The 129,964-nt window shown below is 41.6% G+C and overlaps 1 protein-coding gene across 2 annotated transcripts; it reads left to right on the top strand.

The window, feature by feature from the left end:
- The first annotated feature begins 8,271 nt into the window (after positions 1–8,271).
- epha4b (eph receptor A4b) lies at positions 8,272–97,712 on the top strand. 2 transcript variants are annotated; one of them, XM_061732034.1, is made up of 19 exons: positions 8,272–8,463; positions 27,686–27,750; positions 33,257–33,457; positions 34,608–34,715; positions 34,962–35,313; positions 56,324–56,479; positions 63,032–63,367; positions 64,304–64,416; positions 65,961–66,123; positions 67,930–68,038; positions 79,566–79,633; positions 80,280–80,405; positions 80,805–80,990; positions 87,784–87,845; positions 89,877–90,086; positions 91,349–91,498; positions 91,639–91,832; positions 92,742–92,879; positions 93,129–97,712. In XM_061732034.1, exons 1-19 carry the CDS (start codon positions 8,349–8,351, stop codon positions 93,226–93,228), a joined length of 2,952 nt encoding a protein of 983 aa, XP_061588018.1. In that variant the 5' UTR covers positions 8,272–8,348; the 3' UTR covers positions 93,229–97,712. The 2 variants fall into 2 exon arrangements, with proteins under 2 accessions (XP_061588018.1, XP_061588017.1); XM_061732033.1 differs by having other exon boundaries at positions 8,274–8,463; positions 92,739–92,879.
- The last annotated feature ends 32,252 nt before the right edge of the window (positions 97,713–129,964 follow it).

Genomic DNA, 129,964 nt, shown 5'->3' with positions numbered 1-129,964 from the left:
ACATATGTTGTGATATGTGATGACATTATTAAGAGTATGACATGAATCTGGCTTCATTTCACCACCTCACAGCCTGCGTCGCCAGTTCCCCGTGTCTTAAGTAAATTCTTACGGGAGGGTCGGGGTTGCCGTAAAGATAAGCAGATTTTTCGGTTAGTTTTTTCTTTTTAGATCCGAGGATTTGCGTAGAAGGCGGCTTCCGCAACTTTCAGGCGCTTTTTCTGCGCAAGCAAGCTTTATAGATGAGGCCCCTGACCATCTAACGTTATGAAAGCTAGCAAGTAGAGAAAAGCAGTTTGGATACCAGCAGTATCAGATGACAATGACTGGTTAAAAACAAACACCTACATCCCTCTATGTCAACTGGACAGATTAAGCCAGGGAGTCAATTTGCTGCATGATTTGTGTAACACATTGACCAGGGCGATGAGCAGACGCTCGTCTTATCTGAGTTCACTTTAAAACAGAAAAGTTGCATGTGAACCATTTCAATACGTGCTAAAACTTTCATAACAATCCATCCAACAGCTCTTGGGACATTTAATTTAGATTCAATGGAAAGAGATGCAAATGTTCTCATCTTCAAAAAGGACCTGTCCAAAAGCAGTTTTAAAAGAAATGCTGTCTTTGGTTTGACGCATGTGAATAGCTCTGCCTGTGCAATTATAGGCAGGATTACATAGAACAGGAGCACTGACAGAAACACTCTAAAACTAGTTTTATTTTTATGTTGTGGGTTTTCACTGAATAGCGTCGACCTTCCACTTCATAGCTTCCAGTGTGACTGTAGTACTGTAAATCCAGAGAAAACATCCAAGGCCACTACAGTGACGTGGAACCATTTGTTGCCTCAGAACTATTCTTTGCATTTTCTGAGTAGCACACGTGTTTGAATGGACGTCCTTTCGCACAAGAACAGATGCACACACACGCACTTCCAGATGGCAGAGGTGGTGTGGATATGAGCTGTGTTACCACAGGTAATGTGATCACGACGCAGACAGAATGATGTGTTTACATTATCTAGAGTGAGACAGGATGGAGGCAGGAGGAGGGGTGGCGAAAGCAATGTTAAAAATGATGTCAAAAACCTAGGAAGGACTTGAAACAGTAGCAGACAAGTAGAGGCAGGACGTTGTGAACGGGGCAGAAGAAGACACAGGAGGAGGGATGGATAACAAGAAATAGAGACAACAGGAGATGAATGAAAGAAAGAGTAGAGATGACAGATACGAGGAAGGAGTCTCTTTGTCAATCAGATTATGAGCCGATCATTTGACAGAGAATTGCTTTGACCTGAAACCTGCCGGATCACATTCGCTCCTACACACACGTACACATGCACAGATGCACTCAGAGTCATTTCCACACAGCTGCATGGAGATAAATGTGTCTCACCCGCATCCAGTCTGGTGTTAAGTGCATGTATTAGAGCGTATCAGCATTCATGTATGTGCGCCGCTTGTGTGTCTCTGGGTGTAAGTAAGTGAATGAGTAATGAGTGAGTGATGGATGGACGATAATGCACATTTGCCGTCTCTCACAAGGGCCGAAAGTGCTTAGATGTCTAGCCTGGTTCACACTTTCCCTCAGTAAACTGAATTGATAATACAGCCTTTTCAAATATTCCCATCATACCTTACACAAATCTCCTCCATGCTCATTTTCCTTAAAGTTTGCCTTTCCTGACATACATCTACTTCTTTGCCCATCATTTTGAACCCTTTTTCCCCTTTCTGTATCTATCTGTTTCATCTGTGCTGTCTGCTTCTTTGTAATGGAGCTAATTTGTTTAGCTCACAGAGAGTGTCTGTCCATTAGTGCAGGCCTGTTTGTGCCAAGTGAGATGGCGACAAACAACACCAACATGTGTGCCTGCTCTGTGGACATTACTGTGACTGTGTGTGGAAATGAAAGGTAAAAGAGCTTGCACTTCATTCAAAACACCCTGTCAATCATTAAGAAGACATTTTTCATCTTGACTTTAAAATAAACAAATGTTATATGGAAGTGAACCTGCAGCTTTCATTCACTTGAAGTTGCGTGTTTATAGTTTGCAAGACTTAGGTATTTAGCCCACAAGTAGATAATCTCTCCATACATGTACTTCTCTGGTCTAAATGGGTTGCAAAATATTGTATAGCCCTAGAAGAAATGATGACCATATGACTTAATCCTCACTATTGTTATGATGCAAATGTTAACTTTTTTTTTCTATGTTGACATTTTATAGTTTAGCTGTGTATCATACTTCTGTGTACATTAAGTTAAGTTAAGCTAATAAGTCTGACTATAAGTAAGACTCAACAGCTATAATCACCTTATTGAAGAAAATAAAACTGGAATCAATCAAAAGTGGGGAGCATGTTAAACATGTCTACTGGGCCCACATTTGCTTTATGTTCAACATGTTTCAAGAAAAAAAAGCTTGTATACGGCGTAAAATGATACAGGGTGTAAGGATTTCCCAAATTTAAGCCTTAATATGCACAGAATGCATTTTGGCACGGTCTGAAATAATAATAATAATGAATAAAAAGGTAGATCGTCTGAATGTCAGTAAAGTTATAATAGTAAAAAAAAAAAGAATCAAAGTGTCATATCTGCAAAGTGAAAGTCCATATAGTATGTCAACCCCACACATCCAAAACCTCCATGAATTGATGCAACATTGTAACGCTGAGCTAAAGACCCTTCACAACGGTATGGCAGATGGAAAATGTCAGAACAGTTATTGCTAGTAAAGGTGATTCCGAGTGATGGGGGTGTGTAGCCTCACACACTGCAGTTCAGCTTAGATTTCGTTGACTGAATAATGACACATGTCATATGTAATCAGTAGCTTTTTATCTGAGGTTGTATTTGCTTAATTTAAGGATTTTTTAAGGAGCAATGACTTAATTTGAGATGATACCCTATTACTTGGAGTGGTATGTAGAGTAGAACAGATGCATCTCAGTCAGCTGATGGATGGATGGATGGATGGATGGATGGATGGATGGATGGATGGATGGATGGATGGATGGATGGATGGATGGATGGATGGATGGATGGATGGATGGATGGATGGATGGATGGATGGATGGATGGATGGATGGATGGATGGATGGATGGATGGATGGATGGAGGGATGGATGGATGGATGGATCCTGGTACTTAAAACCTTTAAGTTAAAAGAGGATGTAATGTATTTCATATCTGTATTATAAACAAGAACTCATCAAATAATGAGCTTCTGTTAACAACTCATATGTGTACATAACAGAGCATGATCAGATAAAGGCGTCCACATCCTAGTCAATACCAGGATATGGCCTTATAACGGATTACAAAAACAAACAACTGTCTTTCTTCAAAAAGCTTTATCATGATAAGAAACCTCATCCCACAGTAACGGTGACTGAACTGTAAACCTGATGACAGCTATTCTGACTCATCCATATGTGCACGAATGAGATGTAAACACTGAATTATACTCGGCTTGCTCTGCTGCTCGCTTTTTCTTTGCCAACAGACCATCACTGTTTGGAAATGCTCCAAGCCATTCTGAAGACCATATCCTTCCACTTTTTATTTCTTCTAACCCTTTAATGTAAAGTTTGATGTGACACTAACTGAAACAAATGACAGAAATGTCACTTGTTTCAACTTATTGCTATCTGCTTCTGTTACATACAAGCGCATACTGAGAGGTCTTAAACATATGTGTTTTTTCATTCACTGATATGTTTTATAAATGATCTTATTCTGTTCCTAAATGCAATGCAAACATTTGTTTACCTCTCACTGGTGAATCTGCATGTTTTCTCATCATTTCCTAATAGGTCAGCTCCAGTGGGAATGTGATACAGGAAGGCAAGGTCAGTTTTCATTGATTGTTAAATCCTTCCTCTATTTGAGCAGGACACAATTGAAATGGCAAGACACCGGCTGCAGTTTCCCCCCAGACTTACGGTAAATATCCCTTCTCTAGGCTCAGATATGACCAGACAGTATCCACTTCGTCCACGAGTCAGCATTTACTCAGTTCACATGTGTGTACCGGTATGTGTGTGTGTGTGCGTGTGTGTGTGTGTGTGTGTGTGTGTATCACCAGCAATTCAGCAAGCAGGCCAAATTGGATGCATAACAATAAAGCAAACAAAAGACATTTGAAAAGGTGTGAATATCCCCCTCACTTAACCTTTCTTTTGATTTGTCCATCTTTCCATTTGTCTATTTGTTTGTTTGCCTCTCTGTCTACATAGCTGGCGTCAGTCTCCAGAACAGAATCCTTCTTTTCCCTGCTCCCCTTTTTGAGGGTAGAGCTGGCGGACACCAGCAGATTTTCTTCCCTGAATAGCTGTTTTTATTTTTTCTCCGTCCCTTTATCCTACAGTCTCTTCCTCCCTCTATCTCTCCGTGTGAATGGCTGTCTGGACTGAGTTCAAAGGGGTTTTTAGGTGCGACAGCGGCCTGATGCTGAGATATATTTCAGCACACTATCTAGGAACTTAAAATTGAACATTTAGAACATTGAAAATTGGTAAGTAAAAGTCATTCCCGGCTGTATTGGTGTACATGCCTGAGCTCATGCAGGGGAAATTCCCTCACAAGGGACGATATGCTGGAGATATGGAGACATGCACCTAGGTGTGGGGAGATTGGTTGTGTTTTTGCAAACGAGGGGCCTTGACTGCCACAGGATGGGGGATGTTAAAGGGGCTCTTGACTCGCGTATGCAATCAAGACAGGGATACAGACGGGGGCAGGGAGGGCTTTGTGCACCAGCCCTTTCCCACACTCCCTTTCACCTTTTGTTGTAAGGCAGGAGCAGGGCCCTCTGACATGACGAATCGCTCTGCCTGCTTAACTGAGACGGTGGTGGCTGGAAAATAAGAGTGGAGTGGAACTTGAAGGATGTGTGTGTGTGAACATACATGTGTGTCTGCGTGCTCATTCATGGGTTTTAATCTCGGTACCTGCATTTCCTTCTGCTTCCCATCCCCTTTGCCCCAATTCTATGCTAGTTTGTCACCAGCCTGGAGCGGGGAACTTGTGGTCTCAGTGTTTCACGCTCTTAATGTGCAGATTCCACAGCGGATGAGCCAGACGCAGCCACACACTCTACCACGCATACTCATATGCACACCCATGCCTCTGCCTAAATGCCAGCACCAAGCTGTTGCCCATAAAGCGTTCGGGCTGTCACAATAGAGACATTACCACATGAGTGAGTGGCTTTGAATGGGGCTAAGGGTGTGTGTGTATATAGAGTGTGGTGGCTGAGGGGGTGTTCCTGGCAAGGCAGACGACCCTGTCATCACCTCTGCCCCATGTCAAACAAGTAACCACCACTAGTGGCACACGGATGGGGCACACACACTTCTACGCACTGGTGCTGCTGTCTGTTGCACCTGCACAAGTTTGCAACTTTCTATCTTGCTTAAGAGAAGTTCAAGCAACATGTACAATGTGTTTATTTGTATATAAGGTAATTATAAAGTTAGACAGGTGGTTTGTAAATGACTGTCAGAGCCAGGCCAATCTGGGTTAGGGGGGAGAATGTAGAGGTAAAAAAGATATGGGAAAAACATGAAATAGTGATGTAAGAATTGCTTTAAAAAATAAATGAAAGACTGAGAAAAATTCAATATTTCCATGCGGAAATAAGATCTCTCTTAACAAGGAAAGTGGATGGTGCAAAATGAGCATAAATGTATGAGAACCCAACTCCATTTGGAATGTTTATTAGTCTACTGCCACTCAGCTCTGTCAGCAAACTGTCACTGTTTGTGCTCGGTGTGTGTAGCCTCAAAATGTCGTTATGCAAAGCCAGACTCTTCAATAAGGCTTGTAGGTGTGTGTGTGTGTGTGTGTGTGTGTGTGTGTGTGTGTGTGTGTGTGTGTGTGTGTGTGTGTGTGTGTGTGTGTGTGTGTGTGTGTCTGTGTGTGTGTGTGTGTGTGTGTGTGTGTGTGTGTGGTAGAGGAAATGATAGGGGTTTAAGGGGCCATGTCACTCTGTCTCCGCTGGAATGCATGACAGCAATGTTTTGTCATCGCAAGGATGAGTGCAGCCTGATGGCAGCAGTACACAAAGAAAACCAAAAAAACGGAGGATGGGATGATTTGAAGGAAGAGAGGAAATAAAGGAGTTGCATTTTTTTTCTTCTCTACACACTCGGGGAGGAAATTAGGTCACCCAAGTAAAGCCATCATCATCATAATTGGACTCTTAAAAAATGTGTGGAGGTGGCTGCTTCAGACACACACACACACACACACACACGCACGCACACACACACACACACACACACACACACACACACACACACACACACACACACACACACACACACACACACACACACACACACACACACACACACACACACACAAGACAAGACACAGAAGCTGAAACAGGCTTCTGTAGTTACACACTTGGCTGGGAGGGGGTAAAACGGGATTTCAGCATAAATCAGAATGTTTGACAGGTTTATAGCTCTTTCAGGAGCCTCATTTGGGACAGAAGCCTGATAGAAAAACGCTACTTGTGGCAAATATAATTGTGGTCACGATCTCAGCATAAATCACAGCATGGCAGCATCACATGTGCCTGCTGGCTGCAGGGGCAGAAATCCTGATGCATCAGGTGAGATGTGGGATCTCTGTACACATTCTTTCATCTCGCTCTTTTGGCAGTCGCAGCATGGGAAATGCCATATTGGATGTAAGAACATGCTTCATGTTAACCCCCTCCGAAATATATCCAATAAAACGTACATTTTCAAGCCAACTACCACATCTCCATCAACAGTTATTGCTTTTCAGAGTAAAGGTACGTCATATTTGGATTATTTAATTCTTGACATTATCCCGTATTGTGGATCTGAACACAGGCACACCCACGCTCTCCTAAAATGACGCTTTAAAACGGTGTCTTTTCCCGTCACAGAGCACACAACTCACCGCCTGAGCTTTGTTGGCAGGCCTTGTTAAAGACGTAGAAGATTGAAAGGTTGACCTTGAGCGCTCTCAGCTTTTCCTCACACATTTTATAAAACAAGCTCGGCACATTATTTATTCATGTTTAAAGACAGTCTGTATGAGACAAACTCAGAGTCACATTCACAAAAACACTGCACATACAGGCAGCCCAGCCTGCGCAAACATGTAATATGTGCTGAATAAATCTCCATAAAGTGTCAGATTGAAATCTGCTGTGCGTGTCAGCAATGTGCGCTGCTGCTGGCATCCAAAGGAACAATATCAACAACTGGGGAAAAAAAAAAAAAAAAAGGGGAGAGGGAGGCAAGCCGCTGCAGTAATTGCCATGTGTCATGTCACTTATCAGGATAATTGACAGTGTTTGCTACAGTGAGATGGAAGTGTTTATCCTGGTGTTTCCCCGTAGATCCAAACCAGTGGATCCCTAATGAGAGCGCTGGCTTTGTAGTGTGGTTCTGGAGCTGGATATTCTGACATACAGTAATTAAATAAATGTGTGCTGTATGATAGCCCTACATAAAAATGAATGAATCAATCAATATAATCAATATATCAATCAAACAATGAATGAATGAATGAATGAATGAATGAATGAATGAATGAATGAATGAATGAAACAATACCATATTGGAAATACATTTAAAAACAACATTGTTACATACAATGTAAAAAAAAGGAAACATTATGTTTTCTAACATAGTTTTATTTTCTAACAAACGCTTTATCTTTTGTTGTGTTTTGAAATCCTGGCTGGCAAAAATAACAAATAAATATAATTTGGAATTTTTCTTACATTTAATCTTCATTTAGTCGTTGCATTATTTTCATTGTCTATGTTCAATATACATAGGCTATGTGTTAACGCTGCCTATCTTATACATATAGGATTCAAGAATAAATGTAACTTAGTTCAAATAAACGAGTACTATAAGAAGTTCGGCTTTGTTGTGACTTTAATTTGAACATCTGAAGCGCCACTTTGCACAGCTTTTAGCAGGAAATCTTTACAAGAGATGCTGCATGTCGGGGAATAGTTGAATCTCTCTGCCACGTGCCCATTTAAAGTCATTACAGCAATAATACAAGAAGTTAGAGTAAAGCATGGGCTCAGTCACCTGTTTTTTTGTTTGTTTTGTGTAAGTATAACTGGCTTGTCCCCACGGCTGTGCGCATCATCCAGAGTCGTGCGGCTGATTGACAGCGCTTCGCTGATCGTGGGCCCTCCTTCCACATGTCTCCTCCTCTCCCTCCTCTCCAGTCCTCTCTCCTCCGCTCTCTCCTTCTCTCCTCAATCGCAAGGCTGCGCTCATCGACTCGTCACCGCCAACAGGGATGCAGCGAGGGCGCAGCGCAGCCTGAAAATGGCACCACCACGCGTCCTGTGGATCTATCCATCCTTTTCCCTCCTGGCCTCCCTGCTTCTCTTCTGCGCGCTGTCGCCGTGCAGAGCCTTACGGAATTACCCGGAGAATGAAGGTGGGTGTTGCTCGCGGAGTAGCGGGAACCTGGAGAGGAGAGGAGTGAGTTGGATGACTTGGTGGCGCGCCGCGTCCGCGGATGCTGAAGCCGGTCCGGCGGTCCCTCTCGCCGGGGACGGAGCGCAGCGCCGCGCCGCGGCGCACGGTCCCGTTAAGTGCTCGCTCCGTTATAAATCATGCAAACAGAAAAGCAGAGCATGGGTGAGAGAGGCAAAAAATGTTCGTCACGTTTTTCGTTTCCGAGCAGGCTGACATTAAATTTGTATTATATATATAGACAGAATGACAACTCAAAAGCCTTTCCACTTTCACTACTTTTCTTGCTTCAAAGTACCCTAACTTATAATGATTATGCCAAAGCAACATTGGCATCTGTGTCAAAATCTCTCTTAATTATTGATATCTTCATTACTACACACTGATAAATGTTGTTTTTTTCTTCTGCTACACACTAGGCTACTGCCTGAGTCTGCAAATGAGGAGGAGCAATTACATTAAATTTGTCACACACTGCTGCTGAGGCTTTCTCAGTTATTATATTAACATCGACGCTCAGTCTGAAATTAGCCAATGCATTTACTTACTAACTACTCCTGACTGCTTGCTGGCCTGAAACATGGGCGCTGGCCTGTTTAATGGGAAGTTGAACTTGCACCAAATGGAGAAAAGTGTACAATCCAGTGCACAAGTTGTATATAAAGGCAATCTAAGTGGTCATTGAAGCATGTTGATGGTTATTTGATAAAAACTAGAAGAGCAGTTTTTTCTGTGCTGTGGTAAAAGTCAGACAGTCTGATCGAAGATGATTCAGCTCTGAGTTGTCGATCCGTGAATCATTTCATTCACTATTTTCCAAAAGCTCCAGTCAGATCTGAAGCTCAGCAAAGCTTCTGATCCCCATGATTTCCTTTCCATTGATACTTTGTTTTTAATGAATCACAACCACACAGAGTTTCTCCACGTCTCCTAACTCCAGGCTTACACAGGACAGATTTAAGAGCAAAGTAGGTCCCAGCACACAATGACAGGCTTCACTAAGGAATCTCTGGTGTCTGGGTGACTCGACGCCATGAACCCCGTGTACATACCTTGTGCTGAATATATGTCACAGCCCGGAGGAGTGTACACAGAACAAAGGCTGCAGAGGATAGGCAGTGAGACAGAGTGGGAGATGTAAAGTGTTTTAACTGCACGAGACAATGCATATGAGGGAGACGGTAACACGCTGCTGAAATATTCATCCAAATGGGTATGGATGATGAAACCAACTGGAAGTCAAAGGAAACTCCTGTTGATTTAAACAGTGTGAGCAGCAGGGAGTGTTTGTCCGTGTTTGGTTCATGCTCAGCTGAAGGATTTTAGAGGTGACTGATAGGTCAGCAGGGGCTTCATGGTGAATACTCGCTTTGCAAATGATGCACTTTCACGTATTTCGTGCTCTACCTTTTAGTCACTTCCTGCTTGTATAAACTTTTGAGCTAAAAGACAGTTATTTGTGTGTGTGTGTGTGTGTGTGTGTGTGTGTGTGTGTGTGTGTGTGTGTGTGTGTGTGTGTGTGTGTGTGTGTGTGTGTGTGTGTGTGTGTGTGTGTGTGTGTGTGTGTGTGTGTGTGTGGTGAGTACATGTGCATGTGGTCCAGTGGGACTGCAAATCCATGAGGCCATTTTTGTCAACCACTTTGTTCTCTGCTTTTAACTTCTGGCCCGCCAGTTTCTTGCTGTGACCACACGCTTAGCTGAGGGATTGCTCGTCTTTGTGCCAGTACGTGTGTGTCTGTGTGTGTGTGTGTGTGTGCACCTTCTGTTTGCCTGTCTATGTGTGTGTGTGTGTGTGTGAGTGTGTGAGCATATTCTTAACCTACGCGTCCAGAATTTCCTGGAACAACCTGACAACTGATAACAAAAACAGAGGCAAAAGTGAATTAAAACGGTGGATTAAGATGCCCGTTGCTTTGATAGATCTGATAATATGCAGGAAAACCGCAAGGAAACCAGTAGTTGCGATGTCAAAAGCTTGTTTAACTTCCAGTGATACTGATCTTCTCCAAACTACTGGCATTTAGAAAAAAGTGTGAAACTGAGTGTGGATTGGCAGGACTGTGTGTTTAGGCAAATGACTGCACCTGCTCGAGGAAAATGAGATACAGCGGCAATGCAGTCACTCAGAAAATTGTTAAAAAGTGGTCGAAAGGTCTTTGTTGTGAACAGACTGGCTGAGTTTCAGCTCACCAGCAGAGGGAGCCCAACACATCCTCTGTCTGGACCCCGAGGACACGTTGATGTAACAGCAGGGTGGATGCTGTAGGTCTCCTCGATTCATTGACCTGTCCTCATCCCTGTTTACTCTTATGTCCTAACGTCTGTGTGTGAAGGTTTTAATTCTTTGTGACTTCTTTTTTCCCTGCTTCCTTACGGTGCAGAATCACTGGTACAAGGAGCAGTCTATCTCACCTTTCTATTTTTGCGCCTTCCCTCCATTGCTAAATTTACTCTCTCAATTCTAGAATATAGGCTAAGGAGCATCATGCCTCCTTCTGCTGCAACGGAATGTTGATGAGAATACACAAATCTAAAGCAAATAAATGATCTGATGGCATTTTCCGGCAGCACTAGTCGATACACAACTGACTTGAAAAAGTAAAGAGTTGGGGAAAGACAACACGAAAGTGGGGAAGAAAGTGGAACTCAACAATTGTTTGGAAAATTATGGCTTTTTCACTAAGCTGGCCTGAGGGTGTGGAGGGAAATCCCTATATTCCTTCCCATGGTTAATAAAAGGGTGAGCAGTTTTAGTGCAGAGGCTAGCGGGCTGCATGTAAAGCATGGCCTCCACTTAGACACACACACATCTTGAGATTCACTCACAATCCTGACTGTGGTATAATGTTGGGTCAAAGGTTTCATCTGGTTTAATTGCTTTAATCTATAATGGCTGCTTGTAGTTATCGGCAGAGCCATACCTCAATAATTGCGTGCACGCGTGTGTGAGTAAGGCCGAAAGATTACTCTGCACCCATGTAACAGCCGTGACCTTGGACCATAGAGGATATAGATCTTGGCTCTCATCAGAGAGCAGCAGAGAGAAGCAGTAAGCCTGAGCGCCCTCCCCTTTGTCTTCTTTACCTCCAATCCAATTTCTCCCTAATCCTCGTCCTTTTTATTTACTCTTTTCTGCTTTCTATCTGCCTCCCTCGTGGCATCCATCTCTTTTTGTTCAGCTGCTTTTACACTCCATCCTGCCCTTCCCATCCTTCCCTCCATCTCTTTCCCTGACCTCAGACGGAACAGCGGGGCAGGAGCCTGCAGCCGCTGTAAGTTCTCTGTAATGAGGTGGAGCCTCTACGACTGCTTCACACAATCACAATAGGATGGGTGTTCATGAGCTCACGCACACACATACCCACATAAACCTATCCTATCTTAATGTATGGCTGGGGGGAGTTTGGCGGTCAGCGAATATTTTCGGGGCTGGCTGATAGATAGGGTTATAAATACGAGCCGGTGACAGAGAATGATTCCGCCACGAGGGCTTCATCTCATCATGGAATCATTGGGCACATGTGCATGCGGGTGCATGTGTCTGGGGGGAAAGATTGGAGGATGTGAGCGGGCAAATCAAGCGTGAGAAGGACAATATGAACAAATACTGGCGTGCAGTTCAAAATCAGCTTCACAGCTCAGCGTACATACCAGAACTGATCAAGTCTTTGCCTTTCTTAGTATTCAGTCACACAACATTTATTATAATGTTTTCTGTTTTATTAGGGTTGTCATCATTGGTTGTTTCTGCTTTATGCTAATTACGAACCTGCAGTGAAATCTGTTCAATGTAACACAAAAGCATGCAAAGCCTGTTTAATTGATTCATTTAACATGTTGTTTTTGCGGTTAAGTCGCGTCATTGTTGTCAGGTCAGTGAGCCACTTAGTCCGATTCATAACCAGACATTAAACAGGTATTGTTATGATTAAACAAGGCATGTTCATTGATGAGTTACTGAGGTGTCAGCCTATTTATTTCTACCTTGAGTCATCGTGGTTTGTTTACTTTCCACCGGCAGCATCTCTATGCAGTAGAAGCTGCACGAACGCAAATGTAGATGCTCTTAATGATTGCAGAGTGGCTTACTTGGCCCTACTCAAAGAACTACTTAACAGATTCTTTGCGGTCCACCTGTTTAGACACAATCAACTATCTCAGCAGTCGGAGCCTTGAAAAATACAAAGTTTAAGCATTTAAGGCAGTTTAGGACTAAAAGTGTTTAATAACTATTTGGAAAAAGTAGTTGTAACCACAATGTGCCCAAAAAATCTGCAAAAATTAGGTTAGTGAAGGAGATCTCTTCACTAATATCTGCCTTTTTTTCCCCCCAAATAACTATTCCACACATAGATGTCCAGAAGGAGAGCATAATATCACAGATTTTTGCACAAAGGTGTTTTTTAAGCACCTACAATTGCACTTGAACGGTTTTCAGGGTTAAGTAGATCCAGCTGAATGCTGAGTTCATTAATGTCCGAGGAGGGCCTCTGTGAGTCTTGATGGCTGTAGTTAGGTTGGAGTAAAAGTGGTATCCCACCACTTCACCCCCCGCATGTTACTGACACTTTCCCCCTGCTGAACAAGCCCTTAACTGCTGGTGAAAGCACTGATCAGCCGGCCTTGACCACCGTCTACCCACCAGCATAAAACCTGCCCTCCTCTCCTTTCTCTCCCCTCGCTGCTCCTCCATCCACTACACGTGCTTGATGCTGCACTGGAAATTTTAGCTTGAGCTGAATTTGCTTGTTTCCTCACTTCCATACTTCTCTTTTCCTCATGTGAGTTCTGCAGGCTTGACTTGTGCTGGGCTGTGAAAGATGGGTTTATAAACACACACCTGGGGATTTGGGTCATAGATATGGCACGTTTGCTGACAAATGCTCCTGTCTTCTCTCTGCTGATGAATGGCGATGAGAACGCTCAGAGAACAAAACGATCAACAACTCAAAAACTGGAATCTTGTTGCATATGCAAAATGTGCATACTTTATTTACACATTGTAATCTCTTAAACTGTTTAAAAAAATTCAATGAAGCTTTCTGAGAGGAGCATATTTCAACAACAGCAGAAATAGATTATTGGTCGCAATAACGTGTCCAAAGATGAGTGGCACACACAATTGTATACACCTATAAACTACAGTTTGTTTCCAGTTCTGTCAGATGCATTTCCAGTCAGAGATGATCAACTTTTTGCATGGAGCTGTGCATCAGTGGCCAAGGATGGTGAAAGGACATTTGTATCTGACATAAGATTTCATATCTGCCTCAATGCTGTGGCTCGCTCCTCAGACTAAAGGCCAATTTACGCTTCTGTGACCAGCCACTGTATGACAGCTCGGGGTGCGTGCATGTGCATGTGTGCGTGTATGTGTGTGTGTGTTGTATATTTGTGTGCTCTTGTTCAATCTTTCTTGACATTCCTGCACAATTAGCCTTAACTCTTCTCGGTGTTTTAACAGAGCAGTGCAGCGTACATTCCCAGTGTGTGGAGGCACGTGGGTCCGTGATTCGTAGGACGAGTTATTTCTGAATTTTTCAGGGTCTCTGATTTGTGCATTATTGGTTTGGTCTGTGTGTGCGAGTGGTTGTTGCTTCTTGCCCTTGATGAGTTGTGGGCATACCGGTGGAGGAATCTTATTTAAAAAAAAAAACAAGTGTCTGGGTGTCACAGTTCAACATTGTACGCATTCAACCAGCTGCAGCCACACACACACACGTACACACACACACACACATGCACTCCAGAGCCTCTTCAAGCGACAAACTAGTGCTGTGCTCCTGTCATTGTCTGTCAGAATGTTATCTTTCCAGTCCTGCTTGCGCTGTCAGCATGTGCGAAATAGCAGAGTAGGCTAATAGGCCTTCTGCTGCGGAGGAGGTCCAAGGGTGAAAGCTCCTGCTCATCACACGCATGAATATTTTTTCTTTTTTTATCATACCTTTAAGGTCAGAACATTAAAACTAGCTTACCAGATTTTTGTACTTGTCTGTTATGAGGTTAAAACCCTGGGCCTCGCAGATAGTTGGGTGGTGGTGGGCTTTGTGGATCTGCTTTGCAGATTCTGGATCACATGGATACAGGATCTGGTGAACTTGGAGACTCAGGGCCGTGTTTGCAGTGTGGTGGGGGAGGCATTGTCCTGATGGGAGGTGGCAGTTGCCGATGAGTATTGCTGCAGCCAGAAGGTCTGTGCTTGGTCTGCAACAATGCTGAGATGGTGTCATTAAAAAACATCCTCTAAATTCTCAGTCTTTCTCAGTAGAACTAGTATGACTTTGTCACAAGATGACGAGTATTATCGCTTTTGTCTGTGAGTAGTATAAATTCAGGGGCTGATCAGCATTTGTTATAGCAAAGTAATTGACAAATAGCTCTTACATGCCAGACAGTATATATCCAGACATATACGTGAATGATACAGTCCACAATCAGATCTGATTATATTTGCCCTCTTGATTCTTCAGTGCTGAGACTTCCTGCTTTTTCTGTTGCAAGTGTGTCACTAGTTAAATTATGTCCTCTTTGTCTTTGACTTTCACCTTCACTTTTGTGTGTGTAAAAGATGCACTGAACCAATGTGTGAGGGTTTTTCTTAGTTTTCTGCTTACTAAATAAAGTTTTGTGTGTAAAATATTATCTTATGTAAAGCAAGCCTCCTTGATAAAACAATTAAAGATAAACAAATGTCTTTTTTCTCAAAAAAAACCCAACCTTTTTAGTTCTGTCTTTAACCTGGTCCAGATTCCACAAAACACACTACACTGTGTTTCTGGTTGACACTGCAGTCCCTCCGTTACAGTCATGGTGGGGTTCAGTGTCTCGCTGCTGGTGGACACTTCAGCAGGGAGGATCAGCCAATGCTTCAGCCAGGACAACTTAGGCTATGGTTGGTTGTTATTTTTTATACCGCCACAAAAAAAGCAAAAATGTAAACAAAAGAACCCTTAAACAATTTATTTGACCTTTTCTTGGTCAATAAAAGAGTTCAGGTTTTTATTGATATCGTAGCTGCATTGCAACTTTTTTTGGATGTTTCGGAGCAACAGAAGAGGCCTGTATTGTTTACACCAGAGATCAGCTGACCGATCTGAAATCAGCTGTTATCTTAAGACCTGTGGATATACGACGGAGTTACGGTGAAAAACACACAGATGATGTAAATGGAACAAGAAATTACGGAGAAACGACTGGCTTTGAGCACCGTTTAAGCCGTGTGTCCACGCGGACAACGGCGTGATGGCAGGTGCAGGGGACGTGGATGTTGCCGGGGATTACGGCTGATTTATGGTTCCGCGTTACCCCAACGCAGAACCCACGCCGCGCAGCGTATCCTACGCCGTAAGTTTTGCGTCGATTTAACGCGGAACCATAAATCAGCCTATTCTCCGCATATGCGTTCGGAAAGTTGTAGTGTTTGCGCGTGAAACTGGATCAATTTTGTGTCAAAACCTGCAAACAGGCTCATTAATTTGCTGGCAGCCCTGTTGATTATTGTAGCTTAAAGTCTATGTTGCCAGTATTTTATGTCTATTTTGCCCCCCCCCAGATATGTTTGTGCTTTCTTTCTGACAACAGCCCCATCAAAGAATAACATATTCTACCAGAAAAAAAGTAAAAAGAAATGCTGCTTTACCAGCTTTATTTTTGTTGTCATAGCATTGTACATGCTCAGCAGGGTGCAAGTTTTTTCCTCCAAACATCTTAACCCTTTAATGCCTAACACCAATAAAAATACTTATTAAAAAACAATTTGAAGTGTTATATATTGAAATGAAAAACACTTCCAATTTTCAATATAACAATTTTTAAATAATTATTTTTCCTATTATTATAAATGCATTAGGTAAGTTTGTGGTTTTTTTATAGTATATGTTTTATATAATGTTTGGGTTTTTATGAAACGTTTCTTTTCTTTTTTAATTACAAGATGTTTGAGAAGTCTCAGAGATTCATGTATCAAATATACATCCAGTATTTTAGGGTTAAGTTGTTTCTTTGCAGGCAAGTTTTTCCACCTCTTTTTTTAATCACCTTACAAACCTCCAATATGCCTCCTGGTGATGGCCCATCAACGTTACTTATCTAAACAACTCCGACGAAAGTCAGCCAAGCGTAGTTCATCAGCCGAATCTCTGAAGTATTTATTAAAGAAAAGGAAACCAGTCTGTTCAAGCAGACTTTCCCCAGTCCTATTTTCCCTCTCAATTTCTAATTATACTTCCTTAAGCAAAGTTTTTATCGTTTAACTTTAGTGCTGTATGTCAAACGAAAGATGATTCAAAATCCAAGCACCGTTTAAGCATGCATGCTAAAAGTTAATTGGATTTTATTTGTTTTGCAGAATCAGCTTTTACCCTCAGTGATCCGCTCCTGTCTACCACTCATATTGTATTATGTGTTATTACCTGGCATGATTCTCAGCATAATTGCTTCTAATCATCATAATTTAGTCCTGCCCAAGATGGAATTTAATTTTGTGCTTGTTGAAGTGTAAGCATCAACAGAACGGGGGGAGAGGGAGGCAAGAAGACAGCGGAAACTGAAGTGAATCAAAGAATTAGGATTAGAATTTCATTTAAATCCACTGAATTATTCATAAATAGATTCACTTTGGAGAAGGCGATCACACTCAAAGAATAATAACGTTTTTCCCTCTCAAATCATTTTAGATTCTGCCTCCTCCCAAAGGAAAGAATGTTAAAGGAGAAATGAAATGGATACGCCTGCTTCAACAGAACAAATCTCCCATACTTAAAAAGCACATCATATTGCCCGAAATGTTGTAAAAAGCAGAATATTTCCCGTAAAGCTCTCAATCGATTCAACTATGAGAGCAGGTGGTACTATGAATCAAACACTAACTCATAGAAAAGTGAATTATTAAGAATTTATAATGAATGTTGAATGATCAAATGTCCTACATTACCTTGAGATGTATCTGTGTATCTACGCTGCAGTAGCGATGCTTTCCCCGTAGCCCCTCTTACTGCAAATGACATGCAACGAGAGTAGCATAAATACATAAATCAATAAATAAAATAGTCAATAGAGGTGGAAGGATTTACAGTAACACACAGTTTCAACAAAATGGATTGAAGACAGGGCAGAAAGAGTGCAGATGAAGGGTGAGAGTGGGAAGAACTGGAGGACTGATAGAGAGTATGAAGTGGTTTGTGCATGAGTGGGAGTCAGGTGGTTTGACTCCCAACGCACAGTCTGCATGTGGAGGAGACCTAGAGCAAGATACTCAACCACATAATTACCCCTGATCTATCCCTCACTTGTAAGTGGTTTGCAATGCAAATAATGTGATGAATAAACAAAAAGAAACACGTTAAATTGCCCGTAGGAGAGTGTGTATACGTGGCCCTGTGATGGACTTGTGACTTGCCGTTTGCCCAAAGGGGGATGCGGATGGCCTCAGAGCAACCCTGTGACCCTAAATAGATATGAATAAGCGGGTAAAGCTGATGGATGGATGGATGTCAGGGAGACATAGCAAGTCGTTCCAGCAGGGGAAGTGAGCTACCCTGATCACAGGGCTCGCAGCTTCACAACAGCTGGACAGTGGTGCCATCATCGCATCAATCCCAATGATTAGCCTGTTAGCAGCTGCAATCTATAGTTTCCAGCTGCCAATAGATTGACTGGATGTTTGGAAGTCATAATAAACTTTGCTTTTTACAAGTTTATGTGCACGTCATCCCTGTAGTTGCCTTTTTTTTTTTAACCAGCAAGTTTCAGAGGGATTCAAGCTGTAGAAGAGTCAAACATAGACACCTCACATTGTCAGGGTTTATGTTGGACGCTTCTTGTAAGCTTTGTTTTTATATCCACATGATGGAAAGCTGACTTGTCCAGAGTGTACATGACAGCTGGGAAAAGCTTCAGCCCCACTGTGACTCTCAATAGGATTGAACCAGGTATAGAAAATAAAAGAATGACATTATACCGTATTGTAAGCATCATTGGATTACTTTTTCCGGGTGTGTGTTGGAATGTTTCTTGGAATCTTTTGGAATCAGGTTTAAAAAATACAAAATACAGGTAGAACTTAGACTACCTGCAAAAAACAAGCCTTGCTGTAGAATAGTTTATCTTAAAAGGAATGATCAGCACCTCATTTGCATTTTTTTTCTATAGTTTTTCTGTTAGCAAAAGATTTCCACTAAAGGACCTTGATTAGTAGAAAGCGTGATCAGCATCTTCTGATCTGAAATGAAAAAAAAAACAACCCTTTTTGGTGAGCATGGTTTTTCCATTTAATGGAAAAGAATGAGGCAACAGCATTTTGAATGTCACATCATCAAGTTCCTTCGGTATCTTTGAGATCTGCCCATTTCACTCTATTGTTGTTGGTGAACTAAAAAGATCTAATGAACTCATTATTTCCTCACATATTGTACTCACTGCTGGGTCTGTGTGGTGGTCTTTTGTGCAGCTTTTGTCTTCGTGGTACTGGCACAGTCTTAAGATGAGTGTGTGTGTGGTGAATGTGTTTTTTTCTGCAGTGTGTGGAAACATCTTGGCTTCTTTGTGCACCAGTCTGGCTGCTGGCAGTGCTGTTGGAGTTTTGGCAGGTGTATTACAGCTCATTGCAGCCCAGCTGAAGCAATGGAGGCTGTCCAGGGAGAGAGAGGCAGAGAGACATACGCAGGCAGAGAGTTAGCAAGAAGCAGGAACGGGACTGAGTGAGACGCAGACATCCAAAAGGGATGAAGCAGGAGCGAGAAGAAAAATAGACGCAGAAGGAGAAGAGCCAACAGGGACGAGAGAAGAAAAAGAAAGGGAAAAATTCAGCATTTTCTGTGCTTGGTTGCTCAACTGTCAGATTTTTAAATCGTTCATGGAGGAATGTCTGATTCCCAGCTTCACACTATCCACCCCCACCTAATGCTCATATTTCACTCTCAAAATGTAAACTTCACAGTTTGGTGCTGGAAGTCAATGAGGCGGTTTGTCTCTGTAACCAAACGCTCTCGGAGTAATCAGGGGACACGTGCATGTGTGCACTTATGTCTTCTGGCAAAAAACGAGCGACGGCTAAGGTTTGTCTGAATGTTTTCTCAAAGCAATGGCACCTAGAAGGTTCTCCGTTGTCAGTGTGCTGTAACGTACTCAGCTGTTCAGAAAGCTGGAGATTGGATGTCTGAAATGGTGTTTTGGGAGCGGGTCTGACATGATCCATGTCTCCGGGCTTGAGTGATGAGCTTTGGGTTTTAGTCCGGGCCATGGAAACCCCAACGCAGACTTAGGTTTCACATACACATGCAATTTAGAAAACTCCCTGGAGAAAAAGAAGAGAAAGAGAGAGAAAAGATGAGGGCCCAGATAGTTTGAGGCGTGGCTGGCATTACATTTGAAAGGGGAAGAATGACATGTATTTTCATTCTTTCTTCATTTTCTCCTCATCTCTCTCTCTCTCTCTCTCTCTCTCTCTCTCTCTCTCTCTCTCTCTCTCTCTCTCTCTCTCTCTCTCTCTCTCTCTCTCTCTCTCTCGAATACACAAACATATACAGCATATTGGCTGTGTCAGCACACAGGAAACCATCGCTAATACATTATTGATGAGTTCAGTCATTGATTACAAGCGATAAGTGGTATTGACAACAGGTGTGAGGAGAGGGACGAAAGTGTCGATGTATAGGTTTATGTATGTTACCCTGTCCCTGCAGGATGGAAAATGGCTTTAGAATATGTGATGACCTGAGTAGTCCTTTGGATTAATAGATGGATTAGTACGTGATCGGTAGTGGAATGAGAAACAAAGATCAAGCAGAATTTGTTTAAACATAACTTCTCATGTAGTTATGAGTCCATTAACTGTAATTTCATGTTAAGATGATAAAAAAATAATGATGCTCCCCATTTTGCAGAAATAAGCTTCTTCTTGTTTACTAATAATTAGATGAGAAGATCAATACCACTCCAAGGTGTGTGTGTGTGTGTGGGTGTGTGTGTGAGAAAGTACTAAAAAGCTTTTGAGTTGTAACTACATTATTTTGCTGTATTTGATAAAACACATCAGACCTTATGTTGATATTGACATTTCTGTCATTTCTATGAAAGCATTTCATGGGTTGAAAATGGCTCACTGCCCCAAATGCTTTTTAAATCATCTTAAAACACTGCTGGGCCAATGCTCCAAAATGTTAAGAGCCCCTCTCCTCCCCCAGACACTGGTCTTCGGCAGGAGTCTTGGGGACTGTGCTCCTTTCAGATAAATGCTGTTTCAGTTTGACAACACACGCTCCAAGTATCAGGGTACATAGTACCAGTCGCTGACCTCATCACTCCACACTAGTCGGGTTTCCATCACCCATTTGAACAAAACTCCATCGAACCCCCCCCCCCACCGTAATGGTAACGGTTCTAATTCGAAAAAAAAGTCCCAAACATCGCATAAACCTTTTCTATACTTCCAGGAGGAGGCTTTTCAGCGGGTTTGATAATCCACTTTATTGCAAAAGTGTAACGGAAACGTTTTTTAGGCTTTCTCTACGTCTCTGTTAGCGCTAGATGTGACGTAGCAGGTCAATCTAAAGCCATCAAAATCTCATTTCCAGCTGTTTTTGGCCTCATCAATACAACATATAACATTCCTTTTTTGTTGTTTTGAAGGAAAGTCTCACAGGACGAGATATGCAGAGTTGCGGGAAATACGCTTATTGGAAAAACAGCGATCAATGGAAACACCGCCCCCTTGCAGTGCTACCTTCTGTTGAAAAATGCAGAGATTCCTTTTTTTTCTTTTGCGCAAAACTGTAATGGAAATGCGACTTTTGATAACAGGTGCATTGAGACATGGGGAATGATGAACAAGAATCCCCCCCTCCCTTGAGTTGGAGCCTACAGGTGGATGCTTGGGGGGGTGGTTGGATTTTTGAACATTGGCGGAATCGATAGTCATGTGTCAGTTTGTTTCTTTAACCTCTTAGACCTGGTGTTTTTTTTTTCTTGTTGCTTTTGGCCCACATTAAGAAATTAAATATTATGACATAGACAACAAAATGCCTAATGTCTGCAACTGTGTAGGCCAGGTCTGAGGAGGTTGCATAGAAAAATGATCTGGAGCATGTCATTTTAAACCATGTAGTGCACATGTAAGCATAAATGTCCCCGTCCACCTGAACTAGCTCCAGAGTTGTCACATTTATTTTAGCTTGCAAATGTGACTGAACATCTCCAACGTTTGATTTGCAAACACGAGTGCTTGACACTATAATTTACAAATGAAATTGTTTCACTGCAATACTTCAACAAGTGATAAGAAAAACTATTTCAATAGACTTTCACGTTATTATTCTTTACAGTTAACGTTTCGGGAAAAGGAGAATAATGCTATATTTTGTAAACTGTGGAGCTTCAAATTTGAGAAGTTAAGCTGCAGATGTCTTTCTTTCTTTGCTGAATATGAAAAACAAAAAGAAAATGTGGGTGTAGACCAGCAGCTTACTGTATTTATCTAAATTTGCTTTGCAGGTACATCTAGCTACAATCAGTTGGAGCTCAATAACGATGTCCAAAAGCCAGTCAAATCAGTCTGTCCTTGAAGTGAGAGTGTCAGGGCAGTGACGTAATCTCGATGTAAACAGTGTAGACATCTGCAGCTGGAGATTAACAGCTGTTTGATTCGGTGTTGGGATCAAGCGGTAACCATCTAATTTAGTTAAAACTAAGAATGGTTTCAGTTCCTCGACTGATCGCTACAGGCTGGATGCAAAAGTGAGTCAATCTCCATCGACTTCCATGTGAAAATGTTCAACTTTACAGCAGAATTAAAACTATTTAGAGCCTGGTTCAAGAAACTGTTTTAGTGTCAATTGTTTGACTTGACAGCTCTGAAGAGGTTGCATTTTCTTGTACCACTCCAGGAGTGTTTACGTGAAGCATTAAATGTATTTCCAATATGAATGATTGACAGTCAGCCCTGCCAGTGGCTGTCATCACTTCCTCATCTGTAATCGTCATGCTACTGCACTTAGGGCCTGATTTACTAAAGGTTTGCGTGTGTAAAAACGTGTGCAAACTTGACAGCACCCAAACCAAAGTGCCAGCTGATCTACTAACAGCGTGCAAAGAGGACTGCGTCTCTCAAATGAGCAAAATAGCACACGCAATCCATTTAGTACTTTTGCCCTGATGAATAATCAATATGGGGCGTACCCGCCAGAAATCGTTAAATACTGGGAGGGAAAGATGCAAATTGGTCCATTTACCACGCGCAATGAGATTTACCAAGCCTGAAAGTAATTGCGCGTATTGTGATTGCGTCTGTATTTAATACTGTGGCAGGGTGCGTGCCACGGGGGCCCGCCCGAAGGATGGAGAGACACAGCGCTTACGTGCAGACCCTTTTTATTTAACAATTAAACACCCAGACCACCCACACACAGTGCATAAGCACCCAGCATGACAGCAGTTCGTCCGACCCCTCGCTGCTGTCCAGCTCCGCCTTATAAGGCAGGCAGGTGGAGAGAATCAGCCACTCAGGCGGATGGGACACAGGTGCGTGTTCCATCCATCTCTCCAACCTGCCACACACCCCCAACGCCAACTTCGAGCCGGGGTCCGTCCGGCCGAGCCTACTCCCCCCCCCCCCCCCCGCCCCCTCGGAGCGGGAGAGGAACCCTCCGGGCTTCCTGGTCGGGGGGTCGTCCCTGGCGTCGGCCTGACCTGCGGCACGGTCGCGGGGGTCGCCCCCGGCGTCGGCCCGCCCGCCGGGGAAGACGCTCTCGGGGCCGGGCCCATGGTGGCCTCGGGCCACCCGGTGCGTCCAGGACCGCGTCCCTCGCGGCGCAGCCCCGCTCTGGAGCTGGTGCGTCCCGGACCACGTCCTCCTTCGTGACGCGGCCCCGCGCCAGCTGCCGGCCCGCCTCCGGGACCGCCTCCTCCTCCTCCGCGACGCAGCCCTGCGCGGGCTGCTGGTCCGCCTCCAGGACCGCCACTTCCCCCACACCTTGCTCTGGCCGCAGGTCCGGCCCCGTCTCCGCGGGACCCGCCGTCGCTGGCGGCTGCACCTCCGCAGCCGCCTCCCCAGCCAACTCCGCCTCCCCCTCCGTCTCCGCCGCTGACTCCATCCCAGGAGCCGTCGTCTGGTGGCCCGCAGCTTCTGCCTCGCGGCCCCTAAGCTCCGCCACCAGCGCTGCCGCGGCGAACCTCAGACGGGGTGCAGGGATGGGTCGCTCCGTCGGTCCCGCCGTCTCGGGAGCCGTCGCCTGGCGGCCCGCAGCTCCTGCCTCCCGGCCGCTGAGCTGCGGCGCTGGCATCTCCTCCCGCGCTGCTGGCGCCGGGGTGGGTCTCCCCGCAGCCATGAGCGCCTCCATCGCGGCCAGCTGCCGCTCTCCCTGGTCGCGGAACATGGCCGTCATGCCCGCCATGGCCTGGGCGAGCGCGTCCAGGGCCCGCTCCATGCCTCTCCCGTCCACCTTCGAAGGCCCCACGTTGGGCGCCAGATGTGGCAGGGTGCGTGCCACGGGGGCCCGCCCGAAGGATGGAGAGACACAGCGCTTACGTGCAGACCCTTTTTATTTAACAATTAAACACCCAGACCACCCACACACAGTGCATAAGCACCCAGCATGACAGCAGTTCGTCCGACCCCTCGCTGCTGTCCAGCTCCGCCTTATAAGGCAGGCAGGTGGAGAGAATCAGCCACTCAGGCGGATGGGACACAGGTGCGTGTTCCATCCATCTCTCCAACCTGCCACAAATACGTTCGAAAGGAAGGTGCTAATCTGCTGCTGCTGTTATTGTGGCAAGGAGGCGACATCCAAAATCAAAGAATACGCAGAGAGAGAGTCTTTATTCTGCTGCATGCTATTTTAAAAATGGTTGCACAAGTTTTATTGGTGAAATAGGAAAATTAAGATGTGCAACTCTTCTAAAGGTGAGACATGCATTTAATTGACTTCATGGCGCCAGCCTTGGCGTTTATTATTACGCAAATGTGGAATGTTTGGGTCTGTCTAATTTCGTCAAATTAAATTTGGAGATTCACCGTTCACATTTTTATGTGTATGCGTTGTATGAGAGAGAGATGGAGAGGGCGAGGGAGGGAGGGAGAGACGTGGCCTGTACGTCGTTGTTTTTTGTTTTTTTGCAGTTTGGGTGCACAATACACTTGTGTGTGTGTGTGTATTAAAAAGAGATTTTGCAGTATGTTGTGTAATTGGAACTGGTTTGCTGTGATCGTTGATGGCAAACTCATATTAAGCATTTACATCACTGGTTATTATGTGCCCCCCAATTAGATCTGTTCTGCCGCCGACTCTGTTTTAACCTCATCTGCCATTCTTTTTGTCTTATAACTGCATTTATTCTATCTGCTTGCGACTATATCCTGCTTTCCATCCAGACTCCAGGGCGCAAAGTTTGCGCTCGCAAACCGTAAGACGCACAACACCTCATTTAAATACTGCAGTTTGCACCTGTGATCAATTGCGCACGTAATCTTAGTTGATCACCCGCAAAACACACAACAACAGCACGCGCAAACTTTTTCATTGCACACGCAATTTAGTACTCTTTATTTAGGATCTTAAATCGTAAATCGGGCCCTTAGTGTTGCAACCAGCTGTTTGTATTAATCCAGCATTGGCTAAACTTGACTGTCATTTTTTATTTAACCACTGAGAGCATTTTAAATATTCTGCAGTAAACATCTGGCGGCAGCTCTGGAGATATTTCGGCGGGGATCCGCTGAAGGAGCTCCTAGCCAAAGCTGACTTTGACTGACATACGATAGGCGTGTCCCACTTGGCTTCCTGAGCAAGAAAAAGAGACTTTAAAACCTTCTTCATGAACAAATGGGTCATGTGAGGTACTGCCTCGTCCATTGTTTTTTACAGGTGTTTTTTGAGTCGGCATCAGCATCGACAGTCAAAGATTGAGACTTAAATTAAACAGCAGATGGCACTGAAATAATTCCTTTGCAAGGTAGATGTATTTTCCTCTTTCCTGACAGGTTATGGCAAAAGTTTAATTTACTCTTCTACACAACAGTGTCTTGCGTTGACTTGTTTCCGTTGCTCTGAATACATCACCTTGATCGTTGCTCTAGTTGGTCGTAGCGCTAACCAACTGCATGCAAAGGCAGTTTGATAAGCAACCGCTGGCGCCGCCCCTTGGATCAGGGGGCCCATTTACAGACTCTACATCTTTCTAAATGTGGATCTGAGCTATCAGGTTATCATAAATGTGCAGATAAAGAGAGAATAGGAAAAAAAGGGTAAGAAATTAAAGAACTAATTGCAGTTGTGGATGAATTTTACACACATGCAGGCATACAGCTGTGGCCCATCTTCCTGGCTAGTAACCTCACTAAGTGGATCCACCTTTGAAGCACCTGTAGCTGAGGAGAGACTTTTCCCAAGATTTTAGGGAGCTTCATAACATTTTCGCCGCAGACCTTTTGACTTGTCATACAACCAATAGCTGTGGTGTTATTAGACATATTATGGAGGGATAGGAAACATTCGTACCAAGATTAAGGATCACAATATTTCTCAGTAATTTTACTTTTCATGGTGAGACCTACATATTATTCAGACATATTGAATTCCTGGAAATATAAATTGATACTGAATTTTATTTGATTTTATAGTTTGCTGGATTCATATTTCACTCACCTTTATTGCAGCTTTTATTTCTGACTGCTGAATTGTGATTGAAAAAGTCATAGAAAAAGTGTGTTTTTCTCTCTGTTGGGTCCTGAAATCATATATTATTATCCTATTATGTCTCATTGCTGAGCACCACTCAGAAACCCGCGAACTAAGGAAAGCAGTGTAAATGGTCCTTAGTTCCCTGAATACACACACGAACTGAAGGCCTCTTTGACCTTTTCCTGCACAGCACCTCTCCTTTGTTGCCTCCCATCCCTCTCATTTAATCTATCTCTCCTCGCTCTGCTCCACTGTGCAGCTTCTGCTATTCTACGTGCGTGATTGTGCGGCTGGATGTTTTGTCTCTCAGACACCGCTGTGTGCGAGTGGATGAAGCAACATGGAGCTATAGCACGTGTGCTGCTGTTACATGCACACAATGCTCTTATAGATACATGTAGACAGCGTGGCAGCCCTCCCTGCTGTCGTGTTGTGTTGAGCTCAGAAGAAAGGTTGGGAGATAGGCAGGGCTGATGAACAGCGTGAGCTGGAGAAGAAGAGAAAGAGAGAATTATCCTTTCTGAAACACCTATCCTCGCCCGTGTGTATTTTTGATCCTCTTCAGTTGAGTAATGAGTCTCGTTAGCATTCAGGCAAGCAAATATTATCGTACAACCACTAAATAATTGCCTCTGTCACTGCTGATGCCTTATAAAAAAAATTGAGTGAATATAAAAATGAGCTGCTGTAAAGTGATGCAGTTCATTTAAATTGCGTCAGGTTAGCTGCAAACATGTTTGATTTAGGCTGTGGGTTAAAAAAACGATGGCACGAAGATTTCAGTGGAGGTGGGAGAAACTAGCTCAACGTGTGATTGAGACACGAGGAGAAAAAAAGAGAAGCAGGATATTCTGCAGATGGATACTGATTAATTATTAATGATCAGCAGTGTCGGAAGCTTGATTAGGACCTGAGTGAGCCGAGCCTGAATGAGCTCACACCCTTACACTACTGACACACACTCACACAGACAGGTGGAGAACCTTCCTGCAGAATTTAAACACGTTTTCGTTGACCTCCCATTGGTCATCTTGACACTTTTCTCCTCATATTTCATTCTCACCTTCCTGCAACCTCCCTGCACTTCCTCCTGTCATGTGGAGATCCCACACTTGGAACAACGCGTGTGATACGTTCTACATTCACTCTGCTGCTGCACTTTGTCCTTGATTGTCGTCTCTTGTTAAAATGATGCATCAGAGTTTCCAATGAATTTAATTAGACTGACTGAGTTGAAATGCTCGTAAAAAGAATTCTTGAACTGCGCTTGCAACATAAAGTACTACTACTGCTTTGAAAAGAGGCTTTATTGAACTAAAAACCTCCAGAGAGTGCAGCAATCTATCATAACGGCAGTTATTGTGAAACTGAAGTGACACTTCTTATGGTTTCAGTGCTGGTCTACTCCGACGAAACAAAACAAACAAAGAAACAAAGACTGCGAATGTAAATGGAACAGAAATGTGAAAGTGGGGTAAAATATCCTCTATTTTGTTCTGTGTTGTTTCAGTTACGTTGCTGGATTCCATGTCAGCTTTGGCCGACCTTGGCTGGGAGGCTTTTCCTAATGAAGGGGTGAGTATTTGCAGTTCAGCACACACGTACACCTACACACCCAAGCAGGTTTTCCTGTACGCCGGGGCTGGCACCAAAGGTATGATTCAGATCACTGCCAGCTGGAAGTTTGCAGAAGCATGGGGTGCTTTCAAGAACACAAACTTCCTAAGCCATCCTTTGCTAAACCGGGAGTCGTCAGGATAACTTATATTATTTCTGCTGTACTAGGGCTGGGCGATATGGACCAAAAGTCATATCTCGATATTTTCTAGCTGAATGGCGATACTCGATATATATCTCGATATTTTTTCTGTGCCTTAATTGGGGTTTCCCCCAAAGCATTATAGCATAGCATCTCTGTTAGCTTCATTTTTTCTGAGGCAAACCCTTAAAAAAACAGTCAGTTTTAATACAAAGCCTCGTGCCAAATGTCACACAGGTACATTTATTAACAGAGGTCTGCACAATATCAAAATGTATAAAACAAATGAAATAAAAATAAACTGCCTGCATATATAGAATAAAAATGCTTCTTGAATAAAATAAAACAAATATCCTTTTCCTGCATAACAATTAAATTAAAATACACTGTGCAATTAATACAATGTAGACAGTAACAGGCAGACTTTTCCACTGAGGTTGACAGTTGTGCAAATAACAAAACATTTGTGCAAATCTCAAATAAAACATTCAAGTCAATTTGTCACAAAATAAGCTATATCAAAGTCATTAAAAAAAAAAGTAAAAAAAAAAAATGTAAATTTTTTTTTTTTTTTTTTTTTAAATCAATATAAACGATATTGTCTCGTACCATATCGTGTTTGAAAATATATCGATATATATTAAAATCTCGATATATCGCCCAGCCCTATGCTGTACTGGAAAAGCGGTAGATATGAAGTGTCCATTTCTTACAGGTTGGGATATCTGGTATGGAGCAAAAGGACATGGTGGTGCAGTAAACAGTCTTATGTAAGAGGAGATGGTTTGCACAAGTTGACGGTATTTGCATGTGTACATGCAGGGAATTGGGGTGTTGCGTAACCAGGCTTTTTCAGGTACAGGGGCCAAGGGAGTCTGGAGTGCAGCCACCATGAATCAGAAAATGACAACAGAGAATGTGAGGAGAGGAAGAGGGTGAGAGCGCAGAGGGAGAGCGACAGAGCGCATTCAGAGGCGCGGGATCCGCATGTCACTGTTGTGCAGGAGCTGTTGAATGGCAGCAAATTAATTCTGTTTCCTCTTGAGTCATACTTGCGTCTCTCTTACACTATTCAGCATCACTGTGGTAAATTGCAGGATGCCACACATTGTGTCATGGTCTTGTGCAGCAGAGAGGCGGCTGAAGTGAGCAGAGCAAGGCAAGGTCGTCCTCTTTAAAGCAGTCGGTGGAATCAGGTTCACCTCAATGACATGCTCTGATTATGTGGTCACATCCTGGATATTTGAGGTGCTCAAATGGGAGCAGAGTGTGTTTTGTCTGCTGTTAAACTCAAAAGTTTAATCAAATTTAAACAGGGTTTATTGTGTTTAAGGTCGGGGTGGCCAGAAACACATGTTGTTTACAGTCAGGGAAATCTGAACGTAAGGTTACCACAAAGTACATTGTGAATATATTTTTTTTTCCAAGGACTGCAATTTAGCTGGTATCACCTCCGACAGAAAAGTACCTGTTTGGGCTCCCACCGACCCTTTGTTGTCATAATTTGTGAAAGCTACATCCATAATAACAAGTACGACTAACTAACAACAAAAGCATTTAAGGTTTCTTCGCTTTTACTTGTTTAATTTTCAGTAAATTACACAAGCGCTTTCTTTCTATGCTATTCTCATTCAGTCATGTGCAACACTAACCCCACAACATTTATGAAGTCTACTAATTCAACGATCGGTGGTATTTTTAATCGTGGTAATAATTAAACTTTCTATTTAAAACTTGCCTGCACTCAAATCAAATTAGTATTTTCCTTACGGCCTAAAGGCAGTTGAGGGTAATGTAAAATAAAGAATATATGACTGAAGATAAATCAAGAATTAGTGCAACTGCAAACCACATTCCTGTTGAGACCCCATTTAAGTTATATTAATAAAATAAGGACAAAACCAAATAAACTGAAATCATGATAACATTTTGGAGGACTATAAGTGAATGTAATTGTGACCCTGTTAACTGTTGGAACTTTTCTAAATGTATCTCCGTCTGAAACTGGTTTGAAGTGTTTTGCTTATAATAGCGGTTTGGGTCTAGTTATTAACTCTCCAAATGAATTTGCTAATTGTTAATAATGCTTTGTGGATCTATAAAGACAGGGAGGGCGATGCGCTGAGACAGGAAAGATACCTTGCCCGAGAAGAGCTCCTGTGTTTCATATCAGAGGATTATCTAGTTGACATTTGAACCCTAATCCTACCGATTATTCCCAGGCAGAGGCAGTTCTCACAAATATGAGACCGGTGTCTACCTGAATTAGTCCTAAACGACTCTTGACCCTCACAGGTCACCCTTAATCCAGACCACGCAGAGCCGGATGCAGAGACTGAGTGGAGCGACCCACTTCTGTCACTGTGTGGGGGTGTTCCTTGTGAGGTACACTAAACAGATACGCCTTAATGATGTTTGAAAATAGGAGGCCCCGCAGCCTTTTTGACTCCCTAAGAGGCTCCTCTTCTTTTTTTATCCCTCAAACTCTTAATTATTTGCCTCCAACCTCCACCCAGCCCCGTCTTCTAAACCAGAGCTTGGTTTAAAATTTGAAGGCCAATTACGTCCTCACAGGTATCCCCATCAGATGATTGCCGAAGGAGTGATATTAGTTTAATCTGGTGAATGGTTGAGCTATTATCCCAGTCTGACATCTCTGCCTTACTTCAAAGCAATCAGGCCGGCTCCTTGCTGATGGGGAAAAGGTGACTGAGGGCTTCAGGGAAGAGATTTTTTCTTTCTGAAAGTCAATTAGTTGTTCACAATCAACCAACACATACCAGTTTGAAGTTTGTTTGGACGAGTGTTTGCACATGGCTGCTGAGTAGGAAACCCTTGAGCTTATCCACACATTTCCCATTTGTATTTTCAGCAGATTTTCTGTCTTGCAGCTGCTCCAGCCCTCGGCAAATATAGAAGCAAACAAGTTGTTTTAATGTTCTTGAGCACACCTGTGCTTTGCACCAGGCCAAAGTGACGAGGAACAGACTTGCCAACTAGGCCAATAAGTCACTTGCCAGGAAGTGGCAGTAATCCAGCCACTCTACACTTTGCCTAGAAAGAAATAAACAAAGACATCATAAAGCCCTTTTTATCCCTCAATGAGTATTCCTATAAATGCTGTAATCACCGCTCCCTGGGGGTCAGCTTTGTGAGTTTGTGTGGGTGGGTGTGTGTGAGCGCCCTGTGATGTCCGACTGGTCTCAGCTCTGCACAGATGGGTCTGTTTAGCTGCCAGGCTTGCCTATAATTTACCCACATTCATTCCTCGCTCCCCTCTTTCTTCTCCCCTCTGTCTTGTGTTTGGTTCTTTAGTTGAATCGAGTGTTGCCGGTTACAAATGCAGTGAGCGCACATTGTCAGGCAAGACTACAACTTTGCACTGTGTGTAATCTTCAAACTGTAAACTGGCTGTCAGAAACATTTGCGTTGGCTGAGCGCAGCAGTGCGAAGAGATTTCTCCTCTTTTTTCATCTTCTCCTTCAGGGTTTTTCACTTTTCTCTCGGTCTGATGAAGGACTGTTGGTTCAGGATCAAGACAGAGCTGGTTTTGTTGGAGCTCCAACTCATACACAGTTGGAGTCGTGGAGATCAAAAGCATCTGAATGCTGGAAAAAGCGAGAACGCACACGACTCTATGCATGATCGTGTTTTTGTACCGACTAGCCTGGCTCTAGTTTAGCACTAAGGACTCAGGGGAAATGCATCAAACTTTTGACGAGTTGTTGAGCCGTCACATCTGATTAATTTCAGGAATTAAAACTCCCTTTAAACCCTGAGTTCTTTAGGATTATAGCTACTTTTCTTGCTTTTCACTGGTCTAATGTTTCAGTCATGTACCTGATTACAATAGTGAAAATTGTTAAAAAGTTGTATTATATTATTTATTTTCATTTAGTTTAGGTTTAGTCCCCAAAACTATTTTGTTGTGTTTAGGAAACATTGTGTCAATATGACCAATTTTGCTACACAAATCACATGTCAGATGAAATGATTTCCACTTCTGTAACTTCTCCTTCTGAGCTTCCCTGCTAAGACCATTTGTAGCTGAAAAACAAAGAGCTAAACAATGCTAACAGTGTGATGCCAAGCATCTATATGTTTTGTTTTTGCACATTGCAGCTCATGCAGGCGCATCCACATGTGTGTGCCTGTGCATCACAGATGTATCTGTTTGGGCAGCGGTGAGGTGACATCACTTTTGATGCTAAAGCTTTGGTCCTAAGATGATGACAGGAGCTTCTAACAAATACGACAGTGCACTCATCCCTCACCACAAACTGCAATTCATCCAGCTCATGTGGGTTTTTAGTGTGTGTGTGTGTGTGTTCAAGAAAATCCAGTTAGCCAGCATGTGATTGGATCAAATATCTAGAGACATTGAGGCCTCCATGGTTTATTTGGCTTTTCTTTAAGAAATAGAAATGTTCTCTTTTTGTGAGTGTCAGTACTGGTTTAAGTATGTGTGTGAATAGAAATGTTTCCTGCTCATGCGAGAAGTGTTCTCAATTACAGCCTTTGTCAGAAGTGGAAACAGATGGTCGTAGATGGCTGGAGACAAAGTAGCTCTGTCCTTCTTACTCCTTCGCTCTCGCCTTCTCCATCTTCATCCCTGTGGCTCTGTCCTGTGCACACACTTCTACCTCTTAAGAGCTAAATCATGCATTCACTCCAGAAAATGTGCTCACTCGGCACACACGTGGGGCATGGACAAAAACATTCCCTTAGTCATCTCGACACAGATCATCACTCATATTCAGCCAGACACGAAAACAGAACATGCAGGCTCAGTGTTGGTTTGCACTGAACCACAGTTCAGTGAACTTGGGTCCAGTTTCTCCCTCAGCAGTGTTTGGACCGAGCTCTTCTTTGTCCGATGAATTATGACGAGACAAGTTTACAGCAGCTACTGGCACCGTGCTGCCAAATGTTGCTCTTCAGTCCCTCAGTTTCATATCTGCTTGGTCTTTAATTAGAAATTAATGTTTTAATGGAGGACATTTCCACCTCAACCCAAATGGTTGTCAGCAGTGATATTTTTCCATTCTCCTCCTAATCATTCATCCATTACTCTTCAGTCTACTCCCTACTTCCACTCCCTTTCTTTCTACTTTTATGCTCTCTTGTTACTTCTTTAAATTTACTGATCACCTTGATCCATATGCTGTGCTCCTCTCTCCCATCCTTTGACCCTTCACCTCATTCCTTCCCTACACCTCCATTAAAAATTATATCCAATGATTATGTAAGAGCAAGAGTCTATCCCAATATTGCGTTTTTTTGAAAAGCACAACACCATATCCTTCTTTTTGTCGTTCTCAGTGGGAGGAGATCAGTGTCATGGATGAAAGAAACACGCCGATGAGGACTTACCAAGTGTGCAATGTAATGGAAGCCAACCAGAACAACTGGCTGCGGACACGCCACATCAGCCGGGAAGGGGCGCAGCGCATCTACATTGAGATCAAGTTCACCCTGAGAGACTGCAACAGCTTGCCAGGGGTCCCTGGTACCTGCAAAGAGGTCTGGATCATTATACACCCTGCTATTGATAACACACATGCAAGCTTTCTGAGACAACATCTGGAAGCTATTCTGAAATGCAGTTCCTGGTTGCTGGCATCTCAATCTGAACAGTTTGCTTGCTCAAATAATATTTAGACCATTCTTTTGTGTCATTCGCAACGTGACACTAACTACATCTAGCAGAGTGACAGAATTGGACTTATCTATTGGTGATACCGATCCTTAGATGTTTGTTTGCTAATAGCTAAGCTAGCTGGACTCTTTGGACCCGCGGTGCTGACACATCAGCAGCAACAGCTGCTCAGAACAAAGCAGTACACAGGAGCATCCTCTGTCTCTGGCAGTTTTTGTAACTTTGCACTGAAGATCTACTTAACCATTTGCTGTAATAGATCAGCCCATTCACCACCCTCCATTTTTGTTTGTTTACATCTGCTCTATGCATGTGGGTTACCATAGCAACCGTATAATTCAGGGGCTTCTGCAAGGATCTGATCACTTGCAAAATATTGGATCTTAAATGGCCTTTCCGAAATGTCGGACTGTGATGAGATGTGCTGAATATCAGGTGTTTCAGCCTTGACAGCTATTGTTGGTAATATTGTTATTGCTTAGTTTGTCCAGAGCTTTACGCTTCATCCAGCCTTTGTTTTTAATTTCAATTGCCCTTTTCCATTCAATACACACTTAAAACAGACACACACACAAGCTGAAGTACAATTTGACAGCTCATGAATAGATATAAAGAAGAGATGGAAAAAGAATGGCTTGAGAGCGATGTTACAGAATAAAACAAAAGAGGCTGGTGAGGCTTTTGTGTCTCTCTACTTATTTCAATGCTGAATATTTGTTTCTATTATTTTGCTTCTATGAGCTAGACATAGCAGGTTCTCTGAAATGCATTAAGTTTTCTTCATTTTGTCTGCCCGTCATACCCCTTTGCCTTTTATTGCATCTCCAGAGTGAGAACTAATGTTACAGTGTGGAGTTGTACACTTCTGTCAGTGGATACACTTGTTCTCTTGTTATCCTGACAGATGGACAGAGTTTTGCAGAGAAGCAGGTTGAATAGCTACAGAGCAGTTCGAGTTCTGTCTGATTACTTGACATTTATCTAAGCGGCAAACTGATGCACACTGTTTTGCAGACATTCAACATGTACTACTTCGAGTCCAACAATGCCAACCTGTGGTTCATCAAGGAAAGTCAGTACATCAAGATCGATACTATTGCAGCAGACGAGAGTTTTACACAGGTATGGATACAAATGATGGCTATCTCTTAGGCAGTTTTTTCATATTGTATTATATATTGTACTTAATTTTTACTTTCAATTTTGTCTATATCATTTTATGGACGATCAATGGCAATCTCAAATTTATAAACAAAATGTTCCATATGTTTGGCATTTTATTTAATTTTCTCTCAAGATGATTAGGACTTGGACCCATTGACTCCATATTAAATTAACTAAGACATATGAAATATCTCTTGTTCACAGGTGGACGTTGGCGACCGTGTCATGAAGCTGAACACAGAGGTCCGAGACATCAGCAACCTGAGTAAAATGGGTTTTTACCTGGCCTTCCAGGACCTGGGTGCCTGCATTGCTCTGGTCTCCGTCCGAGTCTTTTACAAGAAGTGTCCGCTCACTGTGCTTAACTTGGCCCAGTTCTCCGACACGATAACAGGTGGGGACACGGCACTGGTTGAGGTCCGCGGCGAGTGTGTGAATAACTCCGAGAAGTTTGAGGATCCAAAGATGTACTGCAGTGCAGACGGAGGCTGGCTGGTTCCCATCGGGAGATGTGTGTGCAAACCGGGCTTCGAGGAGCACAAGGACGTCTGCCAACGTGAGTCGGTCGGGGTGCCTAGGCATGTGTGGGGTGGAGTTGTAATTTTGCAAATGTGCGTGTTTCTTAAGAAGAGCTGTTGTTGCACATTTTAATACGGCTCTTAACTGTATGTTAGTTCTACCTCAGATCTCATAAAGAATGACCTACTTTATGGGGGAAAAAAATAAAAAGCTCACAAAAGTATGAGAGAAAAACAAACTAGATTAACATGCACACCTTTGTGTGAGTTTACAGTTGGAGTGGCGATTTTTGCTATGAAACTGATGGTTGAAAGACAATAACTATTGATATTTGGATAATGGGTGTGTTTTGTCTGAGGAAATATCATCACACCCCAAACACTGCAACAGCAGCTCCTGCAGAGCCGAGGATTTGCTTTAAAGGGGACCTATTATGGCATCTAATACCTATTTTAAACAGGCCTTGAATGTGTTTAAAACAAGCTTTTGATTTTTTTTGCGAAATAAATTAGAAATTCAGCCTCTGAGCCATGTCTTTATCATCCCAGTCTCTAACCTCATTATCTATGAGGGATTCTGAGTGGGCGGGGCTATGATAATGAGGCACTGTGCTGATTGGCTGTCTGAATGCAGGGGAGGGCACAAAGAAAGAATGCAGACATTTCCCGACCGGCGGAGTTGTTGTTGTTGTTCCGGCCAGAGTTAGTTGTGGGTGTGGTTTCACGCATCGCTCCCGTCGTTACGTAACGACAGGAGCAGAATCTGAATGGCTCGTAGAAGCCACATCACACTGGATGGCTCATCCGGGCGGCTGTACAGACACTGCAGAATTTGGTTGCTTTCCTCCTTGTCTGAGTTGGCAGGCTGAGGGGAGACCACCTTATATATGTTAAAGCAAGAAAAAACGTGTTTTTCATAATAGCTCCCCTTTAAGGTATCGCCTCTTTTTATCCCTGTGTATGTTTGTCAGAGCTGAATATCTTATTTCCCCTTCTTGGAGAAGAGATGCATGAGTGTGTGTGAAACAGTGATCATTGAAGTGTGTTGTGTAGTAGAAGGAAGCAGGAAAGCTATGCCTCTGGAAGCAGATTATTGAGTTGTAAAACTCTCTGGATGGTTTCTGCAGGATAGGTGGGAGCTGCTTTGCTTTGTGTGCATGTGGGTGCGCGGATGCATATGAGTGAAGAAGCTGTATTATGCTCATGCTGTCACCTGTCCCCAAGGACGCACTTCCTCCCTGAAAGAAAATCGAATCATAGATATTCATCTCTGCAGACTTGAAATTGGTGTGCACAATGCAATTTCACTTGTTTTGGAGAAGCAGCCGCCGAGATGCTCAGAAAGCGCGGCAGTTGGGCCTTAGAGACTAGTGAATAAGAACAAACTGTGCTCTGCAGTTTGCAGACTGGTTATGTGCACAGATTGTGGCAGAACACTGGCTGCATCTCAATCACGAAACACAGGCCGCTGAGCTACATGTCTTTCGGTCTGCTGTTGCTATGACAGGTGATCTCGCTCACACGTTTTTGAAATGATTTTGCTGCAGACACTATGCTCATCTATTGCGAATGACAGTCCATGCATATATCGTACCTTTTCCCCTTAATACCCCATGGCGAAATAGGGCCCTGAACCAAATGTCTGATATGTTTATCCTTACAAAAAGTTACTTGAATCAGTAGCATTGAGACTTTTGTGTCATTCAACAATGACGTCAGTACGCTAATATCTGCCACTGGAAGTATTTTTAACTCAACTTCGCTCAAGCACCCTCTTGTTTTATTTTATTTTTTCTCTCAGTGTACTGGATTTAAAGTGCATTTTACTTGCCATCTCTTCACCTGCAGCAGTGCTCTCCTCTGAGCAGTGATTGATAAGATTTGAATTGTCAGCCATAGCAGAAATTCATGCGCTATTGTAGATGACAGAACAGAGGTCTAGTTTTTCTCCTCTGCTGACTTGAGTTAGCATGTGTGGCCAAATGTTCGCTCTGTCCTCAAAGCCTTGCAACAGCTTGCATCGGTGAAACCGTGGCATATATGTGTAACATTTGCATGTAAATGAAGGGTCTTATGACATCATGGGACCATATGCACACTGTAAGATCTGCATTAATGGAGATTCAGCCCTAAAAATGATGACTCATACTTTGGTTCCCCTTGATGCCCTCGATGCCCTATGCACGGTGCATCTCACTGTAGTGGCAGCATATAGGTTAGTGCTTCTCCTTCCTCTTATTATATGCATCTATGCACTCTGCGTAGAGGATGTAGCACTGTTGTCTCTACAATTGCACACAGTAAGCAAACGGGGGAAATTTCGAGGGTTGGTTGTCAAAGATGTTTAACACAGCGGGAAGCAGGAGATTGAACTCCCAGCCTTCCGGGAAAAGGCTGAAAACTGTATCTTTTAAGACACAACTGTCCATATATCACTTTCCCTGTATCGGAACTTTTAAAGTCAACCTGAGGCAGCAAATTGGTTAACCCCCTAATCTCCATGACCTCATCTGTGTGCGGCTTAAGTCTTACAACTCCAGGGAGAATAAATAACGCAATGTCAGAGCGTTTAACGAGCGAGCTTTAACACGGGAACAGTGCATATGCATGTGTATGTGTGTGCTTCAGTCGTGTGCAGAGAAAAGGAGTTTCTTATTGACAGCGTGAGGTCAGAGGTTAAGAAATATGTGCCCCTTATTTAATACATCAAGGTACGGCAAATGTAATAAGTAGCGCACATGAAGGAAAGACGGGTGCGCTGTGTCTTCATCACTGATTTCAGTTCACTTGAAAAAATATCTTAAGGTGTAATTATGCTGGAAACAAGCAAAAAGCATCTTTCAAGAGATTTTAATTCCTTTGCGGTGAGCGTCTTTACCGCAGGGATTGCTGTGCCACTTACTCAGTATTAGGGCAAATGTTTCCCGGCATCTTGGGACGGATTTGCATAGCAATGACATTTTCCTTTCATACAGCAGGAGAATTCGCCATCCCGTGCACGTCAGCCAAACAAATCTCATGTCTTTTTACTGTCTGTGAAATAATGCCAAATTTCCACCCTGGAAACCAGCTTGCGTTTGTATTTCAAATAACTTCAGTGCCTGTGCTACTTTGTCTGCACACGCCTATACTTCGCCTCTCTCCTTTGTCAGAATTCACTTTGCCAGCTTATGCAACCGGATTCATAATAAGCCTCATTTCAACAGGCAGATCTATAAAAGCCATGAAAGGGCACAGAGAAGTATGACAGGCCAGCACGCTGCACTTTAATGCGTCTCTGCGAGAACAAGGGCCGCGCTTTTAAAGAGTCCTCTCAGCTCTCTGCATCAACTCCTCACAAAAGGTTCCAACACCGACGTGATCTGAAGGTCTTCCACAGGGACAACATGTGCTGCTAATGCATTTTAATCATCCTCTCTCATTCTCTTTCGCTCAAAGAGATGAAGGGGTGAGCTGGTGGAGGGAAATACAAAAAGGACTGAAGGGCCCTTTGTAAAATCATCGCGCAGGTGACCAAGGCACTAAATGGACAGCGAGCTCTTGTTCTTTTTGTGGCTGCTTGTTGTGTCTACTATTTTATTTACTGTTTAGGTGCTTCCATACTCAAAGTTCTGTTCTATGGAAGCGGTGAGTCTTTTCACGTCCCTGTATCTTTCTCCTTCCACCTCTTTGTCTCCTACTCTGTTTGCCTCTCCCTCTGTTTCCTCTCCGTGTCTTCCTATCTGAGTGTGAAGCGCTAATGGAATCATTACTAGCCTCTCTGTGTTAGACAAACACCAGACACAACCTATTACAGCCTTTTTTTTCTTAATCTCTGGCTCTTTTCTCTTCCCTCCGTTATTTTCCTACCATGCTCTGGTGTCTGCTTCTATAATTAGACTGGTCTCTACGTCTCGCTCCCTGCAAGCTGCCCATTTTTCTCCTCACCCGTCACATTTGGCATTGTCTTCCTTTTTCACCTCACCATTTCTCTCGCTGTCCCCTTTCTCCACGCAGCCTTATCTCCTCCGTCTGCACTCGTTAAACATTTATAGATTATGGGTTCATCTTTCTCTTCTTGTCTTTTCCAATCCCAATGTTTCTTAATCCCTTTCGGCGATGTGAGTATAAATGTGTGCATGAGCTTCGAAGTCACCGGAAGTAGATTGAATCTGGTGAAACGGAAGTTGCTTCTATGGACAGGGAACATTTTTATTTTATTTATATAAGGGACAAGAATCAACAGACTCTTGCTTGTGAAACAACAAATGATGGGACTTGTGTTGCTCTTAATAGTAAGGGACAGAAACGAACGAAAATGATCATCTTTATAATTATGTAATTCCAAATGATCTTTTAATGGTGTTGGCATCACCGTATTAAATAAATTGCTTAAAGAAAATGAAATGAACTGTTATATTTCCATGCTAATCTACATGTGAAATCTGCCTTGAGATGATACAGAAGCCAAAAGTCTTTGGTTAAATCAATATTTTAAATGTCTATAAAAACACTGAACATTACTCATTCAGTGGTTTAAACATGTTTTTGCAGCTCTTTGAAACCAAAAAGAGCTAATCAGACTTGGCTTTTTGGCCCAAATAGTTTTCAGCACATAAGAGGTGGCTGGTTCCCTAGCAAAGAGTATTGTGGAAATGTTGACACAGTGATTTCATAGGGGGTGGGCCAGTGGGAGTGGGAGAGTCGGTTTGTACCAGTAGTCGACATCCATTGAACGAAACGAACATTATTGAAACAGAAGGACTTTCTTTAAGCTCCAGTTTGAGAGCAAAGAAGGGCACAACTAATGTGTTTGTGAGTTTTTGATGAAGTTGAATAGTGCAAAAGGCTCCAGACACATTAAACTACTGCATCTATCTAAAGTGGTTACAAAGACATAGGATCAATGAAATATCAGCTTTGCATTTGTCAGGAACAATAAGGAGAAAATGCTGATGTTTTACATTTAAGTTTGCTTCTTTTTTGCCTGCATGCTCCCACTTGTCTCTGCACTAAAGGCTTTGTTGCTCAGAGGGCCTTGGTTCCTCTGCTCAGTCACTTGAAATCATGCTCATCTGCTTCGTCACCACTGGAGTTTCATAATCTCTCTCTCTCTGACCCTCTTTCAGACACATACTCTCTTCCTCCCTGCCTCTCTGTCACATTCACACACTCCTGTCACTTCTCCTCCGTCTCTCTCTCAGCCCCGTGCTTGTGTAGCCTCCCGCCTCGCTCCTTCTCTTGCTTTCTTTTCTCTCTCTGTGTCTCTAGTGCATTCTGTTCTGGTGTTCCCTCTCTGTTTCGGTCTGCCACTGTTTCCTCCACCACCTCCATTTTCACCTCGTAATCCCTTGCCCTCTCCTGCTGTTTCTGTCTTTCACAGCTGGTAGGGAATGTAGTGAATACTCCTCTCAAACCCATCTTCCCTTAAGCCCTAGGGGTGCACGCTGAAGGGCAGGAGTGTGCACAAAGTGTGTGATTGCGTATGCATTTGCGGGGTATGTGTGTGTTTGAGTGCTGTGTCCTTACCCGTGTGCCTGACAGCAGCAATTACAGCCTCGGATGGCGGGGAGATAGACAAGACGGAGTAAAGATGGACAGACACCTGTCACCTCAACACAAGTTTTCTCGCTCTCATCTCCTCTTTTTCTTTCTTAGCATCCAAATATAATATGGGTCAGCATGACACGTCTGTCTGCCTGCATGTCTACCTGGCCCAAACTCTCCCTTTTCTTTTTTTCTCATCAGTCATTTGTCTCTTTGATGCAGGCAGCATGAAACAAGAACTTTGATTACAACAGGAACCTTTCAAGGCAACATCACTGACTCTGTGTAGCTCCCCTGCTGTTCTTTTGCTTCCTCAAAGTGGAAAACATTCATCAACAAGTCCTGTCTGCATGTGGTGTTGTATGACTGTTTTATCATATACAGTACACTCATTTAAAACTCTGGAATGCACATGCAGTGAAGCTACGCTTTGACTGTTCAATCATTGGCAAGGAATACTGATGATCAGCATTTTGAGGTGTACATTTATATCGCCTGCATATTTGAGTGTGCATTGTGCCCAGGCTCGTTGGAAATAAGGAAGCGCAACATAAACTAGATGTTATCAAGTGAAGAGAAAATCTGAAGTGCTCAGGGAATTGTTCAGAAAAAATCTTGAAGGTGCTCTTTGGTGTTGGGGAAAAAAAACAATATCTAGTCAAAAAAGGGAGTCCAAGGCACTCTTCTTGTGGAAAAATATTAAAAAGCCTTTATTGTTCTAGTATTGATAGACATATGTTAAATGATTTGGAATGATGTATTCTATTGACCATATGAGGGAGGGAAGGGGAGAGGGTGTGCTGTTGTTTTTTACTTTTATTTACTTTTTTTATTATTATTATTATTATTTATTTATTTTGGTTTAATTAATGTTATGAAAAGTTAAAAAAAGGGGGGAAATATTGATAATTATATTGTTATTGTAAATCTTATTTTTTTTTTTTTAATGCCCTCAATAAAGACATCTATACAAAAAAAAAAGCCTTTATTGAAACATGGCTAATACGTTTAAAAACATGGGAGCTCCCATGTTTTTAAACGTATTAGCCATGTTTCAATAAAGGCTTTTTAATATAAAGGCTTTTTAATATTTTTCCACAAGAAGAGTGCCTTGGACTTTTTTGACTAGATAAACTAGATGTTGTTCATAAACCAGAAGGTGTAGCCGGTAGGTGCACTCTACAGCAAGCAGAAAACACACACGTTATTTACATGAGATTAATTGGGTCCAAGTCACACACACAAAGCTCTGAAACAACAAAGCCTTTTCAAATACATGGTCAACCATAGTACGCGAGAGCTTCACAGAGACACGAGTGTACGATACACATTTGCTAACAGTAAACGAGTTCAGCAGGTGAAACACAAGGGTACAATTTCCCAATTACACATGCCCCTACCAAAGCAGCTCACCGCGGTGTGGCTAGCTGAAAGAGACTGAAGGGTAGAATGGGCTTTACAAAGTTTGAAGTCAACATGATTGCAGGATAGATGGAATAGCGCCCCTCCAATGGCATCTTCAGGGTACAGTATGGAGGCGTAGTGGAGAGCGGGTCTTTGAACTCAACCAATCAGGGATGTGGAACCACACAGCAGCATTTTCCTTCCTACAATAAATACAAAACTGGCAACACATGAGTCAAGTGCAGACTCAGGGCTCTAACAAATGTAACAACTGGTCAACAGTTTATAGATTCCTTTATGGTAGAGCCATTTTTTGGTTAGTTTCAAGGATTCTTTGCACAGTTTCCTCATTAATTACTTAATGCAACCCATGCTTCGCTTTGCTTTTATAAAATATATAAGCAGAAAGATTTTGTGAGAGAGTATCTCCATTCCAGGCTCCTAAAACTTTGGGTTTCTGGCCGGTTTACATTAGACTGATTTAACGTTGATCACAATCAAAAATTACATCTAAAGACACGTGGACATCCATTCATGAACAATAATTGCACTTGGTTTTGTGTAACAAGCCACATGACTTATTAATGTGATACCTGTTGTAGTTTGTGTACAGACTGAGGAGAAGAGCCTGCCATGGTGTCACAGGTCATCGTGTCCAAATGTTCCTTGTCAAGCTAAAGCCTTTGATCAAGACCAAAATCTTTACTCTCTGACTGTTCATTTCCACCAATGCTGCACAGAAGTAGCTGCTGCTAAAGATCCATTGTTAAATGTGTCCTTTAGGACATGGTGAGGTTAAAAAGAAAAAAAAAAAAAAGGAAATGGGAAAGAGACCTGTCAAGCAGCTTATAACAGGCAGCAATCAAAGGCCGCCTTCACAGCAGCTCAGTCAATCAGCCCGGGCTTTGATCGCAGCACAGCAGGAGACGAATTACTGTAAAAACTTTTGTTTTCTACAAGAAAAGTTCCCGTCTGTACAGAAGAATAAAAGTGACAGGATGCTGTGAGGGGGCTCCATGAAGTTTTTCTCTTAGATGTAATCAAAGGAATGCTGCATGCAAAAAAAAAAAAGAAATGTGACGCACACATTAACAAAATATACATATGCAACAAATAAATCTCATATCTAATTGGGGCTTTGCACTGTTTCTTAACAATGTTAATGATATATTTGAGTAGGTTCACATCTGCCAAAAAGACTAAACTGAAAGTTCAGTTGCAGTCTGTATGGGTTTATTGCTTCTACAGTGTGCGTTTGCACTTGTAAGTTTAGTGTGTGTGCAATAGGGAACAGCTGCGGCGGCGGGTGAAGTGAACATTTTTATGTTGATCGCATGCAGACTGAGTGTCAAAAGGCCCGTCCAGTAGCATCTTTACACACACACACACACACACACACACACACACACACACACACACACACACACACACACACACACACACACACACACACACACACACACACACACACACATACACACAAGCACATTTCTATTATTTCCTTGCTCTTTTCTTGGTGGCAGCTTGGGGAGCTTGAGAGCCTCAAGGTGTGGGTAGAAAGTGGTGGGCAGCTAACAGAGGGATTTAGACAGTATTCAACAGATTTATGTGTGTATACAATGTGTGTGTGTGTGTGTGTGTATACAACATGTGTGTGTGTCTGTGGGGTTGTGTACACCCTCCAAGCATCAGGGCATTAAGCTGTTGTATCAGGAAGCAGGGTGTTATTATGAGCCAGATGTACTTAAAGGACAAACTGATACATTGGCTGAGTGAAATCCAATCATCTGTCCTGCTCGTATGTGTGAGTGTGTATTTCTGCAGCCCTGCCTGTCAGATTTCACTTTGTGTTTATTGGTGTAATGAAAGCCTACCTTTTTCCCTTTCTCCCCATTTATTCATTGTTATCCCTTCCCTCACATGTCCCTTTTTAAACTCCATCCCTTTTCCCTCCTCGTCTTTCTCATCTCATCTCTTTTGTGTCTGAATAAATGACACAAAATCACAAAGGCTTACATGCTCTGTACACACAAAGTCCCCATCTACATACCCTCACAGCACTGACCCAGATAATGCCTATTCAGAGAGAATCTCCGAGCACAGCTACCCTGTCACCACGGCCGTTCACTTGTCACACAAAAGCCAAGCAGCCAAATGCCAACTTAGCGCTGCGGTGGTATTTGCATCATCGATGTGTTAGCCACAACCACACCTGAGGAGAAAAAGGTGGCCTTTGAGTTACTGGAGCTTGTGCATCTCATCTGAGTCTGGTGCAGCGGTTTGAGCTGTGTGAATAAACAGTAAAAGAAAAGAAGGAAAGCAGGCCAAGGACTGAGGAACTGTTAATGCATGTTTCAGCTCCTCGGGCCTTATATAGCTCTATTCCCTACAGACAGAAGCAGTAAGAGAGAAGTGAGGTGTGGAGTGGAGAGTAGTATCTCATTTTGGTACAGTGCCCATTAATTGGCTGCGTTACATACGCCGCTGACTACCAGTTAGGGATAAATATCTGGGCTCTCACGGGAAAGTTAATCATTTTCACATTTCTGTATCATTATATCGGTTTTGAGATTTCTCCATTTTTCTTTTCTTGTCTGTGCAAGGAGGGAGCAGAAGCGGTGTTCAGGCAGTCAGTGGGTTTACTGAGCAGGAAACCCAGCAACAGGAAGGCAGCCATTGACCCTTTCCCCCCCTCCCTCCTTCTCTTCCTCGTTTATGGATGGCTTCCAGATGTACGATCAGCCTGTCAGCCTGATTGGGCCGGGGCTTTTTGCTCGGCTACAATGAACAGATGTTACCATGGTCAAAGTCCAATTTGTCGCTGCTTTTGTATATATATTGCAGCTGCATCTTTGTTCTGAGGCCAAGAGGAACTACTCCCTACTACTACTCAAATTCGAAGGGCTTTTTAGCAGCAATGTAGCCAGAACAAAACATAAACGTACCCAGAACCTGGTGACAGGCATGACAAATTCATTTTGAAGATATTTTTGTGTAGACCAGCTGCTGTGCCTACTGCTGAAGGTATCGGTGGGAGATTTCTGCTATACCTGTAGTGTATGAAGCATCACTTGTAAAAGTAGTAAGACATGTTTACTGGTGATGATTTTCCTCAAGGGAGAGGTGTCAGGCAACGGGACTGCAGGAGGTGAAAGCAGCAGGTGCAAGCCAGCGCTCTGACACAACGGGAACAAAGTTATTGGACTTTAGCCTGCTGAATTTTTCCAGTTTATCAGTTGGAACAGAAGCTTTAAAACCATTCGTGGGGTTTTAACTCACAGATCTTACACACATCATATTAATATTGCCCAAACCTCTACAGTTTGTAAGATTGAGACTTTCACTGTTTCCTCCTTTCCTTTTTTTGATAGTTATAAGTAGTCATCTATATTACTTTTTTTTATTTTAAAGATGGTACATGTCAAACAGGCAGGCAGGCTTCGAAACTGGTGTATTAACAAACTTATCTCTCTCCCAACTCATCACATATTAATTTGGGTTCGGAGAAAATGGTCACTTTTGGACCTGCAGAGTTTCCTGAGACTGTCCGTGACTCACTCAGGACTCATTGTCAGAATCAGAATCAGAATCAGAATCAGAATCAGAATCAGAAAAGGGTTTATTGCAAAGTTTTCACATGAGGAATTTGTTTTGGGGATTGGTGCAACACAATACAAATATAAAAACAAATATATAAGAGATAAAATAAAATTAAATGTATAAACAATAAAAAGTATAAACAGTAAAATAAAATGTAGACCGGAAATGTACAAAATGAGGTTTTAAAGTGCCGGGTGAGTCTGTCATGCTTATATTGAAACATGTGTGGAAACATTTGCATAAAAGCCTGCATTTTATTATCTTCTTTAAGGCTAAAGCTTTTCTAACACAAAATACGTTGTTTTAAAACCTGAACAAGAACATTACATTTGTAATAAAATAGTTAAAGTGATAGAGTTAGAGAAGAAAAAACAACCAAAAATCTGGGGTTTCTAAAGTTGGACTTGTTTCATGTTTTGGAGTTACTCCCCTCTACCTCCTTCTGCGGTCAGTGATTTGTGTTGATGATAAACGTGTAGTGCAAAATGATGTCTTCCTGCTGGCATTCATTACTGCCACAGTCGCTGGATGAGTTACTGCTGTCAGAGAGGTAACGAGAGGTTGTAGAACTGCTCAGTGTAGACCAGAAAGTGACTCTACAGGTATGAAAAAGTTATTAAATGCTTTATTTGAGAACTAATAGACTTAGTGACACCTAAACAAACACACACAGGGATTTTGTGAGCGAGGAATGGGGAGGGGACAAGGTGCATTTCAGTTTTTTCCTCAAGGACACGTTGACAAATTTAATCAGATTTCTCATTTAAGGATGACTACTTCACCTCCTCAGTTACGGCCATCAAGTAAATACAATCTAATTAAATCCATCTCATGCCAATCTGCTTGCTTTTGATGTTTTTAATCAAAGTGAAAATGAATGAGAAGAAACTAGTCGCATGATGAAAAAAGATGTCACGGCTTAGAAATTCTGTCTTCGCAGTTGCTTTTGCGCAGCTGCCCCGCTAGTCCAAGATGGGCATCATTTAAGGACTTAGAGTCGCTTATCTTTTAAGGCGTCTTCATAAGTACAATTGTTCCGATAATATTTCTTTAAATGACAAACCTCTGCAGGTCATAGGTCATTTTTTTTTTTTTAAAGCACAAAGAGGGCTATGCAGCAATGCTCCAGAAACGGGACTCTGTTGAGTGACACTTGACTTTCCTGCAGGCTGAATGGCCGGGATCTCAAAGAGCTCTGTGTGGAGAGCTGTTGTTGATGAAAAATGTTATTAAATCTTTTGTGACACTGAATGAGACAGGAGCTGTCTTTTGTCAATGTCTGCTGCTTTATCGTTACTAAACGCTGCCAAGAGGTTAAGTGTTCATCATGTTTGTTAGAATATTATGATTTTAATCTGAATTAGATTTGTTTTTTGCCTCTATGTATTTTATTCCTTAAACAGCTGTATGGATACATTCTTTTTTTTTAACACTATATTTATTGACATTTTTTCCAATTATTACAACAATACAGTTATCTGTAAATAAAATGTACAATAAAAATAAAAAAACAATGAAAGAAAAAAAACACAAGCATAGCAGACAAAGATACAGAGACAAAACAACAACATAAAAAAACATTACGCACAAAACTCAAAACAAAACAAAAACAAAAACAAAAACAGAATCCCCCCTACATCATCATTCAACAGAATCATCCAGTACAGGTCCCGACGGATTACTCCTCATAAAGCGCATGAACTGTCCCCAGATTTCCCAAAAGTCATCAGATTTCCCTTTCATGGCATATGTCAGTTTCTCTAATGCAAGACAATTTGAGAGTTCTTTGTACCATTGCTTTATGTCTGGTTTGTTTGGGTTCTTCCAAAACAATGCTATCGAATGTTTCGCCTGGAGAAGAGAATAAGTTATCATACTCTTCTTTCTACTGTTTATTTTTAAGTTATCAGGAAATATACCTAAAATACACAATTGTGGACAAATAGGAATATCTTCTGAGATAATCTGGGATAAGTTACAAATGACTTCTTTCCAAAACTTTGCGATCTCTGGGCATTGCCATAAGCAGTGATATAATGTACCCCTCTCCACGTTACACTTTACACATTGGTCCGGTATATTAGGATCAAAACGATTAAGTAGAGAGGGAGTAATATACGTTCGCATAAGCCACTTGTACTGTAATAATTTGTACCTGGTATTGATCGTCTGCGTTTGGGCTTTGTAGCAAGCCCTCTCCCAAACTTCAGCACTTATGTCTATATTCAGATCGTTACACCAGGCCAATCTGTATGGATACATTCTTGACCAGAACTGGGACAGACAGACGAGCTTAAGCCCAAACAAGAACAGAGTCTTTTTTTTCTGTTTTTTTCTTTTCAAAAGTATTTGTCCACTGCAAATAATTTAAATTGGCTGGTTAACCACCATGTAGGATGTGAGGTCATCCTCTGCAGCGCGTCCTTCTATCAATCCAGATTCAGGTTCCAGATTCTGGATCATATTTTGAGGCAGCACAACAATAAAGCACCGCTTGGAGACACATGCAATAACTTCATGTTGCTTAATAAATATTCATATTTTGGCTGCCATACAGCAGGAGGTCTTCAGGCCGTGAACTGTCAGGGTTTCACATGGAGAGTGAGCTATTGCTCAGAGAGTCATACTGAATCTTGACTGTAACATTGCTGTTGAACATCAGACTTGAACGAGGAAGAAAACATACCAGACAGGTGTTCATGCTTTTGTTCTTTTTGCATTGGCTGTGTTTACTGGGAAACAAGAATATGCCTCTAACTTGACGGCGCCTCTGTGAGAGTTTGTGTGCGACTGACGCTGAGAAAGAAGCAGGGAGCTCTCGGTTCCTACTCTCCCTGAGAGGATGAATTATTGAGAGTGATGAACTGAAAATAACGTGGGTGAAGAAAGGAAGTGCACGGCTCCTCCTACACACACTTCACCGGTCACGGGGCCGGCTGATGTTGGCACGTTTATGGTCTGCGTGTATCTGAGTGTGTATGTGGCGATGGCGGGGTATACGAGAATGACGGTTTAATCGTGCGTCTGCTGGTTTGAGCTCTGAATGTGTGCTATGTTTTTGTTGGTATGTAAGGCTGCGTTCATGAAAAGGAGACAGTGTATCCTATTTCTGCACTTTTATCTTGATAGCAGCACAGACAGAAGAATAAGTTATTCAGACTGTGAAGCAAACTCCCAGCAGACCTCCACAGGCCTGTCACGTTCTCTCCCTCTTTTTCTTCTTCTTCCTTTCTCTGCCCGTCCCTCATCCATGATCCCTTTCATACAGACCCACACACACATGCACCTGGCATCCATTTAATCTGTTTTTAGACTGCAGGATAATCAAGTTCAGAATTAGCGAGCCATCAGCTTGGGTTACCACTAGAAAAGTGTGTGTCCATGTCGGTGTGTGTTTGCTGTAATTGCTCTGAAACTGAGCTTCCTCTCTTTCCCTGTGATTTTTTTTCTTTCTTTTTTCCGGAGGGGCTTGTGTATGTGTGCGTGCCTGTCAGCGAGAGAGTAAATATTTGTGCAGGAGCTCTGGAGAAGGTCAGGGTCAAAGTATGACAGACAGCCCACTGGGAAATAAAGACACGCATACAAAAGCAGACTCACACACACACACACACACACACACACACACACACACACACACACACACACACACACACACACACACACACACACACAATATGAGTCAACTTGAGACGGAGAGAGGGGAAAAAAAACATTTAGGAAGGACACTGAGAAAACATACATAAATGGACAGCAGGGAAAGCATAGTGATGACAATTATAAAACAAACAAGAGAGAAAGAAGGAGAAAAGACGGATATAAAGTGAATTAGTTGGAAGGAAGGACCTCATAGTTCTCCTTGGCCGCTCTCAGTAATTGGCTGGTGTCCAGAGGACAGAGAGTAGATCAGAAAGCAGGCTGAGAGTACCCATGTGTTTCATGTAGTGGACATCACAGGCCGTTTCGTATCTGGTCTGACCCCGCGTGTACGCACGCGCACAAATGGTCAGAAAACTCATACGACTTACTAAACACAATAAAGGTCAGTCCTGAAGTTTCAGCCAGACGTGTCCATGTCATCAAAGCTCCCGTCCCGCATCTAGTCCTCACACACGTCTGACGTCGCCATTAAAATATAATTGATGTTACACATCATAGACCATAAAAAAAATCTCCATCAACACGTTTCTCATGTGTTATCGGGGCTGGAGGAAAAGTATATCTTGATCAATTTTTTGCAGGATAAGTGTAATTTCTTTTTCTGAACAGTTTTTAAAATGAAGATATATCATTTTAGTGTGTTTGTTACTAAAACTGTCCATAAAGAAGAGGTAGGTAGGCAAAAAGGTAGAAAAGAGAGAGTAATGACCGTTAGTGTTTGTGCAGGATTAGTTGTCACTGTGAACGTTTCGGTTCTAAAGGGTTCTGTGAAGTGCAGTATTTTGTTGGTCTCAACAGGGAACGTTATCATCCTATTCAACCCACGACTCCACATGAAAAACAGCAGTCAACACACTCTACTCAAGTACCTACTCAATGTACAGAAAGTCTTATTACACTGAAACACACACACATATTGCTTCCATTTATCCATGAGGGAAAAAGCTGACGATGCATATATGCTTTGAGCTCATCGAGTCAGATGATGTCCTGCTGCTTTTAAACAACAGTCTGTCCTTAGGAGGTGCTGACATGTCACTGTGGGGGTGGGGGGGGTCTATTAACTGGGATGATGCGTTCATGTTGTGGAGCACCGTCACATGTCCATCGATTCCCCTACATGTGAAGGCAGCTGTACAAAGTTCATCTAGTGTGATGTCGGTGTGACCAGAAGCATGTTTCACGGGCATGTACACATGAACACAAACACACTTGAACACACACACAGATGCGACCCCAGTGGCCGCGAAAAACGTCAGACTCAATCTTGTTAGATTTCTCCACTGATGCTTGATGTATCAATTTTTAAGTAGCTTGACTCAACGAACGCCTGCATGTACACACACACACACACACACACACACACGGACACACGGACACACGGACACACACACAGCTCTGTGCTGTGGCACTTGAGGGGTACTCGAAGGCTTCCATCTTGAAAGCCTGTTGCTATAGTGACCATTATGGAGCTCATCTCCCGTGGGCCAACAAGCTTTATACAACTTCACTCTCTCACAACCAAATACAAGCATACACACACACACACACACACACACACACACACACACACACACACACACACACACACACACACACACACACACACACACACACACACACACACACACACACACACACACACACACAAACAACCAAACTATATCCCCCACCCATCCACAAACACACATCCACTTCTTCTCTTCCTGCTCTTTTGGCAAAGTCGGCAGGGAGCCAGAGTTGACTTGGACCGAATGCAAACGACAGCAAGAGAACGGACCAGTTAGGTGTTGAGCTAATAACAACATTTCAGAGAGAAGTGGGGGAAAGTGTCTTGGTTCAAAAAACACGTGGCTGTTCTGATTTTCACTTCCACGCAGAGCTGCCTGCTTGAATGTTTTTGCACTGACACTTACAAAGTGTGAGCTAGCAGGTTTAAGATTCTGCGTGTATGTTTTTCCTTCTAAATCTACGCAGGCCCAGGTGAACACTATAGCTGGATGTATTTTCTTAATGATTTCTGGCAAGTCCTGCTGTGTTTCTTCAGCCATTCTGGTCACCAAACGCGTTTTCACCAGAGACACGGTGGAGAGGTTTAGAAGCATCCCAGAAGCGATTGTTGGCTCGTTTTAATGGAGCAATATGTTTCATACATTTGAACCATGTATGAAGAAAGGTCCACCCGCAGAGGCAGCACTCTCAAGCACTACTCGACTGAAATGTTTCCAGTGAGACCCAAGCGAAACCATTGCAGAACTGGTCCACAGTGCTTTTGCTCCCTGTGGGATGGGAAAGTCAGCAGCTTTTGTCATTCACTAAACATCACTTAAGCATGGTGTTGTAACTACTATTGACAAATGCAGTAGCCTCTACATGCTGACGCAGCTGAGGGGGTCACTGATGCAACACACTGGAGTCATCCGAGTAAATGGCATCGACTGAAACATTACATACTTTTATTTTCTGTATGCTAATTTCTTTCCTTAGCGCAAACGTCATGAGCACTTCCATAGTTATACATGACACCGAAAATATGATTCAAATTAAATATAAGACTTGCATGTATTATATTCATTTCCCAAAGAGGTTAAACTCCTCAGAAAGGTGAAAACCATTGATCCAATTAATGACAAGTAGTACATGCTTCCTGTTAGATAGGTGAGTATATGTGATCCATCGGGTTAATGCACCAATGCTTTTATATTTTTTTTCTAGAGTTTGCTTCTTTTTTTTTTCTTCTGTCGCCCAATGTGGAGTTAATTAAAATATTGATGACATTTTTACTTCTTGTTTGCATTCTATTGATTTGTTGGAGTAAATGCTGCACATTATTGTGACATTTACTGTTATAGATATTTAGCGAGGCGCATGCAACATGAAATGGGTCTCTGAAAAGAGCTGCCAGCGGCTGATGTGTGCTGTGTGAGCCAGAATTAGCGAGATGTCAGACACAAACCAAAACAGAGATATTCTAAAAGGTCAGATAAAGATCATTTCTGCGTTCATTATCCGTTTCATTCCTTCGACTGAAGATAAATCTGTACACATTATGATAGTGTTTCCCCGTGTTTTGGGAAACTACACCGTTTAGACATGTAGTAATACAGCTTATGAAAGGTTAATGGAAATATTTGCTGGCTCGTGAGGAGTCGAGCATAATAGAAATGGAATCCAGTCAGGTCGTGTGTGTGTGTGTGTGTGTGTGTGTGTGTGTGTGTGTGTGTGTGTGTGTGTGTGTGTGTGTGTGTGTGTGTGTGTGTGTGTGTGTGTGTGTGTGTGTGTGTGTGTGGTATTTTCCCAGAGGAAGCAGCTGGCCTGCTCCCATCCCAATCAGTGCATGGTGACTGAGTGTGTGTCTCGAGGAGCAGTACCATATCATATCTAAAAGCTATCGATTGCCATAAATATACTGACTCTCTCTGGTGACCAGATGAATAATTAATAGGACACTAGACCTGATGCCGTTATTTATTTCTCTCGGAAAAACTGACATTGTAAACTTTGCAAACGCTCCCTACGTACAGTTGTATCAACATAATACAAATATAGAGCTGTTTCATAGTCCTACATAGGTTTTTAAACTTAACTTTTGCTCTCAAGTGTGTCTGCTTCGTGTATCTAAGTGTGTGTATCTTACTGCTTCTGTCCCTTTGTCCCTTTTTCATATTTATGGTAAATCATTAATCATAAGGGAGCCCAGTAAAGTAACACATCCCACAGGGCAGGCGCTGGGAAAGAAGGCAAGAAAACCAGGAGAAGCGAGGGGAAGGGAGACTTGGAGGCAGAGAGTTGGACTGAAAAGCCCGAGTGAGTGAGAGGTGGAAAAGCAGAGCAGGAAACAGCAGATCAGGACAAGCATCCTCCAAGCCACCACACATGGAGAAAATGTTTGATCGAGCAGTTGTACAGATGCCAGGCCTGGCATGGGGCGCCCTGTCTGTCCTCTACCACCGGGGTCCTTTGTGCCTTCCTGGCCAGCCAGCCAGAACCCTCCGGACGCTATAGCTCTGGAGTAAAGCTGCTTTTCCCCCCTGCTCCCACAGCCCGGCCAACGAACACACACACGCACAGTCACCAGCAAAGCATACAGGCACCCCATACCTTAGGAGCTGACAGGAAGAAGGAAGGAGCAGAAACCCCTTGAGAATGATCACTCCCTTGCCTTTCCTTTTCTCCCTTCTTATTTTCTTTCTCCTTCTTTAACACCTACACAGACACAACCTCTTCTCGATGTTCTCTCAGGCCTTTTGGGGATTGTACTAGTGGACCTATGATGAATGATTTGCCTAAAAATACTGTCCGTATGAAAGCAAGTACAGCGTCCAGGTGGGGAACTTCCTCCCGCAGTGAGAAACCACATTACTTTTATGCCACTTTTCCATTTTGGTGCTGTTGGGTTAACAGCAGCGTTGAATCTCTGCGCCTGCATGCGACTGCAGGTGTAGGTGTGTATTGTGATAATATACAGCTTTTCTGGGACAAGTGACTTGAAGCTTGATTAAACTGGTGACCTTCACCAGCAGCACAAGCAATCAGCAGGCGAACACACGCATTCACACACCTGCTGCATACTTAACACGCTCTTGGCACACAGACATGCAATCATGGAGAAATCTGTCAGAGACACACAAACACATATACACACATGCACATGCGCTTATATATAGCACATCTATCAAACTGCGTGTGAGATACCCTCATTTCACTTACATAGGGTTTTGTAGAAAAGGTGTGCCTGCATGGGAATACAAGGCTTATGAATCTATAAATAAATACATGTGTAATCTCGGTTTAGATCACCAAAGGGAAAGTCAGGAATTCCACTTTACTGCCTCGGATGGAAATGGGAAATCATTCAAGTCCCCGGCCTATTTTAGCAGGCTGCTCCCATTGAGTGGAATCATGATTTTCCCTCCCCAGTTTTACGACTCCATAACAACTAATATGCAACCACTGAAACCGCAGTATCAACAGCAATGTTATGTTATTGTGACTATTAGTGTGACTTTGGCTGTGTATTTTTGTATTTCTTCTTCTGGAAGCCTGAAGATGTGCTTATATAACGCTAATGGCAGCTGATCTGTCATTGCGTGGTGTTATTTTACTGTACCAACCTTTGGTACCAGCCTTTAGTCTGATGTAAAGCCTGACCTGATGTCAAAATGCATTAAATCAGACTTTGTTTTTCTGCTTTTTGCCATGGGTGCTGCACAGAACATTGCGTTGTCTTCTGAATATCTTTCACTCCTTTGTTTGTTTAAATTTTTATCTTTCTTTCATGGGGATTCTCTGTTCTCCCTTATACCCCACTTCATTTTGGCACAAACTTAAAGAATAATTCTAGCTCATTTAAATTCAGTCTGAGTATAATAAATTTTAATTATTGAAATTTGACTTATCACTTCTATTAAAGATAACATTGTGTTTATTCGCCACTGCTCTCATGTATGATAGAGCCAAGTCTTCAGAGCATAGAGTTGGCATTGTACAGTTTTGCAAATCATTGATAAGTTTAATCTTAATGTTACAAAAATCAAAAGAGCCCTGCCTCACCATCAGCGTATCACATACTGAACCAAGGCCTCAGGCAGGAATTTAAGAAAAGTTTGTCTGACATCACAGCGGAAGCATAGACAACTACGCTGAAATAAGGTATGTTAAAGTATAGTTTGAGTCAAGATCTTAAACTGACGTCTTGTTTAGGTGTGCTGGCATCGGCTCCACCTCCTTCGGGCCCATCCACCTCATTTAACAATCTGCCTTTTTCAGTAAAGGTTGGTAGAGCTGTTGGTTCGTTGATATGGAGATAAAACAGTCTCAATATTCACAAATGCACTGGACTATTTACAAATGCAGAGAACTAAATTCACAGGACAACATTCACAAACGCACAGGTGTTGTTTCACAGGTGCGTAGGACAAGATTCACATATGTATTTCTGATGCACACACAAATATAACATGATTTACAAACGGTTGATGGTCTGTGGACTTCGCTGCTCTTGTATGTGAATTTTTGAGACTCTCCTGACTTGCCTCAACCCAAAAATTTATTTTTTTAAACATGGAAAAATCTGCAACCAATCAGATATCTTCTTGGTTTCAGCCAATCATAAGAACACTCCCCATGTGGGGGACAATTTACTTACAATTTGTTCACATTAAGCCATTCAAACCGCGCTATATGCAGGAATTTAACATATTTGGCTACTTAATCCCCTCGTTATGAGAAGTTGTTTAATTATTAATCTCAACCACTTGTAAAACGTAAATTGTCCTGTGCATTTGTGAATATCGAGACTGTTCAGATCCATACATTTAAGGCCTCTGTGATCGAATGATTGCTCATATCTCTCATGTAAATATGCCTCATGACTGTTTTTACAGAAACGACTTACATGTGTTCCGAGAGCTCAGCATTTGCTTCAATGGGAGCAATGTTATAGTAACTGAGAGAAATGACAGCCAACTCTACAAAATACGGACTTTAAGGCTTTAAACTAGAATTATTCTTTCAATGCGTTTCTGTCAAAGAGGGAACAACTAAAACCACTGCATGCACACCAGCAGCAGATTAAACAAGAGACTGTTTTACACTAAATCTCATAGTTTGTCTTTTCGCCTTTACCATAGATACCATAAAACCCAGCAAAGAACATTTACAATAATACAAACAAGATTTAATTGGGCAGTTACATAAAGTTATTATTTCCACCACATGTATTATTTAAGATTTGATGCTTTAAACTGTGGCAGCCATGGCAACAAAGCAAAAACACTTATATTTACTTGTAGAAACATACAGTCTGTATAATGGGTTTTTGCAAAGGGGCATCATCTAATTCTTCTTTCCTCGTACTAGCATGCCGACTGGGAACCTACAAAGCTTCGACCACAGAGCCCTACTGCGCCAAATGTCCCCCTCACAGCTCGTCACCGCAGGAACAAGCCGTCGAGTGCATTTGTGAGAAAGGTTTCTACCGCGCTGAGACCGACCCACGCTCCATGTCCTGCACACGTGAGTTACATAAACATGGAGGAAAAGTTCACTCACATGCTCATCTTTTCAGTCATCTTAGTCATCACACTCTCTGTGATCACGATACTGAAATATCAGCGCCTGGGCGTTCATATCTTTATGTAATAAAATGAACTGAATCCCATTTCATTTGATGAGGTTATAATGTCCTATAAGAATTGACACTGCACGGCGGCTTTTCCATTATTCACTTCTTCAATATGCCCTTGTTTCCGCACACTTTCCTTCGGCCCCGCTGATGTTCACTTACACACTGACACTGATATAGATAATAGTCTTGTAGAAATCTGACAGTGTTTCTAATTCTTTATCTGGCTCACTCATTCCTTAAACAACATGTAGCCAGAGGGATTGGCCCACATGCTTGTTGAAATAGACCGAGGAGAAGAAAAACTATAAGGAGGGAAGATGGAATGGTGACTAGGGAGAAGAAAAGGTGGATTTGTGTGTGGGGGTGGGAAAAGTCAGTGGCTTGGAGAAGCATGGAGAAATATATACACACACAAGTGTGCACGCACACACCCAAACCCTTTATCAGGTTATGGTAGATTACACTCATTAATCGTTGTAGCAGGTGAGATGTGACAGGTGTTATCAGCTGGAAATGAGTAACGGTTTGTTCAAATATGTATGGGTGCACACGCACGCACACGCGCACGCACGCACACGCGCACGCACACGCGCACGGGCTCGTTCTCCAGAATGCTGAAGAGCACTGAGGAGAAAAAAAATGAGAAAATAAGAAATAGAGGTGGAATAGTTCATCTTGGAGACATGACACTTCAGATCTATGCAAAGAATAGAACGGTGGAGGAAGTAGCGGTCTATTAGAGTCGAATAATCTAGGTGTCATAGAAGGCTGATCAGTGACTGTGGTGCTGATGGACAGTTCGGTGTTGCTGAGGGGAAGTGGGAGGCTGGAGAAAAGAGACGGAATTAGCAGCAAATCCATTTGAGAGATTTATGGTGGACAGGTTCAATTATACCCAGCATGGCCTCCGTCCCCTGTGAACGGTTGGCTTCCGCCCCCCACACCTCAACGACACTTGCCGCTGGAAGGACTAATCAGGAAAGTCCCAATCTCTGGTGGTGGCCCCCTGCAGCTCACTGCTTTTTCAAGGCCTGATGACATGTCAAGTGAAATGGGCATCTTACTTGCTGTGACCAGCATGGTGGGTGATTTCCATGTGAGCAGGTCCCATGAATGGTGCGCCACAGCATAGATCTCGTAATTACTATCTAGGTTTTTATGATTTAAACCATAGGTTAGACAAAATAATATAAGATTCAGTTCACTTTAAGATCAAAATGAACAGATGAAAAGTAGTTAGGTGAATTATTTAATTTATTACTTTTCTCATTTGTCCAGGGTAAGATGTAAAACTATGAAGTGTGAATGTCAGGTACATTTACACTGCAGCTCATTAAGGCATGGGGCTGAATAAGGCTCTGGCATTTTGTCCACCAACAAATGTCTCCCTGCATTTGTTTATCTTCCCTGCGGTGACAAAACATCTTCCTTCAACTACTGCATAGTGTTTTTGTTTACAGGCTCTCAGAATTATCTACCTATGATTCATCAGTTCAAATCAGTTTCTTTGTATATCATCGATTTACAAGAAAAGTCAACTCAGGGAACTTTACAGAGAAAGGTATAACTTTTTAAACAACTCTAATTAAATACAGGAAAATTATTTCCAATTAAAATCCAATTTTATTTTAATTAAGTTCTGCTAATTTGATCTAATTTATAATCATTTTCATTCTATCTTAATGCAAGTTATTATAATTGTTTTTATAGCATTTCAATTATTTAAAATTAAAGCTACTTGGTCAAGTTTTATTTAAGTCAGAGCAAGAAAAAAAAAATAATCATGTTGTTTTTAATGTGAAACACAGCGGAAAAATGTATGAGTTACTTCTCCCGCCAAACACGAATGATCGATAAAAGTACGAAAAACTCCCAAGTTTCTAAACCAGGGTTGGAAAATCAGAGGAAAGTGTTGGTCTTTTTTCTGAAACCCTGGAGGCCTTTCTGCTGAGGACGCTGTGAAACAGCAATGAGCTCACATGACCTGCAGCAACGATGCAAACAGAGCAGTTTAATTTGGTTAAATTAAACTGCTGACATGTGAAATCACAAATGCACACTGTAAATACTGAATATTTAAGGAAGGTATGTCCTTTGAAACCTCTAAATTTGCTTTACTCGGACAAAAGTTTAGGGAAACATAGTCATTAGTCATATTTTACTATGAGAAAACATTTTCTATATTTCCACAATCTAGGAAAGCTCAAGAGATGGGAAATCTGAGCGCCCCATGACATAAATATTGATAAAAGTATAAACAGGGTTACAAGGGTTTCTGAGCAAGCAGTATGAGAAATAATCGGCCAAAACAGGACACTGGATTTCTTATATCACATTTCATTGTTTTAAGAAGCTCAATGATATATTCTTGTTAACAGACATACAGATGTTGGTAGGATATATGGAATATACTCTCGGATAACATATACTGCTCAGGTGTAGTTGTTTTGTCTAAGATTTCTTATAATATTAACCACCTTTAATCTTGACTATATTTGACTCATGGAAACAATTCCCTGCACAGGTTTTATAGCGGAAAGTCCACTCACTATTAAAATCCAAGGTGCAGGTGTCCGGAGTCTCGGTTGACTTCTCACAATAAAAATAAAGTCCTCTCTTCAGTCTGGCATACGCTCTTTAACATCATACGAAATCTCTTCACAAATTGATTTAAATGTGGAAGTGTAATATGATATATCATTCTCGTACAGTCACATTTACAATCCGCCAGGCTCGTTTAATCTCCGTCCATTCCAAAGCTACTCATTAATCGAGCACTAAGTGTCCACTCCATGGCTGGGTTCAATTAATTCAATTTTAATTTAATCACAGTTAATTCTTTTTTTAATAGAAATTGTAATTAATTTGGTAATGAGCATGAAGATCATGGACACTGAAAGAATGCGCATGGCTCAGCAGCAGGCAGACCATTATTTATACAATGCTTCATACCCAGTACGGGCTTTCAGGAGCTTTTATAGTCTTACATGTGTTTTAATATCATCTTTCAGGTTAATATTCATTCTCATTTACATTATTTTAAGCAATGTGTCTTTACATGAGATTTTTAACACTAATAGCTGTGTGGAGCTGCATGTTTCTGTTCCTACCGATCGATTAGTTCTGTTCTGCCATCAGAGGTAGTAGTCATAGCATCAGCGGTGAACGCAGAATAGGATCTGGTAACTAGTTAATATCCATTTGAACAATGGAAAGTTGGGATTTTTGTGAGGATGTCTCTGCTCTAAGTGGCAGCTCTCAAAATTGGTGTTGAAAAGAAGTGAGCTCATGCCGCTGTAGCCGAGCTGCCATTCTCTGTTTAAAAACAACAAAAAAACAGCCCTCAAGGTAACATCAGAAACCCTGAGCGACTCTGCTGTTTGCTGGAAGAGTTAAAGTGAGTTGCTAAGAAGTAACACAGACAGCACCAAACAAAAGAAAGGAGAGAAGACTTTGTCTTTGATTTGATTGCAGTTATTTAAAAAAGACAAATATACCCTCTTTCAATCCAAGTTTGATTTAGTGCCAGGTTAACAAGCTCAATCCCAGACAAACAATAATACATATTACACAGCTTTTTTTTATTTCACTAAAATTAAGCCTGTGTGAAGTAAGCTCTTAATGCTTCCATTACGAGGCAAAGTAGCAGGAGCCCTGTTGATCAAATCCACTCGATTAATCAATCATCAGTAAGCCTGATTATATGAAAGCAGATATTTTGTTTTCTGCCCTGGAGCAATCCGGTGTGTGTTAATACCTTGCCAAGGAGAAGATCATTGTTATTCCCCCTCAATCTGGAAAGGGTTAGAAAGCTATTTTCAAACAATTCTTTCTCATTCAACAGTTGGAGTGATTATGTACGGGTGGATAATGTTTGAGAAAAGGGAAAATGTTCAGACTCTGCAGGCCTCAGTTTGCATGCTAAGTTTTAAAGTTTATCATAGTACAATAAAAGAGAGACTGAACAAACTTGTTTGGAAGGGTGACTATAATCTCTTCTTCTAAAACAATATGACAACATGCTGAGACTTCTTTATTTACCATTTTCTTTTTATTATTCTCTTTTTTCAGTTTATTGTCATGTACCCAGCAGCCTACACTGTGCAATGAAATTCTTATTTTGAGACTTCCCTTCATACAGCTCACTTCAACAACTAAAATAAAATAAAATGTTTACCTTAAGCATAAAAAACGCTTACTGTATTATAGACAAACACAATAAATTAAAAGGAGTTTACTATTTACAGGGGGGTGGGGGTACCAGCGTGCATAGAACAATTTAAAATGTGCAATGTTTAGTTAGAAAAAGTGAATTTTCAAAAGACTACTGTACATGCAAAATGAAAGTTGCAAACAGTCAGAGATTTAGGAGCCTGATGACCTGGAAAGCTTTTCGGAAAGTCTTTCGGACTGGTTGTCCTTACTTTTACATTCCTGCGTCATCTTCCAGACGACAGGAGTGTAAACATCGTGTTTTGTGGGTGGGAGTGGTCCCTGTGATCTGGGCATTGTAGATGTCGTGTAGTGGTTGAAAAGCTGCTCCACAGATGAGCTGTGCCATTTAAATAACATGCTGGAGAGCCTTCCCATCCTTTATGGTGCAGTTTCAGTACCACACTAAGGTGGAGTTTGTCAGGATGCTCTCCACTGTGCATCTGTAGAAGTTACTGAGGGATTTGTAGGCAAATCCAGATCTCCTAAGCTTATATATACCTGAAATCTGGATCAGGTGTGGTAAATCCAAGATTATATTTAGCTTATTGCAACACCTGGTAAGGAATAAATGAAGTCCTGATGAGTAAAACCTTGCAATAGACCCCTTTCCGTGTTTGTAAACAAGTATGACGTAGGCAAGCTGCGCGCGCATTGTTGCGGCAGAAAGACGGAGTTCATGACAGTTTACACCAGCCGATTGACGGAAAAAGATCGTGGAAATTACGTTACTAAACTAACTTTGGCGGATGGAAAGCAACTTCCTTCCCGGAGGAAGATATCACAAAGTGGCCCGATGTCCAATGGCCGGATATTCATCTGTATTTGGTTGAGAAACCTAGTGTTTACACTCAGGAGAAGCTGCGACACTGTCAGCAGCTGTCACAGCTGAAGTTTGTAAAGAATTATGACAACTGAATGTATTTTATACACTAGACATTTAAGTTATTTTATTATTTCATATTTATTTAATTTATCTTATTATTTTTGTTAATTTACTGTGTCCCCTTTGTTTCTTAATGAGTTTCATTAAGCGATGCCTTTGAATGAAAGCCATGTCATGTGTACCTTTGTCTGTGCTGAATGAATGAAGTTGATAGTTATTTAAAAAAAAATAAAAATGAAAAATTATATGAGCTTTATTGTCCATCCTGCATCTCACATTATCACCATTAATTTACAGAAACCTATTCCCACTAATATGATAAAAAGAAAAACATTAAAAGGCATATAATGCAAAATACTGTTTTTTAAAACTTAGTTAATTATTTTTAGGTAAATTAATTATTTTTATTTGACGGTTTGTGGGGATTAATATATCTATAATATACCTGAGTTTGATATACAACACATATAGTGAATATATGTATATTTGTGCAGCATATTTACAGCTGTGGAAGTTGGATGTTTGTAGCTTTAAAAAGAGAAAATAATCAATACATTTACACAATCAGTGAGAAAAAACAAATAACTCCGGTAGTTTATTAGCAAAACTTTAATAGTCAAGTAAATCATTAATGGCTGATATTCAATTCATAGTCACAGCTCCAAATCACTGATGAGAAAATAAAAAAATGTCAAGACTTGATGTTATTATTCAGAACCCTTATTTCTTAGATTTTTTCGGAACAACACTTTTACTAAGGTTTGTGAGACTAGCACACACAGTAACAATATCATCATTATTCCTCTGGGAATTGCAAAAAATGTATGTTCCTCAGGATTTCGATTTGTACAACCGTACACACAACAGCTGGTGGGCATGTTGTTCTTCTATAACGTTACTGCAACTCCAAAAACGCAACTTAAGAAACAAATCTTCCCTCGCTCTATTCAAACTCATGCAACTTCTGCCGCTCTTCTGCCGCAACAATGCGCGCGCATCCTGTGATGACGTAGGCTGGAAAGGGGTCTATAGACAGAGGTTTTACTTTGCTTTTCATGTGACGCATTTAGTTTTAGAGTCTTCTTCACGAGGTTCGGAGTTTCAAAAGAATGCAGAGTAAAATAACTAAAGTAGTCCTGTGATGAGATTTAGTGAGCCTCAAGGACAGCGATTGGAAGAGTTATATCACAGTCAGTGAAGACAAATCTCCCTACAGGACAAATAAATCAAATCAAATCATAACATTTTTCTAAAGAAAAAAGTCTCTGTTTTTATTTCATAATTAAAAATATTAAGTTTTCTAAACATGCAGAAACATTTCTTTATGTCCATCCTCTGTCAGGTCCTCCGTCTTCTCCAGAGAACCCCATCTCCACAGTGAATGAGACGTGTGTGACGCTGGAGTGGTCGCCGCCCAGAGACGCAGGAGGGAGAGGAGACATCACCTACAGCATCCACTGCAGGAAATGCTCCGGTGATGGCAAGAAGTGCATGCCTTGCGGCAGCAGCGTCCACTTTGTTCCCCGGCAGTTCGGTCTGTCATCAGCCACCGTGCTGATCACCGACTTACAGCCGGACTCCAACTACAGCTTCACCATCGAGAGCCAGAACGGAGTGTCCGACCTAAGTCCAACACCGAGAGGAACCGTCGTCATAAATGTAACCACGTCACAGACAGGTGATGTCACAGGCAGCTATTTCATGGCCTACACTCTCACGTAGTTGAGTATTTCAGGCTTTCAGCAACTTTATACGACAAGATTCTGCAGGAGTTTCAGTTAAATGCACCTAAGAAGGCTACTTATAACATTTTCTACAGCAAAATGATAATCACTCACGTCAACGACAAATTTGTTTGTCCTTTTTTTTTTTTTTTTTACATTAATTGCGGCGGAGTATAAAAATTTGACATGAACGCGCTGATATATTGGTGCAAGGGGCGACACCGATAGCAGAAGATGACACCTTTGCTCCTATGCTTGCACTTCATATCATATGTTCATCTGTCGCAGTGTGAGACTGTGGAAAATGCATGAGTAAGATACAGTATGTGTGTGGGACAAGGTGACAGTGACAAATACCACGGCCTCATACTACGGATGTGAGTGTAAAAAGGGGAGGGAGATAGTACAAGGGGTGTAGGAGCAGGTTGTTAAAATCATTAAGATATGCATGTTATTCACAACTGCAGTCTGTGTTACACACACACACACACACACACACACACACACACACACACACACACACACACACACACACATCAACACACGCATTCATATACAAGCACTAATATACACTATCAACCCCACACAAGTGTGGAACTCTGCAAAGGAAGTTAATAGGTTTTGTGTTTTCACACTGAAACCTTAGACAGATAGATATGAACACATGGATGGATGCTGTTGACACATACAGTACGTACTGTATATAACACCCTGTGAGCTGTGTCAATGCAAAATGACAGTATGAGTATTGATCTGAAATCTCTCCCTTAACCCCGTGTGCCTGCTCTCTCAGTCTCTTATCGTGCTTTTCTCTCATGTTTTTGAATTTTACTACGTCTTTGTTGCTCACACGTTCTACTCTCGTCCTTTTCTGTTGGTGTTTTTTCTAGTCAGCGTAGTACTGAAGGAAAGACGGAGCAAAGACAGCGTTACTTTGGCGTGGCAGGGTCCGGAGAGGCCCAGCGGAGCAATAGTGGAATATGAGGTCATCTACTATGAAAAGGTAAGAGAAATGTATGCAAAGGTTATAATCCATTTGTACTTATTTACTTGACTTATCACTATACATTCTTTGGATATTAGTCTGTTGGAGCCAGGAAAATGTTCTCAAACCAGCATCGACCATCAGAAGTGTTTATGTTTGCCTTCATATCTGATGGCAGAAGGAGATGTTTTTTCTTTCTTTTTTCACTGTCATTGACTTAAAGCGGAAGCCTAGGTGACCACCGCCTCCTGCGCCAACTGATCTGAGCAGACCTCCACTCCCTTTCCTCATCATTACTGATCGCATGACAGTCGTGGGAGAGAGATATAGAAATTAGACAAGTTACAGTTATCAGTTTACGCCCCCATACCTTTATGAACGACTTAAACGAATTCCTTTTCATAATGTGCAAGTTGTAAAATGCAAGCATTTCCCATCCTTAATGAAACCCAAACTGCTGAGAGAAGCAGGATGCAACCTTGGCCGACCACAGGTGCAGACTAGTACAGTGAGAAGACCTTAATAATGTTTTGTCTTCTGGAATGTATCATCCTCTACTCTTTAATTAAATCTACCGAAGTCTGAATCATCTTTCAAGTTTAATTTTTGGTAACTTAGACACTCAGTTTTCAGTCCAGTTATTCACCTAGTTGGAAAGAATGTGTTAAAGACGCTTAGCAGATTTTTCCACGACACAAGTATGCAGGGTCTGTTGTTTTAGAAAGAGCTGTTTACGGTTATGTTTCCTTCTAGCGTGACACAAAAATCACTGGAGTACCTTTCTAACTGTTTTTTGTGTTGCTATTGTGCCGTTTCTCGTTTTCCATCCACACTCTGGCAGGATACATGTTTAGCCTAAGGGCAAGTCTCTAATGACTTGTTCATCACAAACATGTCTGTCTCTGCGCTTCCACTGCTTTATCCCACACGTCTCCTCTCCTGCTCACATCAAGCTAATTAACCACACGTCTGTGAGCGAACCTTGTAAAACACTGCCAAGGTGATGAAATTAAGTCTGTGTGTGTGGGGGGGGGAGGGGGGGCTGCATTGGCATGTATTGACGGTAAAATAACTTTAATCTGTGTTTTAGAGCATCTTCCATTAGGTAGAGTATCAGCCTGTCTGCAGGGAATCAGCTTACTGACAAACACACTTATTCTGTATTCATCCTCCTACACGCATATGCATACATATCCATCTGTGTGCACGCACACACTCACACGATAGCTGAAGGAAAGTAAAGGGAGACTAGTAACCACATATTGCCCCAGAGTATAGAGAAGATAAGATTGTCACTTGGCAGATGTTCATGCATAAATGGTAAATGTTCCAGTGATGAACAAATCCAAACTTAGTGAGGTGTCTTTGGCCCCTGGAGACACCAAGAAAGGTTTCAGTTATCTTCATCTGTTTCTAGTTTTTTCCATCTTTCTCGATAGCACAGCTCATTTCTCTTTCAAGGTTCAATATCTTTAACTCTATTCTTTTTCCTCACGGTCTCTTTATTTCTCTGGCAGTTACTGTGATCCACTTAGTGTTTAATTTTGCTCTCCCCACTCCAGAACCAGCGGGAGCAGAACTACACGGTTCTGAAGACTCGCTCCAACATGATGACGGTGGACGGACTGAAGCCAGGAACCACGTACGTGTTCAGGGTCAGAGCGCGAACCGACGGAGGCTACGGCAGCTACGGCGGAGAGATTGAGCTGGAAACCAGCCACGAGGGTAAAGTGAAAAAAATAATGATGTATTTGTTTGTAAATATAGCCTTCCCTTGCTGTGTCTCTCTGCCGAGAACAACTGATTTGGTACTATTTTACATTTCCCTGTGGTTTGTTTGGCTGACAATAAGAATCAAAGACAGTCTCTGCATTTTAAGAGTTTCATTGTGGTTCTTCAAATGTGATGTTAATGCCACAAATCCCTAGTAAAAATGCGGGCCAAAAAGAGGGACAGCGTTTAACAACAGAGAAAAATGTGCTTCCATCTTATATCAGCTGTGCTAAGAAATTGATTTATCCTTCACACAGTTTGAATCAATCCACTAGATGCTTGTAAAAAAAAAAAAAAAATCACTTTCATCCAAACAGCGTTTTCAGTTCTGCTGTCAGACAGAGAGAGAGTCCCCGACAGCTTCACAGGTTGTCGTCTGTGTAACTGAACCAGTCCCTTCAAAGTATCCTGGAATACTTATCAGGTGAAAAAAAGACAACTCAGTTTGACAAGAAAGGAAAAAAAATATGTATAGATTGAAGGTCTTAATTTACACAGACCAGCAAACATAGTCAGCACTAAGGCAGAAGACAAATATTTGGTAGCCATTCTTGAAATGCATTTAAATCTCCCCTGTATAAAGCTTGCACACACATGCACCTCCCAGCATGCATCACTATGTTGACCCTCTACAACTATGCCATCAAACTCTCTCGCTCAGGTCTTTTTTCTCCTTTTGTTTGTCGTCATCCCATTTCATTGTCGCTTCATTACGTTCTCTGGGATTTTCTGCTTTAGAAGCCCCTTAATGTTCTCTTCAAAGTCATCATTGATTCCTAGATAGGCAGACAGACCGCAATAAATCAGCAAATGTATAGCAGCAGCGTACCATAGATTGACTGTGAAGCAGACAAAAACCACACAGCCGCCCTCAAATCATTCAACAGTCAATAAAAGTAATTTAACTCTTTATTTATATTCCTATTGTTAAACAAATATAATAAATTTGAAATGTATCAAAGTCGTGTACCTCTTTTAAATGGAGTTCCCATTCAAGTTAGAAATAGTGAAGTGCAGCTGATCTTGTAGCAATCACGTCAAGGTTATCTAATCAGATAAGTTGCTTTGATCGTTACGGAAAGGTGTGTATGTGCGTGCCACAGATGCAACAGGAAATCAATGCCTGCCTGTGCCTGTGTAGGGATATTAATAAGCCACATCGACACACACACACACGCGCCTGCACACACACAGACATATACAGTGCACGCGCACAGAGAGCTGCACGTGCCTGGCCACGCTTAGCTGAGCCAGATAAATGGCGTGTTTGTTTTAAATAATGGCTCGATTGGTGTGGCTAAGAAATCGATGCATCTTTGCAGAAAGTTCTCGGCGGTAGTCTTGTTATGTGCGATGTTAACATATCCATTTAGACAGCGCAGTGGAATGGGAACGGCTTTCACGTCCATTCTCATACTCTCACAGGCGATGCAGAAGGGAAGAACACTTTTCATCAAGGGCCTTGCTTACTATTCCATCCACCACCCTTTCTCTCCTGTGCTGGTTTGCTGCTCTCTTTTTCCAGTCTTCCAGCTTCTGTCTTTTATCTCTTTTCTATTGCTATCATATTTCATGCTCTCTCCATCCACCCCCCCTTTCCATCCCTGCCACTTTGCTGTCTCACTCACCGCCTCTCTCCCAGTCTCCATTAATCTTTTCTTCTCTAACTTTCCTTTCGTACAAAACATCTTCAACTTCATTTTATTCTCATTTTATGCTTGCTTTAATAAACCAGCGGCCCCTTTTTCTTCTCCGTAGATGTCTTTGCCATCGGGGACCCGAACCAGTCCACTATTTTGGCCGTGTCCGTCGCGGGGGGAATCGTCCTCCTCATCTTCCTGGTGACCTGCTTCGTTGTCAGCGGAAGGTAGGGTCAAAACCTGATCGCTACGAGAGTGGGCTTTTGTTTAAAGCAGTTTTAGAAACAAATCCTGGTAATATCGATGTATTTTACCAAATTCCATGAAAAGGGGACAACTATAAATAAAGCAATTTTAAGGCAAAATATTTGTGAGCAGATCAGTCATTTGCTCTACCACAGGCCTTTACTGTTGTCCTGACGTTATTAAAAACACATGATAGATCCAGAGTGTTGCAGCTTTAAGTGAATATTGAGCACTTCACTTTATTTGGAGACTATTTCACACACTGATGCTCACAAAAGCAATATACAAGCAGATGAAAATAGTCTGTATTATGCCGTTTGTATTCCTCCATCCAGGCTTTTTGCTCCTTTGTGTTTAATTTCCATATAGAACAGCTGTTTTAAGCAGTCAGTTGGACTTCTTTCAAATAAAACAACAGCCTTTTGCATTCGTGGTAAGCTCGTGATGACATTAGACTTAAATAAGAATTAATGACTGTAATCGCCTCAGAATATCCAGCTGGATTCAAATCTTGTTGGGTTTTGTATCATCAGCCCATTTCAACTTCAGCTTTGTTAAACTCTGAAACTCAGGACTCCTTTTTAGCTCAAGCTTGTTACAGTAGTTTTCTCTCTAGATTGAAGCAGGAAATGAAAATGTATAAGCTTGGACTGTTACAGTATGAGCAATTATGTACAGAAAACCTATCTGCTAATAGCCAAGTGATTTCATATCCATAAACTGGTCCGGCCTCAAATCTTTCTCTTTCTCTCTCTGATGGATTACACGCGGCGTGAAAAAGCGCGGCATCCATCTAGCTGACATTTACACAGCTGCTAAAGTCTGACAAAAGGTTGTGCTACTCTGAATGTGAAGTGCACGGACTCCATGGTCGCTCTCTTTGAAGGTTAGACAGCTGTTAATGCTCCTTCTTCATGAATGCCAAAGAGGAGACGGGATGAGAGGGAAATAAAAAGAGCGCCGATTGGTGAGAGGTGAGAAGATGAAAGGATCTGAGTTTGATGGAGGCTCTTCGGAGGAGAAGGAATGGATAAAAGAGAAGAGGAGAAAAGGGATGACAGGAATGTGTAATTTACTGTACCTGTAACCTAATGTTTACCCTCCATGAGATCCAACTAGATTATCCACATTTTAAGAATGATGCGCACACACACACACACATGCAGGCAAACATGCACATACTTGTACTCTAAAAACATTAGTATTGATTCAGGTGATTGCTTATCAGGCTGAGTGCTCTATTCACTATTGACTAGAGGGGATGTAATCAGCAGAGACTGTCTTATGTTCTCTCAAACACACACACACACACACACACACACACACACACACACACACACACACACACACACACACACACACACACACACACACACACACAGCATGTGAATGGGAGCACATCAGCATATTTTTAATCAGGGGGGGGGGGGGGGGGGGGGGATTATGAAGTTGGCCAACTATAAAGAAAGAAAAACAACCTGTTAAACATTTTACCTTCTGAACAGACTTGTTGAAACAAACACACTCACCCCCGTCTAATCAGGTTTCACAGGCTGGGGAAGTGTTAACGAGGTTTTACGGAGGGGTCGATCCACCACCATCAATTCCAGGTCCCCTTCTCCTCCCCGTCCTCCCTTCCTCACTGCATCTATCTTCCGCCGAGAGGTGCGGACGCCTGGGAGGAAGCAGTGTTCACTATTGCTTTCTATTAAACCGGATCTGTCAAAACGTGTTTGCACGTGCGCATAGGTGAAGTACGCAGCGCGTTTGTGACTGGGGAATAAGGTGGGGATCAAAGCTACATCACTAGAGAGACGAGGAGTGGAAAGAGAGTGCGTGGGGGTTGGCTTTGTCAGGAGATGGACGGAAGGAGGCAAAGGTGGGACACAAGTGGATGATAATTATATCAGATAGCAGGATTCAGACACTGCAGCGGGGAGCGGGGAGACGGGACATCTGAAGCATGTTGGCGCCACTAGAGAACCACATTCTCTGATGGTGTGAAAGGTAGAGAGAAAGAGGTGGAGGCTTAAGAGAGAAGGAGAAAAAGGAGATTGGTGGCAGGAGGAGAAGGCTTTGGGGAAAGAAAAGAAAGGTGCAAGGAACAGAGGATGAAAAGCAAGTGATTGAAAGGGGAGGAGGACAGGCAAAGAGAGATGATGGGTGGGCGATTGCACTGTTAGGTGCAACAGGATTGTCATCATTGCTTTTTTTCTCTGAAACTGGGAGAAAGCTTAAACTAATCTCCTCTGTTGTTTGCCCATACCACCCTCTTTTTTCATTTGTTACATCTTATCTGTCTGTCAGATTCTCTTTCAGCTCCTGCTCTCATTTCACTCACTCTTCCACTGCTTTTTTTTCCTTTCCTAATTTTGCCTCTTTTTTTGGTTCTCCGGCTTTCATTTCCTGCTATGTTCTTGAAACTTTCATTTGGATGGATGCATCGACAGTCTGATGAATTGAAGAGATGGATTAAACTGAAATTGATGTTGAGAGTCAGCCAGGTTTTAATTGATTTTCCACCAGACATTTGTAAGACCCCCTTTTCTCGTCTAAATGCCATCATTTTCAATAATCCTTAAAATGGATAGCATTTTCTTCTTGTTTTTCAGCTGAAATCACTTTTATGATCACACGTAGATCATCCTGATTGAAGGTTTCTTATTGAAGTGTCTATTTCCCATATATAACCCCATCCTGGCACATACTATTCCTGCAGCCTTTGCTGGCAGCGTACTAAACAGCTATGGCTCATAAACGTCTGATTTGCAGGCTATTCTGTTCTCTCCTGTTCTCATTTAATAAAGTGCTGTTATGCTATTGTTACAGCAGGAGAGAAAACATGAAAAAAACACCCAAAGCTCCTCAGACACAGCACGCTGCTGACAAATCACACCAGTTATTGCTGTTTGCATGCCATTATTGCTCGCAAGCATGTGCGCACAAGCGTGTGTTTGTGTGGGAAGTTTGTGCTTTTGTCCTCTGAGAGACTGGCAGGCTGGCAGGTGCAAGCGATGGGGAGCGAGCGAGCAACTGGCATAGCCGTGGATTCAACAGATGGCCTTTCACTCAGAAAGCATTCTCCCCTTTGGTCATCGCTTTCTCTCATTCCTTGTTAAACAAGTTGCAGCTTCTGCCTCCCGGCACTGACGTGTGTATGCATTCATGTTTGGGCAGCAGGTTTGTCTAATGATCCAGGAGTCCTACAAACATCTCTTGTTCGGAATGGCTGCAGGCTTTGGTTCTATGCCAAAACTCTTGTGTGCTTTTCTGTATTCATGTTTGAGTGGGAGGTTTGGTAAGACGTTAGCATTAATTTATTGTATCTAAGTTGTGCCTGTATTTTAAGACGTTTCTCATCTGCTTCATGCTTCACACTTGGCCTTTAAGGACTAAATATGTTGCCATAGCTGCAGTTATTTTTCAGGGGTTGCAGGCCACAATCTGAGGAAGAAGAAAAAAAACACAGATCAGCTTGACACGAAATGCAAAATAAAACATGCCATGAATTGTAAAAAAAGCTTTTTTTTGCTTAAGTTTGCTTGTTAAGTTTAAACTTCCAGCTTGCTTCTTTTGAGTTTTATTAAAACTCCTCTTATTTAAAGGTTCACATTTTAGAAAAAGAAGAAAACAACCTTTCTAGCAAAGTATTTAAAAGAAAGCGAATGGTTTCTAAAGAACAATAGACAGAAAATAGAGCCGTCTAAATTCTGCTGCTGATGACAAGCAGACATCTCAGTCTCTGATAGAAACTAGCAGCTCTGACTTCCCAACACTTGAGCATGTCCTGTTGATGTGCTCGTATGTTTGCGTGTGTAAGCATCTCCGCAGCATCTGTTGTGCAGCCCGGAGCTGTTCTTAAAAACTTCATGACGCAAAACAAAAGAGGAAGAATGACAAAAGGGGAGGTTTGTCCTAATGAAAGCCTGCTGCTGAGAGCGGAGAGAGCAGGGATACGAGGCAGCCAGAGGAAAAGTGCCTTGAGAGGAACAGAATAACTACAGAGTGTAAAACGGCTCAAAGAGCGGGTTTGTCTTCGCTTGTTTGGATTTCAAAAACGAAGAAGGCAGCTAAAATAAAAAGAACCAAAGTCAACACAGAAAAATGGGAAGGGGTATGAGAAAAAAGGAAAAGTGGAAAAGGAACAAAAGCCCAATTTATGATTGACAAATGAGTTTAATTGAGAGTTTGGTATCAGTACTAATCGGCCTGTATATAGAAATGCTCTGTTTACCTGATAATAGCACCAATAATGACTTAGAAGCCAAAAGAGTTTGTGTTTACAAATCTAAAAGTCTACATGCCAGTGTGAGAAGGCGTGTGTGTGCACATGGGTAATAATACTGAGGCACAATGTCATTAGGCAGGTTTGTATGTACTTGCTTGCAATGTTACTTTCAATTAATGCAGTAAGCTGCGAGGTGCAGCCAAATACAGCTTTGTCTGCAGAATGCCTTAAAATGAGTTAAGAGACTGTGCAATGATAGCACCCAGACGCCGCAGGTGCACAAGTGCTCCACACAGGCTCCATGTAAATGAGCAGATGCTGCAGTGGGGCTGATCAAATGATGTCTGACTCAATCACAACTGCTCATGTCCACGCTTTTAAAGTTCATACTGCTCTTACGTTCATTTGTCAGACAAACACTCACAAACGCACACGTTACAACCTTGACCTAATCAAGTTACGTCAGCTTAGTCGCATCATTAGGAAAATTAAGTTCACACTGATCTGCATGCTCGGACCTGTTAACAAATATGACACACTTCAATTAATGATGCAGATGACGCTTCCCTACCTCTCGCCATCCTCTTGGTTTGACCTTTCACCGGGTTGTTAAAAAGTCTGCTACATTACACCAATTACCAGAGCACAGCTCCTCTCCCTTCCACTCCTTTTCCTTTCTTTCCATTACCACTCTCCTTAATGAGAGGCTTCCAAATGAAATGTTTCCAAACAGGGTGTTAATGAAACATGGACAGATTTATTAGTCATAACTCTTCAACTAATCATTTTCCCTTCCTAATAATAAGCCCGAGCTGAGTAAATCTTTTTACACCTTGGCCAGAGATCGCTGAGCCGGTGCCAGACACGGCCAAGATGGTGATGGAAACGGCAAGAAGAAGAAGTCTTACTCACTTCTGTTCCCGAATGCTCGCTTAATATTCATCACCATGACACGCTGACTTTGTCTCAGTTCTTTTTCTCCTTTTTCTTTTTAACTATAGGATGTTTCATCATCGAAAACCAGCTTTTATAAACCTCTGTTTATTAGCACCCAAGCTGTGATTGCACTTTGTTTTTCAGATGACGAGGCAGTGAAATAATAAGAGTGAATTTAATCCATTGATTTCATTCCTAGTAATTATTTTTTATTTAATGGCTTGATATTAAATAGAATCACCATTATCATGAGTAATGATGAGAGCAGATACTTCACAGCAGGGTGTGTGTGTGTGTGTGTGTGTGTGTGTGTGTGTGTGTGTGTGTGTGTGTGTGTGTGTGTGTGTGTGTGTGTGTGTGTGTGTGTGTGTGTGTGTGTGTGTGTGTGTGTGTGTGTGTGTGTGTGTGTGTGTGTGTGTGTGTGTGTGTGTGAAGTGGGGCTGATGGATAAAGTGGCTTCGAAGTGTTGTTTCATTGTGTCATGCTGGAAGGGTGACTAATGGTTTACTGATTTCATTTTTCTAGTCATTCTGATTAGCTGTGGGAAAATAATGTGGAGAGACAGGAAATGAAAGAGGAGAGGAGAAAAGATTAGATTAGAGGTGACAAGAGGAGAGGAAAGGAGAAAATGTGGTAAGAGGGGAAAAAGGAAAGGAAAGGTTACAGCACTTTACCATCCAAACACAAGTCTGGTTTCTTTTGTCCATCTCTTTATACTTTTTCAAAGTCTTGTCTTCTGTCCCACTTTGTTTCAAGGTTACTCCTCCATCCATATTTACCTAACTCTTTCCCTCTTTCACTGACATGCATAATCAATCCTGCCAAACTTTCCCAGCGTTTGATCTCTTTGCCTGCCTCTTTGTTTCTCCCGCTGTCATCTTTCTGTTTTCCCATTTCTTCTTTATCCTCCACTCTTTCGACTTTTCCTACTGTCCTTCATTGCCTCTGGCTCCTACCCTCCCATCTCCAACCTTTTTCCTTCTGTTCTTCCTCTCATTCTGATAATGTTTTTTGACATACAGTACAGTAATATTTGATGAAGCACAGACTGCAGACGGCCCAAGAACTGGAGACTTGCATGTGAACGTTGTGATGATCCACCCCACATCTTAAACTTGTCAGTAGCTCACACTGCACTGCTGCAGGAGCCTGAGCACATTCAAATAACGGCACAATCACTGAGTACTCATTTCAATCATCGGAGAACTTAGACGTCAGCACAAAGCTGAGCTGGACAAGTGTATTCTGTATTAGCCTGGAGTCAGACTGGGGGCCCCATTAGCTTTGTCCCTTAAGAATACAGGTTGGGTTGTATGATAATTTTATTCTATTATAATTGTAATTGAGCAAATAAGCAATTACAAGGTGTAGGTAATAGGTTTGAAGGCTTGACCTCGATGATCTCGATGCCCTGAGGTGATAGATCTCTCTGAAATGTCAATAGATATGAGAATATTTAGCTCTGTTTATCTAACAATTAGACCCGGACGGGAGGCAGGACTTATGTATAGGTTACAGTTTATTCTCACGGAGTACTGATAGGTCCAAAAAATAAAGTCACTCCAAAAGGAGGAAAACCGCTACCATAAGGTGCGATGCCCAAAAATAATAATCCAACAAAAGGTGCTTCCGAGGGAGAAAAAAAAAAAAGCCACTTGTCTTTAAACCTAACTGAGACCTGACGCTGGAACAAAACAAGGCTACAAAGAAAAATCACTCGAACGAGGGACAACTATGCACACGAGACCAGACAAACTACGGTTATGGACCTTGGATAAGAGCTGGTATGATGACGTTGGACGGCACACTGGCAGACGACAAAGGGAAACGCAGACGTGGGGGAAGAGGGAACAGGTGGACACCATCAGGATTCAGGGGAGACGATCAGACCGGTGACACACGAGGAAGAGCAAGTGACCTGAAACGACAGGACAGTTACAAAGTTTCAAAATAAAACCAGAAATGTGGTACAAAAAACATAAAACAAAACAGGATCTCACCGCAGTGTGACAGACTGACTACTACACTTTTAGATTGTTTATTTAAATACTTTCAGTATTCAGCATTCACCTCTCGTTCCCTCAGGTGGATTGAAATGATCTTTTTGATGGACTGATGACCTGAATGATGTGTCTCCTAGGTTTCTGGGCACAACCCTCTGAGGTTTGATCCAGTAGTTTCTCGGGAGTTAGTGTGAAAAAACAATGAATGAATGTCCCATACGGTAGTTGATAGAGTTATACATCCCTCAGCCTTACGATTATGACTACCTGCCTAGTCATAAGTAGTAATTACTATCTATGTCATCAAAGGAGCTCTTAAAAGTCAGGGTGTGGACAAAGACAATCTCTGGGGGACCTGTGTTTGGTAACAGGAACCTAGCAATAGATTATTTTGGCCATGTGGATTGTGGGGTGAGGTTTCTTTAGGTTGAACCTGCTTCTTATAGATTGCATCACATCCATCAGATTAGCATCCAGAGAGTGGATACATGCTGATGCCATTTGTCCGTTTTCAGTCTTTCCTATGTGTTCTGCAGCTATTATTGTTTGATGTGCTTTATTTTCCCATCTGCTCCTGTCTCCTCTTTTTTTTTTGCCTCCTCTCTCCTTTCAAGGATGAGTTATGCACAGACTTTGTTGTATTGGCCCACTGTCCTTGTTAATTGTTTATCAACACAGTCTGTGTTTGTCTACTCCATCCTTTTTTGTTCTTCCCTTTTGTAAAAGAAATATCTTTCATTTGCGGTTTTTCTGGTTTTGGCTCGTTTTCCTCTACTACTCTCTGCTTTTTCTTGTTTGTCGTACAAACACTGCCTTGACTCTCTTTCTGTCTGCATCGCTAGCGCCGTTGACCTTGGAGTTTTTATTCCAATAGCTACCTCCACGCCTCTCCTCACTTTTTTCCTTCCATCTGATTGCTTGCAAGTTGGTATGCAGGCTCGGACCCCTATAGAGTGCATTTTTGCCCGTCAGCACTCTGCTTTTCCATCCTTCTCCCTCTCAGTCTTTAGTCCTCTTTCCAGGGATTCATGTTCACTCTTTCTATCATATAAAAAAAGAGCATAACTGCATAAAGGTCAGATGATTAGCACTGTTGAGAGAAGATAAACAGATTCCAGCAAAGACAGTAAAAAGAGAGAGGGTTTTGGAAAACAGGCATGTTTTTTACTTCACAGAAAAATTAAGAAAACATAAGGGCACCAAGGTGGAAGAAGACAGAGGGAAACGGAGGAGGGGCCATGCTGACAATAATATATGGACGGAGGCTTTCTAGAATGACAAATGGGTCTCGAGTGACAGAGTATTTTATTAAAAAGTAAATTGATATGCAAATGTGGAGTCTGTGGCTTTGGAGGACAGGAATAGCCTGTTGTCCCTGCTGAAGCGGAGCAGAGAGACGGACCGAGAGGGCTGTGATAGCTATACAGAAGTCCATTAATGTGTGTTTTTGTGTGATTTGGTGCAAGAGCGTATACTTTAAATAAGGAAAGGAAGAACATTACACGAGTGTCACGTTGCACTGCACGTCTGCAAAGTGTAGTACAGCTGGATGGAAGCTTATGGAGGCATGATTTGTCCCACAGAGGTTGGTTTTGTTCATATTCTGTTGCAGTTTAACAAGAGAAAGAAGCAGTTACCGTAGATCTGTGACTCTACATCAGTTTAAGCAGATGAAGCAGTATTTGAAGATTTCAAGAAAACTAGTGAGACAGTGGAACATGTTTGCACTGGTGAGGGATACCTGAAACTGTATTTGATAAATTATTCCATATCATCATTTTGTATAATGACTTGTGGTAAAAAGTTACTCTTTCTCTTTGTTTTTTGCGGAAACAATACTTCTATTTGAGCCAGATTTGTTTAAGAGCCACTGCCGAGCAGCCGTCAGGGACATCTTCACCTAACATTAATCAAGAGCTTTCATACACAATGAAATGTTAATGCTGGTCACGACCGATTAGCTGTCAGGATAGACTTTTTGAAGGATTTTAAAGATATATTACATCCAAACATTTTCCCCTCATAAAGATTGTTTGCAGTTATGCATTAATTCAAACATTTTTTATGTGATTTCACAAAGTATTTTATCAAAATTGTTGCAAAAATGTATTCTATAATAAGAAAACTGTATCTTCTTTAAGCTGAAAGTCGTGTTTGCAATCTAGAGTAAATGGAAATCAGAGTGAGGCATATTCTCTCCCATTTGAGGTTTTTTCTCTCACCAGCATCGCACAGGTTCACGTGTGACAATTTCCAACTAAAAAATAAGGAAATAAACACCCATGCCCTCAAAAAATGCTCCCCATATCTTTTCTCTGAATCTATTTCGATTGTCTTCAACAGATGAACTAGAGGTCAGCAGCATTTAGTGCAAGGTATTAAATATCTTTTTCGAACACATACATGCAGACGCAGCTGCTGAGGGAGACAAAAGCCACGGCCATGTCAGGTTTTGTGCCATGTTTAAGACTGCAGAGCTAATGAATCATGACACTTCTAACTGGAGAGGAGGAATGGGTTGCTCTGTAATTACTATGGAAATGTGTTCATTTCCCATCAGACGCGCATACACACGCAGACCTGCACACAGCCCTGCACGCAGTGAGACACACTCAGTCTAGCAGCAAACACATCCAGCAGTAATGGGGAACTGTTTTCAGTGCGGGATAAGCAGAACATAAACACATGCGCATATGCACATATGTGCATGCATGCGTGTGCATGTGCATCCCTGAGGGGATCCCACAGTTGGATCAGAGGTGTCACCCACATCCCCATTCCCCATATGTTTTATACACATGCCCCCGAGCACTGAGTATATTTGAATGTGAGTCAAAGGGATAATGATAGTCCCTTGGTGTTCGACCAGCAAGAGCCCAGCTGATAACCAGGTGGGACCCAACGTTAGACCCCCACATCTATATCCTCAAATACCAGCAACCAGTCTACCCTTATGCGCGCATGTGTACTCCCAAGAGAGCCTATTGACGTGCGGGTTATAGCATGCATTCAGCTGTGTAAAATCAACACAAGGATTAAACAGCAAATGGATGAGATTTACTGAGCCCAGAGAACACCCACCTCTCCCCATTTCTATTGCTTTGTGTCTCATTCTTAGTCATAACACATTACCCTGTCTGTTCTGCATTCTTCTTTTTATTATTTTTAACCTCATCTCATTTCTCTGCTCGTTTTCTTGATCAAATCTTTGCTCACTGTTCCTTTTAGCCCCATTTGCCTCCAGTCTTCTCCACTGCTTTCCTAAATCACATACCATCTGTGCTGCAGATTTCCAGTCACTCCTGGCCCTTAGCCAACATCAATTTATCTTCTTGATGGACAGACAGACTGACTGACTGACTGACTTGACTGGATTCAGTTAAAGCAGTTCAAGAATACATGTGTCCTTTAACCAGCCTTCCATTGATCCAAATTTGTTGTTATATTAATGAATTAAACAATATTCCACGGAGCAACAATAAATAAAGAACAAACATGTTAAACCCCAAATAAATGTTGCAGACTTGTCAACAACTCCCCATCAAAAGGAAGAAAGTAGAAGAAGAGAGAGCATCCTATTTATGTTGGGGTTAGTAAACCGTTATATGATACTGCTTTTACATTTTATGTTTTCTGCAAAATTTGAAGCGGAGCAGTAAATCTGAAAGACAGTGTTATTGGGTGATTAAGGCTCTTAAACACTGTGTGTGAGGCAGAGGGCCAGCGGAGTCGAGGAAATACGGTGTCAAACACGTGTAAGACCCACACAAACCTTCAAAGTGGCAAGAATCTGCCTTTGAGGTCTGTAAAACAGAATAAGGTTAACACTCCTGCACAGCTGCGCTGCAGGATTGGCCTGATCAATTGGTCAATATTTTGTATTGATCTGTGGCCTGACCCACACTGCAGGAGGCCAGAAGGGAGAGAAGGGGCACAGATATGTGCGCTTGATGACCAGTTCATAGACTGCCATAGATAGAAATCCAATGCTTATTGTATAAAACACACACTAATATATATATATATATATATATATATATATATATATATATATATATATATATATATATATATATATATATATATATATATATATATATATATAAAAACACAGCAGTGACCTGTATGGTAATTTTCCAGAAGTAACTTAAATGCAATACTTCAAACAGATATGTGCAATTCCACTGTGCACTCAAGGACTGAGGTAATGGGATTTTCTACACATGTACTGCAGTGGTATGAAATATGTTGGCTTCCTTGTGGCTGAGGAACTGTCATTAATGTGCATATGGTTCAGATACTGTACAGCATTGCAACACAGTCGTATATTTCTCTTTGCAGGCATTGTGGATACATCAAAGCCAAGCAGGACCCTGATGAAGAGAAAATGCAGTTCCAGCATGGCCGAGGTAAAAACTGGTGCAGGGAGAAATGGATACAGTTAGAAATGTGTGTGTGACATTTGTCTTAAAACTAGACTCCAGACCCAGCTGCAATGAATCATGTGTCTTTGTGTAATTCTGGCTGTGTACAACAGACCGAGGCATGAAAACGTTCCAAATGTTGCAACACCATGAAATACACTTTTTTTTGTCAAAATTAAAGAACAAACTGCACGTCTCTTACATTTCAGAAATTTCATCTGAAGACACAGTTTCATTGATTTTTGTCAGTAATATTTATTGAGAGAAAAATTCCTGTTAAACTATTAAATAATGACTCATGCTCCTCAAAGAGAGCAGCCGTGCTTAAACTCCCATTTATTCAACCAATTTTACAGTACACAAATATCTCCCCAAGACACAGAAGCCACATTCATTTGTGAAGCATAATGTTCCCTGCAACCCTCCACAAAGTAACATTTTAAACACTGACAATCACTTTTTTTTAATATACGTGTCATATTATCATATGCATATATCATAAACCAGTATGAACTATGATTTGTTAATTACTTTGGACCCAATTTGGAATGATTTTCTTCTACTACATTTAGCAAAGGCTGCACATAAACATAATTATCTGCCCATCTGCACACTCTTTCCCCTGATGCAGTGAAGCTTCCAGGCAGCAGGACCTACGTCCATCCTCACACCTACGAAGACCCTAACCAGGCCGTCCGAGACTTTGCCAAAGAGATAGATGCTTCCAACATTCGCATAGAAAGGGTCATCGGTGGAGGTGAGTTGGCAGTAAAACTGGAATATTTTTGTTAACTCAGAAAGCAGTCAAATAGGATTTTATAAAAACACCCCTATGTTCATTTTTATTCATTTTAAAAGATTTCTTTTTGTGTAAAAATGAAGTACAGAAAGAAATGAAATGAAAATACTTTTTAGATATAAGTATATGCTCCTCTTATCCGGCAGTACCCCGCAAAGGCCATTGTTTTCCTCCTGTTATTTAAATGTCTTTAATTGCAGCTCATTTTGAAAAATCTGACCTATACAGAGCAAATTTTAAAGTATGTAAATGATTCTATTTCAACAATGAGAAGTTAAAGTCAGTTACTGAACAGCCTCTTAACAGAGGTTAAAATGACCCAAATGTCCATTTTACAAGCTCTTTTTCTGTGCGTAGGAGAGTTCGGGGAGGTGTGCAGTGGTCGGCTGCGAGTTCAGGGGAAGAGGGAGATCTACGTGGCCATCAAGAGTCTGAAAGCGGGCTACTCTGACAAACAGAGGAGGGACTTCCTGTCCGAGGCCTCCATCATGGGACAGTTCGACCACCCGAACATCATCAGACTGGAGGGAGTTGTCACAAAATGTGAGGAAACACACAACTGTGGTGAATCGCTACTTAGTCGTGTGTTGGTGATTGTATATTCTGCATGTCCAATCACATGTTACCCTTACTTTATCTTCACTTGTGCTTGCGTGTGTGTGCATGTGGGTATCTGTCCGTCACATACCTGCTTGAAACACAGCAGAAATGGTTGGGTTGTAAATAGGAGCTGACCCAAGATCGGATAAAAGCTCCATTGCCATGGCAACACAGTGGTGACGCACAGCAGTGTGCATGCGACTGTCCAGCCCTAAAACGGCCACTTGTTTACCTCACATGATTGCGTTTGGCCAATTAGAGTGAGTGTGTGTGTTGATGCAGGTGAGACAGACACGGACCTGGTTCATTTGTTATCGCGGTTCTGTCCACCAATTCTGCTCCGTGTCCCCATCTCAGACCCCTGCTTCCTCTGTCAGTGTCCATCTAATCCTCTCATTTAGTTGCTCCCACTTTTCCCCTCTTTTCCCTCTTGCTCTATCTTTTATTCAGTCAGTCCCACTCATCCTTTCTCACTCTCATTTTATGTCTCACTCTTTGTCATTTTCACGCAGTGTCAGAGTTCAGGCACACTAGAAATGGAAATTTTAACACATTCTTCTTTTTCTCCTTTTGGCAAACATGCTTAAAATAAAAGCACATCTCCAGTTCAATACCCAGGAGCTTTTTGATATAAGGGATTGGAAGAAAGCACCAAAACAAGCTGAAGGAAGCGTGCCTGTGCAACTGGGTGTTCCCACATTTATGACCCAATACTTAGAGAAAGAGATACAAAATAGCAATCGTCAAGTATTCATCTGATAATGAGCGCCTCAGTCAGCAGATAATGGGATATCTTACTTCTAATTATCATTTTGTTTACAACAAGGCTCCCATCATCACTCTCCTACTTTTGCTAAATTGTTACGAGGGACAGGTCAAGAGCTACATGGCAGAGATTTTAAAAGACAGTCAATCACCACAGCAGTGAAAATGAACTAAGAACATTTACTTGAATAGAACATTTTGAGGGACTGGTATTGGACTTGAACAGTTTTATCGTATGCTCTCGTCCTGAATACTCCTGCTCTGCTTCATAATAATCTAATGATGTCATCTGTATAACGAATGATGACATCAGTACGATTTTTCTACTTTCACTCATCCATAGGTTCTGAATACTTATTATAAAGTTAAAACTGTGATTTTTTGAAAGTTAAAATGGGTATTTACTTGATGAAAGTGCTGCAGTAATATTTATGCAGATTTTTGCTGCAGCCAGACAGCACTTATGACCTGTGATTTAACCCTGCTTGTAGAACAACAAAAACAGAAACAAAGGATCAAGCATGAATTAGTAAACAGTAGTAGTAGTGTGTAGTAGTGTGTAGTAGTGTGTAGTAGTGTGTAGTAGTGTGGGCACACCTTTTCATAAGAACTTGTTTTCGTGAGGACCGAGTCTGACATCTTTTCCCCCTCTCCTGCCTTTCCCGCTCTCGGGTGTCAGAGTGCCACTCTTCTCCAGATCCCACACCTTTGCTATGCCGATGTTTGTGGGAGATCTTCAGACAAACAACGACGAGAGGGGAGTGGCGGCACAAAAACAAAGGATTTTAAACATGCAAGCAGACAAACAAACCTCTGCTTTTGCCCTCATCAGACTCCCCGCTGTCACACTCTGGGATCAGCCCATCGCACTGCAGTTGCTCAGCGGTGCCTAGGCCAGCAACAAAAGAGCAAACGCATATGCAAAGACGTCTAACATGAATATTAATCATTTAGAAAGTTAATTGGTTGTGTTTTTAGCCTCATGAATATTCAGCAGCTTGCATGTCGTGAGTGACACCCCACTGCAGTTCTTATTACTTCTTCCTATTGTGTCACTCCCCTCTCAGATATGAGCTATGACACACTCAGACATGTAATTATAGCACTTACAATTAAGTAGGCGACATTTAAGGACTGAAAAAATACTATGGCTGGAAGGAAAAACAACAACAAAAATATTTGAAGAAATAAGATTTAAAAAAAAAATGTTTAAGTGGCATAGCTCTTTACTGTGACTTCACCGTGTTGTGTCGTTTGAATGTAATCATGTGTGTGTCTTTTTCTTTGGTTTGCAGTTTGTACTTTTCTCCTCCTACATGCATTTCCTTGTGTCTCCCTTCTCACCTATCTTCACGGCACATTGAGGAGCTGATAGAGCCCCACAGAAACAAATCTCACTAGCAGAGCAGTAATTTCACAGGTCAAAGCCCTGGGTGTGTATGTGCGGGTAAGGAGGTGAGAGTTGAGATGGGTCAATAATTCCTTCAGGCCTTTTTCCCTGGCACCAGCTGGTCCCTTCACACCGCCCTCAGTCTAATCAGACAGGCTGACCCTGATTGCTCCGGACTCAGGTGTGCTGGATTGGTTTTCGTAGGTGTAAGTAGAAGTCGACACAGAAGTAGCATCGGTTTAAGTAGGACTGGGAGTAATTGCTTCTCTGCTGTGGTAGGAGTGGGAGCAGCGTCAGCAGAAGCTGAAGTAGCTAGGGTAAAGTAAAAGTAACAGCTGAAACAATATTAATAGATCTCAGAATGAAGGAAGACCTTATTTTAAAGCTAGTGATATAAAATAAATTAAAAAAATGATCAATAGGCACTAAAGAGTTGGACGAGAAGACTGATACTACTGTTCTGATTCCTGGTAGTGTAATATGGGCGTTCTGGTTTTTTCGGTGACATCAGAAACATATATAGCTGTGGTTATAATCAGTATAGTATTTCATTTGGCTGTAATGAAAAGAGCAAAAGTACAATAAGATGTGAGATTAATTTTATTATCATCACATAAGTAGCTGTGGATCAATTCAGCCATGTAATGACAGTGGTGGGGGCCGTGATTGTGGCAGTTTCCGTTGTGCTGATGGTTGCAGTGGCATAAAAACATCGCGTATTTTTATTGATGTATGCATGAGTGGAAATCTCGACTGTGTGCATTTTTCTATTCCATTCATTTCCTTGTGGATGGATGTGTGCGTGCGGGTGGGCATTCTCTGCTTAAAACCTCATAAGCCTTCAGCCGCTGCCATATGCCACTCTAATCACCTACTCCGCTGTCTGTCACTTGATTGTAGCTATTGTCATGCAAATGTGGGCGTCACATGCAGAAAAAGGTAAACAGACAGAAAATAGACCTCACATTTCCTTATTAATCTTCCCAAACATCAGAAAAGTGCAGCAATCTGTCCCCATCCCATCTTCTCCTTCTCCCTGCTCCCCCTCCTCCGTCATCTCCTTGTCCTCCCTTTATCTCCTCAGTCCCTCATTTTATCCATCTGTCCTTTATACGTTTTACAATCGCTACAACAATCGGCTCATTTGGAAAACCCTCAATTATAGAACTCCATCTCATCTCGCGTGCGCGTACACATGCTCTACAAAAGTGCTATTAAAATCGGCAAAGCTGCGTTTTCCAGCTCCTGTTGGAAGAAACTAGTGATTAGTTTTAACTGTGTGTTATTGTGCACTGAACAATAAGTGTTTCAGTATTTCCTGTCAGGGTCTGATTCGTGTTTTGCCGGGGTATTCATGGTTTGAATACCCTTGGAGATATGAAAATTGGACGGTACAGACAAAAAAGGGACGGGAGGAAACTGGGAGGGAAAAAAGGTGACAATGGGTGTGGGGTGTAGGTGAGAAGGGGAGCACGGATGAATGAGATAGGATACAAGCATGGGGAGTTGAGAGAAAATGGGGCTCGAGAATAAACGAGGACCGCATGGAGAAAGAGGTGGATGGACAAGACGAGAGATGGCGAGGAGACAAACGTGAGGAAATGAGAGGAGACGAGAGAGCGAAGAGGGAGGAGGAGAGGTGAAGAGAGGAGAGAAGATAAGGTTATTGAGTTTCTGTCTATCTGTTTCTCCGGATCCACAACCTCACATGGCGCTTTCCCAGAACAGAGATCTGTCCTGTGTTAAAAGCTTTGTATCATTTAGTTCAGACCCTTAACATTAATCAATACGGCAGTTATTTCATTTTCTCGTTTGTACCTTGGGCTGCCTCATTCAATAAAGCTGTAATGCGGCCCACTGGCACACTCACGGGTAGCTACTCATAATATCATTGTCCAGATGTATACCGAGTCTATCGCTTTCATTTACACCATCACAGACAAAAACAGCCTCTCGTAATGTCATTTACCAGCCTGACTGTATTTACAGTCCGCCGTCTTTATCAATGTCATACGTACACATGGACTCACAAACTCACACACAGTCCCAGCGTGGTACTGAGGTAAACCACACTTTCTGCAAAGAAAGCTCCTTTCAATAACAAACAACATTAAAACACTGTCTCCATGCACTAACAGAAACACTTTTAGCAGCGTAAATGGCTGCATTATTGCTGAGGAGGCAAGAGAAAATACATTTGAATGAAACTGAATGTGATTATTTAATTAGGCGCTTTCAGGAGGAAACTGAAGAGTTCCCCCCCGAATGTTTGGTGGAAGGGGGAGTTTCTGTGACGTGAGGTGCTTTCCTGTCGGCGTGTACCAGACTCTGAGAGTGTGAAGAGCAGAAAGGGTCTCATTGTATCTGGAGTCCATCTTTGTGGGGGTGTGTGTGTGTGTGCTGGCACCAGACAAAAGAAGAGATAAAGCAACGTAATATGAGGCACGAGGTTGTGCGAGGTTGCTTTTATCAGTAACCTCTGTTATCTTTTGGGGTTGAAGGGATGATTGTGCATGCTATATAATGGCTTAGGCTAACAAAGTGAGTGCGTCTGTGTTTGAGTAGATGTCCGGCTCACATGGTCCTCGAATCCGAGACAACAGGATAAATGGCTTTCATTGTGCGCCTCTCTTGATTGCATCTAACACCTTTTGCACTCTAGGCTATGTTCTCGTACACTGTGTTCACACACCAACGGAACACAGTTAGAAACACAACCAAATAAATCAGATGTTTTTAGGCTGGATGATCATTTTAAGGCTCGTTTCCATTTCATAGCCATGTTCTTTGCAAAACAGGATATTTACATCCACGTATGTCCAACGCAATATAACATACATGTTTCATAATTTACGACATCAAAAATCCGACGCTTAGTCCCAATGAATTAGTCATTAACTCTTCAGTTTGCATACACGTCACAAAAATGTTTCTTTCCTCTGATCTGAGCTCAAATGAGGAGGTCATCATCATTCCATCCCTCCTTACTACCTCCCCTCTGCACACACACACACACACACACACACACACACACACACACACACACACACACACACACACACACACACGGGTACACTACACACAACACCAGGCCCATGTGGAGATAAATGTGAGCAGCAGTCCTCACCCCCAGCAGAAGAAAATCCAATTCTCTTTCACTTTTATCCCTGAGACTAATGTTACTGTCAAAGACGACACCACCACCAGAGACCAGGCGACTCTGCGTGTGTGTGTGTTCGGTGCAGTGAGATAGTGAATTCATTTAAGGTGATGTATTGCTGTCTTTACCTACAATCTTACTGTAGGTCTCGGTGGTGTTGTTCCTGCCTTTCATGACATGCTTTTGACCCCCTCCCTCCTGCCTGCGTCTTTCCTTTCCTCTCTTTCTTTCCTTTATTGTCCCCCTAACTCGTCGTTTCTTTTCATTTATAATTCTTGCTTCTATAGCATCTTTATTTCATCCAACACATTCACACAGTACACAGTTTCATCCTTCATTAACTTTTTTTATTAGATTTTTTTTTTTCCAATTCTGCTCAAAGAAAGGGATGTACGAAAAGTTTCACCACAGTAAGTTTTGGTTTGTCTGGGGCGTCTCCCTTTTTCCTTCCTTCATTTCATGTTTTGTTAGAACATTTTTAAAACAATACTCGGCATCCAGATTTCTTCTCAGCTCTTTCTCTCACTTTCTGTTGTAGCGTCTTTATCTCCCCCCAGGTTCTTCTCCCAGCTTTTTTGAGCTGTGATTGGGGAAATGTGAACTATTCATCACGGCTGACACAGTCTGTGTGTTTACAAGTTCGGCACACACAAACACTCACGCGCTCAGCAGCCATCATTTGTAACTGCATATTGCGTGAATGTTTGTGATTGGCAAAGCTTGACTGCAGGTTGGGGGTGGCGGGGTACCGGGGGAGAGCCCTGTAAAACATGGACAACTGCTGTTTTTAGGGGGAGTGTGTGTGTGTGTGTGTGTGTGTGTGTGTGTGTGTGTGTGTGTGTGTGTGTGTGTGTGTGTGTGTGTGTGTGTCTGTGTCTGTGTCTGTGTGTGTGTGTGTGTGTGTGTCTGTGTCTGTGTGTGCACATGTGATTGCAGGTACTTTGTTAATCATTTGTAAGCTCCACCAGATGCCATGCAGGGGATCATAGTGTGCAGGGCCTGTCAGTCAAGCGCCCCTTCTTGCACGCAAACACACATTCATGCAGGTGCACAGCGATCCAACCACAACCCTCCTCCCTTGAGGCTGATTACTATTCATGAGATCTCAGGAGGCCCCCCTCAACACACACACACACACACACACACACACACACACACACACACACACACACACACACTTTGGGTGGACTGGTCTATTCTAATTATCTCCTGGCGTTTATGGGGAGGGCTGATTAGAAGCTGTCAGTGTGACTGATGACGACATGCCATGTTATCCCCTGGAGAGGGTTAGGGAGACAGAGCCAACGACTGGTCGCAGCTGCAAACTCCGCTTCATCTCTGTCCCCCTGTCTTTATAGTTTGTGTATTTGTTCTTTCTAACTTTGCCTTACTAACCGCTTCCCTGTGCTGTGCTTCTGCAGGTAAGCCAGTGATGATCATAACAGAGTTCATGGAAAATGGATCTCTGGACACTTTCCTCAAGGTGAGTGGAGGTTCAGGTGGAAGGACCACAGCGCTGCATTTCCTTCCATGCCAGCACCACGAGTCTTTACAAAAACCAGACTGAAAAATTCTGTCTCAGCTGAAAAGAATTCAAAACTGTAATTGGCGCAAATTTTATATTAGAGAAAATGGGACTTAGTTGTATTTTAATGTCTCGGAGAGTCCATAAAAGTAGTATAGGGATGTAGCAGCATTAGTCTTCAGCTAAAAGACAGCAACATTCATGTCTTTTTTATCCTCTTTTTTTATCTATATACGTTTCCCAGGACAGACAACGTGAGCAGAATAGTGTCAAATGTTCAAAACAGAAACTGAAGAAACAGAAGAAGTTATTTGCTTTGTGTATGAAAAAAGCAGTTCATCACACATGTGCTGTTTTTTTATGTGTAACGGACTCAAACAAAGAGTTTGGAAAATCGAGTTCATAAAATGACATGACCAGGGAAAAGAAAAAGTCCCATAGTACATCATAATCATAGTAATTCAGGTACAAGTCGTTAATTATGTTTTTAAGTAATTATTTCTCACAGTCACCCTCTCGCAAACATGCAGACATAATAAATTAGTAAACAGAGTATTTTATCAAAACTGACAAGTGGTTTAGGGTGCTTTAAACCTTGATTAAAAAACAAAAGGATGGTTTTCTGTGTGTGTGATTACCAATACACAACCATAAGTGTGCAGTATCACAACACGCCACACGGTTTAGGGCCGATATCTGATGGTCCTGTATTGATTCAGCCCAAAAGTCTCGATTCGGGGTCTTGCAGATGAATGATGTTGCAGTTCTGGTCGACATCGTGTATTTTGTCGACCTGTAAAAGTTGCTGCTACAAAGCCGTTTAGCCTGTGATGACAAAGGTTGCTAAATAGACACAAATCCCATCAGCAGCTGCAAAATGAAGTGACAGATACAAAACAACTTAAGAATCATCTTCTAAAACACATAAAGCGACACAGAAAGGTTTGTGTTTTGTAATATAGCATATTTGTAATAAAGGACGTAGAGGTGTTTGTTTTGACTTTATGTGAGTTTGGATTCTACAGCTCATTTTTACAGCTTAGCGCTCCCTCTGATGTTTTTTTTTTTTTTAGCTTTCTAATAAGATTAAATTAACATGCTAAAATTTGCCAAAAATTCTCAGCTAACCCCGCTGCCCTGCGCTTGTCCCTCGTCTCCCCCGCCACGCCTAGCCGTCCTCCCTCTTCCTGGAAATACAATGTGGCGGGCAGATTGATAGAGGAAGTCTGTAGCTTTGTGAGACAGTCCAATCAATCAGGATCTCACAAAACCATCGGCTAATTAACTTACCTCACAGCTGCAGAGGGCGAGTGAAAGAAAAAAAGACGGAGGAAAATATGGGGGTTCACAGATGGAGAAAGATGAAGGAACATAGATAGATGAAGGCTGAATCAAAGTGTTACGGAGTTTCTCTCTCTGAGACAGAGACTGAGCGGAGACGGAGATGGATGGCATGGACAAAGAGACAGGGGAAGGAGAGATGATATGAAAGGGAGACGGTGACTGATTACATGAATGGATCTTTAACGGGGACCGTTGGCCCAGGGCAGAAATAATTGGCAGAGGAAGGTGAGCTGGACACTCATCGATCAGCGGGCTACACTCTCTGCCAAAGATTAGCTCAAGTCTGAAACCCAGAGATCTCTGCGTGGGCACATGGTCACTGTTAAAGAGGAAAGTTTTGTCTGCTCTGTCAGATTCAATCCTCTGTAAGTAGGGTGTTTTATCTTTGTGATCCTCCATTGATCCCTGGAAGGAGAAATTCATCTTTTACTTATCACCATCCACAGGGAGGTCAAGGCGCAGGACTGACAGAGGCTGGCAGATATTCAGAGCGTTGCTCAGGGACACTTGAAAAGTGTGAAGCACTGCTTGAATCCTCACATGCTGCTGAAGCGGCTTTCTTACGTGCGACCTCGTTGCAGCTTGATATCAGTGCTAGCACTATATTCTTTATTAATTCCCGGCTCTCCTTGTTCTTAACCTCAGAAACACGACGGCCAGTTCACCGTGATCCAGCTGGTGGGAATGCTGCGCGGCATCGCCTCAGGTATGAAGTACCTGTCAGACATGAGCTACGTTCACAGAGACCTGGCGGCTCGGAACATCCTGGTCAACAGCAACCTGGTGTGCAAAGTGTCCGACTTCGGCCTGAGCCGAGTTCTGGAGGACGACCCCGAAGCCGCCTACACCACAAGGGTAAGAAACATTCTCACTATCTTTATTCACCCAGTGGATTTGGCATCTGAGGGAACAATAGCTGGAATTTAAGCACATTGTCTTATTTTCGGCTATCTCAGAAGTCCTCAAAACTCACGATAAGGAAAACAGGAGAACGTTTCACAATGACCAAACTAAACAAAACACTTCAACACTATCGTAGAGGAGAGGCAACCTATGACACAAACCTGCTCAGAAGCAATTAACACAGGAGGAGTGCTCAGACACACACACGAACACATACAGATCACTCCTTAACATTTTTGCTTTTGTGGAAACAAATCAGTCGTCGGTGACACAAAGCTCAGGGAGAATGAAGAAGCTCAGCGAGTCGAACCACTGTGAAGTTACTCATCTAAAATGTCCACAAGGAGATGACATTATTCATATTCATAGGAAGTGTCGGGGATGTTATTCTTAATACGGCATTAGCATTGCCCTAGGAGGAGCACATCACTCGCCGACTGCTTTATTGCAATCTCACACAAACTCCCACTGATGTCAGTCGCGCTAGATGGAGAGTTGCATGCACTCAGGGATTTGGGGGGCGGGGGGTTCAGAGGCTGCAGCAGAGAAGCAGAGATGGGGAAGACACAAAGAGACAGAAGACTCAGATCCACAGAGGGAAATGTAAAAGTGAGGGAGAGAAGGAGATGGTACCAGTGAGAGCAGTTAAGAGGGAAAAAAAGAAGACGGGGTGGACAGGGAGGGGTGGAAACAAAAGTACAGTGTGGAGGGACTTGGCAGCTTTGTCTTTTATTTGACTTTCAGCGAGCAGAGATGGGAAATGCTAGGTGGTGCAGAGGCAGCTGCCGCATGTTAAAAAGCCAAGCTGAACCTATAGAGGTAGGACGTCTGAGTGCTGGAGTGAAGGAGAGAGGGCGGGGTGCCTCGGTGCTATTGTGTCTCTACATACTGTGGACTACAAGGAACCTTTTGATGTGTGCATCAACAACAAAGGCAGAGTAGCTAGGGAATTAGAAAGAAAACTGATGGAAGAAGAAACGACAAATGCAAGAACAATGAGGCAAACAGTTGGTTGAGAGCATAATAAGAGAGGAGTGCAACTTAGTTTATAATCTAACCTTCGCTGTTCCACCAGGCTTCCTTCACACCTACAAAGGACTTGGCCAGACAGAAAGCACCAAAAATACAAGAACCTTTAATCATCAACACCATTGTAAAGGATTTCACTGTGACATGTACAGTATGTAAATCAATCTCCTGTGAACTATTCAAAGGGAGGGAAGATCCCCATCAGATGGACAGCTCCTGAGGCCATCGCCTACAGGAAGTTCACCTCAGCCAGTGATGTGTGGAGTTACGGTATCGTCATGTGGGAGGTGATTTCATACGGAGAGAGACCCTACTGGGAGATGTCCAATCAGGATGTGAGTCACGAATATACACATCATGGCTCAATTGCAGTGCCATTCACCAAAGAACGCTTATATTTTCTTTCTCATGCTACAGCGACGTAATTCTACATTGATAATAAATGCAATTCTTTATTTTATTTTTGCTTGAACAGGTGATCAAAGCAATAGATGAGGGTTACCGTCTTCCTGCTCCCATGGATTGTCCTGTGGTGTTGCACCAGCTCATGTTGGATTGCTGGGAGAAGGCACGCAGTGACAGGCCAAAGTTTGGACAGATTGTCACAATCCTTGACAAGCTCATCAGAAACCCAGCCAGTCTCAGAGAGCTGGCCGACAGCCTAGTATGGTCAGTGGGAGAAATGCACGCATTAAAACTGAATTTCACTGGTGTACTCTTCACATAACGAGATGAGACAACAGCACTTAATAAACTACACTTTTGCTGTAGATATCTGCAAGTATAAATGATCTGGTATTTTTTTCCAACTTGTTTAATGAACAAATAAATAATTGTAAAGTAAAAAATAGATAAAAGGTCTAGAGTTGCCATATGCATCGACTCGCATGCAATTTAGACTCCTTGATCCCCAGATGTTTTCCACGCGCGCAGAGAATATCATTATTTTCAAATTTACATTTTACACCTCGGGCACTTTACGAATGTTCAAATTCAGACCAGCTTAGACATGTTTTAACCCATTTCACAAACAGACACTCCAAACAGAAAAAAAAAAAAAAAAAAAAAAAAACAAGTCTCACTGGAGCTGAAAACATAGCTGAAGCTCAGAAATGCTGCTGCTAATCCACAGACGGCAGACTAAATGAGCCACGTGAACAGAAAGAAGAGACTTACCGTAAAGATCAAAGTCTGCACTGTGTAACTGCATAGTGTATCCAAAAAAGAAAGAGTATTCAAATTAATTTACACATCATTTATAACAATTTTCAATGAAAGGATCCGAGCAAACAAGTCAAAGGGTTGTACAAGTGCACATGCAGTGAGGGAGGGGCAACGGATGAAGTACCATAAATCACGTTTACCCCCTGATGACCACATTTGAATTTTTCCTCTTCACTGTGAATTTTAAGCACTCACACTGCAAAGTTAAAACAGTTTGTTCATATGCAGATCCCGTTTTTGTTATTTCATGTTCCCACTGCAAGTACTTGGCATCAGTAGTTGTAAGAAACAGTTGCTGAGCCAGTCAACATGCCAGAGTTCATGGATTTGTAAGTGTGCTTTATATCCCAGCAGGGAGGGCCCGTCCACGCCAGATTTCAGTGTGAGCACGGTCGATGATTGGTTGGAGGCCATCAAGATGGGTCAGTACAAGGAGAACTTTTCCAGTTCTGGATATGTCAGCCTGGACTCCATCCTGTACATCAGTGTCAGGTACAGATGTGTGGCGTCTCACTTCTCTTAAATGAAACACTCGAAAGGTCAAGCCTGTCAGTCTGAGACTTATTACCTCTTGCTTCACTGTCATTTTAAAATAAATGACTTGGATTTACACAAGAATGTTGGACATGACCAGTCCGCAGCTGTTTGCCATTTCCAGTGTATTGCAGAACCGTTTCTAATAAAATAGAAAAAAAAGATTATAATATTATTGTTTGCATTTTCTGTCTGTTTGCGGTCTAGTGAATTAGTGAAGATGGGAGTGACTTTGGCCGGCCACCAGAAGAAGATTTTGTCCAGTGTGCAGAGCCTGCAAGCCCAGGGGACGCACGTCCAAGTATAACAGTTTCCCCATAAACACACAGTGAGACAGTCACACTGGATGCTCCTGTGAAGGGTCTCCCCTCTGAAATGGAGTTGTAATGGATACTCTGTGCTTGGGCCTCCATTGATTTTTCGATACACTAAGATGGAGACAACATGGACGCTTGACTCCTGCACCTTCCCATATTTCCCATCCTTGATGGACACTCCTGGCTTTAGCACTCAGAGTCCCAGCAACACCATCACCATAATGGAGCAACAGAGAAAGACACGTTTCCAACAACAAAGTCACAGTTCACTTCATATCAGCTAAAAAGAAAAAGGAAAAAAAAAGCAAACAAGAAAAAAAAAGACTTTCAAGATGAGAAATTACAAAAAAAAAAAGAAAAAAGAAAATAATATCACTGTCTGTAAGGTGTACAGTTGGTTCTTACTGTCATTTTCTTTATTTTGAGTTTTCACAATGAAGGGTTTAAAAAGGGTCAGAAGTTATGTATATGTGCAGATATATGTTTATATGGGTGATGCATCCCCCAACCGTAGAGATGGACCTAACGTTTGTATTGGTGCTGCGGATTATTTTGCTTAGTTTTAACAGTTACAGTTACCTTGCAAACGTCTGGCCCCTTCCATTGCTGTCAGCTTACAGAGAGCCACTGAATGAGCCGAGACTGTGAATGACATGAATGTGTAGAGGGAGGGGCAATTCAAAACTGGACCTGTAGAGATAGAGAGAGATGTAGTTTTTGAAAGCTTGGATAAAGTGGAAGTATGGTTTATTTGAATAGTGTATTTAGGCAGGATAAGGGCTTCCTTAGAGACTGCTCTCAGACACACTTCCATAGCAACTAGGCCGAGTGTACAACAGCCGTCTGCTTGCACTTATAAAGCAACTGACTGCAAAGAACTGGAAGATACAGACTCTTCCACTGTCTTTTCCAAACAACAAAGTCTGTTCCACATTTTACGGTATGCTGTTGTCAGGAATATCTCAGCTCAAATTTTAGCCTTCCTGTGTTTCAGGTGTGTTATAAAAGTTTTAGCGTAGAGCAAAGGCAATGTGAAGGTCATGATAGAAGTGATGCCGTTGAGAATATCTGACTTGTTTTTTCAGGGTTGTGCCATGTACAGTAACCTCGACATGTTGATCTGGGTAACATATCACCGTTCCAGCTGTGTGCTTTCCTTTCATCAGCCCCCGTCGCTGTATGGTTGCACAAGGACAGTCACAAAAATTAGGGTGTAGTATGTTTTCCAAATAGTCAGTTTGATTAAAAACAAGGCATTTTTGAATGAAGCATTTATTTTTTTCTGCGAGATGAAGTTTGCAGCATTGATTTTCAGATGCGCCACCACAAGAGGGTACATTTTACTTAGAAAAAAAGAAAAAAACAAACAAAATTTGTGCTGTGTATTCTCACTTTCTGATTATCAGTCATAGCAACCATCATCCTTATTTTAAAATCAAGTGTCAAAAACAATGTTTACAGCAAGAAAATAATACATTTGGTTGTTGTTTTTTTTTCCTTATTAGAAGGAAAGTGCTGCTTATCACAATGATTTGCTAGGTGTGAAGGGACCCTCTTCATGTACACTGTTATATTTGGCACTGAACTGCTTTTGTAGGTCATTTCCACTCGTACCTACTTGGCTCGACTTGACTCGACTCTGCTCTGTTTTAAGGGTTTTCCTCTGCGTGATAGTATTAGTTAGTACCTCCTTGCTTGGCACCTACTTGGCCGGGGATATATAACTGAATCAGGCTGAAAATGCAACGTCACTAGGCTACAAGCTATTGAATGACCAGAGGAACGTCAACTCCCTTACATCCGCCATATTTAAAACCTGGCAACAGTGGCAGCGATATTTACTTCACAACTAAACTTTGGTACGAGAACGAGGCCCTACCCACATTCAGGTGATACTAAATTGCGAAGGAAAACAAGTGAGACCGAGGTGGGTCGGGTTCGAGACGAGTCGAAAACTGTATAATGGATAAGGGGCTTTAGTGTATTTCAGACCCAGTTTTAACACATGTGGCAATCAATAGGACCAACAGTGGCATAAAGTACAGTATGTATGATTGTATCATAATGTAAAATATGTACAGTGTTGATTTCCAACGGTAGAATGTTTGTAATGATAACAATGATGATGACTATGATGTACTTTTATTGTGAAAAGAGATTTCAGAGGTTTTCGTTCAGGGTTGGGTCACAGAGGAATACTGAAGGCAGTTGATTCACTGGTCTGAATAAAGGAATGTAGCAGGGTGCAAAGACTCAGCTTTGGTGACAGTGACTGCAGTTACGATGGTGTTAGAATGAGTAGAATGAACTTTCCTTACACTTGCTTTGTTTGCACTTTTCAGGACTGTCTGCAAGGAGACCACCACTTTTAGAAATGCTTGTTCAGATAAAAAGGGTGGAGGATTGGTAGGGGATGTTGGGAGAAATCTTATGATCAAATTTCTATCAAGTATCACTTATTTAACTGAGGTAAAGCGCTCCCGTTAGCTAAACAATGCTACCCTTACATGAAATTCTGGACAACACAGTGTGTTAATCTGTCGATCAAATGTGTGAGGTCCAGTTGCATGTTTGCTCTGTAAGCCAGTGCTACGTATATGGTCAAAAAGTAAATGATTCACCCTGAATTTTAGTCAACTTCATTTTAAATGAAGGACCAACAAAGAGGACATACACTGTAGAAAAACGGGGTGTTTTCCAAGCTTGAGAGCAAATATTTTGAGTGATTACTGCAACTGGAAACTCAAAACCTCCAGGAGTCTGAAAATAGGGAAATGTCATAAAGAGTTCAGATTTAACAGGAAATCTTATGACTTAAAACCAGATCAGGATACAATCATCCAGCGTCACCGTTTTTCTCTCCACATACAACCTCCACCCAAAGTCAACTTTAAATCATTCTGCATTCACTATTTTTCAGAAGTGGTGAGTCAAATATCTTTTGTTTTGCTCTGCTTTAAGTTTTCTTAAACTCTTTTTAAATAATTATGTTCCACCAGTTCTTAAAGTTATTATGTTTTTGTTTTTTCTTCCTGGTCAGAGGTTGGGAATTCCAAGTTCCTACCTTTGGTTGAAAGCAACATCAGTCCAGCAATAAAAATTCAGAAATGATAATAGTATTATTAAAAAAAAAATCAGGGAAAAGTATCTTACAGTATATGAGTGACGGTTCTTAAATAGTAACTGGTGTCCAAATTCAGCTCAGCAGCAGGACGGTAAGAACGAGGCTGGAAAATGGCATGCTGTACTGTTGTACTATGTTTGTGGTATTTTGACCAAAACACATCCCAGATATTTATTAAGACCTCTGGAAATTGTGTCAACTTGGGAAAACAAAGGTTCTAATGTGTCTTCTGAACAAGATCGAAGACATAAATATGCCATCAGGACACCTGTATGCATGTGGCATAGCATGTGCCATGCTGTAATGGAACATTTCACAGTGGGTTAGAGGGGAGGGGCTTAGCATTTCAGTTTAAAGCTTTACTTCATGTTACTCTACCACATACTGTAGTTTTACAACTGTCAGAATGGTGATCTTGGAAATTATTTTTCACTGCAAAACTGACGATGAAATTATTAAAAGATGGCTCCTTGCCAAACTGCTGTCACTTCACCTCATAAAACACGGGTAAAAAGTATGTTTTAAAAATGAATAAGAAAAAATCTGGGAGAGTCAGAGAATGTTCATTCTACTCTTGCTAACTATAATTTCACACTAGCGGACTTCATTTGACCGCTGGCCTTTTTGATGCCTTATTTACTGAGCTATTCTTTTTTTCTGTTGTCATATAGAGGCGATATTAAGAGAAAAGTGTATATGTAGGTAGTATTTATCTCTGTTCTTAAGGTGAGCTCACAGCTAGATCCTGGTTTAGGCGCTCCACATTACCGCCACTTCGATTCCTCGAAGTCAATTTCTTCTAAAAAAAAAACCAAACAGACATATTATTACGATTCTTAAAGCGGATTTGTGCTGGTTGATTGCTAAACTGAATCCAATTGTTATTTGTTTGTGTATTATCTGATTGGCTGACAGTTTAATAATTCATCCATCCATCCATGCTAAACTCTGAACACATCATTGCATACTGCCTGAAAAATAATGGTGAATTACTGCAATATCCTACTTTTTACAAACTTAATCAAACTTTCCTCTCCAGAAAGTTATGCCGTGCCCCCACTTTTTGTTACATCTTTTAAATCCCGCATTCCTGTCACTTCTCCCCCTGCCAAGGTTGGCTATGTGGGCTGGTTTGCTTGTTCTCGAAACAGTGTTTCTTTTCATTCCCCACAAGGGTCGTAGTGTAAATTTTCATAAGACTGTCATTTGAGGCTTTCACCTCGTCATCTTTCTTTGTCCTCCTCTCTCTTTCTCTCTTTCTTTGACCACCGTTAATTGCTTATTTGTCCCCCATGCCAGCTTCCTCTGCATTGCTTGTTGTTGATAATGTAGGCATTCTAATGTCTTTCATGTTGCTGTAATAAAGAATGCTAATATTTCTAATTTCTCACCTGGAGGCTACGGTGTCTTTTTCTTTTGCAAAATTCTCAGCCCTTCTTTGTCTCCATGTCACGTTTTCCAGCAGCTCTCATCTCAGCACAGTTGGAACTCAAGCATGTAGTAGTATAAAACTAAGACAGCCTTTCTGTATAAGTGAAATGAAGGTCATGTGAGTACTTTTGCAAATACTGTTTATCTGGAGAATTCAAAAGTACAGTATCAGAGTGTTTTTGATCATTTTCATGTTCAGGTATGTTTTGGTCTCCTATAATAATTAGTCCTATGTATTTTTGTTCATTCACAGCAAAAGCTGTTTTTGGAGAGTTCATATTATAAGTAATAAAAGTCTTAAATGCACCTTTAAAAAAAAAGCATTTCAGCTGCTATAACAGACTTGTTGCTCTTAAATCAGACCTCATGGTACTTGAATAGCTTCTACAGCTCGAGTATGAATAAATCCTCCTGTGTATGAATATTCTCTAAAGAGGCACAGATGAAGGTTGAGAGAGCAGTTCCTCTGACACGAGATTGCATGAAGATGGAAAGAGAGAGGTAATCACCAAGCTAATGGGGACAGTGAGCGAAATCCTCTGTCATGGGAGAATGGATAACTATCCATGCTGCACATTCCTGCCTGCTGGAAGTTTACCAAAAGGCTCCTGAATGACCCAAAGATCATCCTAATCTTATAATCTGATGGAAGTGAGATTGAACTATTTGACTACAATTCGGGCAATTGTGCAAGAAGCCAGGCTAAGAGCATCACCTTCTAACACCGTCCCTGCAGTCAAACATGCCGATGGCCACGTCTTTCTGAGTGGAAGCTGGTTTGCAAGAGTCGGGTCAGACAGCGGGCCGAAGAGCTTAACAAGACTATGACCTGAATGAAGCATCCTAATCCTGCTAACTCTTCATGTGACTTCAGAAACTCTTCTGTAAAACTACTCAAGTAAGGAGCCGCAGCCTTGCCAAGAACGCAGAGGAGCATCTCTACCTGAAAGTAGCTGTGCACGATGGCTCCCTAATCAACCTGAATGAGCCGGAATATTTTGTTCATGAGGATTACAAGAAACCTCCACACAAAAGCACATATGTACTTTAACAACGTGAGAGATCTGAGTGCTTGTTTGGATATTTTAGTATTTAATCATTTGTACATTTAAAAACCTTAACAATGTTTTTACTTTGCTCAGGAATTGTGTGTAGGTGGACGAGGAAGGAGTAGAACTGATAATAAGATTCCTGAAAAGCCTCAAAGGGCTGAAAAAGAAATCTTTCAGCACCGTGCTCTCATTTGTCCTCAGCTCTGCCTTAATGGCTACAGCAGTGGTGAAATTCCCATCATAACATTCTTGAATGGCAAAAAATAGCAGCCTGGCAACCACGTCTTCATTATCTGTGTGTGTGAGTGCGTGTTCCTCACTGGAAGATTATTCTCTCTCAAGGGAGGGAGGTCATAGACTCCTGGCCTGGGTTAACCCCTTAATGCAGTGGCCCAGTTGCTGTCACTCTATGTTACTACCATTACACCTCATTTAGCTCTTCAAATTAGGTTCCATATTCCCCTATCGCTCGCTCCCTCAGTCCACCCTCACGCATGCACACACACATGGTTCAACAGCCAAAAAATTCAGGGCTCTTGCTGTTGCCCTCCTCTTAATCTTTCTGCTGGCCTTGTGCAGCCCCATTTCCCCTCCTCTATCCCATTCATCCTGTGAAGGCAGATGGAAAGGTGACAGAGACTCCCCTCCCCCACAGCTTGGTGATTTTACACACCTCCACATTTATCCATCCATCCAGATATCTTTCCAAAAGTTTTCTCTACATGCAACCCATTCTACAAGGTTCATGGCCTCTATCTGTCCCAATGGTATCACCACTGGGCTTCCTTTCTCCATTAAAGGCCAATCCATAACTTAGGGCTTTTATCTGAGGGGATCTCAACGGGGGAATGTCATCTCGCGTATTCACTCTGGATAACACAGGCTACCGGGAGTTAAAGGCTCGGGCGATTGATTCATCATGCAGCTGCTATTGACATCATGTGAAAAGGTCAGATGCCCTTATGGAGAACACTTTAAAAGGCCATTGGTGACTGATGAGGCTGTCATGTTTGAATCACATGCATGTACAAGCACTCTGTCTCTCATTCTCTACCTTCACTTTTCTTTCTGTACCTCTACTCTCCTCTCTCTACCTGTGACACACAGTCATCCAAATGTGCCCTCTCTCTGGGGAAGGATAATTGGGCCCTTCTGTCATGCTGTCAAATGTGTGTGTGAGTGTCCACTCATGTGCAGACATTAAAATAACACAAGACCAAGCAGCCATAGATCCAATACGACCCGTGCCACGGGTCAGGCATATGTGTTCCTGCACATCTACGAGATATGTAGGTGTAATCCTTTGTGTGTCTGTGATTCTCGTGAAACCAAAACCGATGCTCGTGTGTGAGTGAGCGATGCAGGTATCAATGAGGGGGGCAGAGCGAGAGAAGCTGATAAAATCAGAACCAGTGGAAGGATTTAATCAGCCATTGGCTAAATTTTCTGGAGTTCCTGCTTTGTAGCTCTTGATTACATTGCGTGTGTTCTCTCTAATCAAATATGGCCGAGTTCAGACAGACTCAGTGTTTTGCTGCTCCGCACACACGCACACACACACACACACACGCACACAACTGTGCTCTTCTGTCTCATGAGGTTTTCGTTTGCTATCAAAGCGATTTCCTGTCTCAAATTTTCATCAGTAATCAAAGTTCCTGATTGAATTTGAAAAGTGAGCCCAGCTCCATAAATCACATTACATGCCTCACTCCCATCATGCCTGCTCTCATCAGCCACAGGAATGAGACGCCACCCTGGGTGTATGTCTGCATCGTGGGCTCTGTATGTGCTCCTGTGGATGAGGTAAAACAAGAAAATGGATGCTGACAGGGCAAAGATTTGATCTGGGCAAATTTTTTGTTAAGACGCTGAGTTCAGGGGAGAGAGAAATGAGAAAATAAAAACATATGTATATAAAACACACCTGGGTCTGAATGTGTGTGGGGGAAAAAAAACAGACTCAGGGCTTTTATGTTGGTGTCAAATGGATATCCGACAGATGACGTTTATTGCATCAGTAAAGATCTAAGTTGGTGATAAAGCTGCATAAAGGGAATTCTGGAAAAAAGGTGGGCAGCCTTTCTTCACCGAGATTTGTGGTCTTCAGGTTCAGGGCTGAAAAAAAGAAAAACAGTCATCCCAGTTTAGAGGTATACAAATGTTTCTTCAAAATGACTGTTACTGCAAAGAGTAAAGAAAATTATGATACTTGATACAGTATTAGAGTAAATACTATTATTATATATATTATATATTATTATTATATTTATCATGTGCAATACATCCCCATACCTCATTCAGCACAATTACACTGTACTCATACATATCCTACCTGTTTTTGCACTGTATTTATAATATCTCATACTGCACTATTTTTCTTCTTCTTCTTCTGTATACTGTATATAATTTTTACTTTTTTATCCTTTCTCTCTGTACGTGTATGAATGTGTGTGTTGTGTGTACTGCTGCTGCTCAATGTGAGTTTCCCCACTGAGGGATGAATGAAGGAATATCTAATCTAACTACTGAGAGCTTGTCCCACAGTCATCAGTTGATTGATAACAATCCTAAACACATAAAATCCTTCAAGGAACCACATCAACAGGAGCCAGGTCAGTCCCCTAATCATAGAAAACCTGTAGACAGACCCTGGAAGAGCAAAGAATAAAAGACATCCAAAACAAATGACAAAGAACTTGATACAAAAAAAGCACAATATATTGTAATACTTGCCAAAATATGAATGATCCAGGGTATTCTGGCTTTTGCTATGGGTCTTTTCTTTTTTTTGTTTTTTCTCTTTAAAAAAACAGCTGTATAAGGTGGATAAAGAAAAGAAAAGTGAGATACTTTAAAAGAGACCATGTTCAGAATGAAATGATCAATTCACTCATGATTGCCTGCCAAAGTTGAAACATTAATATTTACAAATACTTTCTTCATATTTAAGTTAAATAGCCAGCAAGAAAAATACAATCACCATGAATGCTCCCACGCTGTTGCTAACCGAAACTAATAACAGATTTTTAAATGAAGCAGGAGCGTAAAGAGGATGATCAGAGGAGGGGATGTTAAAGGTAAACATTATTTAAGTTTGAAATATAAGAAAAACAAGCTGAAGATAAACTTGAAGGGGTTTGGACGGACTTGGATAATATTGAGGACGTAATCTGTTGCAGATGTGGAAATGACTGTGTAATGGGAGGCAGATGTATCATGCTGCTGTGACTTTTGGTTGACTCAAGTGGGACTTGGACCAAATACAAACTCACTCTCACACAAAATGCTCTCCGTCAACCGAGAAATGGTGGAGAAAAATCTCCCTTCAGAGCCAATGTAGGTACGTAACCACGGTGATGACTTCAGGTCTGTGAATTTAGAAAAACATACACAAACCACCTCCAAAGCCTTCTGGAGCTCAATGACTCTCACAGGGTTTTATTTATATAAGTAAAAACAGTTCAAATGAATGTTTTCTGACTCAAAAATCCCTTTATGGAGAACGACTTTTATGTGTTCATGGCTGAGTGTGTACATTTCCTGCTCCAGCTCTCTGCAAGTTTACGTGTGTACAGTATGTGGGGTGGAAAGACACGAACGTTCCTCTGTAAACACCACATGTTTATGTGTGTTTCTATCCAGCATAATCAAACACAGCACTGGCAGTGCCATCAATCAGGCTTTGATGTTATGGGGAAGAGCTCAGAAACCGCAGCAGCCCCATCTATGTTCTGGAGCCGGGCCAGGGGAGGCTGTTTTTATTGTTGCTGGATCCACAGGCATTGTTCTCTAAATTAAATGGAGGTGTAGAGGCTCAGGGGCCCACAAATAACTCTTTACTTATTGTAACCAGGCAGATACTTCTGAGCACTGTAATGTCTTGGCTGGAGAAAATGCATGTGTCTGTGTTTTGCATCTATACAGTTTTAGAAGCCACTACAGCATCAGAACTGCGTGGTTGTATTGTACAAGTGTCTGCATAATCACGTGCCTTTCATCTTCCCGGTTTTTCTCTTCATGCTTTTATCTGTCTTTGGTTTTCATTTAAAGAGGATAAGAAGTGCTGATGTTGCATCAGTGACACCCAGCGCAGGGTTGCCCAGTCGGGGTCCTCCAGGCTCGGTGCGCTGCATGTTGCGGATGTTTCCCTGCTTCAACATGACAGATTCAAAATATCAAGGATCACCATCAGCTTGTCATAAAAGTCTGCACATCACTGTTAATGACACACTCATTTGAATCAGGGTGTGTTGAATTGGGGGGAACGTCTAAAACAGGCAGGGCAGCGGCGGTCAAGGACTGGAATCTGGCAACTCTGTGTGAGAGTAACAGTAATCTAAAACGTTGTCACTAGTTTCTCAAAGACAATCAAATAAAAGCACCTGAAAAAGCATTTTTATAATGAATGCCAATATCAAAATCTGTGTCTCCTCCACATGTGATGAAAATGCCAGCTACCCTGTACATAAAAGCATAACTTATATGCTTCAGCTGTCATCAGTTTGGAAGGTTTTTTTTTCTCTATGACCGCTTTAAGAAAGCTGGAAGCTACCGTTTCGTGGTCTTCCAAATGTTCGGCATGAAGTGGTTTCTCAGTTCTTTCCAGAGTTTTAAATGGAAAGCACTATACATTTTTGCAAGTGAATTGGAACTGTGTGAAATCAAAGGTAACACAAAAACATCACCAGAGTTCAAAAAACTGCCACAGCTGGTTAAAGTTAGAAATACCTTGGAATTGTGGGATTACTCTGGTTGTAAATGGAGCTCGGACTCCTGAAGCATATGAAAGCTGAAAGGATCCTCCGGAGAAAAATCCGGATTCCTACTGAGATCTATGAACAAAGTGGTTTTACTTCTTCCTTGTAAAGGACCACCTCTACTTTTATTCACCTTCCTTTTCTTTCCAGATCCTATTCTCCCCTTTCTATATATATTTTTTCTCTTTTTTTTATATCTGTAATTTAGATGGTGGCTGCCAAGTGCGCATGTCTGCTTGGCATTGATTGGTGGGAGCACCAGTGGCATGAGGGAAAACAAAGCAAGATTGAGTAGTGCAGTTGGCCATGGATTTGTGTTTGAGTATGAGTGAGGGAAGTTCACATCGTGGAGATCAGTGGAACCCTCCTGGGAGTGCATCAGAAATGATGCTGAGTGTAATTACAGTCTTTCAGGTATTACATGCAACTTTGCTGACTTCTCTGTGAAGGAAAATAGGGGGAGGATCAAATGCGCAAGCAGTCAGTGGGTGTTAAAGGCCTGTCGCTGGCTTGAAAAGATTTTTTTTTTTTTTTTTAATGGGCAAAGGTCAATAACCTATATAAGTCATTAGATTGTTCCTGCAACTGGACTGTCTAAGAAAGATGTATGGGTTTCTGCAGCTGTGTTAGCTTGTTTCCTTACCTTCAACATTCACCATTTGCTAGTGTTGGTTAATGAGTACTTTGGATTTTTTGCATTTCAAATGTCAAATATTCGCAATCTATTTACACAGAAAAGATGGATAAAAACAACCTCCTAAAAGGTACTTTTATTTAGTGTTTCTTGAGTGTCTCTTTTGGAGTTCTAAAAGCTTTTATACATCAGCTGTTTATCTGCTTCCATTATCAGGTCACAATCTTCAATTGTTTACTTTTGCATTTGACTGAGCACCTTCTCTTCTAATTAAGGTCCCGTCATCTCATGCAGCTTTGCTTAATACTTGGTTAAAAAAAGACGATGAGAACATCACATCAATTTAGACCGTGAGCGTTGATAGGTAACTCTTCAAATGTTTTTTTTTTATTTTAATGCATAAATTGATTCTGTATTGAACTCAGCATGCTGCTGAATCATGAATAACCTACCGCTCAGTCCTGTGTCTGAAAGCCTCCTGTAGACACAACTAAAGTGCCAGAGCTGCTGCTTATAGGGATCTAATTACAACTCTCCTCAACAACCCAACTCGGTGAGCCAAGAAGGCTGTGTGATGCAGGATACACATGTTTCTGCTTATTTCACCTTTGCAGTCCAGCAAAGTTTGGCTCTGAACAAGTCTTAGGTCACAAATAAGCAGTCCAGTTGTAAAGCACCTACTCTCATTTACAAGGATTTAGTTTCCAACTTTGATCTCACTTTGGTAAGAAAAAGCTCCGTACCACTTTGAAACTACCAAATGCATAAGTAATATCATATTTACAAGGTCACTCACTACCTTCAGCTTATTCAACTATATATTTATTCATATCCATGCATTGTCTATTCCGTATTGTATTCATGAAAAGAGGAGTCATAATTTGTAATGCTGTAAAACATGCTGTGCATTTCAACAGATTGTCCACAGCTTAAAAAAAAGGGACAATCTGTTCCTGTCCAACATATCTGCTCTGTCCAGCTTGAACTAGCTTCGGTCAAAAATGAAACAGGGAGCGTGAGTTTAGCCAGTTTAACAGGCCTACTGCTGCAGAATACTGTCATTCTGGTGAACTCATTGATAGTATTGGTGCAGCGCCGGCCATCAAAGCGTCTTGCTACAGCCAGAACATGCTTGCTAACATGAAGGGGCCCAGGGTTTACCGTACTACTTAGGTGTTTGTTGCTTTACAAGCAGCTCTTGTGTTCTGCAGGGTAAACATGCTGTATTTGTCAAAGCCGTCTGGTACCTCCGATAACAGCGTAGATGAGACAGCAGGAGCAGCAGCAACACATATTTTAGCCCCAAAAAAAGGAAAGCGTTCCACGGAAGAAAAAACATTCTATGTAGAGACAAATCCTGCTCTTTTTTCAAAAACTGCTTTAGTTTCACCTCAAACGTTCTCCCACTTCTTAAATTCTAACATTATTGTCATTATTTTTTTTATCAGTATCAGCTTTTGACATAAAAATTACAACAGTTCAATAGAGCAATCTTGAGTTTTTATGATTGATGACCAATAAACATTAAGTATAAAACTTGATTCAGATATTTGACTGTAATTCAGTTAAATCAGTCCTAACATTTACAAATTAAAGGAGTTTAAAAGATAAAATGTTGAAGGGTTTTCCACAATCATGTGGTTTGTAAAAAAACTTATGGACACTGACACACACACACACACACACACACACACACACACACACACACACACACACACACACACACACACACACACACACACACACACACACACACACACACGCAAACTATCACAACTACATGACGGGAGCGCACACATTGATAGCTGATGTCTGACCACACAAGATGGCTTACAAAGAGAGCGTGCAAACATGGATTCAAACTCTCCTTGTGGTTTGTTCACAAATAATGAAAAACATTTCTGCTTTCCTCCATGTCTGCATCTTTATGTGGTATCCCGTGTGATGTGAATAAATGTTTGTTGTTTAATTCATTACAGCAGTGCATTAGTTGGAGCATATGTGTGTGTGTGTGTGTGTGTGTGTGTGTGTGTGTGTGTGTGTGTGTGTGTGTGTGTGTGTGTGTGTGTGGTTAGGCATATACACATGTACAGCTCAAACCCTGAGCTCAGGATCGAAGTTAAGCACATGGCACTAAATCAGCCGTGTGCTTACTAACAGAGATTTGACCTAAATAACATTGTAATTTATGAGGGCTTTTAGGCTCCCAGGCAGCCATGAAAATAGAACAGAGAATAATGTGAATCTGACCGGCACTACAGTTTATCTCCTAGTCTTTTACTAGAACACATGTCTGTGGTTCTTAATGATACTGAGACAGTAAACACAATGTTAATGGACAGCAAGGTTTACAAAGATGCGCCCAACTGCAAATGTAAAGGCACAATTATAGACATGCTCACAAACAAGAATACAAAGCAGGTGTAGGTACTTACAAGCAGGATTAAAAGCACATGCATTCAATTGAAATACCGGATAATTGATGGCGATAGTATGGAGAGAACGCTAGATGGATAGAAGAAGAAGTCTTTAGTGCTTTTCTGTAGGGTGTTTGCCCCGGGCAGTGTTAGTTTTAGCACTTTCATGTTAGTTTTCTCCTCTACTCGCGGAGAAAACATTTCATGCAAACTGAAAGGATAAGTTAAGACAGCTCAGACCCTCATGGACTGGAGATTTGAGTGCAAGTGTGTGTGTGCATGAATTTAATCATGTGTGCCACCCTTCCCGGAGCTGCAGCGGGTCATTTGACTGAGCGCTTGAAGTGGAAATGCTGTTCTGAAGATCAAGCTCCTGTCACCGCCCCACTGATCAGAGCACAGAGCAAAAGGATGCCATGAGAGAGGAGGAGAGGTCAAAGACAGGCAAATGAGACGACGCGAGACCTTTCCCACTCAACAATTCTCTCCTCTTCTCTTGCTTTAGTTCTCACGGCGGCGATGTATCTGAAAACAGTTTATGTGTGAAAAGGGCACAATGAAAATGGGCACTTGTATTACAACAAAAACCAGGAGCATCAAGCACATCCAAACCTTAGGCTTGAAATCATCCATTACAAATGTCCAAATGCTACCTTTTAATCATTAGTCAGTATGTTTACATGCACTAACAGAAAGTCGAATTGTTGCCTTAATCCGACCAATATCAAATTTTTAAAAGCCATGTATACACTTTATCTGGGCTGTAGTTGAACCGAAGTGAAGCTCTTGAAATCGAGCTTTTAGTGCCAGATAATGCGGTCCTAATCTGAGTTATTTCGGCATGTATACGTAACCGCTGAACCGAGCTACTGACTCCCCCGGGACTCCCCTTTCCGGAATGTGACGAGCCGCGGGATCGAGAATAATAACAGTCACGGCATCACTAACAGAAGGGAAGAGGGAGACTTTGCGTGCATCTTACCTGCAACATGATCAGGCTTAGTATGTACGAAATTTACAGAGCTGCTGCATCATAAGTGTCCATATTTTTGCATGTTGTTGTCCTCATTCGCACTTGTTTACTGATTGTACCGGAAGAATGCCAACGCAAAAGTGCATGTGGCGCCACCTAGCCTTGCGGAGTCGATCGCACGTCACTCAATAATCAATTGCCTTCTCGCGCATGTATACTTGGATTTCTCTGAACCTCCAGTTTAATCCTTAGCTAGATTGTTGCCAATAGCTTGATCTAGATGTGCATGTAACTGCACTGAGAGTTATGTTAAGTATAGCTGTAACGAACCATCAATATCATTAAGAGTTTCCCAACCTCTGTCCCAACCTCTCTGCAGATATTAGTAAAATTGTACAATTTCTATACACAATCCACTTAGAGAATTCAATGAACTCTAATTTTGGTTGGCAACAAGCTGATAATGTGACATCCTACTGTAATTATCTGACTCGTGTCCTGTGTCCAGTCCTGTGCTTGTACGACTTCTTCACAAATGTTTGCTTGACACATTTAGCCATCTCACATTCCCCCGCCTGTGTATATTTATGCTCATACTAGTCTGTATAGTTATAATGTAAGTACCCATCAAACACAAGAATTGTTTCAAATTGCATTTTCACAAGATGAATAGATACGATTTGCAAAGTTTAGAGTATGACGATGATATATGATATTTGGTAGAGATGACTACTTTAGGTGGTAGTATCCAGGAGTGTAGAAGGGGAGAGCAGATTACACAGCATGATAATGTATGGACTTGTGATCATTTCATGAGAAATGGACAGCTGGAACTGTCCTACTGTCTTCATTATGGTTGCCAAGGGTTACCATTTATACCCATATAACTGTTTGCTCAAAATATCACCAGCACCTGTCAGAAAGGTCTGATGCCTTTGGCTTCAAAGGTGCTGCGTGTATTTCTTTGCTCTCGGCAGCATGAGCTCGGTAGTCATTGGGGGGTCAAGGGAAAAAGGGTGCTGTATAGATAACAAGAGAGAAAAAAATCTTAAACCAGCCTTTTCTGTCTGATCAGAAGACTTTCCCAACTGTTAAACATCCCACCAGGAATTTTCCCAGAGCTGCTTTGTAACCGCTCTGGCATTTTTCCAAGTAACACAAATTTTGAAAATGCAAGGAGGAGAAAGTCCAGATATTTGCATTAGAAATCAACAGTTATTAACAGCAGTTAACAGCATAAGTAAAATAGTTGTCAGAAAAACAGCTATTCGTGAAACTTTCCTTTAGTACCGCAACTTCTGACTCAAGATGTCCAGTCAGAAATGCAGCATTGTAAAAGAGGCATTTACCCCTTGGCTTTCTTACACAGATTTCATCGACGGAGAGCCGTGAGAAGACAGGGAGTGAAAATCATGTCCATCGTGATATCATTTTGTTATTTCATTTCATTTCATAGGCAACCAGATCATTTAATAAACGCTGTCTGTTTTATCATGACAGACGGAGCAGTGAGAAAAAAGAAAAAGCAGATGAAGACAAATGCGTAGAGAGAGAACAGAGCCCGTTTATGTCTTTGCATACTTTCCTCTGCCTTGTAATTAGGTCCTGCTTTCTGTTGATGAGATCAGCTGTCAGTCTTAACCTATATGTGTGAATATCAACATACATGCTGTCTTGCATTGCCAAACTTATTACTAAGATTTTTCATTAGTTCAATACACAATCATATAAAAAAATCTGCATATACATGTGGCTAATATTTTTCCTCTTCGCATTTTAAAGAGCTACACAGCTGTTTACTTATTCTCTGGTTTATTTTATGGCCATTCATCCTAGAGCTCCATTTCTTGTAATTTACAAGTCACAAGCTCACGAGTCATAAACTGTAAATTAAATTGCATTTTGGAGTCTGTCCCTGCAGAATCACTGATCTGCACTATGCTCTGCAATAATGACTGTAATAGTGAAGTGTCTTTTTGTGTAGAAATGCTCCCATATGGAGGTGCCAGGCCCTGTCATTCTGACATATTCATTCAGACCATAGCAGAGACGGTGCATAAAAGGTATTGCCAAAAGCAGAGCGTTTGTTAAATGAAGATGAATGGGATGGTTTGGATTGAAGGTGATATTTTATTTAGGATCAGACACTCCCTGTTTGGTAATGCAACAGCCATTCAGGCAACAGCATGACAGCCCCGGGAAATGGATATTGATTAGAAAAGGTTTAGAGGTTGTTTTTTTTTTCCCTCTTTCATTTTTTTTCTCACATCCCCCTCCCCATTATTTGCTCTTTTCAATGCGCTCCCTCCCTCCACGGCTATGGAAGAATTTCCCTGCTTCTCTGCATCACTCTCCCTTGTGAGCCTGTAATGTTTGATGTGCGGTAAAGCTTGATGGATGGTAAGAGCTGATTTTAGGGCCACGCAGCTGGAGTCGAACACATCACCTGATCAAATTTCAATGAAGCTTGTGCTTTTTTTTTGTTTTGTTTTTGCATGTGTGTAGAGAAGCAATGGAGGAGCCATTATCACTGTATGTGTAAATAACTCCATCTTTGCAACTACAGAGCCTGATAAAGTGTTGTCAGTTTAATCTAATGCTGTAAAGTGACTGAAGCTTTTGATTATATCATAGCAAACAATTATTTTAACAATATTGTCTCTTCCAAGGCAGGTAATTAAATTCATTTGCCACATGTGAGATATTTTTCATTGACAGCAAGACACAGCTTTGTTCATCGTGCCATGACAATCCATAACTAGCAGCAAATGCTAAAAAAAAACCAATATGTTTGTACATGTTTGTTTCTGTGTACACTGTTTGTTAAGGAGATGTAAGTATTGTCCCAGACGTTTGTGTATAGAGACGCTATTGTTCTGTAATGTTATAAATAAGCTTATAAAATGTATCAGCCACACAAGAGCCATCCATGACATCTACTTTAAATGTGTAACTGTTTCAAAGGGTCAGAGCCTGGAGCTATGATGTCAGAACTTCTGATATATGAAAAAATGTCCGCTTCTGTCAAAGATTCACACAAATATTGTAGTCTTTTGTTTTAATGACAAACATCAAACTTCCACTGTATGCTTTATACGGTGGCAGTAAAGAGGTTTTGATCTAATTTGGAGTCACACAAAAGCAGAAATCGTTTTTGTCTTTCTCTGTGACCTAGAGTTTACTTTCCATGTGTGATTATTTTTTTTGCTTTATTCCTTTTAATCCTGGTGAAGGTTTATTATAATTTTATATTTATCTATTTATTTTTTAGCATTGACTGATGGCACTTTTAATTTTGTTGTTATATAACAATAACGATAAAGATCTTATCTAACGTAATGTAATGTAATTCAAATGGTTTCAGACTGTCGTAGAAGTTTTCATATCAGGTTCCACAAGTTTTGCCTTTGTCACCAGCATCCAGGCCTTTGTCCCTGGATGCTGGAATTTGCAGAAGATGGTGATATATTAGGGCCCGAGCACTGACAATGCGAAGGCCCAATTGTATCTGTAGGAATTGTTCTCGTTCTCGTTTTTATTTTTATTTTTCCGATGAAATGAGTGCCTTTATGCCCCCCTAAACGTACCCCAAAAGTCACCAAATTTTGCACGCAAACCAGGCCTGGCGAAAAATTGGATATTTAATGTTTTGCATTAATGGGCTTGGCCTAATGGTTCAACAGCGCCCCTTAGAAAACTTCGTGCCTCAAGCCCCACAATACGGTTCGGTACACACCTGTATCATGTCGCAACTTAAGGAAAAGTCTCTTGGCGCCATGGCCGAAGCCGAACAGCTAGTCGACCACTTTGAATTAATCGTGTAATTTTGCCGCAATTTATGCCATTCTTCGTCCGTTAATGCGGCCCGAACCGTAACGTGCACGCAGGTGCGTTATACATCAAAATGTGCGATCCTGCGACGATGGGCATTACTTATCTCAGTCAAAAGCGTTACCGTGGCAACGATAGACCAGTGTTGTTTTTGTCAACGATGACGATGACGAAATTATTTCGTTGACGCACCTTTTTTTCATGACGATAACGAGGTGATGAGTTTAACTTGGCTCTTTGATGACTTAAACATGACAAGACGTGTTTGAGTTTTCATTGACCAGACGAGAATAGACGAAAATATTAGTGGGTCAGACGTTCAAAATGCATGACATTTCTGCCTGCCTTTGACATGTCTGTCAACATTTTAAAAATATCAGCAATAGTGCTGCAACCTATCCTGGTTTGGTCACCTCACCTGGCATCACCTACAGCACCTGAACGCAACACGGCTGCGTCGCAGTCACAGTCCGGTAGGATGATGGACGTGATCGGAAACGACGAGATGATATATGGACATATTTTCAATATAATCAAGCATCAAGAAATACAGAATGCATCCTAGAGGGAGATGGCGATAAATGTGGCCACAAACTAGGTGGAAAGAATCCCACCGATCTCAAGCGGCGCCAGCACCTGAAGACTCACCATGCTGATATTTTTTCGAAGGTAAGTTACACCAAGTCCTGTTAACATCATATACATACAATGTTACTCGACAATCGGCTTGTGATCAATTTCATATGATCAATGATGACTCCAGTCTAAAATTAGCTTGGTTGCGCTGCTAACAGGCTAAAGTTAGTTTAGTTGTGCTGACATTAAGTAGTTTATGTGTGTGTTACTGGGAGCCTACGTGTAGCACATGACTGGATTTTTTTGGTCGGGCTGCAAGTGTAATAAGTTCATATTGACCCATGTTTGAGTGACTGTCTAAAACGTAGACTAGAATGTAGCATTTGAGACGTGTTGCTGTTCCCCATGTGTCTAAATGAACAGCACACTTGGCTTTTTTGTAACATTAGCAGCATGTTTAACCATGTTTACATTCAGTGACGGTGTGTCCTGTGTTTATGTTCCATAATTGGTTCAAATTATCCCCGCCCCTTCTTTTAATTGGTCGATATTTTATAGTCCCTATTTTCTGCCATATTTTTTGAATGGTTTGACATAAAGAGTCATGGGTGGTGTCATCGGACTTAGTTTTGAGTGTTTGACTTTTATTGGTGAAAATTGCACGTACGAGGGCCTGTTCATCGCTGCTTGCAACTTTAATTTTAAATTGCATATGAAACGCGGCATTTGAGATGTTGGAGACTAATTAATTTAATCTTATTTATGCTCATTGGATTGGAAATCGTGCAGCATGGCTGTTACAGTACTGCACGTGGGCCTATGCCTATTTGTTGAGTTAAAACATTCTGAATTCAGTTCATGAAGAGCAGAGGTTTGACTATTGGAAACGAAAAGCAATGGATGCTTACTGGATTGATTTCATAGCGAGTTGATGATCCTTAAAGCAGAGTCATCCTTCCCAGCAGTCAGCTCTCTGTGTGAAACAACACCCTTTAGAAACCAGTGGTCGGCCCTGTGTAAAAGATGGAATAATCTAAAATAATATTAGCAAAACTGCTTTTCATAATTTTGAACTATGAATAAGCAAAAAAGTGGGCTCTTTCAGATAAAGATTAAACTAAGCCGCTTAGAACATAAATAAAGCCTATTTTGGCTTTAAATAATATATATAAATGTATTTAATAATTTAAATAAAGAGTATTTTGTGCACCAAAAGATCGTCCTCTTCATGAATATATCTGTTATTTCCGTTGTGGTAGTTGTGGGACACTTTGCTTCTTTGTTGTCATCAAACATTTGTAGTCATTTTCATAGACTATAACCAGGCTGTGAGTGTAGTAGATGGACACATAAACAGAAATAAATCTCAATATGGTGAGGAGAGAAAATAGCCACTACATTTTCTAACAGTATTGTAACTCTTTTACTAATACTTCTTACTACTGCAGTTTCATAATGATTCAGAGGTGATCTATTTATTAATTTATTAATTTTTTTCAATTCAATTCAATTTTATTTATATAGCGTCTATTACAACATAAGTTGTCTCTAGGCGCTTTCCAGAGACCCAGAACATGACCACCGAGCAATTATTACATAAACATAACATAAACAATGGCAGGTAAAAACTCCCCTAGTGGGAGAAAAACCTTAAGCCAAACAGTGGAAAGGAAAAACTCCCCTTTAGGAGGGAAGAAACTTTGAGCAGGACCTGGCCGGAGGCCAGGTGGGCAGAGCAGGAAAAAAGAGAGAATAGACAGAGAGAATGAATAACAGAGAAAGGAGAGGGGGCAGGCCAAGACGTCAGCAAGCACACAGCAGACATCCACACAGACAGGTGGAAGCAGCAAAGGGATGATCGGGGGAGGACTGCTGGTCAGCACGCAGCTCCCGAAGCTCCGGCCTGCAAACATACACAAAAGAGAAAAAAGGGGGCCAGCACAACAAACTACAAGAACAATGGACAAAAATGATGGCTATGAGATACTTATAATAAATCAAAAATGGAAGAGGAGAAGAGAAGAAGGGTGAGATGCACCGCCCAGTGGATTATGTCATGTTCCGCTGCAGCGTAGGCCTATAGCAGCATATATACCATGAAGCTATGTTTGAGACTAACTATTACAGTCTTGTTCTATAGCTGCAGCTTTGACTACTGACTCTAAAACACTAGAGTTTACACTAACTAGAGGTTTACTAACACTAACTAGAGGTTTACTAAACACTAACTATAGGCTTTACTAAACAGAAAGGTTTTAAGTTTGGTTTTAATGGTGGAGGTGGTGTCAGCCTCCTTAACTCCTCCTTAACCTCCTTAACTCCTTAATTATCCTTTTTATCATTTGGAGCTTTTGTTTTGACAACAGGAACGTTATGTTACACATGAACTTCAACATGTAACTGGTGATAATTGACACATACAGAATGTATTTAAAGCCCTTCTCTTATTGCTCACATTGTCTTACAGATTTAACCCTTTACGTACCAGCCTGTCCTCTGCCTTCTGCTCTCACATCACATCTGCCCCCTGTACTGTACTGTAATTTAGGTGGATAAAATCACCATCTTGTTCATGCACTTAAATGGGAAGGAACTCATTTGGAAGCAGTTATAGCTTCATCTTTTATCTCAGCCGCTATGAGTTCTGCAAACAATGAACTGGAGGACTAATCTCTTGAACCTTCATCAGAGGACAAGCTCTTTTGACATCTGAAAATTGCCGTCATGCAGTCTTTCAACAGATGTTGAGACTTCCCCGAAGCAATTACTGTGTTGTCTTGATTATATGCTTTGTTTTACTGAAGTGTAAAAAGGTGAACTGTCGCCCCAGTTTGAGGTCATGTTGGAGTTTTCCTGTTAATCTGGCTTTCTGTAGTATATCCTATCCTTATTTCTTGTTGGCCCTTGTTGCTGAGAAACACCCTCATGAACAGAGAACAAAAATGTCATAATGATCTCATAATACTCTAAAAAAATCTAATTCATCATGCTTTTACTATATGTCACAAGCTCTGTCTTGTTCATTTATTCACTTTTTTCGGATCCCCACCTCAAGGACTCAAGGAGCGCTTGAGATGGTGGTAATTAAAGAATGCTTCTATTCAACAGTTATTGAGGCCACAGCACTGCTGGGAGCACTCAAAGCGCCGAAAATGGTTTTCGTACTCTCACTGTGAGCTATGCCATAACACAGTTTTATCAGCCTGTGGAGACTGCATGGCTTGTTTTGGTCTTTTTGGTTTTTTTGTTCGGGGTTAATCAGTTTGTGGAGGCGCATCTCAAGGGCATTGAGGCAAATTACACCTGGCCACGGCTGACAAAAAGTAATTACAGTTGTTGTTTTTAATCTGTTTGGGAAACATATCTAAAAACACATCTATTTTTATTGTGATTACATAAGCAAAAATTGAAATTTTATGTATTTATATCAATTATATAATACAGCGATGAGTGTAAAACATTAAGTAGGCTGTTGGCAATCTAATAAAACTCCCTAATTAATTAATACTTTAAAGTCTTTAGACTGGTGTTATAACTTGAATACACAAGGCTTTGATGGGATCTGTGTAGTATAAGTACCGGGAGACATGTGCAAAGCTTTTGTGGATTCATATACTTCCATAAAAGGAGGCATGTGTGCTGTACATTTTATTACCATGTCCTCTATGCACGTGCTAAAATAGGAACAACTACAGTTCTCCAGTGCCCCACAACTGTACAAGCGAGAGTCCGCAACCCAGTACAAATGGACCTTAAGTTTCCAGCAGTTTCTGCAAGAACCCACCTTTCTGGTTCTGTCTTTATCAACTTCCGAAGTGAATTACTGATCATTTAGCTACTAAATCCAGCCAAAGCTCCATGCTCTCTGGATAGATTATTTTATGTTGCTTAAGAAAAAATGTTTATTTTGGATTAATTAGAGCCCTGGGGTCCGTTTCACAAAGCAGGTTCAACAAACTGAGTCTAATCCTGAACTCTTAGTTGATCTACTCTGAGATCAGAAACTCTGGAGTTAAGCGCGTGCGCCACACAACTATCAAAAGCCAGTATCTATAGAGCCCTGATACAACGATTCACCATGGCAACCGGCGACAACAACGGCAAAAGATCCACATACTTTTTCTTTTTTTTTTTAAACTTTATTTAACATTTCAATTTACAAAATCCCTTTGAGGAAACATTGCATCTGAAGATCCACATACTTCACACCGTGTCCTATTTCACCCGAATGGAATTAGAGATTTTAATGCGACATACGGCGAATTAAAACATGTTTTTCGAAAAAAGAGCAACACCGCAGCACAGAATATAATATAAAATTAATTTAACAGATCTCTACATCATTCACCTGCAATCCTGTGGAACTCCTTGATGGCTTGGACAGGTTTATGTAGGCTTGCCACCGTCCCTTGAAATACGGAATTGTTCCGTAATTGGGAATTAAAAGTTGCGTTCCGTATTGAACTGTTCTCCAACCCTGGTCCTGGAGAGCGCCTATCCAGCATGTTTTATACCTTTCCCTGCTTCAGCACACCATGATACAAGGAGCTGTGTCAGCAACAGAACTGTCCGGACCTTGATGACAAGTTAATGACAACCATTGATTAGAATCAGGTGTGTTCATGCAGGGAGACACCTAAAACATGCTGGATAGGTGCTCTGGAGTTGGAGCCCCCTGTATTATGCTCTTATTTATCCATTGCTTGGAAAATTTGAATATATTGCAAAACTTCATTCGTAGTAAATTCAACTTAAGGTGAAACAAATATTATTTCCCACTACAAGCAAAGTGAGATATTTCAAGCATTTATTTGTTATAATTTTGATGATTAGCCTATGGCTCACAGTTTATGAAAACCCCAAATAAAAAATCTAAAAAAATTAGAATATTGTAGCGACCCTCTCTGCCTGTTACCGGAATGCACGGGATGTCATGAATGGTGCGTGCCGGTGGTGGGCAGAGGGGGTGGGGGGTTCAGAACCCCGGGTTTTCTTCTTCTGTTGTTCTTTTTAAGGTGTTGTTTTAAGTTCTACCGGAGACGTTAGACGCTAGAGAGTCAGTCTGCTGTTGGGTTTGTCAGAGAACCTAGTTGGTTTTTCCTGCTCTGTAATAAACTGGCAAGAAACTACGAGCCGTCTCCGCCTGGTCTGTCACTCATTACAATATATTATGAAATCATTAAACAATTCAATCATCAAAATGATAACAAATAAAGGATTAACATATATTGCTTTGCCTGTAATGAGACTATGTACTGTAATGTACATGTATTACGTGGTCTAACCATCTCCCGACGAATATTTAATTCTCTGCGCATTAATTCTGCACCTTCATCAATTGTGTCTTCATCAAAAGGACATGCCATGTTCGTGACAATGGACTTCTAATATATATACTGACTCTGTTTTTAATGACAGACGGCAGAACTTCGCCAAAACTTGCCTGCTGACTGAATGAATGAGGGAAAAAAAATGTGCGTGAGGCTTTGAAAGAGGCGGAGATGCAGAGAAACTCCAGGTTCATTGACATAAACCTGGTCCCGATTACCTCTCTTTGTGAAACAGGCTAGAGTTTTCTCTCTTTCTCTGGTTTGAGTTACCTCCCTTTGTGAAACGGAAAACAGAAGTTTCCCTCACTTCAGGGTTAACAGACTCAGAGTTTTCACTAAACCTGCTTTGTGAAACGGACCCCTGCTATTTGATCCTGACAGCAACAGTAAATATTAATAAACCCAATAAAGTGCTGCTTTTTGGTCTTGTGCTATTGTCAATGCAACGATTCAATTAAGTTCAGTTCAGTATTATATATATATAGCATCTATCATAATACAAATTGTCTCAAGGCACTTTTCTGAAACTTAGATCATGCCCGGGAGCAAATATTTAAAAAAGAACAGTGGCAAGAAAAAAACTCCTAAGACTTAAGAGACCTTGAGCAGGACCAGGATCATAAGGGGAGGACCCTCCTGCCGAACACCAGCTGGGAAGAGGAAGAAAAGAGGAGGGAAAAGAACAGAGAAGATGCAGAACAAAGAGAAGGGAGACACAAATGTAACTAGAAAATTTCTGGAAATTTTGATATGGGCATGCCCTACCGCCCATTCGTCCCCTCTTGCTGCTTTGGTTTGGGGCTGTAGTGGTTGTGTTCGGGGTGGTTCTATGTCAGTTTGAGGTGTTTTTACGCTTGTATTTCATTCATTCCCGTGCTCCCAATAGTTATTAATGGGGCGCGCTTTTTGGCATCTAGCGTCGCCACGGTAACGCTTTTGACTGAGAATAGTTATGCCCATCGAGGCAAGATGGAGACGCATCTAACGATGTATGCCATGCATGCGTGCATGTTCCGGTTCAGGCTACGTTACCGGATAGGTTTTTTTTTTCACCATGGTACAAAACCCCATCCGAATGAATGGGGCCATTTGGCCTGGATTTTGACATAAAATTTCCTTAAATCCCAGCTTCATGAAATTTGAGTATGTTGAAGTCCACAGCGTGCCGAGTCAGGGGACATTTGTACGATGTGTCTACGATAACCTGTTGCCTAGCAACAAGCGTCCAAATTCAAACAGAAATAAAAAAAAAAATGAAAGGTCAATATCGCGAAAATTGTAGTAATTGGCATAATGAGGTTGTAGGGTCCGTTAGTGCCAATCGGGCCAATAATAAGGTTGTACGGTCGGTTAGGGACAATCGGGCTGAGTGTTTGAAAGTTTGAACGATGTCTCTACGATAACGTTCGGCCGAGCAATAAGCGTCTGAATTTTCGCCTTTTTTTTTGCTTTTTGGCAACTAGCGTTGCCACGGTAACCCCTATTACGGAGAAAAGTAATGCCCATCGAGGCATGATGGAGACGCATCCAACGATGTATGCCATGCATGGGTGCACGTTCCGGTTCGGGCCGCATTAACGGACGAAAAAAAGTGCGGAATAAGAATAAGAAAAGGGAAACCTTTTCTAGATACTAATATATCGCCTTCATTTTCATGTTTTTCCTCGTTTTTCCGGCCGTGTTTTAGTTTTTGGGGATTTTTTTTTTCCACATCCGAGCGGGGTCATGCTGTACACCCGCTGGTGCGCAGTGGGACTTTTGCGACTTTAGCTTGTTAGCAAAATGCTAGCAACATTGCCCTTTGGGCCATTCTGGACGATTGCAATATGGTCATGCCACTACTTGGCATGCCCATAATTACATAAAACCAAATATATTAGTAGTAATTATCTGTTAACTGGAGAACCAAGAGTTGAATGTACTTGTATGACTGACTGCTACATTATTATTTGATATCCCAGAGAGACATCTAAACAGATGGAGTAAACGCTGGGATGGCCAGAGGGTCCGAGGGTGGGACTGCAGGTCAGTATGGAGCTCTGGAAGCTCTGTCCTGTGAAAATATAAAGAGAGCAGAGGGCTCTATTAGTAACACGAGGAGTTATCAGGTTTTGTAGTTAACGCTGACCTTGCCTTTAAGGACCTTGTATGCAAGTAACAGAAGTTTGAATTCAATTATAAAGATATCGATTAGACCTTTGGTGACCTATTAGCAATAATATTTAATGGTTTACTTTATGGGGACGAGCTTCTTGCCCGCAAATTGGAGGTACCGGTAATCATCCCCAATGAGACTCTGTGAAGAGACTTTTGTCCCCACAATGTGATTAATACAACATGCACACACAAAAAGGAAAAAAAACATAGTGTGAATAGTGCATTCTGGTTGTGAACAATAGTGATGTCAGCAGTAGTGTCTGTCATCATTAACATTTTTCACAGACACACACACACTCATGCACACAAAATCTCACAAGAAAATCAGCCGCACAACACACATGCACATGTAAAAAAAAAAAAAACAAAAAAAACCCCCAGCAAAACAACCTCCCCTTGGCTCACAAACACACAATAATCCAGCATTATCTCTTTTGCCCATTCAGCCTCATTACCATGCAGCTCTGATCCTTGACGATAACCTCTTCTTGGCAACACGGCCGAACGGTGACCAGGATTGTGGCTTTTGACTAGTCTAATTAACAGATGCTTAACAACAGTGATGGACAGGATTGATTAAACATTGCCAGGTAATCCATAATTGCCTAGAGGTGAAAGGTTATGACTTATATCCAAAATCTTAATGCACCATTAAGCCTTGATAGGGCTTTATTGTTTATCCTTTCTTTCCCTTATGTTAACTGATAAAGGGATGAGGAATAAAGGACTGTGGTATTCTTTCTTTTTTAGCTTTTGTGTTTAGTAGGGCTTCAGCTTATAGCAAATACAGTAAGAGAAACACAAAGCACTGACTAGACAACCAACATAAAACAAGAAAAAAAGCACCACTAATTAGTCATCTATCTGGAATAAACAAATTCCTTTGTGCTTAAGATTGCATTCATTTCTGTTTTTTGTACTTATTCCATAGTCTGCTGGGGGATGTATTTATAGATAGTTTATCTCATGGTTTGTCACGGGTATTTTTAATTTGAACCTCAGGAAATTGTTGAATTTTTTTTTTTTTTAAAAGGACGTCATATGTTTTCTTTTAATAAAGATTTCATATCTGCACTACACTTTACAGCTGGTGGCAGGTCCAGATAGGTCCAGTAGCAAGTGTTTATGACTTTACTTTTACACACCGCCCACAGTGGATTTGAAATAAAACAATTAAGATGTGATCAAAGTGTGGACTTTCAGTTTTAATATTAAAGGTTTCACAAAAGTATTTCATTTATTATTTAGTAATTACAGCCGTTTTAAGCAACTTATCTCCACTATCAAGTAAATTCTTGGAAAAGAAAAACCCTTTACAACATCAACATAAGTCAAAAATACTCTGGAGAAGGCTATGGCTGAGAAAAAATCTACAGCTGAAATGCCTGTAGATGTAAAAACAGAAAATCTGAAATATTAAAGGTACAAACTGGAAACAAAAGTCACTACACATTTGACTTTATTGGAAATTATCTAAAGAAGCCCTTTATGTTCTGGAACAAGAACATTTGTTGGAGTATGGGAAGAACAGCTCACGATTAACGCATAGCACATCAAGTATAAAACAAGGTAGAGGCAGTGTTATGGTAGGGGTATGTGTGGCTGATAATGCAATGCACTGCTCGATAATGCTGACAGAGGTGGTGAGATGAATTCTGAAGTTTACAGAGCTATGCTCTTTGTTTACATTTAAACAGATGCCACAAAACTGATAAGACAGTACAGGTGGATAACGACCCTAAACAGACTGAAAAAGCAACTTAAGACTGTTCAGAAATGAAATATCCGTCTGATTCAGTTGCTTGATCTCAACCTAATATAAACCATGCTTTTTAATTGCTGAAAACAGCAGCACCTAAAGGTGGCTGCAGTGAAAGTCTAGAAAAACATCTCCAGGGAGAAAACCTAAACTTTGGTGAAGTCCATGACTCTCAGACTCCAGACACACATTGACCGCAATGAATCTTAATCCATTTATAAACAAATATGATTGCATCTACAGTATGACTGGAACACTGTGTTGCACACTGTTGCACTTACACTCAGACCCACAAGTATTTCTGGACCTGACCATTGAGTGTGTAGGTGGAACGAAACAAAGACTTGCCAGGACAAAAAAAAAAAAACTATTAAAAAAAATTAAAAAACTCGCTAAATCGCTTTTCAGAATCAAACTGCATAACACTGACAGATTTATCAATCTGTAAATGCCACAGCATTCAGTTATTCAAGTACTAGTAGTAACTTGTTTATAATGTTCCTCATAGATTAATTCAAGCATATTTTTAGAATTGATCGAAACAAGCTCAGTGCATATAAAATCTTACCTGACAATTAACAGTAAATTCAAGCAAAAATCCCCTGAAAGTTATAGTTTTCTCAGATCACATCACATCAATGAGTCAAAATCTGATATTTGATATATTTATGCCAGATGAGAGGCTGTACTCTGTAAGTCCTCAGAGATGCAATTTTCCTATTTCGTTTTGCAATAAATGAATGCAGCATAGTGTTAAAAAAATGGAGGTGCATGGGAAAAGTTGAAAGTATTGAGATAAAATTAGGCAGTGCTTTCAGAAGCATTCACTTAGCTCAGATGTAAGGGAATCACGAATAACTACAGCTCTTTATAACAGGAGCAGTCAAAAGTAAACCATTTAAAGACAACAGTATTTACAGGATCATCATGTAGTGGAGTGGAGTGGCAGTGGAGTCATCAAGGCATCAGGGTCGTGAGAAGATTATTGGATGCCCTTTTCCAATTCTGGATCAGATAAACACCTCCCGATGCCGCAAAAAGGCCATCAACATCTGCCAGAACTTATCAAATCCTGGTCATTGCCTGTTACAGCTGTTGCCATCAGGCAGGAGGTACAGGCATATGAAGTCCAGGACAAACAAACTAAATAATAGTTTCTCCCCAAGAGCCATAACGGCCCTCAGCAGAATCATGTATTGAACTTGAATCATTAATTCAAGTTCAATAAATTGTTCAATAAATTGTGGTATATATATATATATGCACACTCAATTTTGTTGTTACCTTGAAAAGGAACAATGACAATAAAGTATTATCTCATCTCATCTTTATTGATAACACAGCTTGTGAAATTCTTCTGGACAGATTAAGGCAGTACTGCTGTAAGTTGCCGTCCTTTCATGTAACTGCGTCAGACCAGACTTGTGCCATGCTGAAAGCGATATGTATGTGTAATTAGATCCAAACCAGTCAGACAGCCGTAACAACGTGTTACAGAAAAGCACCAGTGCAGCTGTGCAGACATGATACTGACACATTCAGTTGGTATCAGATTAATAGACAGCAGTGCATATCCGAAAGGAGTTTAATTAAATATTAATTAGAATGTATGCCTATAATGATAATCATTAATTCAAGTTCAATAATCACCCTCGTTTTAACCGTGGCTTGGTTTTCATCTGCTCCTGCAGATGTTATGTGTTTCTTTGCCTGCTACAGTAAACGCATCTCTACAATAAAAGCCTAGTTGTAAAATTTTTCTCCTGCTTGCTGGGCAGGCGGTGCAACAAATCCCTGGCATATACTGTAATATACACAAATAAAAGTTTTGAGATTAATGTCAAAGCACCAAATGTAAAGTAATTTTTTCAATGGAAAGGGGTTTAGTAAAAATATATGTTACAGATTGTCCCAGCAGTAATTACTTCACAGTCTTGTTTACACAAGCACAAATACACTCACCACTGGGAGCTGCCATGAAAAGCAACTTGCCTGTCTTCAGGAGTGGTATTAGGTAAATGTTGTATCTTTGCATGTCCTGCAGCCTGACAGTAGGACTGCTAAACCTGTGACAACCCGGACTGAGCCAAAAACACCAGAAGTTGCTCATTTCGAAAGTTACAGCACTTGCTGTGTTGTTACAAGACTTAAAGTGCGCTATTCCAGTCATCCCAGTTCAGTTTAGTCTCCCCATGCTTTTTCTTTCTTTCCATACTCTTTGCAACTGACATCTTAATCTTCCCACAGTTTGAGCACATTCTGCTGTTGCTCAGGGAGGTTTTGCTCACAGCTCTCCTTTTTTTTGTACTCTGCCCTGAGCAGCAGCTTTACTACAGAGATGAACATGATGGAAGGCGAGAACCAGGATCCTTACTGCAAGGGCTTACTCCCCACCAGTCAGGCTTTGATCTGCTCTCTGAGTGAAACAACTCACTTTAACAACCAGCAGGTGCCACTCTGCTGTATATAAGAGAATGTCTTAAAGAAAAAAAGAAAAAGAAAACACCTTTGGCACTGCCTGCAGTTGAAGCCTTGTATACGTTTGACAAATTTAAGAGTTTTACCTCAATTGGCTCTTGAGACAGTGACATGTTTGAGTTATATCACCACTAACCCTCACCTTTTTGTTTCCAACAGATGTAGACAGTAACACACACACACTACACAACATACACAAAATATGTTTGAATCTTTGTGATTTATCCGCAATGATCAGGGCTCCACAGTTGAATGTACTGTCACTTCAAAGCCAACATTTTGAAGCCTCACCTGAGAACTGCTTTCTGTTCCTTTTCCCCTCGACATAAAGATCACAGTGCAGCATTTGTTATTTCCTTCTGGAGTTGTCGTGGGAGTTTGCTGCCTTGTTGTCATCAAACATTAGACGCGTCATTTTCATTTACTGTTATTGACTATCGACTGAGGCTGTTGTTGCAAGCTTTTGAGAACCCGTGAGAATAGTCAATAGTCACGTATCCTTCAGTCATTGCTTTCTTTTCCGTCAGAAAATCCCCCAGCCTTGTTACTAATGGAATCTCTGGATGACTTACTTCAACCCAAGGCAAATTTCGAATAAGTACACCATGTGCATATTAAGTGGTAAATTAATCACACTTATATAGAACAGTCTCATTCATGATAGCTTATAGGTATTTCAATACAATCTCAACCGATCTCATAACTACTGCATGATCCTGAATCAAGTGTTTATGAGGGTTATCATGTTGTTAATGAGTAAAGATTTCAGAAAAGACCATGATGGATGGTCTATTTCTCAGCACATTTGAGGGAATTTAGAGTGTATTTACACTGTGTTCAACCAGAGGCACAATATGGTACATCAAAATAGACGTAATCTATTATGATAATGTCTCTGTGGATATTTCCTTTGTGTGTGTGTGTGTGTGTGTGTGTGTGTGTGTGTGTGTGTGTGTGTGTGTGTGTGTGTGTGTGTGTGTGTGTGTGTGTGTGTGTGTGTGTGTGTGTGTGTGTGTGTGTGTGTGAGTGTGAGTGTGAGTGTGAGTGTGAGTGTGAGTGTGAGTGTGAGTGTGAGTGTGAGTGTGAGTGTGTGTGTGTGTGTGTGTGTGCTGCGATCACCATGGCTGCTTGTCAGAGAAAGGGCAGGGCGGGTCCCAGAGGTGTCACAGGTGACAGCAGGGAGCAGAGAGAGGTGACAGAGAGAGGACTCCAGTGACATTTGCACAGTGGGAGCCAACGGTCCCAGCATAATGATGAACAAGGCCTGCTTTTACGAATGAGAAGAAAAAAAAACAAGAAGCAGGGTTTGAGTAGGGAGCTGGCAAGACACGGCAATATGCATACTTCCACATCCATGATGTGGACTTGACTCATGGACTGTGTCGTCCGTTCCATTCCACAGGGTGTGGAGGCAGTGCATATGCATACCTGCATTCATGCAAAGTTATCCCCACATATATCAGACTAAATTCAACAACCCTCTGGTCAAACAGAGCTCTAATGAAGCATTATCTGAGTATTGACGCGGTCTTAACCAAAGGCTGCTGTGTATCAGTAGAGCGGAGTCCGAGTTTGGGATAACCGTTGGCAGTCTCTGTGAATCTCAATACCAGATGTCCCAAGGCTGTCGATGGCTCATCGTGGAGGGTGAGGAATTAATGAAAAGTGTGTGTATGTGAGTGTATGTGTGCAATTGTGTGTATTCAGAGCATAGTAGTGTCCTCTATATTGAGATTTCTTTCTTTTGTTTTAATATACTCGTGAGGAAGTTAAAGAACTTCAGCGTTGCAAAAGCAGCCCCTCTAGAAATAAGCATGATATTCCATAAATCTAGACAAAATTAAAGGGGACCTATTATGGCATTTAATGTATATTTTAAACAGGCCTCGAATGTCTTAAAAACAATCAAAAGCTTGTTTTTTCTACATCATTCAGAAATTCAGCCTCTGGGCCATGTCTTTATTTTTACCGCTCCTAACCTCCTTCTCTATGAGGGATTCTGAGGGGGCGGGCAGGCTATGATAATGAGGCTCTGTGCTGATTGGCTGCCTGAATGACGTGTAGCAGGGGAGGACACAAAGCCTCGCTCTGGGCAGAAGAGCAGCCGGCTGCGTACACAAAGCGTGTCCCATACGAGCGAGCTTCGGCGACAAAATCAATTCCATTGCTTTATTCTTTTTGTATTGGACTGTCCTAACTGGCTGCGAGTCTAACGGTTTCAGTGTGGACAGAGAGCGTCCGATGTCACGCAGCGCTACGCGATAGTCGGATTCAGTTACACGGTGTAAACGGATCTTAAAGCCTGAATTACGGTTCTGCGTTAAATCGACGCGTACCCTACGCCGTAGGTTCTGCGTTGGTGTAACGGTGTAAATCAGCCTTTAGTTACCTGACCGGGTCACCTCGTCTTCACATTAATTCACACAGGAAGATTTAATTGAATTCTAAACAGGTACACCACAGTTCTTTAGTCCGATTCTTCATCATTTCATTTCTTATGTTACAAGACATTCTTAAAAAAAACAAAACATAAGTTGTATGTAAATAACATTTATGCACTATTGCTGGCTCAAGGAAGGACCGGGCATTTCTTCTGAAGGTGTCGTTGAACAGCTTCAGGTGCTTGGAAGATCTGAAACCATAAACAGAAGAAAAATGTATTACTAAGAGAGCTCCGGTGTTACCTAACGGGTGAGTGGCTCTGTTAGGTAACACTGGAGCCACCGGAGTTACTCACCGGTCCGGTCCGGTGAGTAGCTCCGGTGCTCCGGAGCTAAGCTAAATACTTAGCCCATGCAAAGATCATAATTGTAAACAAATATAAATGACAACAAAAAATAACGTCACGTACCGCTGACTCGTGTGCAGTTGCCGGGTCTGTACTGTGGGTACTGATCCTTTTATGAGGGTAAGTGTCGATGCAAAAAACTGTCCCCTTGTTGTTGAAACAGCCACCGCTTCCAAACAATGGCGGAAGCTCTGGCCGGCGGAGTTAGTTGTGAGCGTGGTTTCAGCAGCGGAGGCCGACCTATGGAAATCTGCGCCTGTCGTTACGTAACGACAGGCGCAGATTCTGAACGGCTCGTAGAAGTCACATGACACTGGAAGGATCCTCCGGGCGGCTGTACAGACACTGCAGAATTTTGTTGCTTTCTTCCTTCTCTGTGTTGGCAGGGTGAGGGGAGACCACTATATGTTAAAGCAGTGATTCTTAACCATAGGGCCGCGGCCCACACTTGGGCCGCGAGCGCCATCTAGTGGGCCGCCAAAAAAAATTCAGTTTTGTACGTGTGGGCCGCGAGGGCCGCGGGACTGCATAGCAACTCCCGACCAAATGAGGAGAAGACACTCAGCTAGCTGTATGTGTAATAGTAAGAGAAATGGTGTGTCTTTACAGAGAAAATCCTTCATTTTGCACAAAGTAGGTTTAGATCCGCCAGGATTAGGGATCGATTAATTGGGTCTGCGCCCAAAGCGAGCGAGCGCGGCGTGATCATTTATCCCGGCGTGTCCCCGCGGCCGGGAAGGTCGGCTGAGGCTGCCGCTCGGGCGGTGGGCTCCGTCGTTACAGCTGAAGGATGGTAGATGTAGATGCGTGGGCTGTCGTGTCTGCTGGACTGGACTGTTCGGGCTTTCGAAAAAGCATCGGAAAGTAACTGCTGCAGCGCGACCAGAGAGCTGCGGTGCGGGCTGTGCCCGTCTCAGCTGATCAGGCTCGGATGAACCCGACACACTGAGTCCTGACAACTTATTAATGTAAATAACTTAAAGTAAAATCAAACTAAGTTTTGTCCTCGCTGTATTTTTAAATATGCAACCCGGAATGGACAAATTCATCCTGTTCAGTTTAACCACTGGGACAAAACCAGTGTCTCATACGTTCAGAGACCGTGGCATTCAAAGTGCGAAAGTGAAACGCCACTGAAACAAAACACAAAGTTTTTCATCAAACATATCCACTCAAGTCTGAACTGAAGTCACAGAAAAATAAACTGACCATCTTAAAACACCCATGTTTGAGTCCACATACAGCTGTGAAGCAGATTTCTCCACAGTGAACATAATTAAAACTAAATATCGTTTCAGGCTCAACAATGAACACCTCCACATGTGCATGAGAACCTGACACCATCCAGCCCAGATTTAAAGTCCTGACAGGAGAAGTTAGAGCTCAGTTCTCTCACTGAACAACAGAAAGTGGGGGCATAAGATTATAAGAGGGGAAGAAAGAAAAACTGCAAAACTGTTAAATTGTTAAGATGTGTTTATATTAATTTAGTATAAAAATGTGTTGAGACAATTAACAAAGAAAAGGGGAAATTCAAACTGCTGGTAGAGAAATAAAATAAGATAGCATTTGAAAAATAAAATAAAATCTACTTTATTTTTAAGAGAAAAAAATATGTTTAATTCAAGTTAAACATGTTAATTGGCAAATATGTACTTTTTTTAATGTAACAGTCAGATGCAGATGTTGATACAACTATGAGGCTACTTGAATATATATATATATATATATATATATATATATATATATATATATATATATATATATATATATATATATATATATATATAATGATGTTCTGGACCTTCGCTTGAGTAAATTTTCTCTAAATGGAACTCTTAAAGTTTTAGTTGAATACCCCTGCTATACAGTGTTTATATTTAATGGGCCCCGGGCCACTCTGTACTGAAAAAATTGGGCCCCAAGGTCAGAAAGGTTAAGAACCCCTGTGTTAAAGCAAGAAAAAACGTGTTTTTCATAATATGTCCCCTTTAAATTATTTTAAGCTTTAGATAAGACATTTTTTCTTGACTAGAATTCTTAAAACTAATAAATTAAGATTAGTTTTTTCCAGTGAGTAGTTCATAGTATGTCATAATAATCATGCATATGTCATATGTTTGTGGGGTAGGTGGCTCAGTTGGTAGAGCGTTCGCCCATGAACCTGAAGGTCAGTGGTTCGAACCCTAGTTCCGCCTGTGTCCACCAAAGTGTCCTTGGGCAAGACACTGAATCCCCTGGTTGCTCCCGGTTGTCAGGCCAGCGCCGTTGTCTATGGCAGCTCCGCCGACGACCGGTGTGTGAATGTGTGCGTGTGTGGGTGAATGTTTGCAGTGTAAAGCGCTTTGGGGCTGTAGGAATACAGCTGGAAAGCACTATATAAGTGTAAGCCATTTACCATAATAATCATGCATGCACACCTGCATGTACTCTATTGTACAACCCATTGTTCAAAATGGTACAAATTGCTAACTTATTTAGACCTTCATTTAGATAAAATTTTGAAACCGTTACTAGTGCTGAAAGTGTCAAAGTCACAATTGTTCTTGATAAAAATAAGTAATTTAAGTGTAAAATTACAAAACAATGTTGTTGAAAATCAGCTTTGACTGTCAGATGAGAAGTAAGAAATAAAACTTCAGTGAATTTCATAAATCCTGCAACAGGTTTAAACAGAGGTATCACCAAAGTCTGTAGATGTCTCAAAATGACAATTTTACCAAGGCATATTTAAAAGCTTTCTGCCGTGCTGTGATGCAGGTTGTCCAGTCAGAAAGTATATATTGTGCTTGATCTGCTCATGCTTGCCACCTGGCATGTACTGTATAGCTGCTATCCAGTTCGTAGAGGGATGCGTGTTTGATTAGGTCAGCGTATATAGTTCACAGGAAACCTTGAAAGTGTATCATCAAAATTGGTCAGGGTGTGCTCAGAAGCCTTGAGAATCCAATTTTGGCATGTTTTCTGCCGAGTCTAATAAGGAACAAAAGACGAGGAGGATGCAGTTGGAGCAGTTAATAAAGGCTTAATCTGTGTGCATGTTCACACTTTGCATGTCTCAAAAAGCAGTAAAGTAAAAATGTATATTAATAATGCTTAATCAGGTATAGATTTAATTCATAGTAGTAATGAATTGGAATCATGAGCAGCAGAACTGTAATTTATGTAAATAGAATCTAAAATATGGCAGCATTTGGTTTGGCTCTGACTGAAAGATGGCTGCTTTATTTTGAAAATGGATAAGAAGGCTGCTATTGAGCAAAGGTGATGTAGATGTTCAGCGAGCCTGGGAACGGCAAGATAAAAAGAGACTGTTTGAGTGGTTTTCAAGTACAACAAGAGACAAACAGGCACAGAGACTGTGGCATACAAGAGGAGCCACTGGCTACAGGCTATAAGGGCTCTGGCCAGAAAGA

This window comes from Cololabis saira, chromosome 10 (genome assembly GCF_033807715.1).
Source record: "Cololabis saira isolate AMF1-May2022 chromosome 10, fColSai1.1, whole genome shotgun sequence".
NCBI lineage: Eukaryota > Metazoa > Chordata > Actinopteri > Beloniformes > Belonidae > Cololabis > Cololabis saira.
This window is presented reverse-complemented; position numbering and strand designations above follow the sequence as displayed.

Excerpts from the sequence above, each read along its gene's own strand:
- epha4b (XM_061732033.1), top strand. The coding sequence starts at position 8,349 with ATGGCACCACCACGCGTCCTGTGGATCTATCCATCCTTTTCCCTCCTG. Across the intron at positions 63,368-64,303 it reads TGTAACCACGTCACAGACAG|TCAGCGTAGTACTGAAGGAA; the intron begins GTGATGTCACAG and ends TGTTTTTTCTAG. Across the intron at positions 66,124-67,929 it reads GCTGGAAACCAGCCACGAGG|ATGTCTTTGCCATCGGGGAC; the intron begins GTAAAGTGAAAA and ends TCTTCTCCGTAG.